The sequence below is a fragment of the Caretta caretta genome, chromosome 4 (assembly GCF_965140235.1).
Source record: "Caretta caretta isolate rCarCar2 chromosome 4, rCarCar1.hap1, whole genome shotgun sequence".
NCBI lineage: Eukaryota > Metazoa > Chordata > Testudines > Cheloniidae > Caretta > Caretta caretta.
In genome coordinates, this window is record NC_134209.1 from 146,568,090 (window position 1) to 146,712,268 (window position 144,179).

At 46.2% G+C, this 144,179-nt stretch overlaps 1 protein-coding gene across 2 annotated transcripts; it reads right to left on the reverse strand.

Moving 5' to 3' along the window:
• Positions 1-315: 315 nt before the first annotated feature.
• Positions 316-99,964, reverse strand: DDRGK1 (DDRGK domain containing 1). Of its 2 annotated transcripts, none has more exons than XM_075128138.1 (9): positions 99,816-99,964; positions 37,520-37,675; positions 25,342-25,448; positions 23,024-23,125; positions 12,995-13,117; positions 10,270-10,308; positions 5,799-5,855; positions 4,399-4,447; positions 316-2,176 (listed from the first exon to the last, which is right to left on the reverse strand). In XM_075128138.1, exons 1-9 carry the CDS (start codon positions 99,958-99,960, stop codon positions 2,004-2,006), a joined length of 951 nt encoding a protein of 316 aa, XP_074984239.1. In that variant the 5' UTR covers positions 99,961-99,964; the 3' UTR covers positions 316-2,003. The 2 variants fall into 2 exon arrangements, with proteins under 2 accessions (XP_074984239.1, XP_048702340.1); XM_048846383.2 differs by lacking the exon at positions 99,816-99,964 and adding an exon at positions 50,745-50,936.
• Between the last annotated feature and the right edge of the window lie 44,215 nt (positions 99,965-144,179).

Consider the following 144,179-nt stretch of genomic DNA (forward strand, 5'->3'; position numbering starts at 1 on the left):
GATGGTGCACCTCACAAAACCACTAACTGGCTCCAAAGTCATTCAATGCAAGAAAGACAGGCCTCTTTCCATTAGACAAGTTATGCAGGGGGAGCTGCAGAAGGAAGCTTGCACTGAACAATGGACACGATTTTGATTTGTTACGTCCTGAGTAACTGCATGTACACTTCAACGCACTACTGGATTCAACGGTGTTACTTTGCTGTATTAAAATCTGACCTGATCTCTGTTACTTACCCTCTTAACTTTAAAAATCAACTCACAAGTTGTTTAAAAAAAAAAAAACAAAAAACAACTCACATGCGCTCAAAAGTCTGCAATTCTCCCCACTGTATTTATTTTACTAGGAAAACAGTCCATATCAGGACAGGACAAAACAAAAGAGATAGCAGCAGCATAAACCCCAACCTAACTCTGAATAATTCAGACACTTTGAAAAGCCCTAAATCAACCAATGTATCTGGTGGTGACTGACTGCCTCTGCGGAGTGGTGAAATGTGTCAGCATTCACATCAGGTACAGGAGGCAGCGTTACAACTGAACGTTGCCTCCCATAGCGGGTAGGTTTAGCAGGAATGACACTGTTAACAGAAACATTTCATTTGCGTATTATTGCTACATCATCACATTTACAGTGAATCAGAACAGCAAGATTTCCATTCAGCTCAGTTCTACCTGGACTTTTCATGTAAAAATAAGTTTTGTAAGGACAAAACCCAGTGCCTAAGTGCTGTATGTCAGATTCACAAGTACAATGTATTTACAGCAGAAAGATAATTAGCAAAGCACCCATCTGACTATATAGCAAATTATTCTCACATAGGCAATAAATCCCCCCGCCTCCCAAACATTTAAAGCTACGACGACACAACAGTCTCTTAGAAATATTCTCTTGGTTGTAGCAATTGCACTTCGAAAGTCCTGGAAGTTAGTCTCCCCCTTGTGTTGTTATTTTTTAAAATAATCCAGAACACCCAAACCTTTTAGTAGTTACATGTCTGAAACGTGCAGTCTCACTGACTTGGCATGGACATTCGCATGGAAGGCATGTCAGGATATAACAGGGTACACAAGGGTGACCATAATTAGGACTGATCTGTACAGTAAGCTGGGGATGTTCATTGTGCTCTGTGTTTCTCTCTCTTTCTGGCTGCAGACACAACAAGAGTGCACTTTGGCTGCTTGCCACACTTTTAGCATTATATAAACAAGAAAACAGAGGAATTTCCTTGGCAAACGCTTTTAAGCAAGAGAATGTTTGAAGTTCTTTGAACCTGTGAAGTACTATATAAAGAGTTATCATTACAACCAGAACAGAGAGAAACATCTAATATAGTTTTCTTTTTATCTTCTACAACAATTCTAGATAATACAGTAAAATCTGCAAATGTCATCTGCTTAGATCTACTGTTTCAGCCTGTAGCCAGCACGCCCAGAAGACGACCTTAAAACTAGGAGTATAACACAGTACAGCTGCATAGCTGGCCTGGGTAACACCAACTGCAGCTCCAAAAGCAACTGTAATGTGACAGGGACGCGGGATTTGGAAGCAAAATGGTCTGATTGGTAGGGTGCACACAGTTACCCAGCATGCTCGTCCATCTCACAGCAACACAGGGCTCTGAGCTTTCAGAGTAAACTGAAAATTTTGGCTGTGCTTTTATGTGCACTTGGGGCTAAATTCCACCCTCTAATGCGTGCACAGGGAAGTCACTGAAATCACGGAGCCACAGATGCACAAGAGAGTGTAGTTTAGCCCTGGATTCTTTTTTAGTGTCTTCTGGGGGGGGAGGGGGCGGGGGGAGGATGTGGCTCCATTTTATTCTGATTATCTACTCTAATTAATTGAGAAGCAAACCATTGGATAATGTCTTGCAGTTCATGTTTAAAAGTAACCACCACATCTCTTTTTCACGGTTATGAATAGACAGGGATACTTTTAATGACCTGTGTGTTATTAATTTACTCTACTGCAGTATCTTCCCACACTGTGAAATGGATTATCATGCTGTGCTCTGAGTGACAGCTCTGCTCTCAGGTTGGAGGTTGATGAGGGAATTGCTTGCTTGGGCCAGTTCTGCAATGGAGACTCGTCCTCTCTGTTTGATAAACTGAGCCACTGCGGTCATCTCCTCTGGAGTGATATAGATGAACTTTCCTCGGTCATCAATCACACCTAAAAGACAAACGTGACCAGTCAATACTTCAAAGCTAACTACATTTCCCCAATAGACATTAATGACCCCACACCTTTAGTTAATTCAGGGACTACATTTACAGAGCACAAACTAAATTCCAGATTTAGCAAGGTGCTGTGGTCCAGCAGACAGGGGCACTGGCCTAGGAACAAGGAGACTTGGGTTCTTCTATTCCTAACTCTGCCATTGGCCTGCTGGTGACCTTGGGAAACACACTTCTGTGCCTTCCCCTCATACTTGGTCTGTCTCGTCTATTTAAATTGCTAGGGTTTGGGGGCAGGGAGTGTTTCTTCCGTGGTATTTGTATAGTGCCTAGTGCAAGGGGACTCCAGTCTACTTCATTATCCTCCTTAAAACACTCCTTTGCTGCAATGCCTACAAAGAACTTAATATTTAGGCTGCTGGTGTGCGGAGACCACAGCCTGTCAATCTGATCAATACTGTCTCCTTTTTTCCCTGTACCCCTTATCTGCCTGTATCCACCTGTTGTCTTGTTTTATACTTTGATTGTTAACTCTTTGCGGCAGGGATCATCATTTTGTTCTCTGTTTGTACAGCGCCTAGCACATCGGGGTCCTGGCCTATCACCGGGGCTTGCAGGAAAATAGTCTCTCTTGGGTTGAGGGGCAGTAAAACAACACATATGATAAAATCAAAGGAGTGTACTGCTAGTATTTATTGTAATAAAGACAAAAAGAAAAGGAGGACTTGTGGCACCTTAGAGACTAACCAATTTATTTGAGCATGAGCTTTCGTGAGCTACAGCTCACTTCATCGGAATGCATCTGATGAAGTGAGCTGTAGCTCGCAAAAGCTTATGCTCAAATAAATTGGTTAGTCTCTAAGGTGCCACAAGTCCTCCTTTTCTTTTTGTGAATACAGACTAACACGGCTGTTACTCTGAAACCTGTAATGAGACAGTAACACATTCACAACTGTAGCCCAAGTTACCAGCACTACAAGGCAAGTGCTCTAACCCCTGTGTTATCGAGCCTCCTTTAGCAAACCCTCTTCAGTCCTTCAGATAATTTAGCTCCCTTGAACATAGGCAGTACCTTTCCCTACCTGTCAAATGATGACTGGAATGAACAACACTTGCTATTACCATGATTGTATCTATTCAGGGGGCATCGACTTAAACATATGGATTGAGGCCAAACACTGGCCGAATTCCTAATGGACACTTGTAGAATTAGAAGCTATTTGAACTTAATTTTTACAAGTGGATTAGATTTTAGGCTGGCAGCATCTCAGTCGAGTGTGTAGGCTCCTCTACCAGCTGAGGAAAGGAAAATCCTAATCTAAACAGATGCACAGTTCCAGGGCTTTTTTTGGTTTGTTTTGGTTATTTGGCGCTTCGGGTTTTTCTTTCTTAACTTAGAAACAAAAAAGAGTCAAAGCAACCCTAACAGTTTTGTCTAGTCCTTGTCTCCACCACTTCCCAGCCCCCCGGGGAGGCTTTCCCCAAGCCAGCTCCTGCTCTCTGCTGCTGTTTCCCTCTTCACCTCCTACTGACAGGTGTGGAAAGCCCCCACCCACGTCCTTCCCTGACCCCCATCTCTCCTGTCTGCTTCCCCTGCCCAAGAGGCAGGAAGCCACATATGCAATTTCCTGTAGGGCACATGACTAAGAGCAGGCATGTGATCCATAACTGCTACTCCCAGTTTTAAAGGCCTTCAGAGCTGTAACAAGAGCACTGGGATAGCCTGTATGCACCCCAAGGTCTAGTGCCCTGGGACAGTCCCTTTTCTAGGCTCTAGGTGTTATGTTTTTTAAAAACAGGTTTGCAAACTACCGGAAAACCCCCACAATGAGACTTTTCTTATTGCAAAAATAATGTAGCTCTCAGAGAGAGTGAAATTCATACCTGTGCAGCCTAGCAATGCCTGTATGCAGCTCAAGTGCTTCAGTGGGTGAAGGTGCGTTATTTTGATTCTGTACCGCAACAACTATCAGGTACAAAAATGCTAGAGCACCTCTCCAGGATGGCGCTCCATTTTAAACCACCCAAGTTTCAAAGCTGAAATTAGGGTAATTAACATATCTACTGATCAAGTCAAGTAGGAGTCCTTGGTGATTACAGGATAAATTAAATAGAAGCATTTTCCTACTACTTGGCTGAGGGGTTCGATGCATTTTCTGCATCAACTATTCACATAGTGAACAACTCAACAGAAACCCGTAACGTTTCCACTGTCACCTGTTAGAGTGCCATCTGCCATCAGGTCTTGTACTCTACCAATTGCATCCTGTTGGAGGGGTGGGAAAAAGAACCAGTTAAAAGGAGAGAGATCTCACATTTCCAGGCATATCAGAGAGACGGTGCTTCATGTCTTATTCTCGAGTGCAGAATATTTAGGTGAAACATGCATATCAGCATTTCTACACAAATGCAAGTGATAAGCCTGTTATCGGGACAAGGTTTTGTTTTAGCCAGGATGCGGTCAGCCTCTGTAATCCGGTGTATGCAAATAGCTCCCTCCCCACAAGAGGCTGTTCTTGCAATCTTATCTGAATGTGAGAGGTATGATTTACATATTTAATGGACGGGGATTGCATAGACACCTCTTGAGCATTGACAAAGAAGGGTGTGTGTGTACAGAAACAAAAGGGCCAGACCATGCAACTATGCCAATGTACACCAGCTGAGGATATGGCCCAAATACAGTAATGAAAATGTATTTGTTCTGCTTAAAGTCTGTTGTGTTCTCCACTGGCCCAAAAGGTAACATGCCGAATTTATCCGTGGGGTAACTCCAAGGTTACACTAGGACTCAATGTGACCAGATGAGCTTTGATTATTTATAGAGCAGGTGACGTGCTAGGTGTGTCAGAATCAAATCAAATACATGGCCCCTCCCCAAACTGCAGACAGAGCTAAGGCAGAACAGGAAGAGAGAACTGTAGACCGGGAGGGGAGCGGGGGGAGAAGAAAGAGAAACGGAGGACAGAGGCCAAAAGGTACAATGTAAGGTCAAGATTTCTCTTGGAAGGCTCTTTATAGTTTTTGCAGGAGTGAGGTTGCTTGTTTTTAATAAGAAAACACATCCTAAAAACATTTAACCATTTAAAAATAATTTAGCAGGCTATAAATTGGGGAAGGGGGCAGCGTGGGAGGAAAGTCTAGGGACAAAAAAATTAACATCTGTTCTCTTACTGTACATGAAACAGTATGGCTAATGTTGCAATTTTCCCCACTCGTCTGGGCAGCTTCCACCCTATCCAACAATGACCATGCTCGTAGCTATATTTTAGGTGACTCTGTAGCCCCAAATAACCCAAACTGGTTAATAAGGAGAGAGCACGCAAGCGTGTGCTGGATACAAGGAAAGGCTGGGATTACAGCTCCAGTGGCCAACAAGAAGTGCTGGGGTACAAGACATTCTGAGCATGCTCCTTCATGGCAAGGACTCATTGGCTGATGAAGTTATTGGCTGGATGGCTCTTCCAATGAATTCCTTTAGGGTGGCCCTTCTGTTGAACTTCAGTCAAAACCCAAGTATTTTCAGTAGGACCACCAAGATTCACATGGAAATTACCCACTTTACCAACACTCCCATTATTGGTATTGGTGTATTAGGTCTGGCTTGTAATGCTTACCTGGGTTCTTAACCCCAAATGGGAAGCCAGGTCTTCCAGAAGAACCACCTTTGCATTCTACGGAAACAAAGAAGAGTTATAAGCAGCTGATGAGAATGGGGACTAGATTTTTATCTGTTTGGCCACAGAAATATGCAGGATGCATCTAGTGGGAGAGAAACTAGAATTCAAGTTCACAATTCCTAGCAAACTCTCCTGCTTGGGAAACAACTGAGTTGAATCATTTATTTAAATCAGTTTTGCTTACAGAGAAATTAGAGGCTCTTTTCCACCTGCGGATGAAGCACTGCATGTGTTTCTAGAGATCTGTTCTGACCAATCTCGTATTTTAGAGAGGCAAGATAAGCAGAAACATTTTGGACTACTGACGTGCAGATATTCATAGAAGGGCCTGACTGTTCTTCCTGCAACCTGTATCTCTCCCCGCCAGGATTAAGGTAAGCTTTCAGTTTGCACAAAGCTATTCCTTTGCACTTCAGTTTGGGATGCTGCAAATTACGTTTAAAAAAAAAAAAAAAGAAAAACTGGGCCAGACCTCCTGGTGTATTAAGCTCTTGGGTGGTTTGTCTGCTTTTTTTCCCCGTGTTTTTTTTTTAACACAAATGTTGTTGCCTTAATGAGCTTCTTTAGCTAGTTAATCCCTTATCTAGTTTCTCATAGTCAGAGATGTACTCCGAGTGCTCTGTCAGAGGAGCAGTGTGATATGGACTAAGAACAGAACTGGGAGCAAAGAACTCTTGAATTTTCCAATTGGCTTTGGCATGGATTCCCTGGGTGACTTTAGCCAAGTCATTTAGTATCTGATTCACCACTGCTTTACTCTAGTCTTACACTGATGTAACCAGAGGGACTTACACAGAAGAAGACTGGAGTCGTACAATGCCCTGGTGAAACGGGAACTCAACCACTCCATGCTGTGGTTTCCCCATCAGTAAAATGGGTTAATATCTCATTTATCTAAATGCACTGTAAAGATGCATTAATGCTTGTGAGGAGCTCTAAATATAAAGGGCTATAGAGGTGCTAAGTATTATTCTCTTTTAGTTCCAGGCCACTATTCCTTCCAGTATGGTGGGACGGCAATATCTTGGGGAGCTTTACAATTCCAGATGCAAGTATTACGTTCGAATTGGACAGAACCATTTCAGAATGAGAACGTTTATGTTTTGACTGATTTAAGGACACAGCAACTCTAACCTGAATGGACATCTGGGAAATAAAGAGGTTGTACACAGTCATGCCCTCTCTCATTAAGGGAAAAAAACAAACAGAAACAAACAAAAAAAAAACCACAGACTTACTAGTTGTGAAGTTAGACACAGCCAAGCTAGAGAACTGACTACCATGGACTGAAGATACAGAACTGAAACCAGTCCATGGAATTCAGTTCTCAGAGCTGGGAACTGCTATGGATCATCACATCTTCATTTTAAAGGATAGGGGGCAAAAAAAACCCCAACCAAAAACAAACAAACAAACAAACTCCCACCCCTTTATGAAATGAGAAGAGAGGATTTAAATCTTCCCTTAAAAACAGTCATCCCCGAACTACTGAAAGAGTTTACTGGAAGCTTTCCAGGTGAATCGCTTATCATGGCTGGTATTCTAGGAACTCAAGGCTCTCTTTTGCAGAAATACAGTCACCGAAGCTTGAGGCCTGATTCATGGCAGAGCACTTAAGCATGCGCTTAACTTCCAAAAACACACGCTGAAGTTCCATTAATTTCAATAGGCCGGCATGTGCTTAAGTACTTTGCTGAACTGGGGCCAGACACTGTAATTTAGGGTCAAGTCCTGCTCTGGTTATTTACACAATGAATCGCACTGTAATCAGGGGGAGGATTCATGTGAATAAGGGGAGCAGAATTTTGACCTTACTTCCGAGAGAGCGTCTACGTGCACTTGGGATTTAACCCCCAGCCCCTTTTGGTATTTTTGCCACAGGTTCTTTTTAAAAACAAACTGGCAGCCACCTGAAGCTGCTCAGAGGTTTGAAATGGGGAGTCCAAGTGGAAATGATTTAATGGGCTGAGGCACAGTCTGAGGTGCATCTGTATGTTTCTTTTTGCATTTTGGGCTGCCTCACCAGCACTTTGCCCACTCATCCTTCTCCAGCGGGACTACTTCCCACGATCCCGAGCCTCCCTGCAGCTTTCAAACAACCGCCAATTAATTTGTAAAGTACCGATTGGGCCCACAGAGGCATCCTTTTTGTGAAGTGGCCTACACAGCTCTGGCACCATGTCCAAACCCAGCGGCTTTTCTGGTGCTCCACTGCATCTCTTTCAAAAGCCAGAGCCCCCAGTTTGTAACGACACAATCGGTTGCTGGGGAATGGAAACGCTTTTGGCACAGAGTTCACACACACACAAGCAAGATCACAGAGGCCTGAGACTTTAGGAGCTGCAGATGAATTTAATAACCAAGGAATTTTCAAAGGAGCCTGAGGGAATGAGGCACTCAATCTCCATCTAATTTCACTGGGATCTGGGTGCTTCACTCCCTTTGAGTCCTTTGTAAATCCAGTCTTAATCAGAAAATTCCAACCCCAAAAAACAAACCAAAGAGAGTCTACATTTCATGTAAAATGTACCTAGGAATAAAATAGGAAGCAAGCTGCCTCCACTCAAAAACTGACACAGTCAGAACAGCTTCCTCAACAGAAAGGTTAAATTACAATTCTTTTTTTTTTTTGAGGCATCGGCTGCTCTTTCAGACCACGTGACAGATGCTTTCAGACTGATGCTGCCGTATTAGCACTGTTTTAGCAGAGAAGTCATTCCTTCTGAAAAAGCAACAACATATCCAGCTAGGAGGGATTGTATGCTGCCCTTGTCTTCTCTAAACCAAGTATATTTTCAAGCTAGAGAGAAAGTTAAAAATGTTAAAGAAAATAACGCTCCCAATTCTGCCATCCATCCCTATTCAGCAACGTATGTGCTGAAGTGCCTTCCTGAATTGGGATGTTTTTCTGAAGCAGGGCCTTTTGCATACGCTTATGTCCCACTTGCTGAGCTTATGGTTTCACATGAATCAAGCTGTCTTAGCTTTCAGGTCTCAGAGTCACACACTGTTATTGCTTCTCCAGTTTCAGACAGACAATGTATATGGCAGTCAAAATGTAAGTTGAGGCTTCTATTTTAACTGGAGAGTGCGAACCACCACAAATACCCCAAACTTTAAAAATGAAGCTCCCCAAGGCTATTAAAAGGAAGCCTAAGACACCCTGATGAGTGATCTTTTCTACAACAACACCTCTCTAAAGGTTAAGACACGGCCACGCATCTCAAGGGTAGAGAAGTTAGAGAGGAAATCAAGTGAGAGGTTTATGTGACCTTTATTGTGCTTGTGTTTCAAGAGGATCAAAAAAATGCACGTGGTACAACAGATACCACACAAATTCAGCAATCCTCACTCTCATTCAGCGGTGGGGGGAGGGGAACAAAACTGCAATGGAACCAGTGAATTAAATAAAAAATAATAATCATTACTGTGCCTTCAACATTCGCAAACTCAGGGCCGAATCTTGTATGGCATGGAGTGTCCTCAACTACCACTGACCTCTATGTGAGTTGAGGGCAACCACCACCTCACGGGACTGGGCACCAAGCAACTGGCTAGGTACATTTTTTTTTTAAAAATATAGTAACTTTTCTAGTCAAGACTCAGAAATTTTACTACAAGGACTATGGGTGTGTCTACACTGCAGTCAGAGGTGCAATTCAGCACCCGAGCTAGCTCTGATCTAGCGAGCACGAGTGCAAAGAGCAGTGAAGAAGCAGCAGCATGGGCTGTACAAGCCCGTGCTGGGTACTTACTCGGCAGCTAGCCCCTGCTGCTGTGGCTTCATAGCTACTGGTCTTTGAGCTACCTAGGTCAATGCCACTGTGGTGCGTGTACTTGTGCTCCAATTACACCTCCAACTGCAGTGTAGACAGACGTCATTGCTGCCAAGTCCAGATTACCCTATGAGGGTCTTTTAAAGGTGGAATGAAATGCTCAGTTATTGATAACTTCTAAAAGGAAATAACATGTTCCTAAAGTGATCTGCTTAAACTGGAATATCTAGAACACTATCCCAAAGCAAACAGGAGAGTAAAATTCTATGTAAACATTTCCAGGGTTTTACTTTAAGTATCCAAGGTACCAATTCAACTCCTGGGGGCACGTGTTGACTTCAGTGACTGGGGTACAACAGCCATAGACATAAGTGCCAAAATATGGCCACGAGATAAGAGGAGGAGGAACTACTCCAGCAACTATTCACACATTTGTGAGCTGCAAGAGCAAAACATACATTGTAGTTCAGGTCCATGTAATGCTTGAATACTTGTTTTATTAAATATCCACCTAATATTAACAAAAGGGTTCCCTTCTTTATAAAGTTCTCCGCCAATAAACGTTTTCATAATAAAAATAATAAATAAAACGAACACACACTGGATATAAAGAAAGCGGAATGGTAGCTTACCTTAATGTAGTTGATAAATTCCGTTAGAAAGCTATGGGACTGGATACAGCAAGGAAAACTGTTATTAATTCAAATGAATAGAAATCAAATCAAATGTGTCTGCAAATTGATGGAAAAACAAGGGTTATAAAATAGACTTAATCGTATAAGGCGCTGTATGAGGGACAGATTCTCATTTGTTGCACCAGTGTAAATCTGGAGTTAATATCATCTACGAATTTGCATGGATTTATCCAAAATCAAAACAAGGCTCAAGGTGTCCGTATTTAAATTAAGTATATATTTTATACCTGTCCAACTAGAGCAGAAATATCCAATTTCTATCTTCTTTAGGTCTATGCCAGAGGTAGTGTGTTGCATTCACGTTTAGACCAAGTTACTTTCTACACCTTCTAGTCAGTTACCAATATCGAGGACCAAACCGTGCCCTCTGCATGTGGGAAGGGCGGGGCGTGGAGTGATATCAATGGGAGGCCGCTCAGATGCATCCAAGGGCAGAATTTAGCCTGGAATCATCATCGCACAAGAGAAAGTGGAGCCAATTTCTTTTAAACTTGGATGCCCAAAATTAGGCATCCAAATCCATTGTTAGGCATCTAAATAAAAGCTGCCTGATCATCGAAGGCGCTGCGCAACCAAAATTTGCATTCAAGTGAATGGAAGATGCTGGTGCTCAGAGTCTCTGGAAATTATTAAGTCATTTATATTAGTTGCCCAGCTACAGATTTAGGTGCCTAATTCTAGACACTCAAGCTTGAGAATGCTGGTAACCAATAACTGACGAGTAACCAATAACTACTGACAGAGCATGTGACTGCCGTAGGGTGACCAGATGTCCCGATTTTATAGGGACAGTCCCGATTTTGGGGTCTTTTTCTTATATAGGCTCCTATTGCCCCCTCCACCCCCATCCCGATTTTTCACACTTGCTGTCTGGTCACCCTAGATTGTAGCAGGATAGTGGATGTCTCATAAAGCACAAGGCAAAAAGCAGACAGCCTTCCAGCCATGTTAGCGCTGACAGCAGCCCTGTATAACTGCGTATCTTGGAATGTCTTTGTTTAACAGGCATTTGAAATATGTACTTTATAAAAAAATACACTAAGTTGAGAACAAGGCCCCAACTCCCATCTTAAGCAAGTAAAGCCCCTTTCCGCTGCCATTTACATACAATAACCATCCTGGTCTAGGATCTTATACACCCCAGATTCCTTTGCCTCCCCCCAAACAAATTAATGTGACCACGTTATATACTCCTGTTTAAAGGGAGCTGATCATGTGACAATCTTGTCTTAGCTGTGACTGATCTCCCAAGAGCACCTGTGGTATAACTGACACAGCGGCTTAACACTGCATGTAACTGAAACAGATGGAAAAAGTCTGTTTTAGCCACATTTTGCTGCTGTAAGACACTGCTACGCAAACGTTCAGAAATGCCAATGGCACAGCAAGGGTAGATTTACAAAGGAACTGATAGAAGTTAGCCACCCTAGTCAAACTAACTTTCAGTGGGAGCTTGGCACCAAACTGCCCTTTGTACCTCTGAAGATCTAGTCCACCATCACTAACGTGGCATGACTTACATTGGTCCTAATTTAGAGCCTTGATGAATGCTTCTTTGGTTTAGAGTGGGTGGCTGGACGGGGAGGGGTGGAATCACCACTACCAATCTGATTTACACCGATGCCACCTCACTGAACAAACTGGGGTCGCAGCAGTGTAAGAATTTTTGACACTTAAAAAAATGTTATGCTAAAATCAAATGCATTCAGCTGCAAACGTTTGGAGCACGAGGTCTCCATTCTCTTCATTATTTCACAGCACTTAAAATTAAAACAAAGCAAACCATTTAGCCTCTAATGGGTTATGAATCTCGTCTTGAGAATCTTGCCTTCCACAGTGGCAGCATTAAAAAAAAAAAGTCATGTACCATGATGTGAAATACCACATTTTATCAGCAGCATCCAAAAGACATGCTCGTATGCAGCCACAATAGAGTGCCGCAGTCCTATGCAGAGGGTAAGGAATTAGCAAGTCGCTTCCATCGCAGAGTGTACAGTTCTAACAACACACAGCCAGAAACACCAGAGATATGGGCATTGTAATGCTTCATTTAATAAATTACTTTTAAAATCAGCTTTAGTTCAGTTTCATTCCCCTGAAATTAGTGATAATTAAACCCCTTAGATATTGAAGCTGGATTTAAAACATACTTGGCAGCTATTTTGGAATCAAACCCTGCCTTCGGAATTGCGCTCTTCCACTGTTATCTGCCCTTCTAGCAGCCCTTTCTGCACTTGTACCGCAGGGTTTCTAACCCTAGGAAGGCATTCGGATTACAGAACTCCTCGGCTAATTCAGCCATGCTGTAAGCAGATGGAACCCCATTGGGGGTTTGCACTCCTTTCCACGTGAGCTGAATTTGCCCCTTCGCATTTCTCTCTAAATCCAAAGGTTGGTATAAAACTTTCTAATGTTCTCCAGTAAATGCTCTAGGTTCACATTTACTATATACCAGATCTGTCATTAAAAGGCAAAAAAAATTCCTCACATGCACTCAGCACACACCACCCAAGTAACTCACCCAGGACTCAATTCAGAATGGTTTGGATGGGTTTTTTGATTTTTACAACAATAAGGGGATAAAATGTAATCAGGACAATTTCAGTCCCAGGAAGCTGGGTGGGAAGTCAGGAATTCTGGCTGCAGTGACAGCACAACGTACCTCTTCCTCGGTCATTGCTTCTTCAACACCCTCCTCTTCAACTACAAAACTCTCCTTCAGCTTGAGGTACTCTTCATGCTCCCTCTGCTCCTCTTCTTCTTTTGCTTTCTTTTGTTCCTCTTCCTGCAGAAAAATGAAGTGCTCAAGTCATTCCTCCCCAAACCAGGTTTAGTTTAATGGAGACCCTGCTTACTTTATCATTTGGGTGCCAATCGGGTTCGCTGGGACAGGCCAGGAACAGAAGGACTTTCTGAAAACTGAAACTTTCAGTCTCTCCCTTGATTGCATCATTAATTTCACAAGCAGCTCTGCCTCTGCCCTTCTTTTAATACAGTAATTGTCTCAGTCAGTTCAGCCCTTCCTGGGCTGGCTCGGAAAAGATCTGATGAAGGGGAGAGAGACACTTTTATATAGCAAACTGCTTCCTCAATTTGCATGAACACATTTCTTCTGCAGTGCAAGCTACAGGAAGTCCCTGCCCCCAAACCATACATTAATGCAACCTATCCATTTTCAGTTACTGACCCTGATTCTGCTCTCACTTATACCCATGTAAAACAGGAGTAACTACTGAAGTCAGTGGAGTTACACTGGTGGCAAACAAGTGAGAAAGAAGAATCAGGCCTATTACAAGGTTTCAAAAAAATAGTTTTTTTGATGGCAGACCACTCAACTGGTTATATGTAAAAGATACAAGGAGCTGTATTAACTGCCTAGTTTATGAACAGAACATAAGAGGTGGCCATAAGGAGAGAAATAAAGTTCTTCAGTGAGCGGTTCACTCTAGTTAGCTAAAAGCTGCGCATTCTGGTGCCTTTCAAACATTTGTAGTCACTAATACTAACTGTGCCTTATAAAGCATTTTAAATCTTCAAAGCTGGGTACAATTGGTAATTAAATCTCCTAACCGCCCTGTGCTGGGGGCATCACAACCATCGAACAAGAGAGGAAAACAGAAGCACACATATTAAGTGACTTGCTCTAGGCTGCCTAGCAAAATCAGGGGCACAGCCAGGATGGGATTGCAGGGGTTTCGTGCTCAGAGACAGGGCTTGCTCTAGGCTTTTTGCCACCCCAAGCTCCGAGAGTGCAACTGACCAAGCGAAAAGGGTGGCCGGAATACCGTCCCTTGAAATGTGCCACCCCAAGCATGTGCTTGGTTTGCTGCTTTCTATGCATTTTTTCCTACTGTTCTCAGGAGGAAATAATGCCACCACCACAGTAAGCTATTGTTGAAGCAAAATTCTGCTCTGCCTGTTTCTAATGGTGAGCTGTCCCCTCCGTTCCACACCGAAATAACGATAGCAGTTGCTTCCTTAAACGGAGGGAAATTGAACCATTGCATCAATAAAATGTACACAGAAAAAAAAACAAAACAAAACAGGTCCTATCATGAAATATAATCCATGAACACATGTATTAAGGGACACTGTTCAGAGCCAGACCCTACAAGAGACAGGATTGGGCCCTTAGAACACAGCATGGATATATCTGCCCTGTAGTAGACACAGCCAAAAAATTATTATATGCCTCAGCACTCCCAGGCTGAGTCACTCGTGGGCTGCATCCACCCTGATTGAATTGGCCTCGTTAGCACTGGCCCCCCACTTGGTAGGGCAACTCCCATCTTTTCAGGGGTGTGTATTTATGCCTGCCTCCTGTATTTTCCACTTCATGCATCTGATGAAGTGGGTTTTAGCCCACGAAAGCTTATACCCAAATAAATGTATTAGTCTCTAAGGTGCCACAAGGACTCCTCGTTGTTTTTGCTGATACAGACCAACACGGTGGCCCCTCTGAAACTTGTGGGACTGTGGCCCTAAAGAGTAATTATGGTGAAAAAGTGACTGAAAAAAAGCACCTAATTTCTTACCAGATCTGATCCTTTTGTGCATTCAGAGTCAAATGGGGAAGTTTTGCTGCTTTTTATTCCTGCAGATTTAACACAGCTTTTGAGAGGGAGTGGGATTATTTTCTGGGTCCTGCTTCACCAAAAAGGTTATTAACTAAGATCCAGCTGCAGAATCTTTATTATTAGCAGCACATGAGCCTGAAAGAACACAGCCTGGCTCTCAGAGCCCTTCTTCACTTGTAAACTGAGCCAATTTGATCTAGAATCACTGAGACACATCAAAGTCCTTCACAACTCTGTCCCTATCACATCTCTGTAACTCAAATGCTATGTAGAATTTTGAAGCACAAAAAACCTGACAACACTTTCAAAGGGAAGTGATAAGAGTTGACTCCTTCAAAATTTCCAGGTGGTTGTTCTGCAAAAATCAAAAGACAACTGGCCCATTTACAACAGTCAGACATCATTTTCCTGTTTCTAAGAGGCTGACAAGCAAACCAACCAACCCAGTCTCTCTCTCACACGTCTAAAGAGCTGTGCCTTTGACTTCAGTAGGACTAAAACCTGCCACAATGTTAGTGTCAGTATTTCCACATCCAGCACACTGTAGGAAACACATCAGTGCGAGGAGATTGACAAAGCGTGCCATTCTTGGTCTCACGTCTTTTTTCTTTGGTCACTCATTGCAAGCTGACCTACACTTACTTCTCAGACCTACAGCTCTCATATTGTGATCAGCAGAGCATTTCCGGGGGTCTGAGCAGCACCTTCAGTAAGAACAATGAAGCATCTGTCAGTCTTCAAGCCTGAATGCTTGTTAGTTTTATTAGCAGGACACTCAGGATTTCCAGAGGCTTTGTTGAACAACTAATCTGAACATAAAAAAAACCCAGCAACTCCCTGGTCAGCTGCTTCATGCATTTCTTTGGTGTAAATTCAACCATGATCAAACCTGAGGACAGACCCAAACTGTAAAGAGAGAAAAAGAGGAGCTTGTATACTAATAAATTCACTGAGAGAGGCAATAAACAGCAGAGATGGAACATGTGGGGAAAAAAACATAGTAAAGCAGGTTTGTCTATTACATTAACACACATGTATTTTCACCTGGCTCTCTTACTACTGTGTCCTTCTTTCATATCACCAAGAACTACAGCTGCTGTGTGGAAAGCGTGGACTCAGGACTAGGCTGGGAGGTGTCCACAGGGGAATCTATCCACCCGTGGAAGTGGTCTACGTTATGAAATAGCTCTAAGATCAGTCCTTAACTACTTGGTTTAGTAGCCATTTGTGGTGCTGCCGCCTGCCTCACTCCCAAGGATTTAGGAAACATGAGGGCAACCAGTGAAAATGTTTCGGGGAGCATGTGGGAGGAAAGCGAAATTAAACCTCTGGGAAAAAAAGCAAAGTACGGTTATGTCGTTTATTTCGGCCTGATCTCAGATCTATTGCTCTCAAGTGAAGCTGCAGGGAACGTGCAGGAGAGAGAATAGACGGGCCACCTCCCTTAAAGGATGGGTGGGGAGTGGGGAAACCCCAGCACTAAGGAAATTTGGTAACTGCCGCTGCTTACATTGGTGGTGGTTTTTTTTTTTTTTTTTTTTTTTTGCTGTGAAGCAGTCGCATCTTACTCCTCTCCCACCTCAACATGACACCATGTTTGGGCTCTCTACAAGTGTAAAGTATTTCTTCTGATCAATTCCTATCCTTCTTTTGAAGTTTTTCAATCCTCTCCGCCCTCTAAGTAAGTCTCTCAGACCCTGGTATAAATTCACACTCCCTCAGAGAATGAACTCCCCTGAAGTCAGTGGGTCCACCTGGATTTGTAACCAACAAGGGAGAACAGAATCTGACCTCTCGCCTCTTACAGGCCTGTGAAGCACTGCACAGTTCTGCAGTGCTATATAAATCACCCCGCCCCATGCTCTACGTGCCGGGAGGATCCTGGCCCAAGAGGATTAGTTTGATGATGATGGTAACTGGGTAGTGAGGCAGCAAGAGGGACATCATCCAGTAGTGCAGACTTCAAACCAGAGCTCTCCCCCTTAAGCCCTTCTTCAGCAAACCATTTAAGTTGAAATGAAGCCACAAGGCAACATGGCCGATGGGGCAGAGTACTGGACTGGGATTTGGAAGACCTGGATTCAATTCCTGGCTCTGCCACTGGCCTGCCAGGAGATCTCAGACAAGTCATTTCTCTCTCTCCCTGCCTCAGTTTCCGCAATTGCAAAATAGGGATAATGGTACTGATCTCTTTTGTAACGCATGGAGATCTATGGCTGAAAAGAACTAGGTATTATTAATTATCATCTAGTCTATCATCCTGATGGTACAGGATTTGCAAGGAGATGGAAGGGGTTCAACAGGGAGCACACATTAGGAGTCAAACAATATTTTTCAAACCCAGAAATATTTTTGAAACCCAAACCGAGTTCCTCTGTATTTCACATTTTCACTGCTTATGCACAGCATCAATCTTTTAAAAACCTCTCTCCCAACTCTAATAATCGGAACTGCTCAAAAGGAATTTTGTTCAAACTTTCTAAATAACTTTACCTTCCTGCCAACATTAAGCATGGGAAATTTTCAGAAATTTATGAATGTTTGAAAATAGCCACAAACTGAAACTGCACTGCAGCCTCAGCTTGTGAGCATCCAAGGGAACGCCGTAGATGCATGTGAATTTAATACATCCTCTCACCACAATTGTACAAGAAGGCTGCACTTTTTTAAAATTAAAGTTTATACTGACAAAATAAAGCATAAGGCCAACATTTAAGTGGGTTGCAGATATCACTAGCAGCACTACACAGGCTAAAAATACAGGCCGAAATTTTCAGACCTAGGTGCTTAAAATTAGGGTCTTCGATATCAAGTTAGGAGACTAAATCTAAATGGCCCAATTTTCAGAAGCACTGAGCGCCCAAAAACCCCAGTGAGTCAGTGGGAGCAGCTGCAACTTGGGAAAAAAATCTGGCCATTTTTATTTAGGCCCTGAAATATGACATTAGAAGCCTAACTTTAGGCATCCAGATATTTTGACCAAAGCCTTGTCTGTGCAATATGGGCATGGTTTTTTAGTTACAGCACTGATTCTAACACCCCAATCCTGCAGTGGTGCATTTTTTTAAATACACAATTAAAACCAGGTCAATGGAAGAGGGGCAAACCTTGGTTCTTTTTATATTACAGCAAGCCGCGTTTCAAAGGCAATTTGCTTTCAGGCAACACATCCTGTTCCAATACAATATTTCATTACAGGACAGGCATGAAGTTACATGTCTGTCTCAATCACACACGCTGTATGCAATTTTTCAAACTACTGTAGATTTGCTGGTGCTGTAGGGAACGAAGGCTACAAAATCCCTGTGCACAGAAACGCAAGCTCTTTACACAAAAGCTTTGCAGATTGCTCACGAAGGGTGCTGTTTTGCAACATCAGAGGAAGTTCGTTCTCATTGATAAGGTGTCGGTCGGTAAACCATTTCACCACCAAAAAACTCCAAGAGCAAAAGGGAAATCCCCATGGTAAGGCACCGCTAAAGCCAATACCAATCATAAAGGAGCTTCTTCACAGACGCAGCCAATCAGGTCACCAGAACACTGGAAAGGAAACTTATAAAATTTAAAAATATATTCTCTAGTTTGCAACACTGCAGCCAAGGGGCAACCACATTTTTTATATATATATATATATAATTACATTTAAAATAGCACCAGTGAGCTCATTTTCTCAGAGTTCGAGATTTTAGTGCCCATGACTCCTATTAAAGAGCAGTTTCCGTTTACAGCTAAGCTTTATGCAATGCTGTGAAAAGTTACCCAGAAGGAATGGACAGCATTTATCCATCCGCCTACAAAAGGTAAACCAGAGTGACTCTGGGATTTCACTTGTCTTTAAGAGTCTCAATTTTTATTAAAGTGCCTGTCTCAAACCACTCAGAGTAGTGGGTTAATAGACAAGATGAGATAAGTGAATACTTTGAAGAACGTCTATAACCAAGTAAATCCAGTTATTGAATTTTGTAAATTGCAACTACAGTAACCCAATCAGGAATCACCCTAACTTTTGGCAAACTTTCCTGGGCCATCAAACTGTCTGGATCACTGGAGAGAATCTAGCTGTTCATTTCGGGTGCAACTAATTTCTCTAGGCAGGCCAAAAGAACAGCATCCCCTACAGGAAGTGAATGTCAACTCTTATGGAAAGGAAATTTCTTTGGGTGGCTCTCTACAAGACACGCACAAAAGGAAGAAATTCGAAGGGTAACTCAGCTAGCTCACTGAGTTTTACTGCTCATTTGTTAATTACTTTGGAGAATAGTAGTCTTGAAATAACTTCTCTTGCATGAATAAATCATGGTGCTCCTACAGAATGGACAGTGTCCATGTGAAAAAACAGTGGGTTCATATGTTAGAATTAACACTATGTACAAAATACCCACCCCCGCCCTTTCACATCCATGACTCTGCTCCTTGCCTTCATCACTGCTCCTAAACATCTTCTCTGAAATTGATGAGAAGAAAAGCACAAAAACCCTAGGGGCAGATGACTGAGCTACTTTGAATTGCAGGAGTAACTGGATGGATTTGAGGCAAGGATCAGGACATCAGGAAGTCTCAGTACAATTTCTAGCTAAACTTTTAATTCTGAATTTACTGCTTTGTGGGATTATGATTCTGCAACAGAAGCGTCAGTACCAAGAGCACCCGCCTCAGACAGAACGTAGAGCTGGAGATACAAAGCTCCGTAACTGACCTCTCTCCCTTTTTTAATTCATGACTAATTAATCTCTGGTTGCATAAACCTTTAGTAATTTGGCCCTTCCATTTTCTAATTGATGTAGGCGGCTCGGAACAGTGTGTGTGCTGCCCACAAGAATTGGTTCAGGACATTACGTTTCTGGTAAGCAATAGTTTAAGGGTTTTTTCCTCCTTTTTTAAAATAAATGGCACATTCTAGCTTAGGCAGTCTGCAAACAGCATCATCTCTCCTGGGCCCTTGCAAAAGATAAAGGCGTCAAACAGGTTAATATTTTGACCTTTGATGTCATAGGCCAAGTCTGTAAAAGGACCTGAAAGCTACAGTGTTGTGCATGGAACACCGCTCTCTGTTAGCACAACATGTGCACTGGGATATACAGTCACCCAATTTTTAACCCTTTTATTCTCTCTGTAAAAGGGCGGACTCGCCCCTTTAAGGGCCAGCCTGGCTTGGTCAATTATCAGACTCTGCTGTGAAGGGAGTCGGTGACTATAAAGGCTAGCAAGCGGCTCCCTGAGGGAGGAAGACTCCAGGTGGTAAGCCCTGGGCATCACAGCTAGGTAGAAAGACCCAGCTGGGAGTTTTGTTTGCTTTTTGAGAGTCTGTGGCCATTTGGACAATAAGTGGAGCACAGAACCAAGAACTGAAGACTAGCTTGATGTGGGTGATAATTCCTCAGGTGGTGAGGAAGCCAGCCAGCGTCTTACACTCTCCTATACTAACATGTTAAATTCCTGTTACTGTGATCCTCCCTGTAAATGCTACTCTGTCCCGACTGGAGCAGGAGCTTTTGATGAACAAATCTAGCTCTTGGGTAAAAAGGTGGGGTGCTAGAATAGTCCCACTTCCTGTTAAAGATTCAGAGAAGAGTCAAATGGGAAGAGAAGTTATTATAACAGATGTCCAACTCAACTCATGGGCTACATATGGCCAGAGCAGCTTGCTTTGTGGAGGAGTCCGGAGCACTTGGTGGTTATTTGGCTACTGTACTCTTTCATATGAAATGGAATTCATTTGCTTAAAAACTGTGTGAGAGTTCCATAAGGCGGTAGAATACCCTTGACGCACCAGCCTAGTGGGTAGACCTGTTGTCCTCATTAAAGCTACAAGACTATTGAAGGAAAGCGCTGAAAGGATCCATTAAGATACTGTTCTAAATAATACACAACTAAAACCATAGTAGTTCTGATTAGGCTGGGATTCTCAGGAGCCTGAGAGTCCTTATTCATCTTCTTTCCCCCAAGCCTTGCAAAGCTGCCACAAAAACCAGCCCAGGCACAAAAATATTTTCCCTCTCACTTAACCATGAACAATGACAATGAAAAAAAGAATAATAATGGTATGTGATTCACTCAACCATAATAAAATAACTCACTTTGGGTGAGTAGAATTTTGGAAAGACTGCTTTGCTCTTTTCCTTTTAATGTGGCAAAGTCTCTATGAAGAGATCATTGTGTGAAGTTCCACACATACCTACCACTCAGCACCTCAACACTGGCTGGACTCTATTAAGCAGCTTTAATGCTAATACCAGTTAAAGTCATTGCCACTGGGAGTGAAGGAAGCCATAGAAAAACATCACTTTTCAATATACCCTTTGCCACCACGTCTGCCCTGCCCTCACGAAGGAAGCTTGTTCTCAGACGGCTTGCACGTACCGGGCAAACTGCAGTCCAGGCAAGAAATCCACCTGCTGTGGTGGTTGCGTTTGTTGACAGATTTTGAAATCAGAAGGTTTTGTTTGACTCAGACCAGTGACACTGGACTAGACACAGCATCTCTCTCTCAATGACCAATATCACCTGTTTCCAAGGAAGGTCAAAGAAACTGTGGAGTGGATGGTTATTGGATATCCTGCTCACTGAGAATGTTTCTTCCTAAACCCCAGGAGTTAGAGGTTATTCCCTGAAAAATACAAGGGTTTATATCCCCTTCCAAAACACTTGTTTTTTTGCTTTCTTAATCCCTGCTACAATAACTCTGGCTGATGCTCTCATCATTCATAAAAAACTAACAGCCCAGAAGTGTTCCACTGATGTACTGGCACATTAGAGTAGCTCAGAAGCGAGGAAGGAATTTGTCAATGGATAACCAGAGCGGAAACATTGTGTTTCTGCAGAAAAATGAGAGCATTTTAGGAGTCCTCTGTTTGTTTTCCTAAACTTTACATAAGGAAATGAACACTCTTTTAAAAAAGACTTCCTACACTCTATGTTCTGTGCATTCAACCCAGCATGTTAAAAGGCAAAGTGACTCATCTTTTCTGATATCAACATACACAATCCCAATTTTGAGCAACTAAAATAAACTGGCTTACTGCAAGCAGGCAGACACAAATCAGCATCCTCGTTCCTGTATGCCAGTTGATTAACTCAGAGGGTATTCTTGCCCCTTTGGTAGGTGCGAATGCAATGCATGTTGCTGCATGACATCTAACAGTGACTCACCCCGGATGCATGCCCTAAAGCCTCTGTACAGCTTGCTCAAGTGCCCGAGAGAACATGAAGCTTGTTTTTAGCCACTAGCTGTCACCAGAGTGGTCCTTTCTGCTCAGAGAAGCCTTGGAAGAACTGCCTGCCTTCTAGCCTCCTAGCTGAAGGGATACTTTAACAGTGGCTTTGATGTATGCCCACTATCTGCTTTTTCTAATCTCTTTTGCTACACACACTAATATTCATTTTTAAAGATTTCCAAAATAAAGTATTCACACCGCAATGCCCCAGGAGGCACTGCTGCAGTCTAGCACGCCAGCTTTGGTGAATATGTCACTCCCTACACGACATGGATTTAAAGTTACAGTGAACGCTGGGCTAAGAAGCTTTTCTGATAACCAGCCCCCTCCCCTAAGAGACCAATCTGGAGTACCTCACCAAAGTTCCCATTATAATTTCATAGGACATCTTTCATTAAGTATACTCCCTCATGGCCAAGCAGTTTCCTGTTGGCCCCTTGGGCGGCTGTCTAAGTCAGCATTCACTATCACAGCAAGTGGACCAAACAACTCTTTAATGGCAAAGTTATCACACAAAAGGAACCGGTGTGGAGTAGTGGACAGCCATCTGGACTGGGAATCAGAAGATGAGAGTTTTAGCCACCGACCGGCGATGTGACCTCGAGGCTTAGTCACTTCCCCTTTGTCTGTCTTATCTACTTCGATAGTAAGCTTGTGAGAGTAAGGACTGTGTCTGTCGCGCATTTAACACAACAAGGCCCTGATCTTGATTGGGACCTCTAGGCACTATCATAACAAAATAATAACCCAACGAAAGTCACAGGCTTGTCTGAGAGTACCTAACACTAGTAGGGGTTTCAGCTCAGTTCAAGGTTGCATTCAGCCCTCTTTGTACTAAAGATGTAACAAAGGGCAAAATTTGCTTTAGAATTTCCAACTGCAAACTCAGTCAAGTCCCACCTGTCTTTCTTCTTCAAGGCGTATCCTCTCCTCTTCTTTCCGCCTTTCCTCCTCTCTCTTTGACTCGAGTTTTTTCCGTTCCTCACGCTCTGCTTCTTCAGCCTAAAAAAAAAAGGCAATACATTATTCTCTCTCAATCTTTGGTTTCATAATTTACGAGCATCAGTTATCTCTCATCAGTTTCCTGGACTTCTGTGTCCAGAAATACACAACTGATATTTTTAAAAAGAGAAGCTATTCTCGTTTGTCATAATCATCAGGGTTTTCCGTTCGTTTCAAATTTTACTATTTCCACTCAGTTTACAAATTATCCCTATGGAGATTTAAAACATCAGTTTCCTTGTCGAAGTTTTCACCTCCACTGAATGCATGTATTAGCTTGTTTTTGTAGCTTTGCTATTGAATACTGTAAAACCACTGACTTTTCCCTTCACTTTAAATCTTAAAAAAAACCCTTTGCAAATGTAAAATTTTTATGCTTTATAAGGTACCTTGAATTTTGTTCTTATTAATCTGAATGGCATCCTTTAAAGAAGTGATTCATACAATGAAAGCACATTTAAATTATTTTACAGTTAAAAATGGAAAAATTGCTCTCCTAGACAAAGAATGGAAATCTTACTATTAGGAAGATTAAATTTAACTTAAATTTAACTTAAAAGATCCACCGCCATTCCCTCCCCCGAAAATAACCAGCCACCAATACACACAAATTGTTCCAAGGAGAAAAAAATAATTCATAATGGATGATTTAGACTATTGCTTAAAATATCTTTATATTGATTTCTTTATTATTTCCCCTTTCTCCCCATTCCAGAAAATACTTGATCTAATTTGTGTTTTTTAAATTAAATAGCCAGGAGACTCATCCTCACTGAGAATGTGCCACCTGGAACGTTTCAGCTTTAACTGTCAGGGGTTTTGAGTTAAGTGTGTGGCAAAAAAAAGATAAAATCAGCTTGTTTGAAAATGGAACAAAGGATCTCTCCTCTGCCCTCCCACACCCTTTATTTAACTCAGTGGTTTTCAATCTTTTTTCATCTGTGGACCCCTAAAAATTTTCAAACAGAGGTGCAGACCACCTTTGGAAATCTTAGTCTGCGGACCCCTGGGGGTCTGTGGACCACAGGTTGAAAACCAGTGATTTAACTCCAAAGTAACTTAATTGATTTTGCTCAAACTTTTCATAAAAGATCAAGCTTGGAAAGTAAAAACCAAAAATGGTTAAAGTTATGCGCAAGTGAAGAGAGGATCATAATGGAAGACTATATATAATCACGTAGTATGTGTTACAATATATGCTACCTATAGCACTTATCACCACAGTCAGCCAAGGTAAATTTAATCCCCGCGTGTAAGATCTAGGCACCACTTTATTTCTTAAAGCAGGACTTATGTGGGATTTGAGTGGCTTTGTGTTGACCCTGTGCAGAGGTCAATTTCAGCCCAACAGACTTGTTTAACGCTCTTATTATTACTTTGTTCACTCTGTGCTGTGGCGAGCATCTTCTCTGTTATGCAAAAGTCTGTTGCAATTACATCAAGCTTTTGCAAACCATACTCCAGGTTACGGAGATTGCAGGCCAGTAAAGTAGAACAGGAAAAAGAAATTAACGTATAAAAACTAGAGTCATATACTAATGGGCTTTAGGAGGGTTTGCTGTTGCTGATTAGTTACCCCTGGACTTGCAGCAGTTAAATAAGTGTAACTGAAAAATCCAGAGTATTCAACTGGTAATTTAATATGCAGAGCTAGAATTTAGGAAACGGATGAATGTTCATAGCAAAGAGATGTCTGGTTTCTAGGCTTTTTGTTTGCTCTCTGCTGAATTCTGGCCCAAGGACTGAATGCTCAGCTCCCCACACTTCAACGAGCTTTGCAAGGACACAGCTTGCCTATGTCACCAAATTCTCATTCAATCCGGAAGGAACATGTGCATGGAGAACCGGCACAGTGGTTGGAGCAGGAAGGGGAACCTCCCCCTACAGGTGAGCATGGAGCAATGCACAGACATTCCACAGCTGCTTCTACAGAGCTCATGCGGTGGAGGCTGATGCACTAAGCTCCAGAGGTCCCCAGTTCGATCCCACCCACTGACAACCATGGTCTGTCGGTGTTACACAATCACAACTGTCAGCTGCTCTTCCAGATGTGTGTGTGTGTGGGGGGGAGGGGGTGTTTCTGAGACAAAGCGGGTTTTTCCCCCTCCCCCGATAAACCTCCCAGCTGTTGTGACCAAACAACAACTCCTGCCTCCTCTAGGGCAGCTATCATCAGCCCTTTGCTTTGTGCTTTAGACATGGCAGGAAACACTCACCTCTCTCTGGGCTTTTCTGGCTTGTTTCTCTTCTATTTTCCTCTGTTTCTTTGCTCCGATTTTCCCGGACAATTGAAATTCTGCAGCCTCGTCTCCATCATCTTCCTCTGCAACATTGCATTAGAAAGGGGAAAAGAACAATTTAGAGCTCTCAGGAAATTGGATTCCCTGCTTCTGAAGAGAGATGAGCTGCAGATGGGAAGACAGCCAAAGCTCTGACAAGATCCAATAAAAAGGGGGGGAAAAACGACATTCACAAGAGGCTGCCAAACCACAAAATAGATTTGCAAGGCAGGCACATGTATGGTGAAGTCAGAGGTCAACTTTACTGGATCCTTTGAAGAAAGGCTGTTTATCATCAACATTTCCTGCTTTCCACCCGTTAAACGTAATTTTCATTACATATGAACAAAGTCACGTATAACACATACCTACTTTTACAATTTAACATCCAGCTGTAGGGATTTTGTTTTCCTGTTATCCTCAAGCCTAGTGCAACAATTACGTCAATTTTAAAGATGGCATTTAGAGGTTTTCTATCCATCAGTAATCTACACTGTGATGCTGTCTACCATCCCATCTACCATCTGCCCTTTAAAGAAAAAATATAAAACCCTCCAAGGAATATAATGCATATAAGGGGCTTGATCTTTAATAGCCTGCATGCACAGTCACAGACCTGCACAAACAAATGGCTTGCTACAACAAAACTGGCCATTTGCAAGTCCAATTTCTGCAACTGTGGAACATGATAATTTAACGTGCAAATGTGTATGCATTTTTGCACACCTAAACATATGCTGATCAAGCGATCAATGAGCAGCAGTTTTCGGAAGACTGGGGGGGAGAGATAGCTCAGTGGTTTGAGCATTGGCCTACTAAACCCAGGGTTGTGAGTTCAATCCTTGAGGGGGCCATTTAGGGATCTGGGGCAAAAACTTGTGGATTGGTCCTGCTTTAAGCAGGGGGTTGGACTAGATGACCTCCTGAGGTCCCTTCCAACCCTGATATTCTATGATTCTAAGAACATTCTCCCTCCCCAACATATATTCTGTCCCCTTGTTTCTTCACATGCCACATGTTTGGTCTTATTACTCATTCACCTGCCTAACTTGGGCTCCAATCTTGCAACACCGGCAGAGTAGACTGACCCCTATGCTCAAGGAGAGATTCATTGGGACTCTACATGGCATAAATCAACTGCAGGACTGGAGTCCTGGACTGCAAAATCCTTGTGAGAGGGACCTCATGACCCTACTTATATGTGAAGTATTATGCACATCCCTTATGCGATTATTCAAGGTGTTGACTTTGATCTACTAAACTCTGAGTTCAGCTGGGCTGCTTGAGACAGAGCGTTCTCAACTCTTGTAATTTTGTTTCCAGTCTTTCAATATTTGCTTTAATATATATTATATATTTAAACAAAGCCCAAATTATCAGAGTCATCTTAGTTTTCATTTGAAAAAGTTTCTAGCCTACATGGTTGTGGGGGAAAACCCACCCCCCAAACGTAACTCAAGTGCATCCTGATGGCTCAGAAACCAGAACACGTCCATCTTAAAAAAATAAATATGTAAATAAATAAATAAAGCCCATGGGATTTGATATATAATCATAACTTTTGGAGCCCAACTCAAGATTTTTGAATGCTTGGAATTGGCGACACGACAGTCACTACACTGAAATGTGAAAGGTTTTGATTGCAGTTTGTTTTCAATAAGGGACCCTTCCCCCCCATGGAATTTACTTCCTGGTCTGACAGAGCCGAAGTCTGCTGACCTTTAGGGCATGAGGCAAGGCCCAGATTTACTCAGGCATTTGCCAGAGGGGATGTTTGGGTGGCTGAGGGATGGGTACCCTTCTTCTTTGATAGGATTAGGTTTTGAAGGTGTATCCCAAGGCATGTTAGACACAGCCCGTTTCACAAACTGAAACACATACTTCTGTAGACAGACTACTGAAAGTAGATGCCTTCTCTACTAAATTTGTTTTCTGTAAATTGTTCTCGAACTATACCACTGTTCACTCGCTCTGGAAGGAAATAAACGCGAGGCAGACTTCTCAGCCCAGGTTTCAGTAAGAGTGAAATCGTACTAGCCAGATGTTCAGAAGGGTTCCCCCTCCCTCCCCCACACATGCACAGAAAGCACAAGGCCCACTCACATTTTACATAGTAACATTTCAGAAGCTGCTGCCAAGTGTGAAAATAATTTGACTCTGGATCACGTGGCAATATCAAAGTCAGCGACGCATCATCAGACTCCCTGGATGGAATTACACCCTTCTGATTCACAATTCTCTAGGAGTCACCACATGCATGGCTGGTGCTTTCCAGAAGCAAATAAGAAAACACAGTCCCTGCCCTAAAAGGCTTGCATAGTGTCGTCAGATCTAAATGTCTTACTGGCTCCTCAGGGCTTGTCTGCATATGGGATATTTGTACCCGTGTTTGGCTCTCAGTCTAGCAAAGAGTAAATTTTATCCTGGTTAAGAAGTCTAATTGAAATTCTCATTTGGAGTCTAGAGGGATAGTAGTATTGAGGTAAAGTATATAAAAAATTGTTAATTGTGAGTATGCTTTCTATGTTGATGTTAGTAGTTTAGCGATTATGACAGAGAAGATGCTGTTTAAACACTTGTGGGGGACTGACAAAAATAAGTCCCTGACCATTAACATCTTCCTCCCCCCAGTATGAAGTGTCTGATGGGATCCCACAAGACCCACTTCCTCAAGACAGCAGCACATTTCCTTGAATGTGCAGTTGCTAGAAATGCACATTTCTCTTTAGACATTTTTGTTGGGCCCCATGATTCAGCAAAGTGCTTCAAGTTAACACCGTGCCCATCTATGTGCTCAATAGGACTTAAGTACATGCTGAAGTACTTTGCTGAGTTACAGCCTTCATTAAAGTGGTAGAATAGATGTTCAATGCAGCATCGCGTTTGAGATTTCACACACAGCTATTACCACCACAGCACTACAGGTTAATCATGCCGCACCTATTCAGGCATGTACAGCAACAGACGATAAAGGTGTGTGTGCGCGCAAGGGGGACGGAGGTTAATTCTGATGTAGGAGCCATGCATTTTTGAGCTTCCCCAGATGTACAGGCAAAATTTTAAGACTGTTTCTCCATCGTTTCTGGTTTGGGGTTGTGGGGTTTTCTTTTTTTGTTTTGCATTTAATCTACACACACTGTAGATATGCCCCCTTTTCAAATAACCTTTTAGTAATACATTCATCAGCATTCAGATGCACTTAGTGAGTGACTCATCAGCACTTCTTTGTATTCCTCTAACAAATGTTTTTTGCTGTTGGGCTCTGGATTTGTAGATCAGGGACCAAATACTGCTCTGTTCCACTAATGTAAGTGGTAAGTCCACTGAAGTAAACGGTTTTATATTGGTGAATCCTGAAGCAGAATCCAGCCCCACAGCTTCAGTTCTGACTACTAACTCCAGGGGTTCTCAAACTGGGGGTCGGGACCCCACAGGGGGCACAAGCTGTCAGCCTCCACCCCAAACCTCGCTTTGCCTCCAGCATTTATAATGACGTTAAATATATTTTAAAGTGTTTTTAATTTTGATTTAGTTGGGGATTGGTCCTGCTTTGAGCAGGGGGTCCCTTCCAACCCTGATATTCTATGATTCTATGATAATTTATAAGGGTGGGGGTCGCACTCAGAGGCTTGCTGTGTGAAAGGGGTCACCAGTACAAAAGTTTGAGAACCACTGACAGACTATCAGTTCTTCGGGGGGGGGGGGGGGGGGGAGCATATTTTTGTTATGTATCTGTAGTGCCGAGCACAATGGGACCGTGATCCATGACTGGGGCTCCAAGAAACAACTGCAGTACAAATGATAATGAACACATGAAGCAACTAAGATATTGGCTTCAGAAATCCATCCAACCCTGATTACACAGGAATCTTTGTTACACATGGCCACTGACTGGGACAAATCAATACACCATATGGAAAAGCATGGGCAATAAGATGACTAACATGACAGTCATGCAAGCTGCTTTTTTATTTTATTTTTAAGAGAAAAGATTTATCAGTGATCCATTTTAGGACTCAAACAAGATGCTGGCCTACTAATCTGCAGCCACAAAACCAGCCTACGCTGATGACAGCTAAGTGCAGTACGTAAAGGGTATAGGCTCCTTCGAGAAAGAGTCGAACCACTTGAAATTCCTTTTCTGAACAAGCGCATATGGCATAACTGAGAAACCACACACACTTACCTCCTTCACTCATGTCTGGGCTTGAAATGTCTCAAGGACAAAGATGGCCAGTGCTAAACCACATCACGTTGTTTACTGATGTAAAGGAAATCTAGAGTGCTATAAAAATGCAGACTGACAACAAATGCAGGTCAAAACGTATACTATTTACAGGTGCTTCTCTAATGAAGACTATGGTAGTCATGGAAAGCACAGCACAAAGTTTAATTGTGCACTGAAGAGGTTTTACGGTGTTTTATTTTGCTTAAACTAGAAGCGCAGTCCAATGACTACATCCATTAATAGAGCTCTAACAGTTCCTGCCTCACAGGAGTTTGTGAGGCATCATTAACGTTTATAGCACAATGTAGTTAGGTATCTGTGGATGCATGGCACTCTTGCGAATAAGTGAGAAGTATTTATTAGTTAGTAGTCAGGCAGACTGATAGATTTCTAGGCCAGAAGGGATCATTGTCAATGGTCATCTAGTCTGACTTCCTGCATTACACAGGCCAGAGAACTGCCCCAAAATAATTCCTAGCACAGATCTTTTAGAAAAACATCCAATCCTTGATTTAAAAATGGTCAGTGATTCACGGCAGGTTGACCTTCAAATAAAATAGCGCACAACTTCCCAATTTACCACCTTAGAATAAATTCAGTCGTCCCAAAAAGGTGTACATAGGATCCACTATTTAATGAGCATTTCAAAAAAACCAATAGGATTTAAAATACATTCAAAACATAGAATTATTCAAGGTGAATTTACGTAGGCACTGTTTCAGATGTCAAAATTATGAACAGCTGCAGGTTTAAATGCTACACCAGCGTTTCCCAAACTGTGTTCCGCATGATGCGAATAGGTGTTCCGTGAAAGAATCGTAATTAAAAACAAGTGTCTTTAAATTATTTTTCAATTTTAAATTTGGCATATTTGAAGCGTAGTTTACAAAAATTTTTGAATGACTATAATTTAACATAAAACTCTTTTTCCGGTTATTGACAGATCTCGTATTGAATATCATGGCGTAAAGAGAACGTGGCACGCAAGCATGTTGACCCCCTTTCAGACATGTTTCAGTTAGTGACGTCGTACCCCTTCCGCTCGAGGCTGCGAACTGCAGCAGTATGCACACACCATTCTCTTTACACCATGTTGAATATAACATTCACTCAACACGTTCAAACCGGTGGGTCTTTACTGTGTGTGCGATAAGCACAACTAAACTAGCTTCACTCAAAACAATATAAATATTTGTGACAAAATTTGACAAAAAGCAGTATTTCTAAATATTGTCACTAAACCTAATCACCATGGATTTGTGGCTAAAAGAAGGAACTTTGAAACAAAAAGCAAGTTCTTCTGGTACTCCAACTGTGGCCGAAATAAACGAGCAAAATATTGTGACACTTCGAAGTGAGGATGAACAATCACAGTCTTTTGTTGCCGCAAAATCTGTTAGTACTAGTAAGTTATCCAAGGTGAAAGAATTTCCACCGAAGTATATAAAAAAAACAAGCAGCAGCAGGTGTTAAAAGACCGAAACGAAGGTATGATGAAAGTTATTTGTCTTTCGGTTTTACGTGTGTTGGAAATAAAGACGTTCCTGATGTGCAGTGCGTTGTGTGCAACAAAATACTAGCGAACAGTTCATTAGCTCCTGCTAAACTTTGTAGGTATTTGGAAACCAAGCATGCTGAATACAAAGACAAAGATATAAGATTTTTCAAGAGGCAGCATGACTCACTTGGAAATTGTAAACTTTGGATGATTAAAATTGCTAAAACAGACAACGAAAGTGCAACAGAGGCATCTTATCGAGTAAGTTACCGTTTAGTGCTTGCTGGAGAAGCTCACAGTATTGGAGAAACGCTTATCAAGCCTTGCGCGAAAGATATCGTAACGTGCATGTTGAGCAAGCAGTCTGGTAAAAAAAAACTGATGCTGTACAGTTGCCAAATACTGTTGCACGCCATATTAAAGATCTTGCCGATGACATAGAAAAAGAGCTAGTTTGCCGACTGAAAATTTGCCACGAGTATTCATTGCAGCTAGAGGAGTCCACTGACGTTTCAGGACTTGGCGTGCTACTAGTATTTGTCCGATATAGATTTAATAATGTTATTGAAGAGGAGCTGCTCTTATGTGAATCTCTGCAAAGCTACGCGACTGGAGAAGAAATAAATTATTATTCCTAATATTAAGTGAATGTGATAGAAAAAAGCAGAAACACCAATCCCATTAAATCCAAATCAGTATTTCTGTTTATAAAAATAGATTTGCACAGTAAAAATCTATTTCTTTGGTGTTTGTGTATCTATAAAAACAGTTTTACTAAAGTAGAACACTGTTTTTAATTTTGACTCTTGCACTTGATTGTTGTACTACTTTATACGCGCTTTCCAGTTAGAAATTGTGAGTTCAAGTTATTTTAAATTTGTATTTTTGCTTTGTTTTATAAAATAAAATACATTTGAGAATAAATAACGCCATTTTTTATTTGAAAACCCAAATAATATTATAAGTGTTCCATAATAGGGTAAAAAGTGTTCCGTGGCCAGAAAAGTTTGGGCAACGCTGTGCTACACAAATCAGTCCTGTGCATTTTAAAAAGCAAACTGATTTAAAAACAAAACAAACAGAAAAAGCCCTGTAAGGGCCCTCGTTGCAGTTTCTATGTGCTTCCGGCAGCAGTTGACAACTAAGCAGCTAAACCGTCCAGCAAGCTGAAGAAGTGGGGTTTTTACCCACGAAAGCTTATGCCCAAATAAATCTGTTAGTCTTTAAGGTGCCACCGGACTCCCTGTTGTTTTTGTGGATACAGACTAACACGACTACCCCCTGATACTTGACAGCAAGCTTTAGGCATTTGATGCTTTCCGGGGGAAGCATACCATGCTGAGCACCAGGTCTCAGGAGGTAAGTAAAGGAACTGAATGTCAACTATTATGGTTTAATCGGCTATGTTTAATTTGGGATTTTTACTACCTTATATTTTAAAAGCTAGATTGTCCTGGTGCTCAGTGGCACACCTTGCTGTGCCAGCATTTCTCTGGGGGCTCTACTGGTTTATGCCGATTTGATTACAGGTAGAGGGGCACAAGGATAATCTTCCAGATGTGACCCAATGCAAACTGAGTTTTGTCTTCCCAAGTCTGCAGACACACAAACAGTAGCACAGAGAGATGAACCCATAGCTCCCAAAATGATGATGTTTTCCATGGTTTGGGGGCTAGGGCACTGCAGTGAGAATCAGGAGACCTCTGCTACTGGCCTGCTATGAACCCTGGAAAAGTCATTTCACCTCTGTGCCGGTTTTCCTTCCCACCCTTATCTGGCTTGTCTGTTTAGATTATCATCTCTTTGGGGAAGGGAGTGTCTTTCATTATACTTTATAGAGCATCTAGCAAAATGGGGCTCTAATCTCATTTGAAGTGACGGTCTTACAATTAACAAACAGCAGCCATTATTCTCCAGATAAACAGAGGGTCCTGTGGCATAAACAATAAGAATGATCTTATTGCCGTAACACTCAGAGGGCCCAGCCCCATTGTGCAAGGTGCTGTATGGTTTTATGTGCATTCTTGAGGGATCTGGGTCATTTTACTTGGAATCAAGGCCTCCGAAGATTTGAGTAAACCCATAGGAGGCTAGATACTTTTCTGAACTTGCTAAAGAAAATTAAAGCACCCAGAAAGTTAACTACTTCACTGCTAAAAGAAAAGGAGTATTTGTGGCACCTTAGAGACTAACAAATTTATTAGCATTTTAGTGGCAACGAGCCACTACTCTGGGCTTGCATACCCAGCTTAAATACAGGGCTGCCACTCAATCTGATGTCTGAATAAAAGCTTTCAGCAGAACCATTAAACTCTAAAAACAAACAGGCTCCACCAGAGATATGAGCTTAAACCTTTGGTGAATCAGTGAAAGTCAGAGCCAACAAAGGCCACCTCCACCTGAACCAACTAAAGAGATTTCAAAGCTGGTTTCAGCTAATGCTGCTCCTGAGCCATGCAAACTCACTCTCACATGCAAACCCTGAGCTTTGCAAACACACATTCTTACTTGAAATTCCTCCCTTGTTCTTTCTGAGGCACAGAAAGGCTCAGTGACTGGCCCAAATTCACACAGAAGGTCTGTGGTGGAGCATGGAACTGAACCCAGCTCTCCCAAGTCTTAAGCTAGTGCCCTAACCACTGGGTCATCCTTCCTCTCTACTCTACCCCGCCCCCAACTTATCAATATTTTAAACACAAACATGGAGCATTCAGTACCTAACAATACATTTATTCATTATCTTCACCGTTGTCATGCCAGCCCCCGGAAGGTCCCCAACCGTTGCCCATCTTGCTGTGTTATGCCTAACTTAGACTGAAAGCCCCCTAGAGCACAAGCTTTGTCATCTGTTTGTCCAGCACCATGTAGATCTATGCAACTAGCATTAATAGCAGCAACACCGTCACTGCCGTGGTCTGGATGATCAACACCTGCCAGTCCAAGACTATTTTTCTAAGCCAATTTCGAAATAAGGAGGTTAGAAAATAGCTCACTGGGTTTACTCATTTTGAGAATCACTCTGTCAAAAGTCTGTCCCACCATTTTGATCCGAGCAGGTTATTAATAGACCCGGTTAGTCTCAGAAGAGATGACCTTCTTTAAGTAGTCAGCTAATCACTGACAATTTTACTCAGCAGGTGAAGCCCGCATGGGACACTTGGCTAACAGGCCTGCCTGCATGACCTGCCACAGCCCACACGGAACCCTTGAATAAGAAGCCTGCCTACACACCAGGGGTCAAGGGTCTGTGGGGAAACCGTTGGCGTTAGGTGTTTCAGCCCTGTTTTCTGTGCCAATCTGCAAGTTATTCAGATGTCTTGCCCCACCCCAACTGCAGGAAGAAGTAGCCACAAAAAGATTTCAACTTGATTTAGCTCTGCTTGCTAAGGATGGGTATTTTACGCCCCCAAATAATCATTTTCCATCTCTCTATTAATTATTCCTCCCCCCCACACCCTCAATATCTAGATATCTGGTTCAGTAAATAAAATTAAGCCTTCATCTAATTTATTTCGATAGCTTGTTATAAGCACCTATAGAGATTAAAATACAAATTCAACAGGCTGGACACAAGAATCAAGCAATGACAACTAGATGCTATGAACAAGAATCCTGTTCCTAGCAGCATACGGTAAATTGGAGAAGGTTCAGAGAAGTGCCACAAGAATAATTAAATTATTAGAAAACATGCCTTATAGTGAGACTCCAGAGAGCTCAATCTCTTTAGCTTAACAAACAGAAGGTTATGGGGAGACTTGATTACAGTCTATAAGTACCTACCTGATGAACAGATATTAGATAATGAGCTCTTCCCATCTAGAAGAGAAAGATATAACAAAATCCAATGGCTGGTGAAGCTACCCTGGAAATAAGGTGCACATTTTTAACAGTGACGGTAATCAATCATTGGAAGGATTTACCAAGGGTCATGGTGGACTCTCCGCCACTGGCGATTTTTAAATCAAGGTTATCTTTAAAAATAATAATAATAATAGAATTCTCTAGCTCAAACAAGAGTTATTTCAGGGAAGTTCCGTAGCCCGTGTTATACGGGAGATCACACCAGATGATCACAAAGGTACCTTCTGAATTAATCTTTAACGCAGCAGAGTCAGCAAAAGTACAGGGTCACCCTTCCTCCCTTGAAGGGGTCTTATTCTAGCAAGGAACTTTAATTGTAAGATGGAAAAAAATCTCCACCACCTACACCCAGGGTCTGAACAAAGATTACACAAGGCCCAAATCTCAGGTCTGCTAGGGTTGCTTCGTACCAGTCTCCTAGGACAAAGCAGATATTCCCCCAGAAGGATCACCCGGCATAGGGGGATCCTCTGGTGACTGCAGCAACTCCTATGTCAAAGCGTTCTCAGCTCTCAACATAAGGGAGTACTTAGGGAGAAAGGGGACTTTGGCAGCTGGTGTAGATTAGTTTTAGGTCTGCTTTAAGTCTGTGTCAGGAACCAGGCCAGCACAGAACCAGCCCCAGGACCAGGGGACTGAGAAGGTGCTCTGTGCACAAAGCTCAGCCAGACCAGAGCATCTGATCCATAATACAAGTCCAAAACAGAAAACAGACAGAGGAACAGGTTATTTTAAGCACACACCAACTGAAATCATGGATGCCTGAATTACAGCCCTGCAACTGATCTAAAGGCAGCCCGCAGAAGAGAGCAGCAAGTCCACAAAAAGTGGTTGCAAGTCCAGCCACTGTACAATTTTCAGTGCCCGTGCTCTCTCCACGAGGCATTAGCACTGTGCTCATGTACTCAAGAGTGTACCAGCAGCACAAGATAGAAGTGAGAAAAGGGACACCAAGGTAAAAAAGGAGTTGTCTTAATTTGATATAGACTAAAGAAACAAGTAAACAGATGTCAATTTAAAGACAACTTTATATAAGGGCTAAGTCACTTGCCTTTGTGTGCACTGAGCCACAAAAGAATTTATATGGGCTGATGACATTTATTCTTCCACTGCTGAAGTGCAAACTAACGTAAGCAGCTGTGCTTTGATAGCTTCACATTTGGCTCCTCAGGAGAAAGTGCGAGTGGCCCAGGCTTCAGACATCAAAAGACTTTTAGATTTCAGTGTCTTTCAAGTGTGCCAGCACATCAAAAGAAACAGCCAAGTTCAGGCCCTGTCAATCTCCCATGTGTGACATGGCTAAATATAATTAGCTTCGATAGCACATTTACCTGCCAAAGCAAATGCAAACATCTACTAAAAACAGTAGGAAAATAAAAGCTGGTAAAGTGGGATTTTCTCCAAGACAAAGTATCACGCCGTGCCATGTTTATTATGTCTTACCGACTGCAGATCAATCATGTTCTGTTTATCAATGACAAGATTCCCTTTCCACCCAATACAATACTGTATCAGCCAGTGCTGCAATCTCAAGCAAAGCAGGGTCTGCCCTGACCAGCACTTGGATAGGAGCCTTCCAGACTCAACCTAGGATCTGAGAGTCAAGCTTGCTTGACACCAGCAGTGTCCTTTTGGTTCGTAACTCAGTGAACAATGCTGTTGATGTTGCAAGCCTACTCATTCACCCACAGCTACACTGGCTCTGCAGAGCTAATGGGTGTGGAGTGACAAAGAGGTAGTTTGGCTAGAAAAGTCAGCAAATACCTTTTTATTCCCTGTAAATGCTGTTACTTATAGGCACTTTCCTGACCACAACCACACTAAGATAACGTGGTTACCAACTCAAGATGCAAAACAAAATTATGGGACGCTGTCCACACTGACGTACAACTACACCACACAGTGTTCCAATCTGATACAATCTCAAACTAAGCAGGGTCTGCTCTGATCAGTATTTGGACAGGAGCCCACTAAGGAAAACCCAGATGCTGCAGGAAGTGGAGCTGGTGGTTTAGTATGTGGTGTTCTTTCCTCTAGGACAGCACTAAACCAATGATTTGTGCTGCTGAGGCAGGGTATAAACGCCAAGGTACCAATTCTGTTTGTACCCTATGATCCCCTGGCACTTTTCATAGGGTTGAGCTGTTAGTCCGGTGAAGGGGCCACATTCTAACCTGGTTACCTACATTCTGCCTTCCTCCTAATTTCCTCTTGTAGTTTCAAGCTGGGGGAAAAAAACCAGTATTCTTCAACCTAGAAACAGCGTCACTGGCACAGAAGGGCTGCCACAATCCATCACAGAAGCGGCTGCATTTCAGTGATATGAGATCTAACACACTGGAGGAAGTCGTGTGTAAATTTACCTTCAGATTATCAGGACATTAAGTTAGGTCAGCTTCAGGCTATGCAGTCTCCAGTCAGTGCAGCTAGATGGGACATTCTGGGAACACTTACCTCGTTCCTAACCCAAACCAAGCTCATCTGCTAGCCCAATCCGTTTTTAAAAGCAGAGCTGAATCAGAAGTTACCTTCCATTCCATCTTCTGCCTGTTGCGCTCTCCTCTGGGCCAGCATCCTGCTGCCCATGTTCCTTCGGCGTCTGGGCATCCCTTCTCCCCGCTCATCGGTGTGAGGCCGAGGCCTGGCCACTGCGGCTGCCACATTTCGCTGGTGTTCCTCGTCAGCTGGAAAAGGGGAACATTTTAAATCAGAGATTTAATATTGATCTGTTGCAGCCATCCCATCGCAAGAGTGAAAGGAGCTAGCTGACCGGCAATTAGAGATACAGTAGCAGTTGGGATGGTTTGCAATGTTTAGATCGGGTATATTTCACATAGAGAGAATGTCATTCCCTCCCCACCCCGATGATGATGTTTCTGTATGGTAGCACTGACTACATGCTGGCTCTTCCCCGACATTCAAGAAGGATAGCCCAAGGATCTGACAACAAGGCAGAGGTAGGGAGAAAAGGAGCAGAAACAATAGGCAAATTATATCTGAATCAACATGATTAATCTATGCAGGAGGTAGGCAAGCACTGAGGATTTGGAAAACCCCATCTTTAAACTCTCTGGGTTAGATTTTGAAAGGCACTTGGGTGCCTAGTGGGATTTTCAAAAGCACCCAAGGCTCCTAACTCCCACTGATCCCACTAGACACCTCTCTGCGCCTTTAGGTATTGAGGCACCAAAGGGCCATTGAAATCAAATGAAATCAATGCAAGTTAGAAGTCAGAATACCTTGGCGGATCGGGTCCCTAAGTGTCTTTAAAAACCTGGCCTTCTGGCTCTCAGTTCCCCACCAGTAAAACAGGGATGATTCTTATCTGCCTTGTTTATTTAGACTCTAGTCTCTTAGGGGCACAGACAGTCTCCTTGGAGGGAAGGAGGAGCATAAAACAATAGCCCTCCAATGTTGACTGTGGTCTCTAGGCACTGCTGTTAATAGAGTGGAAGGTGGCATAAGTAGTGTCTATGGACAGGCACTTCAAATACTGTTGTGACCATGAACTAGCTCTAGATGAGAAGGCTCTGTTATTCTATCATGGGCGCATAGCTCTTGGAACTTTCCGGGGGGGGGGGGGGGGGCGGGGAGGACCCTTTGTGCTGAATTTCCGTTTTTCAGCTCAATAAGTGATTCTTTTCTCTTCGCATCTGGTAAGAGAATCAGTTCAGTCCTTTCTGAGTTAGCAGAACGTGGGACCCAAAAGTGTTTTTCTTCCTTTCAGATGATTCAGATCTTTTTGTTTTTTTTGCACTTCAGCTATTCAGACCTGACGTCATCTGGCCTGTTTAAACGTGCGAACGCGTGTGTATTTTTCACTTATTGCTGCACTTGGAAAACTTTGTTGACAAATAAGGACTACAGATCACAATCTGTGCATGCAGCATTTCCTCATCTTCCCATGCTGACTTCAGCGCAGTTATCCTCAGAATATACAAGTACGGAAGTGGGTGCTGGTGAATCACAATTAGCAAAAGGTACAAGCTACCTATATCATGTTTCAAGGATACATACAACCATGCTTGAGTCCACCTACCTACTCATAAAGGTTACATATTATGGATGAAGAGTATGTAACAGAGTGATGCAGCTTTCTCCGATTCCCCCACAACCTTCCTGTCCTCTGACTATTGGCTGATTTGTCAAGCATCCACAGCATCATATTTATACTTGTGTCACTACATAATTCCACCCCTACCTACTCATCCAGTCACACGTTTCATCCCATCCCCTCTGCTGCTCCAGCGATGCCACCCCTCACGACCTGCTTCATCCACTTGTCCCCTGAGTGCGTCCATGTCTTTCTGCATGCTGCCAACTACGAGTGGTGGGCTCGATCCTGAGAGGCATGGAGCACTCTGGACCTGAACCAGCAAAGCACTTAAGTAGTTAAGACCGCTATTCCTACCTACATACCTCCAGCTTTCATCCAGACCACACCACACAATCCATTGTCTACAGCCAAGCTCTATGATACAATCGCATTTGCTCCAAGCCCTCAGACAGAGACAAACACCTACAAGATCGCTATCAAGCATTCTTACAACTACAATACCCACCTGCTGAAGTGAAGAAACAGATTGACAGAGCCAGAAGAATACCCAGAAGTCACCTACTACAGGACAGGCCCAACAAAGAAAATAACAGAATGCCACTAGCCGTCACCTTCAGCCCCCAACTAAAACCTCTCCAACGCATTATCAAGGATCTACAACCTATCCTGAAGGACGACCCATCACTCTCACAGAACATGGGAGACAGGCCAGTCCTTGCTTACAGACAGCTCCCCAACCTGAAGCAAATACTCACCAGCAACCACACACCACACAACAGAACCACTAACCCAGGAACCTATCCTTGCAACAAAGCCCGTTGCCAACTGTGTCCACATATCTATTCAGGGGACACCATCACAGGGCCTAATCACATCAGCCACACTATCAGAGGCTCGTTCACCTGCACATCTACCAATGTGATATGTGCCAGCAATGCCCCTCTGCCACGTACATGGGTCAAACTGGACAGTCTCTACGTAAAAGAATGGACACATATCAGACGTCAAGAATTATAACAAAAACCAGTCGGAGAACACTTCAATCTCTCTGGTCACTCGATTACAGACCTAAAAGTTGCAATTCTTCAACAAAACAACTTCAAAAAACAGACTCTAATGAGAGACTGCTGAATTGGAATTAATTTGCAAACTGGATACAATAAACTTCGGCTTGAATAAAGACTAGGAGTGGAGGTGTCATTACACAAAGTAAAACTATTTCCCCATGTTTATTCCCCCCACTGTTCCTCAGATGTTCTTGTCAACTGCTAGAAATGGCCCACCTCGATTATCACTACAAAAGGTTCCCCCCCCCCCGCCGCTCTCCTGTTGGTAATAGCTCATCTTAAGTGATCACTCTCTTGTTACAGTGTGTATGGTAACACCCATTGTTTCATGTTCTCTCTGTATATAAATCTCCCCACTGTATTTTCCACTGAATGCATCCGATGAAGTGAGCTGTAGCTCACGAAAGCTTATACTCAAATTTGTTAGTCTCTAAGGTGCCACAAGTCCTCCTTTTCTTTTTAAAAAGATGGTTCACTTTAATGTGCAAATAGTCTCACTGAAATCTTAACTTTAAGCATGTGAGGGGACTACTCACATGCTTAAGTATGTGGTAAAGTTCTTGGTTGGCTTGGGACCAATGTGCCCAGCAGCTTGCAGGATTGAGCTCAGAGTGCCCTCCACACACTGCTCTGCCATGTCACTACTCCCTCCTCTGTGAAACCCTTTGCTAGTAACTCACTTCTATTGTGGTGTCCACCATAGGAGAATAATATTTACTACGACATCCTTGAGGAACTCACTGCCATATGCTCAGGCAGTAACCCTCATCCTCCTCACCCCATCCATCTCCTTCTGTTTGGCACCCTCACTTATTGTATCAGGTCTAAAATTTTTAGAGTAAACTCGTTAGGGAAGGGAATGTGTCTCATCTTCTGTGAAGTGCCTAGCATGCTTCTGAGAGGATAAAATAATTCAATGAGATACTGAATATTACAAATATCATTTATTATGGCACTTTGTAATTATTATTAAAAATTCTGAGAAGTGTTTTGGGATACAGTATGTATGGAGGCACTACACAAAATACATATATAGTATTTCTTAGCCTCTTAAAAAAAACAATCCCACCCTTCAAGGCTTGGTATCCTTTAATCTAAAAAGATTCAACATGCCTATCAAATTTTAAAGACATCCCCGCATAGCGTATCAGTTGGGAAATTCTAGTGCTCATTTCTTTTGTGTAATAAAAAAAAATACCCAGAATACAATTCCTGAGAAACAGACACCGTTATACATTTCATGAGAAATAAATCTATTTATAAAGTGTGTGTTCATTTCAAACCTGTCTCTCAGCCCTCACAAGGACAAATGTGTGAACCCAGTGACTGCATCACCTTGACTCAAATCACCCCAGAAGACACAGTTAGTCCCCAAATCGATCAGTGTTAATCCAGCAAAGAAAGCAGTATTTAGTATATTAAAATAAAACAAAAAGAGAAAACTAATGCTTCTCATGGCTACTGCATGCACAGAGTCACTGACTTGTATTGCTTGTCTATTTAGATGGACAGATTGGGCCTTATCAATCCCAGCTTTGTTCAGAACAGAGCACACTATAAACCCTGAGCAAAATATAATAATGCATGACACACCCCCACCCCCCCTCAGTTAAAGGACAACACCAAAAACAAACAAACAAAAAAGCGGAACAGGAAAACTGAGATACCTTGGAAGTGCATGTTTCATTTTATCCAAGTTTTCAATAGCTCCAGTTTTATGACTCAGTGTTTCTACATCAAGCAGACACCTCGGATCAGCAGGAAATTTGATTTTCTTATGTGCAAGATTAGCTTCATTTTGGATTTCTGAAAACCACCAGAGGAATGGGGCAAAACAAGAAACCCTAAGAGGGCCTAAAACCATTTAAAAACAGAAGTGTTTATATACTGATTACTTTACCTGGCTCCACAGCAAACAACACGCAAAGCAACATTATACAAAGCTAAAAGAGAAAAGAAGAATACAAACCACCCACAGAAAGTGCAGGTGGATCTAGGAAAGCAGAACAGTTTTCCAAACTGGAATTTAGCAAAGGCATTGGGGTTGTAACATTATAGAACATATGAACGGCCACACTGGGTAAGACCAAAGTCCATCTAGCCCAGTCTCCTCCTGTCTTCCGACAGTGGCTAATGCAGGTGCCACAAAGGGAATGAACAGAAGAGGTAATCATCAAGCCCCTGGTACCCATTCCCAGAGCGCCATGGGTTCTTTCATGTCCCAAAATGCTTAGAGCGGCAGTTTTCCATCTCACCTCAAATAAGGTACCTCCAAGCGTGCTCCCTAACACAACTTTACACAATTTTACTTGCCCCACAGCAAAGAATTTTTATTTTTTTGATCAGCATGTAATATATGTTCTCTCCTCATATAACATTATCATCTTTAATAGCACGGTAAGTCGGCAAGTCAACATTGTGCCTGAGCTGGCAGATTTTCATGACAGTTTTGCAACACTGCCCTAATGCTATCCTGGGTCACTAGCTTTGTACTGACTCAGAAGAAAGAACACCACCTGCTGCATTTATTTATACATTTGCATAGCGATAAGGACTACTGTAGCAACTGCCTTACAAATACATTTCAAATAAGCCAGCACTTCCTGCAAGACCCTCTCTCTCCTATCCACAAACTAACTCAGGTTGTGACATCCAAGGAACTGGTAGCACAAATTAGCATGGCTGCAGGCGTACCATTAAAAAAAAGCCATACATACGTTGAACACGTAGTTTTACCAAGGTGGTGTATGACACTGCATAGCAGTCTTGGCATACAGAACAAGGCCACGTCTGCACAACAAATCATCTAACACCAGTTACATTGGCATAGAACTGCCACAGTTAGTAGATAGCTCATTCATGCGCATACTTGGCTCCTTGTGCTGGCACTGTGTGTACTCACCAGGAGTGTCTGTGTTGATGCCAGGTGTGGTGCATCATGGACAGACAGGTATCCCAGTGTGCCATAAGCCATTCTCCAGTGCAAAGCCTTTTGGGAGACTTGCCCAATGTGTTATGGGGTAGAAATGAGTCACGCAGGGAACTCTGGGAGCTAGGAGACAAGTTCCCAACATGCAACTGTCCTCATCCTATAATGCCATCCATATCCCATAATTTTCATGCCTTTTAAAAAAAATCCTGCCAACCCGCAGGACGCTTCTTGCTGTCCGCCATCTCCGATGGATAGAATGATTTAGCCCAGAAGGGATCTTTGGTTGCCCACTCCCAAGCTTTAATTTACCAAACACTAGCAAATGATATAGGGTAATTTCTGGTTTTCATAAATAGGTAGCATTCTTTACTCTCAGTAGGACTGCACTAGTATCCCAGCAGGATAAACCTGTGCCCTTCCAAGGAGACACAAAGTCAAGGTCAAGTATCAGGGGGTAGCCGTGTTAGTCTGTGCCCACAAAAACAACAAGGAGTCCAGTGGCACCTTAAAGACTAACAGATTTATTTAGGCATAAGCTTTCATGAGTAAAAAAAACAAAAACGCTTCTTCAGATGCTTGTTGTTAAAGTCAAGGTCCTGACTGTGACAGATGGGCGGTTTCTGCAATATATTTGGGAGACTGCATTGCATTAAGGGCATGGATCAGTGTGGACTAGGAACTGCACGCATTCCATGGGAGGAGGGTTATCGCAGCTCTTGCAGGAAGTGAAAACAGAAAGGGATGAGTAGGCAAATCATTCAGGTTATAACACCTCCAGAGAGGTACCACCTCCTGGGAAAGTGTACATATTCTGCTTTAAACTGGATTCTTCAGAGACCAACATGAAAAAAAAAAAAAAAAAAACCCGAACATCTAGATAAACAGCCTGATCTTAAACTGACTCAGGGCCTTCTATCTGGTTCCTGATCTAAAGACTGATGAGAACTCGTAACCACAGGGAAAGCCCACTTGTGGGATTTGAAGGACTGACACCTATGTTGGCGCAGGAGTGTGGGGTGGGAGTGACCTTTTCAGCATGTATATAGGTTCTTTTATAGTTTTTATATACATTCACTGCAATGTTTTTCCCTTATGAATAAGGCTGCAAGTCTGTCACGGAGGTCACGGATTCCGTGACTTCTGCAGCTGGCAGGTGTGGTTGACCCCAGGGTTGCCAAGCAGCTTGGGCAGCCCCAGGGCCAGCCGCACCGCCCCCCACCCCCGTAACAGCGACAGTTCTGAGCCGCCCCATGCCAGCAGCAGCGCGGTGGTCCCGGGCTGGTGGGGTCATTTCCTGCCAGCAGCGGTGGTCCCGTATCACTCCCCCTGCCCCCTAAGCACCAGCAGGCACCCCGAAGCCCCCACCCCGAGTACCAGCGGGCACCCCGGAGCCCCCCAGAACACCAAAGATTTAGTCACAGGTATATAGTACAAGTTATGGACAGGTCACAGGGCCGTGAATTTTTGTTTATTGCCCGTGACCTGTCCATGACTTTTACTAAAATCCCATGACTAAACCTTAGCCTTACTTATGAATAAACCTGCTTGCTTAGAAAGAGCTGTGTGGTAACTTGTGACTGCTGGCGATACCTCGGAGAGAAAGCAAAGCAGAGGTGATGGGAGATTGGTTTGCTGGGGTTAGTACAGTGTAGATCAGGGAGCTGTGCAGCGTTAAAACCCCTAGTCACAAGGAAGCGAGGCACAGGTCTCCATCCATGAGAGGTGATGGCTGGGAGCTGGAAACCTTTAAGTGCATGAAGGGCATCCACAAAGAAAGAAATATAGATGCAGTTACCCTGAAACTGTGACACTAAGCACCTGTGCTCATTATACACTCTAAAACAGCAGTTCTCAGCCACTTCCTTACTGTGACCTCTCATCACATCAGAGAAGTTTTGGGACCTCTATTCAGACATCCAGAACTCCCTTTGTGAGCTTATCACAATCCCCAAAACCTATCTGCAAGCCCCCATGCTGAAGACGCCTGGTCTAAAGCACCTTTCACAGCAGGATGTAGAATTCTTAACATAGTTGTCAGAGGAACAGCCGTGTTAGTCTGTATTTGCAAAAAGAAAAGGAGTACTTGTGGCACCTTAGAGACTAACCAATTTATTTGAGCATGAGCTTTCGTGAGCTACAGCTCACTTCATCAGATGTGTACCGTGGAAACTGCAGCAGACTTTATATACACACAGAGAATATGAAACAATACCTCCTCCCACCCCACTGTCCTGCTGGTAATAGCTTATCTAAAGTGATCAACAGGTGGGCCATTTCCAGCACAAATCCAGGTTTTCTCACCCTCCACCCCCCCACACAAATTCACTCTCCTGCTGGTGCTAGCCCATCCAAAGTGACAACTCTTTACATAATCAAGTCGGGCTATTTCCTGCATAGATCCAGGTTTTCTCACATCCCCCCCACCCCCATACACACACAAACTCACTCTCCTGCTGGTAATAGCTCATCTAAACTGACCACTCTCCAAGTTTAAATCCAAGTTAAACCAGAACATCTGGGGGGGGGGGGGGGTAGGAAAAAACAAGAGGAAACAGGCTACCTTGCATAATGACTTAGCCACTCCCAGTCTCTATTTAAGCCTAAATTAATAGTATCCAATTTGCAAATGAATTCCAATTCAGCAGTTTCTCGCTGGAGTCTGGATTTGAAGTTTTTTTGTTTTAAGATAGCGACCTTCATGTCTGTGATTGCGTGACCAGAGAGATTGAAGTGTTCTCCGACTGGTTTATGAATGTTATAATTCTTGACATCTGATTTGTGTCCATTTATTCTTTTACGTAGAGACTGTCCAGTTTGACCAATGTACATGGCAGAGGGGCATTGCTGGCACATGATGGCATATATCACATTGGTGGATGTGCAGGTGAACGAGCCTCTGATAGTGTGGCTGATGTTATTAGGCCCTGTGATGGTGTCCCCTGAATAGATATGTGGGCACAATTGGCAACGGGCTTTGTTGCAAGGATAAGTTCCTGGGTTAGTGGTTCTGTTGTGTGGTATGTGGTTGTTGGTGAGTATTTGCTTCAGGTTGCGGGGCTGTCTGTAGGCAAGGAATGGCCTGTCTCCCAAGACTTGTGAGAGTGTTGGGTCATCCTTTAGGACCCTCTGCCATGTACATTGGTCAAACTGGACAGTCTCTACGTAAAAGAATAAATGGACACAAATCAGATGTCAAGAATTATAACATTCATAAACCAGTTGGAGAACACTTCAATCTCTCTGGTCACGCAATCACAGACATGAAGGTCGCTATCTTAAAACAAAAAAACTTCAAATCCAGACTCCAGCGAGAAACTGCTGAATTGGAATTCATTTGCAAATTGGATACTATTAATTTAGGCTTAAATAGAGACTGGGAGTGGCTAAGTCATTATGCAAGGTAGCCTGTTTCCTCTTGTTTTTTCCTACCCCCCCCCCCCCAGATGTTCTGGTTTAACTTGGATTTAAACTTGGAGAGTGGTCAGTTTAGATGAGCTATTACCAGCAGGAGAGTGAGTTTGTGTGTGTATGGGGGTGGGGGGGATGTGAGAAAACCTGGATCTATGCAGGAAATAGCCCGACTTGATTATGTAAAGAGTTGTCACTTTGGATGGGCTAGCACCAGCAGGAGAGTGAATTTGTGTGGGGGGGTGGAGGGTGAGAAAACCTGGATTTGTGCTGGAAATGGCCCACCTGTTGATCACTTTAGATAAGCTATTACCAGCAGGACAGTGGGGTGGGAGGAGGTAGTGTTTCATATTCTCTGTGTGTATATAAAGTCTGCTGCAGTTTCCACGGTACACATCTGATGAAGTGAGCTGTAGCTCACGAAAGCTCATGCTCAAATAAATTGGTTAGTCTCTAAGGTGCCACAAGTACTCCTTTTCTTTTAACATAGTTGTAACAGCTGCTGCCTTCCACTCAAGAAGAGAGTGCAGTGAAATGACCCCCATGGCAGATCACATACTGCCATCATCGATTGCACGGGAGTCCCAGTGGTTTTGAAAACAACTTCTTGGTGTGCACAGAGGCCAGAATCAAGCCGAAGGTTTGCAATTCTGTAAAGTGCTTTCAGGCTACAGAAGTCAATATAAATCATTAAATAATACACCATTTCTGTTTGAGGACAAAGACAAGTCACGTGGTGTTACAAAATGCCATTAAAAAAAGCTTCAACACAATTAAAACATTCTGAATATAAACTGATTTGAAACAAAACACCTTTTAAAAAAAAGGCTATTTGGGATCCCAGATCATTAATAAATAGATGCATGAGCTTCAACGTAGGTTGACTGCAGAAGAAAATTGTTCCCCCCTCTCCCCCTCCCACCCAAAAAAACCCCGCACAAGACAAAACACAGTTCTTGCTTCACCCTAGCTTGAAAGTCTTGAGTTCAGGAAGTGGTATTTCTCCAGCAAGAGTTACCGATGTGTTAATATCTAAGGTAGGGACAAGGCAGCTGCCTGCTCTGCCTTAGGTATCAGCAAGGTCCTGAACTGCTGTAGAAGAAACGCTAAGGCCAGGTCTACATTAGAAAAGGTACGGCTATACCAGCAAACCCTTCTGTTGTAGATACAGTTTATGCTGGCAAAAAAGTGCTTTTGCCGGAATAGCTTATACTAGTTTAGCAAGTGACATAAGCTATACTGAACAAACCACTTTTATGCTGGTGTAATTGCCTCTACGCTAGTGATTTTGTTGACAGAAAAATGTCACTTACACGCCCTGACTAACATTACTATGCTGGCAAAAGTCTCTAGTGTAGACCTCAACTCGGGTCTTCATAGCTAAGAAGCCTCTCCCTTCACTTTTAAAATGCACTGATCTGGACAGGTTTCAGAGGAACAGCCGTGTTAGTCTGTCTTCGCAAAAAGAAAAGGAGTACTTGTGGCACCTTAGAGACTAACCAATTTATTTGAGCATGAGCTTTCGTGAGCCACAGCTCACTTCATCAGATGTGTACCGTGGAAACTGCAGCAGACTTTATATACACACAGAGAATATGAAACAATACCTCCTCCCACCCCACTGTCCTGCTGGTAATAGCTTATCTAAAGTGATCAACAGGTGGGCCATTTCCAGCACAAAGCCAGCTTATGGCTCCATTAGGCTTTCACTTATGACATTTGGGATGCAAGGAAATTGCAGCAGAAGTTCTACACTATTGCAACCACAGGCAGCCAACACCATTTTAAGGTGCTGTCTCACCAAACCCTTCTCAGGGCAGGGCTGCACAGCATGGTGCCTAAAACACTGCTAGCTACCAGCATCTCATCTTCCCTGATGCTACCACCAATCAAGCTGACCTGGTGGTAGCAACAGCGGAAAATTTTTGTGAAAACTTCCTCCTAGCGACAAGGCCAAAAGCAGGGGCCAATCTGCTGTGTGTGTGTGTGTGTGAAGTTAAACCCTAATGGTCTGTCTACACTCAAAATGCTACAGTGGCACAGCTGTGCAACTACAGCGCTTCAGTGTAGACACTACCTATGCTGACAGAAGCGTTTCTCCCATCAGCATAGGTAATCCCCATCCCTGAGAGGCGGTCACTAGGACGATGGAAGAATTCAGTCCACTTGATGCTGTTTACAATGGTTGGTTTTACTACACCATTCAGAGGAAGATTTTTCACATCCCTGATTGAGTCAGCTCGGTCAACCTAATTTTCTAATGTAGAGCAGACTTAAGGCTTTGAACTCTGTCCTTCAGGATCTCCTAGGGGAGGACCTGGGGTGGGAACTGCTTTCTAACACAGTCTGAGGAATCGCCCTACTCGACATATAACCCACAAAGAGCATTTCAGCATTTGGGCCAAGTGCTTCACTGAGGAAACAGATTCTGCTTTCTTCAGGATCTGGAGCACCCAGTATGATCAACAGCTGAAGCAGGATATTTGAAGGTTTCAGAGCAGCAGCTGCGTTAGTCTGAATCCGCAAAAAGAAAAGGAGTACTTGTGGCACCTTAGAGACTAACAAATTTATTTGAGCATAAGCTTTCGCGAGCTACAGCTCACTTCATCGAATGTATGTAGGATATTTGAAGAAACTGATCAGTAAATGTGTCTGCCATGGGAAATGCCGTGTTCCTAACAGAGGAGGCAGCAGAAATGCCCTCAAGAGTCAATTTCTATCAATACATCCAGCCTGATAGCAGAAGACCAGCCAGGATTTTTTTTCTTTGCATATTCTTGCAGAAAACAGTCAGCAGATACTCTGACTACAATCTCTTCGAGGCAGGAACTGGCTTCATTCTGTGCGTGTGTACAGCACCTAGCGCAACAGGGCCCTGATTCCGGAGCACGGCCTGCAGCTGCTATTGCAATACCAATGACACCAATGAAATGGAGAGTGAAGAAGCAAAGCACGAATGTTGTCCCCACAAAATGAAAAAGTCACATTTCGCTGATCACCATGGTTGATATAAACCAGGTGCCATGCAGCCCACCCCCACAACAGTGTCACAGAACAGTAGGCTGTGGAAACGCCACATTACATCGTCCTCATGGGGTCCTGACCACTGGCCTGCCCTGCCCCAACTGCCCCCCCTAGTAACCCCAGCCTCTACCGCCCCGGGTTCCCCCTCATCAGTGAGCCAAGGTCCCCCCATGGGCCTCTCTCCCCGCCCAGGGACTCAGCTGCCCCCCATCCTCCCCTACGGGTCCCTGTTCCCTCTCCCCAGGGGCTAGGCTACCCCCCCGTCTGCCCGCATGGGGGGGGCCGGGCCACACCCCCCTCGGGTCCCTGTTCCCTCTCCCCATGGGCTCGGCTGCCCCCCCATCTGCCCGCAGGGGGGCTGCCCCCCATCCTCTCCTCCAGCCCCTGTTCCCTCTCCCCAGGGGCTAGGCTACCCCCCCCGTCTGCCCGCATGGGGGGGGGGCCGGGCCACACCCCCCTCGGGTCCCTGTTCCCTCTCCCCAGGGGCTTGGCTGCCCCCCCATCTGCCCGCAGGGGGGCTGCCCCCCATCCTCTCCTCCGGCCCCTGTTCCCTCTCCCCAGGGGCTCGGCTGCCCCCCGTCTGCCTGCATGGGGGGGGGCCGGGCCACACCCCCCACGGGCCCTGTTCCCTCTCCCCAGGGGCTTGGCTGCCCCCCCATCTGCCCGCAGGGGGGCCGCCCCCCATCCTCTCCTCCGGCCCCTGTTCCCTCTCCCCAGGGGCTCGGCTGCCCCCCGTCTGCCTGCATGGGGGGGGCCGGGCCACACCCCCCTCGGGTCCCTGTTCCCTCTCCCCAGGGGCTTGGCTGCCCCCCCATCTGCCCGCAGGGGGGCCGCCCCCCATCCTCTCCTCCGGCCCCTGTTCCCTCTCCCCAGGGGCTTGGCTGCCCCCCCATCTGCCCGCAGGGGGGCTGCCCCCCATCCTCTCCTCCGGCCCCTGTTCCCTCTCCCCAGGGGCTCGGCTGCCCCCCGTCTGCCTGCATGGGGGGGGCCGGGCCACACCCCCCACGGGCCCCTGTTCCCTCTCCCCAGGGGCTAGGCTACCCCCCCATCTGCCCGCATCCTCCCCCCGACTCCCATCCTCCCCCACGGGCCCCTGTTCCCCCCAGGGGCCTGGCTGCCCCCTTGCATGTGGCGGGGCCCCCGGAGGACGCAGCCGGGGTGTGGGGTGGGGGGGGGGCTCCCAGGCTGAGAGCCGGACCGAGGTGAGGACAGGCCCGCCCACGAGGGGCGGACCGAGGGGAGAACTCTTGCCCCCGCCCTCTTACCTGCCTGCACCTGGCCCCGCAACCGGGTGGCAAAGACGATGAGGGCGGCCAGCAGCGCCGCGGCCAACAAGTACAGCACCGGGTCCATCTTCCCACGTGACCCCGCCCCCTCGGCCCACGCGCCTCCTTCCCGAACGCCGCTCAGGGCGGTTCCACAGCGACTCAGCTCACGGGGGGGCGGGCGAGGGCCGCTTGGTACGTTCCGCCTCCGATCCCGGAAGTGAGGGAGGGGGGGGGCCCCGATGAGGGGTGGCCCCTTCGGTGCCTGTTCCAGTGGCGTGGCAGGGCAGGGGGTGGCTAAGGTGCTGCCTGTAATGGCGCCCACCTCAATGACAGCGTTGCGGGGCAGCTGTCCAGGGCAGCGGTGGGGCTCAGCAGCATCAGGGGTGCTAGCAGGGGCACCGCAGCCTGGAGGGCCCCATGCCTGGTGGGTGGGGGGCCCTGGCAGAGGATGGCCTGGACACCCGCTGTGAAGGGGGTGCCGGTGGCTCTCCCTCTTCCCGGTGGGGTACCCTCGGCTGGTTCCCTACCCGCCTTCAGCAGCGGCTTTCATAGATACTAAGGTCAGAAGGGACCATTGTGATCATCTAGTCCAACCTCCTGCACAACCCAGGCCACAGAATCTCACCCACCCACTCCTGCGAAAAAACCTCACACCTATGTCTGAGCTAGTGAAGTCCTCAAATCGTAGTTTAAAGACTTCAAGGAGCAGAGAATCCTCCAGCAAGTGACCCGTGCCCCATGCTACAGAGGAAGGCGAAAAACCTCCAGGGCCTCTTCCAATCTGCCCTGGAGGAAAATTCCTTCCCGACCCCAAATATGGCAATCAGCTGAACCCTGAGCATACGGGCAAGATTCATCAGCCAGATACTACAGAAAATTCTTTCCTGGGTAACTCGGATCTCACCCCATCTAATAGCCCATTGGGCCTATTTATGAATATTTAATTACCAAAACCATGTTATCCCATCATACCATCTCCTCCATAACCTTATTGAGTTTAATCTTAAAGCCAGATAGATCTTTTGCCCCCACTGCTTCCCTTGGAAGGCTATTCCAAAACTTCACTCCTCTGATGGTTAAAAACCTTCGTCTAATTTCTAGTCTAAATTTCCTAGTGGCCAGTTTATATCCATTTGTTCTTGTGTCCACGTTGGTACTGAGGTTAAATAATTCCTCTCCCTCTCTGGTATTTATCCCTCTGATATATTTATAGAGAGCAATCAGATCTCCCCTCAACCTTCTTTTAGTTAGGCTAAACAAGCCAAGCTCCCTGAGTCTTCTTTCATAAGACAAGTTTTCCATTCCTCGGATCATCCTAGTAGCCCTTCTCTGTACCTGTTCCAGTTTGAATTCATCCTTCTTAAACATGGGAGACCAGAACTGCACACAGTATTCCAGGTGAGGTCTCACCAGTGCCTTGTATAACGGTACTAAAACCTCCTTATCCCTACTGGAAATACCTCTCCTGATGCATCCCAAGACCGCATTAGCTTTTTTCATAGCCATATCACATTGGCGGCTCATAGTCATCCTATGATCAACCAATACTCCAAGGTCCTTTTCCTCCTCCGTTACTTCTAATTGATGCGTCCCCAGCTTATAACTAAAATTCTTGTTATTAATCCCTAAATGCATGACCTTACACTTCTCACTATTAAATTTCATCCTATTACTATTATTCCAGTTTACAAGGTCATCCAGATCCTCCTGTAGGGTATCCCTGTCCTTCTCTAAATTGGCAATACCTCCCAGCTTTGTATCATCCGCAAACTTTATTAGCACACTCCCACTTTTTGTGCCAAGGTCAGTAATAAAAAGATTAAATAAGATTGGTCCCAAAACCGATCCTTGAGGAACTCCACTGGTAACCTCCCTCCAGCCTGACAGTTCACCTTTCAGTAGGACCCGTTGTAGTCTCTCCTTTAACCAATTCCTTATCCACCTTTCAATTTTCCTATTGATCCCCATCTTATCCAATTTAACTAATAATTCCCCATGTGGCATGGTATCAAATGCCTTACTAAAATCTAGGTAAATTAGATCCACTGCGTTTCCTTTGTCTAAAAAATCTGTTACTTTCTCAAAGAAGGAGATCAGGTTGGTTTGGCAAAATGGCTTTCCCCAAAGCCCCACTCCTGGTGGGGACCCCCCCCGCAGGGAAGATCCCTTCCTCCTTTGTAACTAGTGGGAGAGTTCGGCCGTTCTTGGCCTGGCTCCTGTCCGGGGCGGCTCACGAGCCTGCGTCCTAATCTCAGGGCAGACCACGAAGTAGCAGGGCACAAACACCAAATTGGTTGTGCCAAGCTCTACTTTGATTTCACCAACCCAGCATCGAGTGTGAACGTCTTAGGCACGATGGCAGCCTTAGCATGCGGTCACAGACCAGCCCCTTGGGTACTCCGATCTATCTTGCCTTTCTGGTGGATGGTCCCTTATACCAAAAATTACAATAATATTCAGCAAAAACAACGAGGAGGCCTTGTGGCACCTTAGAGATTAACAAATGTATTTGGACATAAGCTTTCGTGGGCTAAAACCCACTTCATCAGATGCATGGAGTGGAAAATACAGTAGGCAAGTATAATATTCAGGTTACTCCCAGTCCCAAAGGATCAGTCACTTACCCCCAGGTCAATTGCACCGTAGATCTCAAACCAAAGACAATGCTTCTAGCCAATCCTATAGTAAACTAGCCAAAGATTTATTGGCTAAGAAAGAGAAGTAAGAGATATTTACAAGGTTAAAGCAGGTAAACGTACACACAAATGAGTTACAGTCTTACGTTCCAAAACCTAATAGAAGTTTCTATAGTTAGCAAGCTCTATGTGTCCTTTAGGGCTAACCCAGGCTAACCAGCTGGGGAATCTCTTGCTTATGCTTAGATGTCTTTGCCCCACAGAGTTCAAGGAGCATAAAGTTCCTTCTGGTCAGGCATTTTTAGTCCCTTCTCCTAGAGTTCAAACTGCTGGGATGAGTGTTCATGAATGTCTCCTCTTCATGGGTGTGGGGGGAGCCATCAACAAAGTCTTTTGTTCTCTGATGTCCCACAATGGCTTGTTTGATGTTTATAGGCCTTCTTTTCGATGGGCAGAGACACCACCTCTTGTGATAAACTAGTATGTCACACTTGGTAAGGTCTTGTTGGGAACACTGGGGCATGGCCACTAGGTAACTCGAGGGAATGAAAGACCACGAGTGTCGATGAAGCCCCCTCGCACTAGGCCCCGGTGTCCTTGGCCCCCTCCTCCTGCCTGGAGGCACTCGCAGCAGCTCTGCGTGCTAGGCCCAAGTGTCCTTGCCCCCCCCTGCCTGGAGGCACACACAGCAGTTATGCTGAGAATCTGCAACAGTATGTTGCAGAGTCAGACTGCCTGAAACTAAGCAAGGCCAAACAGGGGAGATATGGAAGAACAATGCTGAATAAAGCAGCTTTATGTATAGTTTAACAAATGATACAGAGAATCAGGGAACTAGCTGGGAACTGGATTGGCTGGCTATATGGATACTTGGAGCAGCTTGCTATTGGATAAGTATGCTGGGAAAAAGGATGTATAAAAGCCTGTGTAACTTCCTGCTCTGTTGTGCAGGATTTGAGATTTTATTCTCCCTGTACCTTTTTGCAGCTGCAAATAAACTTTTCTGCTTCTCCACCCCGTTGTGATTATTGGGTGTAGCACACCGGGTAACGAACCACTCAAGCTGTTGTTCAGCCTCTCGGCACTGGGTGCCGGCAACAGTCTCTCTCCTGACTCTGAGCTTTTCCAGTTTCATAGCAAACACTTCTGTAGTTACAGAGCAAAAACTATTACCTTATGATGTAGGATACAGATATAAAAAGTGATATTAATGCATGCAGCAACCTACAAGTATTTCGTAAAGTCCAAACACTAAAATGGGTTGCCAACTTTTCTAATCACGCAAAACTGATTTTTTTTCCCCTACCCTGCCCCGAGGCCCCGTCCCTGGCCTGCCCCTTCTCCGAAGCCCCACCCCAGCTCACTCCATTCCCCCTCCTTCCACTGCTCGCTCTCCCCCACCCTCACTCACTTTCCCCGGGCTAGGGCATGGGATTGGGGTGCGGGAGGGGGTGAGGGCTCTGGCTGGGTGTGTGGGGCACGGTGTGGGGCCAGGGACGAGAAGTTTGGGGTGCAGGACGGGGCTTAAGGCTTGGGCAGGGGGTTGGGGTGCGGGAGGGGGTGTGGGCTCCGGCTGCATTTGTGGGCTCTGGGCTGGGCCTGGGGCAGTGGTGCAGCCAGGTGGAGAAAACAGGGGGAGCGGAGATTAAAAAAAGGCGCCCCCCCCCGCTAGTACTGTCTTCAGCAGCACTTCAGTGTCGGGTCCTTCACTCCCCGCCACCACCGCAATGCTGCCGAAGACCGGAGCGCATGCAGGACTCGCCGCCGAAGTGCCGCCGAAGACCCGGAGCGCCGCCGGGTGAGTAACAATTTAAAAGGCACCAAAGAGTTAAAAAGGCGCCACCTCTGCTCGGTGGGGGAGCAGCCGCAGTCCCGCTGCCCCGCTGGCTATGCTGCTGTCCTGGGGATGAGGAGTTTGGGGTACAGGAAGGGGCTTGGGGCTGAGGGTTGGGGTGCAGGCTCTGGGAGGGAGTTTGGGTGGGGGGGGGAGGGCTCACAGCTGGGGTAGGGGATTGGGATGCGGGAGGGGGTATGGGGTGCGGTCTCCAGCCAGGTGGTGCTTACCTCAGGCGGTTCCTGGAAGTGGCTGGCATGTCCGGCTCCTACATGCCCACCTTATGGAAGAGCGTGTGAGGGGCGTCCTTGGAAGGCCTTACCCATGTAGGATGCTTCCCTGCAGTATATTTGCTAATGCTTAACCAACCTAATTTTAAATTAGGTTTAAATTAAATTAGAACGGCCACACTGGGTCAGACCAATGGTCAGACTAGTTCAGTATCTTGTTTTCTGACCGTAGCCAGTGCCAGATGCTTCGGAGGGAACAGAACAGAACAGGGCAATTATCAAGTGATCCACTCCCAGCTTCTGGCAGTCAGAGGTTAAGGACACTCAGAACATGGGGTTGGATCCCAGACCATCTTGGCTAATAGTCATTAATGGACCAATCCTCCATGAACTTCTCTAATTCTTTTTTGAACCCAGTTATACTTTTGGCCTTCACAACATCCCCTGGCAATGAGTTCCACAGGCTGACTGTGCGGTTTGTGAAGGAGTCAAATGCAATGCGGCTTCTGCCATGTTCCTTAGGAGAATATTCCACGAGTAAGATTTCTCTGTCAGATTTCTCTGTCTTCTTTTTATTCACCATAGAATCATAGAATATCAGGGTTGGAAGGGACCTCAGGAGGTCATCTAGTCCAACCCCCTGCTCAAAGCAGGACCAATCCCCAATTAAATCATCCCAGCCAGGGCTTTGTCAAGCCTGACCTTAAAAACTTCTAAGGAAGGAGATTCTACCACCTCCCTAGGTAATGCATTCCAGTGTTTCACCACCCTCCTAGTGAAAAAGTTTTTCCTAATATCCAACCTAAACCTCCCCCACTGCAACTTGAGACCATTACTCCTTGTCCTGTCCTCTTCTACCACTGAGAATAATCTAGAACCATCCTCTCTGGAACCACCTCTCAGGTAGTTGAAAGCAGCTATCAAATCCCCCCTCATTCTTCTCTTCTGCAGACTAAACAATCCCAGTTCCCTCAGCCTCTCCTCATAACTCATGTGTTCCAGACCCCTAATCATTTTTGTTGCCCTTCGCTGGACTCTCTCCAATTTATCCACATCCTTCTTGTAGTGTGGGGCCCAAAACTGGACACAGTACTCCAGATGAGGCCTCACCAATGTCGAATAGAGGGGGACGATCACGTCCCTCGATCTGCTCGCTATGCCCCTACTTATACATCCCAAAATGCCATTGGCCTTCTTGGCAACAAGGGCACACTGCTGACTCATATCCAGCTTCTCGTCCACTGTCACCCCAGGTCCTTTTCCGCAGAACTGCTGCCTAGCCATTCGGTCCCTAGTCTGTAGCTGTGCATTGGGTTCATCCGTCCTAAGTGCAGGACCCTGCACTTATCCTTATTGAACCTCATCAGATTTCTTTTGGCCCAATCCTCCAATTTGTCTAGGTCCCTCTGTATCCTATCCCTGCCCTCCAGCGTATCAACCACTCCTCCCAGTTTAGTATCATCCGCATATTTTGCTGAGAGTGCAATCCACACCATCCTCCAGATCATTTATGAAGATATTGAACAAAACTGGCCCCAGGACCGACCCCTGGGGCACTCCACTTGACACCGGCTGCCAACTAGACATGGAGCCATTGATCACTACCCGTTGAGCCCGACAATCTAGCCAACTTTCTACCCACCTTATAGTGCATTCATCCAGCCCATACTTCCTTAACTTGCTGACAAGAATACTGTGGGAGACCGTGTCAAAAGCTTTGCTAAAGTCAAGAAACAATACATCCACTGCTTTCCCTTCATCCACAGAACCAGTAATCTCATCATAGAAGGCGATTAGATTAGTCAGGCATGACCTTCCCTTGGTGAATCCATGCTGACTGTTCCTGATCACTTTCCTCTCATGTAAGTGCTTCAGGATTGATTCTTTGAGGACCTGCTCCATGATTTTTCCGGGGACTGAGGTGAGGCTGACTGGCCTGTAGTTCCCAGGATCCTCCTTCTTCCCTTTTTTCAAGATTGGCACTACATTAGCCTTTTTCCAGTCATCCGGGACTTCCCCCGATCGCCACGAGTTTTCAAAGATAATGGCCAATGGCTCTGCAATCACAGCCGCCAATTCCTGTAGCACTCTCGGATGCAACTCGTCCGGCCCCATGGACTTGTGCACATCCAGCTTTTCTAAATAGTCCCTAACCACCTCTTTCTCCACAGAGGGCTGGCCATCTATTCCCCATGTTGTGATGCCCAGCGCAGCAGTCTGGGAGCTGACCCTGTTAGTGAAGACAGAGGCAAAAAAAGCATTGAGTACATTAGCTTTTTCCACATCCTCTGTCACTAGGTTGCCTCCCTCATTCATTAAGGGGCCCACACTTTCCTTGGCTCTCTTCTTGTTGCCAACATACCTGAAGAAACCCTTCTTGTTACTCTTGACATCTCTTGCTAGCTGCAGCTCCAGGTGCTATTTGGCCCTCCTGATTTCATTCCTGCATGCCCGAGCAATATTTTTATACTCTTCCCTGGTCATATGTCCAACCTTCCACTTCTTGTAAGCTTCTTTTTTATGTTTAAGTTCCGCTAGGATTTCACCGTTAAGCCAAGCTGGTCACCTGCCATATTTACTATTCTTTCGACACATCGGGATGGTTTGTCCCTGTAACCTCAACTGGGATTCCTTGAAATACAGCCAGCTCTCCTGGACTCCTTTCCCCTTCATGTTAGTCCCCCAGGGGATCCTACCCATCCGTTCCCTGAGGGAGTCGAAGTCTGCTTTCCTGAAGTCCAGGGTCCGTATCCTGCTGTTTACCTTTCTTCCCTGTGTCAGGATCCTGAACTCAACCAACTCATGGTCACTGCCTCCCAGATTCGCATCCACTTTTGCTTCCCCTACTAATTCTTCCCAGTTTGTGAGTAGCAGGTCAAGAAAAGCTCCCCCCTAGTTGGCTCCTCTAGCACTTGCACCAGGAAATTGTCCCCTACGTTTTCCAAAAACTTCCTGGATTGTCTATGCACCGCTGTATTGCTCTCCCAGCAGATATCAGGAAAATTAAAGTCACCCATGAGAACCAGGGCGTGCGATCTAGTAGCTTCTGCGAGCTGCCGGAAGAAAGCCGTTCCCTTCCTGAATGTCATCCTGGAACCGCTCGAATCCCCCTCACAAATGCCCTCCTTTCCTGGTATCTACATAAATCAAATATTTTCAGTCAGTTAGGTTTGCTCCGGATATAAAATACTAAACATTAAATAGGAGAGATATACTAGGGCCTCCACATATTTTTGTACCTACCTCATTATTTTATCGAAGTAGAAATTTTAGTTTGGCAGGAGATTTATGGAACTTTGTATTATTTTTATGATCCTGTAGTTACCTATTACTTATCATTTTAACTTTCCTCTGGCCATTTAGACTGTACTGTGCAATGAAGGCACAGTACGGTAGCACACACCACTGTCAAATTCGCTTTTACCATTAGGAAACAGAACAAATACCTTTGGATAGCCCAGATTCTGGGCCTGACCCTGCAAGCTGTACCCACATGAGCAATTTGCATCCACCGGAACAGTCTCTGCAGCCTTCAGTGAAATTAATAAGATTACTCATGTGCACAGGGAGGGACTACACAGGTGTGTATTCATTCCCAGGATCAGACCCTGTCTAAGTTATATACTCATGAACATCTAGTTGTACCACTAGGTGTCACTCTTTTTCCACATTAACACAACTGGAAAAGAGGAGATAAGATTTACACAAGATAAATAAAGGTGCATTGGATGCCTCCGTTCAGTTTGGCTAGCACATAAACACGATGCAAGTCTCTTGATATTTGAAGATCTGTTGGACTGTATTCCAGTGGTGCTCAACCTCTTCCCACTTTGGAACCCCCCAAACTAGCCGTGGTTTCTAACCAACTAGGTTTCAAAGGAGGTGGGGGTTGAGCTCGCAGCAAGGAACCACGTGTGTTTTGTGGTTGCTGGTGGAGCTTTGTGAGGATTTTAATGGGGGATGAAGCGTGCTGGTGAATTTTTGGGGTGGTGGGGGAGGATTCACTCTCATAATCCTTTTAATACCATAGTTACCTTCAGTCCCCTTGTGGCTCTGTTGGAGCATGACTCCCCCCACCATCAATGTTGTAAATATACAATACTCCATCTCTGACAATTTGCAACTAGTGCATCTCCATGTAACTGCAAAACAAACACCATAGCTTATTGATCACACAGCAATCAGAGTCTAATCAGTATCCCTGAATGTAACAAGTGGTATTTCAGGGTGAAAGGAGGACATGCAGCCTCTCCGGTGCTGTCCACCTGCCTCCCTAGCACTTGTACCTGGTCATGTTTCTTCCCTCCAAGTGTTTGTCTTTCTAAAAAACTCTGTTGACTTCCAGAGGTGCACTATCCTAGAAGAGCTAGAGTACCCTCTACATAATTGTACAGTCAATAGACGTTGAGGGCCTTCAGCACCTTCCAGGAAATGCCCAGGACTGGGCCTCTGAGGAGGAGATCCACAGGCAGAAATTGCTGTATAAGCGCACAGGGCCACATCTACATACAGTTATTTAAGTGCCTAACGAAGCCGATAGATGCCTGTGGGATTTTCAAATTCCATTGGAGTTAGGAGTCTAATCTGCTCAGGCATTTTAGCAAATCCTGCGAGGCACCTATCTGCATCTTTAGGTGCCAAAATCCCTTTGAATATCTGGCCCAGAGTGCTCTTATTCTCCCTACATGAATTACTCTCTTTGTAGAGCAAGTTCTCCTGAGCTCCTGCACCAACCTGTGTTTTCTTGGTTTTCATGCATACTCTCTAGGTTTTGCATCTGGTACCTTCAGAGCACGTTTTTGGCATCCACTTTCTGTAAACTCCACTGAATGGTCACCTCACTGCAATTGCCTCATTTCTTAGCCCCCACTGCCTTCTAACAAATGCAAGCCATAACCCCTGAAGCCCTTAATCATCCTGATTTTCCCCCATTCTATGCTACTTCCCATTAAGCAAGATCAGTAGGGGTCAATACTTGGATGAGATATGTCTGAGAAAAATTCTAGGGGGCTGCAGTAGGAGGTTTTAGTGATTTGACAGGTGGCCCTTTTGCCAGTGCCCGAGTGGGGTAGGGCACATAGGTCAGCTGGAGGTGCCACTTTTTGTTGGAGACATAAAACTGAGATTCTAACTAGCGACTTCTAGTCACTGCACATCTCACACCACTTGTCTCTGAATAGAGGCATTAATTCTTACCGCACTAAGAAAATTCCAAAGAGAAGCATGAACCACAAACCTTTTGAAATGCCACTGTTTGAAGTTCCATTACTCCCAGCCGTCAGGGAGAAAGAAGGTCTTCCAATGGCAGAACAAGCTGCCCTTGCTGGAAGCTGAAGCTAGACAAGTTCAGACTGGAAATAAGGTGCAAAAGGTGAGGACAACTAATCCTTTGAACAGATTAGCAAGGGACTTGGTAGGTTCTCCATCACTCTATGTCTTTAAATCAAGACAATGTGACCTAGAGGAGGTAGTATGGTCTAGAGATATGGCACTGGAGTGGAGACCTGGGTTCTATTCCTGGCTCTGTGCATGCTGACAACCTTTTGTAAGTCACTGCAGCACCATGCCTCAGTTTCCCCATCTGTAAAATTATACTGACTTCCTTTGTAAAGTTCTTTGACAACTATTGATGATGACCAGATAAAATATATGTTCTAGTTCAACCACAAGTTATGGTCTTGATGCAGGAATTCCTGGGTGAGGTTCTATGGCCTGATGTGCAGCACATCAGACTTGATGATCATAAAGGTCCCTTTTAATCTATAAGTGAGAAGAGGAAGAATAGCAATAAGAGCTGCCAGTAACTAGAGCAAGAGGAATGCTTGGAGAAGGGACTAAGGGAACAGTGGGAGATGAGGATCAAATATCTGGGCAGTATGTCAAGGGAAGCACAAGAGAAGGGAACCAAGCAATAGGGATTGATAAAGAGACCAAGCACCAAGGAAGTACCTGCAAGAGGAGGGGAACAGAACAGCTAGTATCGGGGAATGAAGAGTGTGACAGAGAGGGCAATTTCCTGCAATATCCTGGACAAACCTGACTGAATTGAGTTTGTGCATCATTGTGGGCCAGGGATTGCATGTAAGAACAGAGGGGGATGTTAGGTAAATTCACTAAGGTTGTAACACTCCCAGAGGTACCACCTCCTGGAGAGAAATTTGCATGTACTGGTTCAAACTGGATCCTCCAGGGACCAACAAAGAAAGAAAGGACTTAAACCGTCTCAGGGCCATCTTCCTGATCCAGCAAAGGAAGGACCTCTGGACTGAGGGGGCCCAGATCCTTAGGCCTACTGAGGCCCATAAGACTGAGGCTACTTGTTCTGAGCTGAAGCTGTGATGAATTTGTGATGATAGGAAAACCTCTGGGAGAGTGGCCAAAGACCTTGCTGGAATCAGGGGGTGAGCTCTGCTAAGCTTATTAGCAGGCTATAGGTTCTTTTATTGTTTTAATATGTTTTCTCTGCAGTGCTTTGATAGCAGTAAGGCCTTCCGAGCTGTTTATACAACACGGTAATGAGCTTCCTTTATCTTTTCAAACTGTGAGTTGTACCCATTTTAGAAAGCATCAGTCAAGAGCCTTGTCAATTTCAACCCCTTTTTAATTTCACCTGCCCACCCACTCGCTTCCATTAAAACCTTTTTAATTAAAGGTGTTATCTCGTACTTGGCACAATCATCTACATTTGAAATAAACCAGGGCAGTGCTGTCTGAGTCAGACAACACATGCAAGAAGCAGCTAAGACACAGATGGGCCTGATTTTCCACTCGCACCAATGGAAATCAGGAATAATTCCCTTGGAACTGGTTGTGTTCCCCTACTGAAAGTGCACAGAGAATCAGATCCATAGGAATGTATTGGTTTGGATGTGCTGCTGCATAGTCTCTCAGAGGCCATGTCTACACTGCAACTAGAGAGATCATTACCACCTGGGCTGGCATACTCACACTAGCTTTAATCTAGTTAGTACAGCTAAAAACAACAGTGAAGATGCAGTGGCACGGGTTGTACAAGCCCCCTGGGGCCGTGGGTACGTACGAGCATTGCCCATCTTTACTGCTATTTTTAGCTGCACTAGTTCAATTAAAGCTAGGGTGGGTGTGCCAGAGTCCACTTGGCAAAGGGTCCCCATTCCTTGCAAACATCTCACCTCAGACCTGACAAACTCACAACACCATACCCATGACGTGAAGGGTATTGATCCATAAACAGTAACATGTACGATATCTACGGAAAGCTTGTAACTTGTGAAGACTCAATTATTGAGAGAGATAGGTATGGATAATATTTAAGGAACAACGTGTGGATAGTGAAAGTATGCTTGGACTTGGAGTAAAAATTCATCATCAGTGAGAATGCATCTCGGTGATGACCTGTTTGAGCCGTCTCCCTAGTCAAATGGCAAGGGAGTGCAAGGTTCTATTGTCTGCCTGTGCCAGATCCCAGAACAGTCAATGGAAAACCATCAAAGACAAGTTTCTATGCATCCAAGACAACTGATCACAACCACTTGGTATAAGGAACATGATAGCAGGTGGGAGATCGCCCTGGCTTTGAATAGAGACAAAAGACTCTTTTTTTGTATAACAGAGTGTATGGGGAAGTGCTCTGGATCCATTCACCGAGGGCTTGTCTTCGTGTACAGTGCTACAGTGGCACCAATGATACTTCAGTGAAGAGACAACTACACCGTCAGGAGAGCTTCTCCCATCGACATTGTCAATCCACCTCCCTGAGAGGCAGTAGCTATGTTGGTGGGAGAAGCTCTCCTGTCGACATAGCGCTGTCTACATGGGAGGTTAGGCTGATATAACTACATTGCTCAGGGGTGTGGATTTTTCACATCCCTGAGTAACCTGGTTATACCGATATAGGTCTGCAGTGTAGACCTGGCCTCGGGAAAACCCCTGGCAGAGGAAGGAGCTTTCCATGAACCTCTGGATCTTGATTCTTGGGAAACCAGCAAGCTCTGCAATAGACAGAATTTTTGTGGGCGGGAAGCTACTTTATTAGATAGGAGGTAACTGTTAATGAGTGTAGACACAGGTTCACATTTTATGATTTTGTTTGGTCTTGTAACCATTTGTTTCCACCACTCCCTAATTGCTAGTTAAATCCTTATGCTTAAAGAAACCTTCTTTTGTTTTATTACAAGTGCTGTGTGGGTTACAAGAGCGGTGGTTGAACGTGAAGCTCATAAACTAGGGCACACTGCACCTTTGGGGGTAGAGGATCTGGAATTTCTGTGATTAGCCAGTGTCAGGGATTCAATATCAAAGGGGAACGATTCAAAGGGACACAGGGACTGGGGTGCATCTATTGCTAACCTGCAAGGCAAAGTTAGGGCTGGCATAGCCCTGAGGAGGGTGCTTGAGTGCCTGAAAGGCTGGCAGCACCAGGAAGCGGACCCAGCTACCACAAGAAGGACTCCCCTCATGCTGGAGGCAGGGAGTAACAAGGTGATGCCATCCTGGATGGGTACCCAGAAAACCATCACAGCAGGTATGCCAACCCGAGCTGCAATCTGTGTAAGGGGTAAACACAAGTATGATCTTTGTCGGATCAAAGCCAGGTGTGCTTTGTATCTGGGCCCCACTTTCTCTGACCCCCAGATGTTAGGGATGAGGCGGAGATTTGGATTGTGGCACAGGCTTTAGCTCAGACATCAGAGTCTGGGAGAAAGAAAGAGTGTGTTCCTCATCATGAATGGAAAAGCCACCCAGGTTTGTGTATGCTTATCTAGCTTCTGATCTGAACGTAGGGACAACTTCCAGGTATTTTCCTGTTAACAAGATGGGTTCTACATGACTGTCAGCAAAGAGCATGAAAAATGGTATGGACAGAACAAGCTGGACTCAGAGCTGCATCCACAGATAAGCCTGGCTTTAGAAAACGAACAGTCAGTTTCTAGAGAATGCCTCATTGCCTGCTGCGTGCATAGTTGCCACTGAGAAGGCTAAACTTACCAACAGCTAAGCAAACTGCATTACCCACGAGCTGTGTTTGCATTTCAGCTTGCATGGCCCAGGGCTTGCAGATAGATCCGAGAGCAGGAAGGCAGGTTTCGTTGGGCTGGATGTGAGCCAAACCCATTATTTTGGTTTTAAGAGGGGAGTGGGGGGAAGTTTTGCTCTTGTGGTTTTTTGGTTAAAAGATGGTAAAAATAATGAAAAGCTGGAGGGGGTTGACCTCTAGCAGGACCTGGAATTAGAACACGGTGTTGCCAATGCTTTACCCAGCACCTTTGTTAGATGTCAACAGTGGATATGAGTCAACAGTGTGCCCTTGTTGCCAAGAAGGCCAATGGCATTTTGGGATGTATAAGTAGGGGCATTACCAGCAGATCGAGGGACGTGATCGTTCCCCTCTATTCGACATTGGTGAGGCCTCATCTGGAGTACTGTGTCCAGTTTTGGGCCCCACACTACAAGAAGGATGTGGAAAAATTGGAAAACGTCCAGCAGAGGGCAACAAAAATGATTAGTGGACTGGAACACATGAGTTATGAGGAGAGGCTGAAGGAACTGGGATTGTTTAGTCTGCAGAAGAGAAGAATGAGGTGGGGATTTGATAGCTGCTTTCAACTACCTGAAAGGGGGTTCCAAAGAGGATGGCTCTAGACTGTTCTCAGTGGTAGCAGATGACAGGACAAGGAGTAATGGTCTCAAGTTGCAGTGGGGGAGGTTTAGGTTGGATATTAGGAAAAACTTTTTCACTTGAAGGGTGGTGAAACACTGGAATGCGTTACCTAGGGAGGTAGTGGAATCTCCTTCCTTAGAAGTTTTTAAGGCCCGGCTTGACAAAGCCCTGGCTGGGATGATTTAATTGGGGATTGGTCCTGCTTTGAGCAGGGGGTTGGACTAGATGACCTCCTGAGGTCCCTTCCAACCCTGATATTCTATGATTCTGTGTCTCAGCAGAGAAGGCCAGGACTGAATTGGCCAGTGAGTTGGAATCGCCTCCTCGCTCCTAAAGTGAGGCACAGGAACCCGGCGCTGTGCGGAAGTTTACACAGCAGCTGTCTGTGTGTTACTTGATCTGTGGAAAACGAGAGGAACATAGGAGCTGCCAGACTAGCTCAGACCCAAGATCCACCTAGCCCAGCGGTTCTCAAACTGTGGGTCGGGACCCCAAAGTGGGTTGGGACCCTGTTTTAATGGAGTTGCTAGGGCTGGCGTTAGCCTTCCTGGGATCTGGGGCTGAGGGCCAAGCCCCACTGCTCAGGGCCGAAGTCCGAGGGCTTCAGGTTATAGGCCTCCTGCCTGGGGCTGAAGCCCTGGGGATTCGGCTTTGGCCCCCCAACCTGGGGCAGCAGGGCTTGGGGAAGGACTCAGGCTTCAGTCCCCCCTCCTAGAGTCGTGTAGTAATTTTTGTCGTCAGAAGGGGGTTGTGGAACAATGAAGTTTGACAACCCCTGATCTAGCCCAATATCCTATCTAGCAGAGGCCAGCACTTGATGCTTCTAAGGACAGCGTTAGCACCCTGTAGTAGGGAGACGTGGGATATTCTGTCCCCGAGCATAACTGCCCTCCTTCCATTTCCAATGCTGTCAATCTGGTATCTTTCACCAGCAATCTTCTCAAGCCATCTTCTAGGAGAGATTCCTACAGCATGTGGAATATTTAAACCAGGTGACTGTGACATTTACTGTACATTTTCAGTGGTGGATCAAGTCCTTAAAACATAAGAACAAGGCCAGTAGGGGGCACTGCTGCGGGTGGCAGTTTGAGCCTCCATCATTGAGTGGGCAGCTGCTGAATTCGCCTCTACTTGGGCTGCCAGTGTCAGCATGTGATCCTCAAAAATCATCCCACAAGAATCCAGTGACCAAACAATCCAAGTCAAGAGCTATTCTGTCCGTCTGACAGTTCTGGAAGTTCTGTCTCCACTTCCTACTGGAGAAAACATGGAGCCCAGGTCTCCAAAACAAGGGAAAAAATCCTTCCGTCTACAAACGCTGACCTAAAAGAGCTTCTAGCAGCGATCAGGGCACTCAGAACTTCTATTCACTCTAAGATGCTGGCCCTTAAAGAGAGGAGTGGCTGACCTAGATGAGAAGATTGGTGGAGATGAAATTGTATAGCAGGAGGAGAGAATGCTGATGCTGTCTTGAATCTGCAGGCCAGAATCAAGCCATTGAAAGGAAGCAACATATGGGGCTGGACCCTGGACTGGGTTAGGGCAAGCTCCCACTGCAGAAAGATGTCCTAAAGATGGTTTAACTCTCCAAAAGAGGATCCTCCCCCCTGACCTTTTGTAAAAGATTCCTTGAGTGGCATGAGGACTTAAGTGGGCTCATATTAGCCTTCTGTACGGGGGTGAATTTAGATTATGCATGTAGTTCACCCAGGACAAGCCACTGTCATCCATAGAAATAAGCACATTGGCATGTGGACAGAACCATGTGGACAGGCTAGACTGTGACTATATGCAACTAATGACTACTGTGAGCATATATTTACATGGGTACCAACAGATTGTTAACCACCAACTAGCTTAATTTTGGGCACTTTGCTCCACTGGGTTAGAATGGGAGAGAGGTCTTGGGGCAGCAGAATTTGAATCCAGAACTTTATCCAGATTGAGGTGTAGGGCAAGTTTGGGGTTTGAGAACCAAGTGGGGTTACAAGTCAGGTTTGGATTTGATGGTGCTGAGCTCTTGTGAGCTGTTCTTGAGTCTGGCCTCAAATGGGCAGAAATCTTGAGTGATCAGTTGATTATCATTATGATTTGATTATTTATGAAGAGACAACAATTGTTCAGACAAAAATACTTGGGCAGTCTCACATAATCTAGACAGACACTGAGCAGACAGGATGCACCACAAATCTCAGAGGTGAGAATATCACTCAGCTGTGGATTTTTATTTTGTGATTGTATATTGACTCTCTTCTTGGGTACACCATGGGAGAAGGGTGTTTTTAGAAAGGATTTGAATGAAGAAAACCCCACACATTCCCCTCTTCTCACGAGATTATAGCCATTTTGGACCATGACTAAATGCATAAAGAAAACAGGCCCCGTCCAATTTGGGATCCATCTCAGATATAAAACGTCAGGGCCAGGATTAGAGCTGGAGCACGAAGGGGAGTGAGGGTTTGGATTTCAGGTTCTGGTCCATATGTAGTGAGCATGGAATGAAAAAAAGCACAAAATACACTTGATGCCATTTCACATTTTATACTCTTTCGGGAAATAAAAAAAATGGTACTTGTTTGCACATTAGCTTTCTCAGGTGTAAAGCATCATCTGATACCAGGTTCGCTTATCTTCAAAGTGCTCCATGGCCTGCACCCTGGGTATGTCTACACTACAATTAAACATCCACACTGGCCCATGTCACTGACTTGGGCTAGTGGGACTTGTGCTGCGGCACCGTAAAACTATGGTGTAGATGTTTGGGCTCAGAGTGGAGCCAGGGCTCTGGGATCCCATGATGGTGGAGGTTCCCAGAGCTTGGGTTCCAGCCTCAGCCTGAACATCTAGACCGCACAAGCCCGAGTCAGCTGACACGGGCCAGCCATGGGTGTGTAATTGTAGTGTAGACGCATCCTAAAGCTCCAGGATGAAGACTGTGTTTGACCGCTCCACTACTCTGACACAATGAAGCCCTGTACAATAAAAGTAAAGCTTGTCTGTGCAGGAGACACAGCTTTCCTGGGGGCCAATCTGAGACCATGGAACAAACTGCCCCAGAAACTAAGGGCCATCGTAGACTTCACCAGCAAGTGCAAGGTGTATTGCTTTCATCTGCCTTCTCTAACATAAATACAGAGCAACAGGTATATTTATAAAAACAACTCCCACTTCAAATCTACCCCCCAAAACTCTCCACCCATCCAAAAAGAAACCCCTACCAAAACAAGAAACTCCACGGCACACGCTTCTCCACCTGGGGAGAGGATGAAAGAATGAACACATAACAGATGTTAGTCATGTTGCTTAATACCGCACTAGAAGGTGCTCAAGATACTACATTGATGAGCACAGTATAAGAACCTGTTTAGAAGAGAATTCTTCAGTTAATTTTCCCAGTTTCCTTAATTATTTCATTTGCTGAACACGTACACGGAGACTGCTTGGAACATCAGCGAGCATTTGTTGTTTCAATGATCTATTGCAGAAAAGAGCCTGCTTTGGTGACCGTGACAATATTTAAAAAAAACAGGACTTTCTTCCCCTGCCACCTTTGCAGCTGTAAAAGATAATGAACATCAAACACCTGAACGCTCAGGGTCATGTGTGTGCTCAGTCTTTTGTTTAAAATCGGTGCCACCGTGGGTTGGTAAAGATTGGAGTATTTCCATTTGCTTTCAGCTGACTGAAGGCAAATGTTTACCTGCTGCTTGCCTTTTGAAATACGCTTTCTGCTGGGTGTTTTCTGCGGCAGATCTCCTTGCTGTATCCATTGTGTAGTGCCTAATAGGCCTGCTATCTGAATAGTTCCCCACCCTGCTTGACACTGCTTCAGTATGAATATTGCTATAAAGGTCGGGGGCGGGGAAAGCAAATGGGAACCTTCTGAATTTCAAGCAATATCCAAGGCAGGTTTTCAAAAGGCTGATCTGAGGGCTATTGTAAAGGTCCAAAGAAAGCCATGGTTGCAGAACTGTGTTTATGTTCTGGAGGATGAAGGAGCCAGCAGCTGGTTCATACCACAACCAGGCTACAGCTCCATGCTCTGAATGACTGTGGGCCTTTCACATTTCAGGCACCAGCAAGCTTCAGCCAGGTATTCTCTGACCTTTCTGTAGCCAAACACCACAACGTAGGAGCTGGCAGAGTAATAAATGGAGGACAGAATTCCATAGACACCGCTGAGGACACTGTTTTCAAAATCGCTTTCGAACAACCCAGAAATGATGGCAATCCAGACCATGTCATTAGAGATCCAGCAAACCACATAGATGGACAGCAATGAGAGCAAGATTTTTGTGGCTTGGGCCGTGTGCTTGTTCCAGCTGCTGTCAGTGGTCCAAGTGGCCCTGACTTTTCTCCGGTGCTTGCAGAGCAGGTCGATGGTGAAGCCATTTAAGACAATCACAAGGACGATGAAGATGAGGTCCAAACTGACCGACGCGTAGGTGGTGAACTTCATGATGAAAGTCCCTGTGTAGCTTAAGCAGGTTGTAATTGCCAGATACTCTATGGTCTTGTTAATCTTCTCCGCCGTTCCGTCATGTTGAAGGTAAGGGATATGGAAAACGATGGTAAAGATCCAACATCCCACAAGGACGCTATTTACATACTGCCCCTGGTGCCTGTAGATGAATTTTGACCAGCAGTGGTTAGGTCTTCGGATCTTGATCAGGTGAAGGATGCTTAAATTCTCCACTGACCAGATGCTAATCAGTCTCAGCGTGTGGTAAGTGTAGAGGAGGATCCTGCAGCTCAGCTTTCCAAAAGCCTTGGCGCTGACAAAGAAGATGAGCCCAGGGATTACCTGATAGCAGCAGAGTAAGAGGTTCACCAGGGCCATGTTGACAATGATTCTGTCCAAGGGTAGAAGGGCTCTGTGCCGGACAGCATTACTGACGAAGGCAAAGACAACGATGAGGTTGCCGATCATGCCGATAAATGCCGCTAGATAAATGAGGATGGACGCAACATATGTAGGGTTACACATCCTAATGATACCAATGGAGAGAAGAGTTTGCTTTGAGTTTCCCAGCTTGTTTCTTAACTTCCTCCTGTTTCCTTCCCCCTTCTTGTCTATGCTGTTTTAACATATTACCTCTGCCTCTTGCCCTCTGCAGTGTGTTCACAATACAGCAATCCTACCAAGCCTCTATTTTTCAGCAGGCCTGTTTCCCCTCCCTCCTGCAATCCCAGGTGATGGATGAGCGGTTTTATAGTCCCTCTTATGAAAGGCTCAGGGGCATGATTACTCTGTTGTTTGTGTTACCAGCCGTTATCTTATTCTGCTAAGAAAGGGCAGGTGCAATATAGATTAAGCAATGACTAATAGAAAATGTGCCATGATAAAAAGTCCTGCCTGTGTAATGAGAGAGGCTTTCGGATGAAAAGGCTACTTCAAGGAGTGATGGGATATGAACAGCCAAATTGCTCACACTGTGCCTGAACGAAACCTGCATTATGTGCCCAGCTAAGAGACCGGCTGTGACTGGTTACCTAGGGGAGGCGATCATGGATGAAAGGTTAAGCAGAATTATACAGGAAGCTGCATAGGGATGGGTGTTTGTGTGTGAGAGAGGAGGCGGGCTTGACTTTAAGATGTGGTCCAATGTTAATTAAGGGTTATATTATGCTTGCCTGGCCTTTATGAAGGCTATAGAGGGCAAAAGGGATACTCCCCGGAGATCCAGAGGTGTCAGAGCAGATGGGGGAAAAATGCTTTCACACCCATTCCCAGCCCTACAGAACGGGCACTCAGGAGCCAGCATGAGCCCCCTCTGCACTTGCAAACTCCACTTATAGAGGGACTCCAGGGGCCACCCCTCTCCTGGGAAGTCCTGACCACGTGGCTCCAGTGGAACAGAGGTGGTATGGTCCAGTGGTTTGGGCACAGGACTAGAAGCCAGGAGACTGGGGTTCTACTCCCTGCTTGGCCACTGGCCTACTGTGTGATCTTTCGCAAGTCACTTCCCCTCTCTCTGTGGCACAGTTATCCCCTTGGCTTCCCTTCTCTATGTAGATTGTGAGTTCCTTGGGGAAGGGACTCTCTCACTGTGTACAGCACCTAGCACAATGGGGCCCCAATCTTGGTTGGAGCCTCTAGGTGCTCCTGTAATACAATAAATAATAACAACAGCTGCACTGGCTGGTGGGGGGGTGGGGTGAGAGAGCATAAGGGGCCCCAGAGCTTCCAGATTAATGTGGAATTATGCTGCGGGGTGACCTGCTGGGGAAGTGCCTGGAGGTGACATAGGCCTCTGTCCCACCTCCTGCCAGTTCCTTTTGGGGTGGATCTTAGTAGCCAGCTCCACCCTCATTACAGTTGGCTCAAGCATCAAAGTAGCATGAACTTTGATGCCTGAGGAATTTGCCCGATTAGTACTGTAGGCGGGTAGGTGTGTGTGGCTGTCCCTCACTGTCAATCTCTGAGGGTGGCCACGCTTCTTTGCTGTCATGCACCTGGAACAGCAGTCTGTGCAAGGGGGATAGTAGCTGTTTCTAGGGCTCAAACCCACAGGCGGGTAGAACAGTGAACAGTTCAGGGGCCCAGGCCCTTAGGCAAGGCAGGGTACCCAGCAGTCTAGATCTCCAGCCCTCAAGCAGTGTAGAGCAAGTAAGAGTCTAGGAGCCTGGCCTTCAGGCAGGGGTGGACGTCCAACACAGTCTAGGGGCTCGGGCAAGGGGTGGGGACTCAACACAGTCTAGCGTCGTAGCTCAGTGGACGGTAGACTCACACTGGCCTCCTGGCCGAAGTGGGGAGGACGCCTCCCCAGGGGTGGGGTGGCAGAGTTTGGGGGAGGGAGGCCCACCCGACTCTATTGCGTCCCAGCCCAGGGCCCTAACAGTGGGGATCTGCCCGCAACACGCTGACCTTGTATCAGACTGCTGTCTAGTTTCCCTGGGCTACTTCCTACTCTCCCCAGGTTTGGTACCTCGGTGCGGTGAGTGTCTGGTGTCTCCTCAGGGTACACCGCCAGTGGCAACCCCAGCAACTCCTCACCATTGGTCGGGTCTGGCTGCTCTGGTAGCTCGGGTGAGTCCTCTGGGTAACTGAAGCCTCCTGTGGGCTCCTACATCAGCAGTGGGGAGACTGCATCCCTCTCCTTTGGCAGCTGGTGCTCAACTGAGCTACAGGGCCCGCCTTTTATACCTCCTGTTCCTGTCCCGCCACTCACCTTCCGGCGTGGTGAGCGTGGCCATACTGGTTCCACCCACCCGGCGGTGTCTGGCCGTCCCTCACCGTCAATCTCCAAGGGTGGCCACATCTCTTAGCTACAAGCACCAAGATAATACAGTGATGGATACCATAGGTAAGTAGATGGGTAAATATGGAGAGAGAGGCAGAACCCCATCTAGCACCGAAGAGGAACCACCAACCATTTGAGGAACCTCGACCTAGTGCAAGACGCAAGCCTTCCCACACTAACCAGCTGCCGTGGCAGTGAAGAAGAGAAAGGAGTAAATACCCCACAATGTTCTGACTTCTCCCTGGTCCACACTCCATCGGAAAGAGGTGAGTCTCACTTTTGTATCTGGCATTCAGATAACAATAGTGGGAGTATTTAGATTGCTCCTAAATCCTTTTTGTAAAGAGCTACTAGACATTGTACAACCAGGCAACATTTTGCTGCCAAAGATTTTTTTTTTTTTTTTTGGACAAACAATACAGATGTGGGTTGACCGAGACACTTCAATAATTTGTGATGAATTTGCCAGATTGTTTCAATTGGGAAAAAATGGTCTTTTTTATTGACATTTTTGAAACAAAACATTTGGCTTTTCATTTTGAATGCTACTTAAATTTATTCATTTTTAAAAAAGATTAAAAAACCTTCAAAAATGAAACAAGGTTTTGGGACAAATGAAACATTGAGTTTCACCTGAAATGAAATTTTTTGGACTCCTTCGATTCAGCCACTGACCCAGAAAATTGTTTTTTCACACAGCTGTAGACCTTACTAAAGCAAACTCCTACTGTACTTAGTGGAAGCTTTGCCTGAGTCAGGGCTAAACGTAAGCTGGTTTCAGGCCTGTAGCGACATGATGGACTCACTGGCATGATGCCTCCTGCTGGTCGTCTTGGAGATTAGCTCTCCAGCGTCTGGAGTGCCCTCTGCTGGCTGGTGTCTCACCTGCCTCAGGCCCCGTGTCCCTCCCAGAACCTGGTGCCCCTTTCCTTGGGGTTCTGCCCCAGCAGTCTCCCCTCCCTGGGGAACCCCCAACCCTCTAGCCCCACCTTGCCTCAGTGGCTACTGCCAGTCATCATCTAGCCCCTGCTCACTGGGGCAAACTGCAGTCCGTAATGGCCACTCGTCATCCGCAAGGGGGTCGGACCAGCTGCCTCTGCCTATCCCCGGGCTGCCCCTCTGCAGCCCCAGTACCTTCTTAGCCCTTAACCAAGGCCTCAGTCTGGGGAGTTGCCGGGCTGGAGCTCTCCAGCTCCTTTGCCCTTCCCCAGCCCTGTTCAGCCTCCGATACCCTGGCTCCTTCAGACAGCTAGGTCCTTCTCTCTCCAGAGAGAGAGAGGGAGATCTGACCCCGCTCCACCCTCAACCCTTTTATCAGGAGCACACCCAATCAGCCTACCTTTTTCAGGAGCAGGGCCACTGCCCCGCTACAAGGCCAGTGTGGTACATTCCATTTGCAAGACAGAACCTCAAGTTCAGCTGGCCAGGAGAATATTTTTTTCCCCATGAAATATTTCAACGAGGCCATCCACCCCCTTCCCATTTTAACTGAGAAGCTTCTCCCAAAGGTTTCAGGTTTTTGTTGGAAAAAACTGAACCCCCAACATTTTCAGTTGTCAAAAACCAAAACACTTTCAGGGTTAGCTTACAGCAAATTTTTGTATGTGAAATTTTCCATTTTATCAAAAAGTCATTTGTCAAAAATATCTTCTTTTTTCCGCATCAAACAAATATTTTGGGGGAAACATTTCAACCATCTCATCTTCTCACATTGTTTCCCTCCCTCACTGCACTCAGTCTTCCTCTGTTCTAAGTGAAGGGGAAAGGATTTCCCTGGCAGAGAGGGTTTTGTTTGTCGGTTACCAGCCTGTCTTCTGCAGTCAGGCGGCCATTGCATTTGGATTGGAAGCGTATAGTACGGTTTGTCAACACTGGCATCTATGTGGCCACTGTGTTAGTCATTGCAGAGTGCCCAGAGTATCCCTTCCAGCAGGACTGGAATCACGTGTGCACTGGTAGTTGTAGGAAAATAAAATTATACAAAAAAGCACAATAGCTTTGTTCCTCTCGGCTTTGTTCCCCATGATGTCACTTACTGCAGTGACCCACATGAGATAGGGAAGGACTGAGGACCCACTCTACCTGTCCTGACTCACACAAGCCAGCCTTACTCATGGAAGGAGTTTGGCCGCATGTCAGGCATCAAGAATAAATCCATCCTACTCCCAATAAGGTTTAATTCTTGTTAGCTGACATGTTATTGAACATGACTTACCCTCTGGCCTGGCTGGACCACAGCATGGGGTGGGCTTTGAGGGTGTGAGACCCATTACAGAGCCCTGTGCCAGCTCTGGAAGTGAGACGCGACTCCCTGGCTGTTTCCATTGCTGTCTCCATTTGCTGTGTGCTTCTGGCTAGATACTACACGACAGATGTGTGTGTTGATTTATCCTTCCATGACTTCTCGGTATAAGCCAAGGTAGGAAGTAAACCACACCCGATATTTCCAACTGAAAGTGGATTTTGCCAGCTAAGCTGCAGAAAAGTATGAATTTTTATGTGAATTTTTCCCCCCATGGGTGCCTGAAACAATGTGGCAAACCTCTAAAAACAAAATGCTGTGAACAATTTTCCACCAACTTCTCCCGGCCCTAGTAGGGCCCAACTGATGAGGCCACGCTGCAAAGGAGCCACAATGGCCTGGGAGAGAATTCCCCCAACACAAGGCGGATGTGAACAGCCCAGTATTGCCCTGTGGCAAGCCTAGTGTTGAGTTTGGGTGGATCAGGGCAGCAGTGGCCATGTCCATGGTGCCGAACACACTATGGGGATTCAAGGAGGCTTCCATAAATTAAGGCCCCAGAGGCTAAGCCATCTTCGCCCTTAATGCCCCGGGGCTGCACTTTCTGTGCTGAGGAAGTTAACAGCTCAGAATCTGCACCATTTTAGAGCTATTGCTACAGTAGACGATCAGCCCCAGGGCTCTGACTGCTTTCCATCCATTTCCTGAGCAATGCCCAGCTTCAATTCTGCATTTCTCCCTCACTTTAACAGCAGTTGTGTGACTAAAACGCCAGACACTTATTATTTCTTTAGGTTTCAGAGTAACAGCCGTGTTAGTCTGTATTCGCAAAAAGAAAAGGAGTACTTGTGGCACCTTAGAGACTAACCAATTTATTTGAGCATGAGCTTTCGTGAGCTACAGATCTGATGAAGTGAGCTGTAGCTCACGAAAGCTCATGCTCAAATAAATTGGTTAGTCTCTAAGGTGCCACAAGTCCTCCTTTTCATTATTTCTTTAGTGCTGACACTGTGCTTTGCTCTTGTTCAAGACATAAAGGTAAAGACAATCCCTGATCTCAAGAGCTTATCTCGAGCTGTGAGTTTCAATGTTCCCCACTCCATGACCCCATATTACAACCGAGAAAAGGTTCAAGAACTCCCTCCCACAGGAGATCCCTTTCCCTATAGCCCATAAAGAAAGAGAGGGGAATTATAACTCCTGATACCTATTCATTTTGCCTGGCTTGAGAAGCTGTGGAATAAAGGAGACACAGAATCCAGCGTGCATTGGGGAATCCAGTAACTCCCTTTTCATAAAGCTTTTTTATAAAGAATTATTATGAACACAACTTTCTGCTTAGCTCTGTTCATTTGCCTTATCCTCCCACTCTTTCCCTCCGTATTTGACTGTTTTAGCTTCCTGATGCATCTTGTCTGTCACTTAGATTATGAGCTTTCTGGGGCAGGAGCTGTCGCCTTTGTTACATGCTTGAACAGCACCTAGTACAATGGGGGCCTGATTTTTGATTGCGGTGTCTATGTGCCACTAACATAGAATTAATACATAATTGTGGCCAAGGATGTTTTAGAAAGAGTTTGAATAAGTTATGGATGGTGGCTTTTTCCTACTCCTGTTTCTAGATGTAGGGTTTTTGTATCTCCTCAAAATTCAGTGCTTTGGGATTTGTTTTAATTAGATTCCTGAGACAGCCACAAGAGCCCCAATTCCCTGGCTCTCCAGTCACCACTTAATACACACATTCACACACCACCTCTGCAGGTGCTTCCCATCTTGTCAAGATCTGCTGGGAAACGTGACATTAATTAACGTGTGGTGCTGAATTTTTAAAAATGATTATAATTAACAAAATGTGCTTAATAAAAGCATATGGGGCCAGCCAGAAGAACATGAACCACCATAGCAGAGACTAAATATTTCAAAGGAGAGGATCCTCGGAGACTGTCAATCCCTGGAGAACTCTGATACTAAAAATTATCAAGAATATTTCACGTAGACTAACATGAGCGGGGATAATCTTTTCTCAGCATATGTGTAATAGCATCTCAGACTTAATGGGAGTTAAGCCATATCAAAAGTACCATATATTTTTAAAACTTCGGTATTCTAGATTAGCAACAGATGATATAATCAATAGAAACAACTACTAAGAGTACCTGAAATAGAAACCTTCTGTCGTGAACTGTAGGCATAGAGATTGACCTAGAACTTCTGTGGTCAGATGGCAGGACAGCAAGAGTCAGTGCTGGAGGTTTGCAACTGCCATGAGTGTAGCAAGGCAATAATGCAAGAGCGGACAGATTGAAAGAAAAAGGCTGTCATCATCTTGTAGGTAGCCAGAAAGTGTATCATGCGTCACTGGACCAAGAGCAAAGCAGCACCTGAAAGAGCAACTTGTTCCTCTAGAAAAGATTGATTCTAGAATCACAGATGCTCAAAAAAACATTTGGAGTGAAATCCTGGCTCCAGGGACATCAGTGGGAGTTTTGTCATTGACTTCCATTGGGCCAGGATTTCACCCTTGCTGCATACCAAATGCAAAGCAGTGGATGTACTAATTCCAGTGACTTCCACTTTATTAAAACACTGTTTAACAAAGATCTGCCTAATTTATCAACATTTGATGGGTTTTGGCAGAAGTTATTGGATAAGCTGATCACCAGTTATTGCAAATTACTATTTAACAAATGAAGGTCAAAATTCTTCTGTGAGCCAGAAGAATATCCCCAGGAACACGCATATGATAGTAAAGATGACTACAACTTAATGATATATTTTTGAAATAATGTAATCGACATTATAAGAGCTACCATGTGCTAGGTAAGCTATATTATGCACCCTGATGATCCTCACTTAATAAGAAATGTACCTCTTCTGCCAGGTGAAGCCAGCAGCAACCAGAGCTGGATTCAATATCTAGGGGTTCTTTTTCAACAATATAACACAGAACCGGCTCAAGCCCCCACCCAGTAACCTGGGAGAATTACACACCACCCCTAAGCACCTCTGAGAGGCAATACTTCTCCATTTGCAAGTTTGGAGTCTGAGTGTAGAAAATAAACTTTTAAATGAAAGGAGAGAAGTCATCCAACATTAATTAGGGGAAATGCTACAAGCAGGATTCATAAACATAAAACTGTGAGCAGGACACCCACGCCAGAGTGTGAGGGGCAGAGTCTTCTGCCTTATGTTCTTGAGTTCTACAACCAAAAGTTCCTTTTCTGTGCCCCCTCTGCTCCCTCACCACACCCCACTCACAGTGGTTGTCCTTGGTCAGTGAGGACCCAGGGTTCAGAGGTGTATCTTTGTGAGTTCACCTCTCACCTGGGGAAGAAGGCACCTTGCGTGCCCCGCCAGCCGCAGTTCCTCGTCACCTGGCCTGCCCCACCAGCCACTGCTCACCACTTTCACCAGCTGCTCCTGCTGGCAACTGCTTGCCACTTTCTCTCACCAGCCACCCATCAAGTCATCTTATGCTGCCACCTGCCTTTCTGCCGTGACCTCTGCAGGTCAGTCTCTTAGTGATTTTTAGCTTTTAGTAGGCTGGGCAGAAACACTGCCCCACTACAAGTGATTTCAGCTCTCATTGAATACTTAATAATAATAGAATGCACGTAATGCAGCCTATTTAGCTCTATCTTTGAACAGTGGGGAGAAATAGGTTAAACCAGACTGGGGATCCTTAAAGAGAGTCCACACCTCTTACCTGGGATACCTGTCCCCACATCTCTCTACTTTCACAGGGGTCTGGCATTTGAGCCCCTGGTTTAACGAGGTCCTTTCAGCTGAGGGTGACCCCCCATTTGGGACAGGTTAATTAAGCACAGTTCTGCTCCCCCTTACTCAGAGAATAAAGACACAAGAACTGATAACATTTCACTATCCCTGCATTCAGTACTAACGTGATCTGTAACCAACACCAGCCAAAGTTGACCACTTTGAGCAACACAGCTCCTATCTGCTAGACATCTAGGCAGAGTAGGTGTGTTCATGTAAATACAGTTTGCTCCTCAAGTCTCTCCCCCTCCCCAACTAGCTGTCAGGAGAGAGTTCATTCAGACCCTGCTTACAGACAAAAGAAGTCAGATGAAGTTAATGGGAATTCTACCTGCATAAACAATACAGAATTTGGGCCTATGGATAAGAAAATCAGCTATTTTAACCAAAGTGAGAGGAAAAACTGAATTCAGATCCAAACAGCTGAATCTTTTATTTCATTCTTCTAAATTTTACCATGTTTGATGTCAGCCCTAAATATCCCTTTTAATAATTGGAAAACCAGGAATCCAGTCCACACAGTCCTTGTTCAACCAACATGGCACTGTGGAGCAGCTCTTTTCAGTGGTATTGATTTAGGATTGTTTTGAACCATGACATCTTCCATAAGACATCTGGGTACAAACAATTCCTGAGGGAGACGCTGATGGGAAGGGAGATTGGAAGCGTCTCATCCCATGGCATACCCCCCTCATGGCTCCTCGCCCACAGTGCCCTCCTAATTTCCCCAATAGTTTGTTGGCAACCTAGAGTACTTTAAGTAATGTGCCCTTCCTGGGGTTCAGTGTATTGAGTCTCTGTAAAATACAGTCTCTGCTGGCCTTTCAGGCCCAAACCCTTCCCGCTCGGGGTTTCCAATTTTATCCTCCATACGGGGCTTCGGGTTCCTGGTTTTCCGTTCACTGAGCGAGGAAACTCTGCCAGTCCCATTACAGCCCCAGGCCTCTCGGGAGAATCTTTTTCATAGGTCTTCTCCTGCCCTGGTCCCACAACTCCTTCCCCCTGATGCAGGGATTCCACACCCTCCTTCATGGGGCCATGCACTGACTCAAGCAGGCTTCCTGACCTACCAGTATGCAGGTTGCAGGCCCACTGCATGGAACTTCTCTCCTCTCCCCAGAAGTCAGCAAAAAGCTGGGTTTCATCCTGTTCAGGAGAGAGCTCCCTGATTAGCACCTGCTCCCCTTCCCCCTCACCCCGTTCCCAGCTTGTTTGCTGCTCTCTTACACACCTGTTTCCTTAAAGGGGCCAAGACATGGAACAGGGGCAGCTGGCCCCAAACTCTACTACTCCCTGAAAGGGGACAGACTGGCCTACTACAGGGAACATGCCTCAGTGTGTGTTCTTTGCCCTGAAGGGAGCTCAAACCAAACTCCATTAATACGTTAGGACTGTCTAAAGGTTCATTTAGAAAACAATTTTCATTCTTGTCATTCAAATTTATTTAGTCAGCTGCATCATGTCCCCTGATTATTCCCATGCCTGTGTCACTAAGCGTCAGAGTAATACACCAAGCAGGTACCCATCTAGGCATCATACCACTGCACGCGAACTTCACTTCCAGACATCTGGGCCTATATAAATCCCACAGCCAGTTGAGGCCATTGGCCCAGCTTGTTTACATCATAACATCCCTGTGGTGTTGATAGTTGTAACTTGCCCTTGGAGTCTCAGATTACACTTCATTTCGGTCCCAGTTCAGCAAAGCAGTTCAACATGTGTCTGTCCTTCTGCTTATATAGGGACAAATACTGGGTGAGGTATGTGTATGTGAGGTGGGAGGGGGCAGGATAGCTGGAGGGCCACATCCTGCAGAGGTAATATAACAGCTAATACAAACAAGCTCTGAAACAACAGAACAAACAACAACAAGTTCATGGCACTTTTTTTTCCCAGGAATTTTCAGAAATATCTGTTTTCATTCCACGCCCTTGTCTACTTATGACTCTTGTTGTGTCTCATCTGAGTAGTAACTCTGGACATTTTGATTAAAAAACTAGAATGACAGAAAATTAACATGGCACATATTTAATGGATTAAAAACTGGCCAACTGACAGATTTCAAAATGTAACTGTAAATGGGGAATCATCTCTGAGCAGGTGTTTGTAGCAGGATCCTGGCCCTATGCTATTTCACGGCTTTACCAATGTCTAGAAGAAAACATAAAATCGTCACTGATAAAGTTAGGAGAGGACACAGAGATTGGAGGAGAGGTAAATAATGAAGGGGACAGATACTGATCACTGATACAGAGCAATTTGGATCGCTTAATAAACTGGGCACAAGTAAACAATATGCATTTTCATACAACCAAATGTAAAGTGATGTATCTAGAAACAAAGAATGTAGGACGTATTTATAGGATGGGGGACTCTATCCTGTGAAGTAGCAACTCTGAAAAAGACTTGGGAATTATGGTGGATAATCAACTGTAATCAACTGTTATGGTGGATAATCATCTGTGGTGCCCAAAATGGCTGATGCGATCCTGTGGTGCATAAAAAGGGGAATCTTGAGTAGGAATAGGGAAGTTATTTTACCTCTGGATTTGGCACTGACTGCAACCGCTGCTGCAATATTGTGCCCAGTTCTGGTGTCCCCAATTCAAGAAGCATGTTGATAAATTGGAGAGGGTTCAGAGAAGAGCCACAGGAATGATTAAAGGATTGGAAACCATGCATTATAGTGAAATGCTCAAAGAGTTCAAGGTGTTTAGTTTAACAAAGAGAAGGTTGAAGAGGTGACTTGACCACAGTCTAGGTACCTACATGGGAAAGAGAAATGGCCAGAAGCTGAAGCTAGATAAATTCAGACTAGCAATAAAGTGCACGTTTTTAATAGACAAGGTAATTAACCAGGGAAATATTGACCAAGGATGGTGGTGGATTCTCCATTACTAGAAATCTTTGAATCAAGAGTGGATGATTTTCTAAAAGATCTGCTCAAGTTCAAACACCAGTTCATTCAATAAAGTCTTATGGCCTGTGAAATGCTCAGGGAGATTAGAGGGGCTATAAAAATAAAAAAATTCAATAATAAAGGGGGATTTCAACTATCCCCATATTGACTGTGTAGGGGACAATTTCCTGGTGCAAGTGCTAGACGAGCCAACTGGGGGAGAGGTTTTCTTGACCTGCTGCTCACAAACAGGGAAGAATTAGTGGGGGAAGCAAAAGTGGACGGGAATCTGGGAGGCAGTGACCATGAGTTGGTTGAGTTCTGGAGCCTGACACAGGGAAGAAAGGTAAGCAGCAGGATATGGATGCTGGACTTCAGGAAAACAGACTTCGACTCCCTCAGGGAACGGATGGCCAGGATCCCCTGGGGGACTACCATGAAGGGGAAAGGAGTCCAGGAGAGCTGGCTGTATTTCAAGGAATCCCTGTTGAGGTTACAGGGACAAACCATCCCGATGTGTCGAAAGAATAGTAAATATGGCAGGTGACCAGCTTGGCTTAACGGTGAAATCCTAGCGGATCTTAAACATAAAAAAGAAGCTCACAAGAAGTGGAAGGTTGGACATATGACCAGGGAAGAGTATAAAAATATTGCTCGGGCATGTAGGAATGAAATCAGGAGGGCCAAATCGCACCTGGAGCTGCAGCTAGCAAGAGGTGTCAAGAGTAACAAGAAGGGTTTCTTCAGGTATGTTGGCAACAAGAAGAAAGCCAAGGAAAGTGTGGGCCCCTTACTGAATGAGGGAGGCAACCTAGTGACAGAGGATGTGGAAAAAGCTAATGTGCTTAATGCTTTTTTTGCCTCTGTCTTCACTAACAAGGAGAGCTCCCAGACTGCTGCGCTGGGCATCACAACATGGGGAATAGATGGCCAGCCCTCTGTGGAGAAAGAGGTGGTTAGGGACTATTTAGAAAAGCTGGACGTGCACAAGTCCATGGGGCCGGACGAGTTGCATCCGAGAGTGCTAAAGGAATTGGCGGCTGTGATTGCAGAGCCATTGGCCATTATCTTTGAAAACTCGTGGCGAACGGGGGAAGTCCCAGATGACTGGAAAAAGGCTAATGTAGTGCCAATCTTGAAAAAAGGGAAGAAGGAGGATCCTGGGAACTACAGGCCAGTCAGCCTCACCTCAGTCCCCGGAAAAATCATGGAGCAGGTCCTCAAGGAATCATTCCTGAAGCACTTACATGAGAGGAAAGTGATCAGGAAGAGTCAGCATGGATTCACCAAGGGAAGGTCATGCCTGACTAATCTAATCGCCTTCTATGATGAGATTACTGGTTCTGTAGATGAAGGGAAAGCAGTGGATGTATTGTTTCTTGACTTTAGCAAAGCTTTTGACACGGTGTCCCACAGTATTCTTGTCAGCAAGTTAAGGAAGTATGGGCTGGATGAATGCACTATAAGGTGGGTAGAAAGCTGGCTAGATTGTCGAGCTCAAAGGGTAGTGATCAATGGCTCCATGTCTAGTTGGCAGCCGGTATCAAGTGGAGTGCCCCAAGGGTCGGTCCTGGGGCCGGTTTTGTTCAATATCTTCATAAATGATCTGGAGGATGGTGTGGATTGCACTCTCAGCAAATTTGCGGATGATACTAAATTGGGAGGAGTGGTAGATACGCTGGAGGGCAGGGATAGGATACAGAGGGACCTAGACAAATTGGAGGATTGGGCCAAAAGAAATCTGATGAGGTTCAATAAGGATAAGTGCAGGGTCCTGCACTTAGGACGGAAGAACCCAATGCACAGCTACAGACTAGGGACCGAATGGCTAGGCAGCAGTTCTGCGGAAAAGGATCTAGGGGTGACAGTGGACAAGAAGCTGGATATGAGTCAGCAGTATGCCCTTGTTACCAAGAAGGCCAATGGCATTTTGGGATGTATAAGTAGGGGCATATCGAGCAAATCGAGGGACGTGATCGTTCCCCTCTATTTGACATTGGTGAGACCTCATCTGGAGTACTGTGTCCAGTTTTGGGCCCCACACTACAAGAAGGATGTGGATAAATTGGAGAGAGTCCAGCGAAGGGCAACAAAAATGATTAGGGGTATGGAACACATGACTTATGAGGAGAGGCTGAGGGAACTGGGATTGTTTAGTCTGCAGAAGAGAAGAATGAGGGGGGATTTGATAGCTGCTTCCAACTACCTGAGAGGTGGTTCCAGAGAGGATGGTTCTAGACTATTCTCAGTGGTAGAAGAGGACAGGACAAGGAGTAATGGTCTCAAGTTGCAGTGCGGGAGGTTTGGGTTGGATATTAGGAAAAACTTTTTCACTAGGAGGGTGGTGAAACACTGGAATGTGTTACCTAGGGAGGTGGTAGAATCTCCTTCCTTAGAAGTTTTTAAGGTCAGGCTTGACAAAGCCCTGGCTGGGATGATTTAGTTGGGGATTGGTCCTGCTTTGAGCAGGGGGTTGGACTAGATGACCTCCTGAGGTCCCTTCCAACCCTGATATTCTATGATTCTATGACTGGAAACATTTCACTGCAGGACGAGATGCAGAGATAAAGTTTCTTGACACCTTAAATGACTGCTCCTTGGAGCAACTAGTCCTGGAACCCACAAGAGGAGAGACAATTCTTGATTTAGTCAAAAGTGGTGCACAGGATCTGGTCCACGAGGTGAATATTGCTGGACCATTGGGTAATAGAGACCATAATATAATTAAATTTAACGTCCCCGTGGCAGGGAAAACACCACAGCAGCCCAGCACTGTAACAATTAATTTCAAAAAGAGTGAAGTGAGCTGTAGCTCACGAAAGCTTGTGCTCAAATAAATTGGTTAGTCTCTAAGGTGCCACAAGTACTCCTTTTCTTTATACAAAAATGAGTTGGTAGTTAAACAGAAATTAAAAGGTACAGTGCCAAAAGTGAAATCCCTGCAAGCTGCATGGAAACTTTTTAAAGACACCATAACAGAGGCTCAACTTAAATGTATACCCCAAAGAGAACCAAAAAAGTGCCACCGTGGCTAAACTACTAAGTAAAAGAATCAGTGAGACAAAAAGGCATCCTTTAAAAAGTGGAAGTTAAATCCTAGTGAAGAAAATAGAAAGGAGCATAAACTCTGGCAAATGAAGAGTAATAATATAATTAGGAAGGCCAAAAAAGAATTTGAAGAACAGCTAGCCAAAGACTCAAAAAGTAAGAGCAAATTTTTTTTTAAATACATCACAAATAGGAAAGCCTGCAAAACTATCAGTGGGGCCACTGGACAATCGAGATCCTAAAGGAACACTCAAGGATGATAAGGCCATTGCAGAGAAACTAAATGAATTCTTTGTGTCGGTCTTCATGACTGAGGATGTGAGGGAGAGATTCCCAAACCTGAGCCATTCTTTTCATGTGACAAATCTGAGGAACTGTCCCAGATTGAGGTGTCATTAGAGGAGGTTTTGGAATAAACTGATAAACTAAACAGCAATAAGTCACCAGGACCAGATGGTATTCACCCAAGAGTTCTGAAGGAACTGAAATGTGAAATTGCAGAACTACTAACTGTAGTTTGTAACCTGTCATTTAAATCAGCTTCTGTACCAAATTAGTGGAGGATAGCTAATCTTACGCCAATTTTTAAAAAGGGCTCCAAAGGTGATCCTGACACCTACAGGCTGGTAAGCCTGACTTCAGAAGTGGGCAAACTGGTTGAAACTATAGTAAAGAACAGTATTGTCAAACACACAAATTAACATGATTTGTTGGGGAAGAGTCAACATGGTTTTAGTAAAGGGAAATCATGCCTCACCAATCTACTACAATTCTTTGAAGGGGTCAACACGCATGTGGACGGGGGGATCAAGTGGATATAGTGTATTTAGATTTTCAGAAAGCCTTTGAAAAGGTCCCTCACCAAAGGCTCTTTAGCAAAGTAAGCTGTCATGGGATAAGAGGGAAGGTCCTCTCGTGGACTGGTAACTGGTTAAAAACTAGGAAACAAAGGGGATTCATCACATTCATAAATGATCTGGAAAAAGGGGTAAACAGTGAGGTGGCAAAATTTGCAGATGATACAAAACTACTCAAGATAGTTAAGTCCCAGGCAGACTGCGATGAGCTACAAAAGGACCTTACAAAACTGGGTGACTGGGCAACAAAATGGCAGATGAAATTCAATGTTGATAAATGGAGAGTAGTGCACATTGGAAAACATTTTAATCCCAACTATACATAGAAAATGACGGGGTCTAAATTAGCTGTTACCACTCAAAAAAGAGATCTTGGAGTCATTGTGGAGAGTTCTCTGAAAATATCCACTCAATGTGGAGCGGCAGTCAAAAAACCAAACAAAATATTGGCAAAAAGAAACTTGTGGCACCTTAGAGACTAACCAATTTATTTGAGCATAAGCTTTCGTGAGCTACAGCTCACTTCATCGGATGCATACTGTGGAAAGTTTAGAAGATCTTATTATATACACACAAAGCATGAAAAAATACCTCCTCCCACCCCACTCTCCTGCAGGTAATAGCTTATCTAAAGTGATCACTCTCCTTACAATGTGTATGATAATCAAGGTGGGCCATTTCCAGCACAAATCCAGGGTTTAACAAGAATGTCTGGGGCGGGGGGGGGGATAGGAAAAAACAAGGGGAAATAGGCTACCTTGCATAATGACTAAGCCACTCCCAGTCCCAAGCCTAAGTTAATTGTATCCAATTTGCAAATGAATTCCAATTCAGCAGTTTCTCGCTGGAGTCTGGATTTGAAGTTTTTTTGTTGTAAAATAGCGACTTTCATGTCTGTAATCGCGTGACCAGAGAGATTGAAGTGTTCTCCGACTGGTTTATGAATGTTATAATTCTTGATATCTGATTTGTGTCCATTTACTCTTTTACGTAGAGACTGTCCAGTTTGACCAATGTACATGGCAGAGGGGCATTGGTGGCACATATCACATTGGTGGATGTGCAGGTGAACCAGCCTCTGATAGTGTGGCTGATGTTATTAGGCCCTGTGATGGTGTCCCCTGAATAGATATGTGGGCACAGTTGGCAACGGGCTTTGTTGCAAGGATAGGTTCCTGGGTTAGTGGTTCTGTTGTGTGGTATGTGGTTGCTGGTGAGTATTTGCTTCAGGTTGGGGGGCTGTCAGTAGGCAAGGACTGGCTTGTCTCCCAAGATAAACGATGGTCACATAAACACCACCCTATACCGGAAACCTACTGACCGCTATTCCTACCTACATGCCTCCAGCTTTTACCCTGACCACACCACATGATCCATCGTCTACAGCCAAGCTCTGTGATACAACCGCATTTGCTCCAACCCCTCAGACAGAGACAGACACCTACAAGATCTCTATCAAGCATTCTTACAACTACAATACCCACCTGTGGAAGTGAACAAACAGATTGATAGAGCCAGAAGAGTTCCCAGAAGTCACCTACTACAGGACAGGCCTAACAAAGAAAATAACAGAATGCCACTAGCCGTCACCTTCAGCCCCCAACTAAAACCCCTCCAACGCATTATTAAGGATCTACAACCTATCCTGAAGGATGACCCAACACTCTCACAAATCTTGGGAGACAGGCCAGTCCTTGCCTACAGACAGCCCCCCCAACCTGAAGCAAATACTTACCAGCAACCACATACCACACAACAGAACCACTAACCCAGGAACCTATCCTTGCAACAAAGCCCGTTGCCAACTGCCCACATATCTATTCAGGGGACACCATCACAGGGCCTAATAACATCAGCCACACTATCAGAGGCTGGTTCACCTGCACATCCACCAATGTGATATATGCCAGCAATGCCCCTCTGCCATGTACATTGGTCAAACTGGACAGTCTCTACGTAAAAGAGTAAATGGACACAAATCAGATGTCAAGAATTATAACATTCATAAACCAGTCGGAGAACACTTCAATCTCTCTGGTCACGCGATTACAGACATGAAAGTCGCTATTTTACAACAAAAAAACTTCAAATCCAGACTCCAGCGAGAAACTGCTGAATTGGAATTCATTTGCAAATTGGATACAATTAACTTAGGCTTGGGACTGGGAGTGGCTTAGTCATTATGCAAGGTAGCCTATTTCCCCTTGTTTTTTCTTACCCCCCCCCCCCAGACGTTCTTGTTAAACCCTGGATTTGTGCTGGAAATGGCCCACCTTGATTATCATACACAATGTAAGGAGAGTGGTCACTTTGGATAAGCTATTACCATCAGGAGAGTGAGTTTGTGTGTGTGTGGGGGGGGGGGGGGGGGGGAGGTGAGAAAACCTGGATTTGTGTTGGAAATGGCCCAACTTGATTATCATACACATTGTAAGGAGAGTGATCACTTTAGATAAGCTATTACCAGCAGGAGAGTGGGGTGGGAGGAGGTATTTTTTCATGCTTTGTGTGTATATAATAAGATCTTCTAAACTTTCCATAGTATGCATCCGATGAAGTGAGCTGTAGCTCACGAAAGCTTATGCTCAAATAAATTGGTTAGTCTCTAAGGTGCCACAAGTACTCCTTTTCTTTTTGCAAATACAGACTAACATGGCTGTTACTCTGAAACCAAACAAAATATTGGGAATCATTAAGAAAGGGATAGATAATAAGACACAAAATATCATATTGCCTCTATATAAATCCATGGTATGCCCACATCTTGAATACTGTGTGAAGATGTGGTCCCCCATCTCAAAAAAAGATACATTAGAATTGGAAAAAGTTCAGAAAAGGGCAACAAAAATGATTGGGGTATGGAACAGCTTCCATATAAGGAGAGATTAATAAGACTGAGACTCTTCATCTTGGAAAAGAGACAACTAAAGGGGGGATATGACAGAGATCTATAAAATCATGACTGATGTAGAGAACGTAAATAAGGACATGTTATTTACTCCTTCTCATAACAGTAAAAGTAGGGGTCACCAGATGAAATTAATAGGCAGCAGGTTTAAAACAAACAAAAGGAGGTATTTTTTCACACAACGCACAGTCAGCCTGTGGAACTCCTTGCCAGACAATGTTGTGAAGACCAAGACTATAACAAGGTTCAAAAAAGAACTAGATAAGTTCATGGAGAATTGGTCCATCAATGGCTATTAGTCAGGATGGGCAGGAATGGTGTCCCTGGCCTCTGTTTGCCAGAAGCAGGGAATGGGCGACGGGATGGATCACTTGAGGATTACCTGTTCTCTTCATTCCCTCTGGGGCACCTGGCATTGGCCACTATCAGAAGACAGGATACTGGGTTAGATGGATCTTGGTCTGACCCAGTATGGCCTTATGTTCTTATCGCTGGGATTTATGGTCTGCTGCCATCCAATTTTTAAGTTCTCAGCTTTTTTGACTTTATGAATTACACCTGTTTGGTGTACAGCTGCAGTAAGGCACGTATCTATGCTGTATCAAGAGTCCTAGACCATTGGGATATCAAAGGTACTTCAACTAATTACCATCTTTACAGGACAACTACTTTGGAAGCAACAATTCATTGGTTGTAGGAGACAGGCTGAAGAGATGGTGGATTGCTTGGTCCAACTGCCACAGCTGCCAAAAATAAAATCTGAACATTTTCATTTCGTTCAAGGTTTTTTGGTGATTTTTTTGGCTTTCCATTCAAATGAAAACAACTTTTTTTTGTTTTTTCCCTCCCTTTCCCACAAACTTTTCTTTCCTCTGAAAAAGGGGTGGAGGTGGTGGGGAAATATAATGCAGGGGAGGGAAAGGACAGAAAGTTCCCAATGTGGGTTGTTTTTCATCCAAAATTTCAGCCAAACTGAAAATTTGCAGTGCAATGTTTTGTTTTGTTTGAAAAGTTATTTTTTGATAGAAAAATTGTTTAAAGGGAGAAAGTTTCTACTGGCCTATTAAAAATATCTAGTAAGTTCAGGTGGGAATCCTGTGGATGATGTCGATAAAAATAAACTTCTAAGAATAAAGGCAGACTTTTTTTTAAAAAAGAGACCACCGTGGTTCTCAGTGCTTTAGGCCAGTCTGCCTGGCTTTAGTGTCAACAGTGCATCCATGCTCTGCATACACATGGTCAGTACATGGACTGGGAAAGTCCAAAGGGCCCAATCCCATTGTTGCCAATTCTCATACAACTTTATCATTAGCCTCACTATATTTCAAAGCTCACAAGGTGGTTGGAGAGTCAGCATGTGTGGATCATAAAGGATTGTGTATTTGCTTGTGTGACAGTATCAGATTAAAATATGACCATGTAGATCATTGTTGCTACCACTGTTATATAATCACAACAAATCTTGTACAAAGTGTGTCAAGTAAGATGTAAATGGAAAAGTTACGATATACTTAATATGATTATCCTATTTGTATGCATGCATCATTTTGGTATCTGAAATTATGATTATTATCTATGTACCTGTCTTTCAAATGTGTTTGCTCATGTGGTAACACCCACAAGGTAGTTAGCCAGCGCATCATAAAGGACTATTCCAGCTGAATGGCCCATCAGGGTACACTTAACTCACAATGGACCACAATGGAAGATGCCCATCCACACCGGATGGACTTTCATGTGAATGTTTTAACTAGGGTATGGGTAATGGCCTGTACTATGACTAAGCAAAGCAGGCATGGACATGTGACTTGCCCATGTGATTCCAAACACCATCTTGTTACCTGTAATTTTCCACAAACTAGAACAATGGGTTTCCCTTCACTTGGCAGAAGCTATAAAAGTCTCTGGAAACATCTTCATTTGGCCTCTTTCCTGCTCAAACCTCTGCACTATGAACTTGTACTAATGGGAGCATTCTAACCAAGGGACTGAAGACCTTGCCATGATTTGGAAGCAACCAGAGACTTAACAAGCCCAGAGTTTATTCCATCACTGCTACAACTCTGATCCAAGAACCTGGCATTTATTGTTTGTATTTGATCCCTTTAACCAATTTTAGTTCTCACCTTTCTTTCTTTTTATAAATAAACCTTTAGATATTAGATACTAAAGGATTGGCAACAGCATAATTATTGGGTAAGATCCAAGTCACCTAAGTTACATATTGACCTGGGTACACGGCTGCTCCTTTGGGATCAGAAGAGTCCTTTGTTTGATGAAATTGGTTTTAAATAACCACTTATCATTAAGTCTACTGCTTTTGGTGGTGATACAAGGACTGGAATCCCTAAGGAGACTGCTTTTCTGTCTTCTTGTTAGCCAGTGTGGTGAAACAGAAGTTTACTTTTGTTGCTAGTCTGGTATATCTGATGGGAGAATAACCACCAGTTTTGGGGTGTGTCTGCCCTATTTCTCAGCAGTTTGTCCTGAATTTGGTATTCTCAGTTGTGACCCATGGAGACTGCTTGTCTAATCAACCTCGTCATCAGGCATAGCCAATGAAGGTATGTTTACATAAAAGGGAAGCAAAGCCATCAAGCTAACTCTGGGAGGAGGTAATGACTCAACTATCAATGTTAGAGGGAGGCTGTGCTCCCAGGAAGCTTTCCTGCTTCTTGAAACAGAGTCAAACTTTGAGAGATGCTTTTCAAAAGTGTACTGGACTATCCAGAGAGGGGCAATGAACCCCTAAATTATCTTTCACCTTAGAAGACAAGGGAAACAGGCCTCTGATAATTCTGTGGGAGGTTCTGATTGACAGACAGTCAGCCATGCTGGACTAAGAGTAATTGGTGAGGAAAAACATCTTAAAGACTGTGCCCTAATAGATTAAGTTTTAGACTTTTAGATGTGTGTTTTCCCTTTTATTTGCTTGTGTAAGGGGTTCGGCACTTGTCTCTTATGAGCACCCCCTTTCTTTGGCCAATATACCTGCAATCACAGTCTTTTTCATGGGGTGGCTCCCACTTCTTGCAGGCAGCCCCCCTGGTTGGTTGGGTGTGAGCCTGCTTTTGGTTTTAGTTCTTTCAATAGGGTGGCACTTGCCTCTCGTGAGTGCCCCGCGGATGATGGTTCTCTCGGCAGGTCTTCAGTGTCTTAGCCATCCAGCCAAGCCACATACCCTGTCCCTGCATCTGAGGTATACAGTCTTGAGTTCATATCACAGTTCTGGTATGGGGCCGTAGCTCTTAGGCTTCTTCCCAGAGGCACTGTCTTCTTCAACCACGCAGCCAGGGCCCATCTCGATACCCACAGGTGATATCCTTTCCAACAGCCCTCCCTGGGCTCAGTCTGCAACCAGACCAGCAGGTCCCATCTTGGTACCCTCATCTGGTCTGGCCAGATTCTGTGCTCAGTCCCCTGGGCTCAGCCTACATGCCCTGACCTTTTCATGGTCCTGCTGCTATTCTACCCAGCCAGCCAGGCACCTGATCTTTGGCAGCCTTCTCTGGGTTCAGTTCTGTCTGATGAGCTCTCTACAGTGAGCTGTCCGCGGTCCTGCTGCTCATCAGCCACCCAGGCACCCGATCCTCTCTGGTCGAGCTCCACACAGCAGCTGAATGGTTTCAGAGTAGTAGCCCTGTTAGTCTGTATCCGCAAAAAGAAAAGGAGGACTTGTGGCACCTTAGAGACTAACCAATTTATTTGAGCACAAGCTTTCGTGAGCTACAGCTCCCTTCATCGGATGAGTCTGATGAAGTGAGCTGTAGCTCACGAAAGCTCATGCTCAAATAAATTGGTTAGTCTCTAAGGTGCCACAAGTCCTCCTGTTCTTTTTACAGCAACTGAAGACTCTGCTCTGCTGCTTGCTTTTTATCTGGCCCTTCTGGCCCCTTATTGGTTGCTCCAGCAGCCCCTTTTGATCGGCCGCTCCTCTGCAGCCACTCTAGCCTGCCTAGAGGATATCTCGCTGCTCTCTTCTGGGGAAGGGTGACGCACTTAAAATGCTCTGCTGCTGTAGCTCCCTACCTGGATTCTCCCAGCCAGCAGACAAGCGGGCACTGAGTGACTGTGTGATACGCTGCAATGACTCCCCCTGGAAGGGGTCAGGAGATTCCCTTCCCTGCTCATGAGTCATCTGCAGTGGCGTGCGGCTCCGAGTTGGGGCCTGCTTCAAGGCGGAGTGGGACTCCCACTGGATTCTTGCAGTTCTTGAGTTCAGTCTAGTCTACTCTCTTGCACTGACTGATCTGTGCCATGCATAGGCACCGACTCCGTGGGTGCTCCGGGGCTGGAGCACCTGTGGGGAAAAATTAGTGGGTGCTCTGCACCCAATGGCAGCGAAGCTCCCCTCACCCCCCACCCCTCTTCTTCCTCCTCCTCCTCCCACCCGGAGCACGCCGCATCCCCAATCCTTCGCCTACCTCCCAGCACTCCTCCCCGGCCACCGCCAAACATCTGTTTGGTGGCGCGCTGGGAGGGAGAGGGAGGAGCAGGAACGCGGCACGATCAGGGGAAGAGGTGGGGCCAGGGTGGGGATTTGTGGAAGGAGTTGGAATAGGGGCAGGGAGGGGGCGGAGTTGGGGCAGGGACTTTGGGGAAGGGGTTGGAATGGGGGCGGGGCATGGGCAGGAAGAGGCAGGGCAGGGGTGGAGTCGGGGTGGGGCCGGAGGCTGACCGGGGTTGGGGGTCGAGCACCTAGGGGAAAGCAGGGAAGTCAACGCCTATGGTGCCATGCCTTTTGAATCTCTACCTCTGGGTGGCCCCCTGTGACCACAGCTGCTCCTTAACCCCCTGCTACCCTGTGTGGGTTCACACACCCCATCCCCCAGTGCAAGACCAATGGTGGGAGAATTACTTTGAAAAGGTGGATTGTAGTTGCAGCCAAAATCTATTTTAATAAAGGGAGATAGGGCTAATCAGACAGCACGATGAAGACACAGGAAGAAGTCTGGTCCAGTGGACAGGCCATTGAACTGGAACGCAGGACACCTGGATTCTCTTCCCCTGCCCCTGCAATATGAACCTGGGCAAGACGCTCCATCTCTCTATCCCTCTCTGTTTCCCCTCCTAGCCTTTGTCTGTCTTGACTATTTAGACTAAAACTTTTTTTGGGGGGGCGGGGGGAAGAGATGGTCTATTACTATGTATTTGTGTAGCCTCTGAAATATGCCATGGAATTTATTTTCCCCGACCAGTTATCCCCAGTCCTACTGGAGGTTAGACTCAGGCATGACATGGTATAGTGGAGGGCAGGTCATTGGAGCCATGCTAATAAAAAGGATTGATAATACCTAGCTCTTACACAGTGCTTTTCCTCAGCAGATGTCAAAGCACTTTACAAAGGAAATTAGTATCATTATCCCCATTTTACAGAGGGGGAAACCGAGGCACAGAGCAGCATCACCACTTACTCAGGGTCACCCAGAAGGCTAGTGGCAGAGCTGGAACCAGAACCCCATATAGCCTGAGTCCCAATCCAGAGCGCTATTCACTAGGCCACACCACCTCTCTACCACTCACTCTTGCAAAAGGCTGAGCAATCTCAACTCCCAAGTGGGGGAAGCTCAGCACCTCTCCGAAGTGCTTAGCACTTTCCAGGATTGGGCCCTAAAGCGAACACAATTGCAACGCTATTCTCTGCCTTCCTAGGTGTGGATATTCTGTGATCTTCCCATAGCTGCCGCCTGTATCAACGACAGCAACTCGGACTATCACTGCACAACCAGAGCGGATCACTAGAGCTACGAAGGCCCCACTTTTATGCAATCGCTTTACAGAGTCACACTTGATTTTTACTGCTGTGATTCCGATAGCAGAAAAGTAGCTTTACAAGTTGGGGCAGTAGAAAGACGGGTGGTGGTGGCTGGGGGGGCGGGAGGTGGTCTTGGGGCCTGATATTCAGAAATGCGGAGCACCTACAACCCCAGCTGATGTCCGTGAGGACCTCTGTCCTGAATGAATCTCAGCAGCCACATGCAGCTTAGGGCTTGTCAACATGGATGATAGGGGTGTGAATTGCAGCATGCTCCAAAGTGTTGGGTTGTAACTGCCCTCTGCAGACCCTGCTAGCCCACACGAAAAAGTACTTCGCTTGCATGAACTTAAACTCGGTACGTGTTCGTTTGAGCTAGCAGGGCCTGCACGGGGCAGTTACAGTGCCACACTGGAGTGTATGCTGCAGCTCACCCCAGAGACATGGCGACAAGCTCTTCCTCCATCTGTGCACAGTATGGAGGCCCCCAATTGTGGGGCTGGGGGCGGGGGGAGGTGTAGCTCAGTGGTTTGAGCATTGGCCTGCTAAACCCAGGGTTGTGAGTTCAATCTTTGAGGGGGCCGTTTAGGGATCGGGGGCAAAAATTGGGGATTGGTCCTGCTTTGAGCAGGGGGTTGGACTAGATGACCTCCTGAGGTCCCTTCCAACCCTGATATTCTATGAATTCCCAAGCTTTGAATCTGCTGCCATCTTATGGCCATTTCCAGTATTAAAGTTGCAATATACTTAGGATTAACTATTATTATATTTTTTGCAGTAGTACCTATAAACTCCAATTACGATCAGGGGCCCGCAAATGTGCTAGATGCTGTACAAACATCACACATACAAACACGGAGCTTATGGTTGTAATAGACAAGACAGAGTGAAGGAAAGAAAGGGTTATTACCCCATTTTACAGATGGGAAACAGAGATGCTTTGCAAAATCCCACTAGGTGCCTGTCTGCATTTTTAGGCACCTACATACCTTTAAAAATCCAGCCTGAGGGGTCCAGGGCCAGCAACATCTAGTGGACTGATTGTAGGACTGGGAGATTTCTTCTTATGTGGCATCTCCATTCCTGGAGATTTGCAACCATGGTAGCTCATTCTACAGCTGTCTGCTAATCTCGCTGGGAATAAACAGTTTTTGATCCACCCAGGATACCACATCCAAGATCTTTTTCTGCCTCTTGTTCTTCTGCCTGCCAGTTTTCCCTTCCAGCATCTGTAAACATTCATCACCCGTGAACGTCTTAAAAAGTGCCCTGCAAATTGAATCTAGTGGACTGTGTGCTTCAGTTTCTCCATTTTACAGAAGGGATAACAACACCTGCCTAATTAGGATGCTGTGGGAATTAGTTTGTGGCTTCTCAAGCCTAATCCTCCTTTCAGCTACACACAAATTGCATTAACCCAGGGCTGGGTCCCAGGACCCCATGGGAGGGGAGGGTCTGAGAGTGAACCCTGTCGCTTTGCCGTGTAGACCCAGCACCACTAGATTCGTGCTCTAGGAGTCTGCCAAAAGTATTCCACAATCCCACAGGCTGGCTTTCTTTGTCCTCTGGACAGTCAGGTTCAGTGGACAGCCAAGTTTTCCCACATGGCACCACAAATAAAGAGCTAAAGCAGCCTCATTTTGGAAGGGCATTGGGAAGACTGGGATATCGGTGGTTGGACTCAGGCCTGCATTAACACAGTGTAGACACTGAAGCCCCAAGTTGGGATCTAAAGTTCAACAATTCTTAACCTGGGGTTACAAATTAGTGTAGACACTCAAGCCTAGGTTAACAAGCGCAGGATCTGCTTACTTGTGTACGATTAACCCTGGGCTTAAATCGCAATGTAGACATACCTCAGATGTCAATTTCAGGGAACAGTGACCATGCCAGCCGCTCTGAAAATGGGCTTTTAAAATGGATCCTCCCACACCCAGCCCACTACAAATGAGGTAGATACAGTCAGGTGGTGCTGTGCACTTTCGGAATTGTTTAATCACGAGAAGACAGAGCACCTTACAGCAGAGGTGCCTTCAGTTAGAAAGAAGAGAGAGGTTCAACACAGCCGATACTCATTAGTCCCCTTTGCTTGCTGGTAATCTCAGTAGAGAGTCCAAGGACTGAGGGAGCCCGGGGGACTGAACTTCCCTCAGTGGCTTATCCATCCAGGTCAGGATAAGGCAGGCTGGGATGTGGCCAGAGTTTGCCCCGTTGTTGCCTGAGATGCACTTGTCCTGTCTGGCACCTTACACCAGCGATATATTGACTTGAAGGTTTCAATTTCGGCTCACCAAAAAACAGAATTTCCATCCTGTGGGGAGGGATAGCTCAGCGGTTTGAGCATTAGCCTGCTAAACCCAGGGTTGTGAGCTCAATCCTTGAGGGGGCCATTTAGGGATCTGGGGCAAAAATTGGGGATTGGTCCTGCTTTGAGCAGGGGGTTGAACGAGATGTTCTCCTGAGGTCCCTTCCAACCCTGATATTCTATGATCCTGAGATTTCTGAAATTTGGTTTTTGTCCCAAATCAGGACGAGAAGCCAAAATCTCAGAATTTTAGAAAGTAATCAAAATGTTTCATAACGTCAAATGGCCAACACAAGACAGGGTCACACTGTAGAGCACAGAAAAGATTAAGGGCAGATCATTTCACTGCAACATCTCCATCCTTGGCCATTGAGCCAAGTAAGTAAGTAAAGTCCATTTATTCATGTCTGAATTTTGGTGACATCATAGCATAGTTTTCAGAACCCTTCTCCATCCATTGCTAGCTTCAAGCATTCCTCAGCTGACCTCCCAGTGATCTGCTGCACACCATCTATCTGTCTCCTTGCTGCTTGTCTCCTGCTACAATGACCCACCACCATTTCTGCCATGTTCACTTTCTCAAGGTTATTTCCATCTCCACGCCTGATGTGACCAAAGTACATAAGTTTATGCCTGTTGATTTCCAACAGCAGGGTCTGCTTCTCCAAAAATATTTCTAACGTAGTGTCGTGGGGTGCTCCACTCACCACTGTGCTGGGGCCTCCTCCTGGTCACTTTGGGATAAAAGTTTTCAAGACTAATGCCCCCTTCCACTGTTTGCATGCCATCGCTCTGACTCTGGTCTGCAGCTCCTCTTTCTCCAGGACCCACAGCATCCTCTTTGTGACTTAGACCTCTGGCTAGGTCACTCAGTGTTCCCCCTTCCAGGGTTCAGTCCATCAACTATCCTAGGCAGTCTGCCCATTTGCTGCCCTGGTGCTACTCCCTCAGTGTCTGGTAGGGGAACCCGGACCTGCGCTCTACTCTGGATTCTAGTCCATGGACCCTCAGCTCAGCAACTCTGGGCTTCCTCTCTCTGCCCTCACTGCTCCTTTCCTGGACTGCTTTGTACTCTCTGGTTCGTACCAGCTCCAAGAACCCTCTTCCCAAGGAGTAACTGCTGCCTGCCTTCCTGCAGCCTTTCCAAGCAGCCCCAAAACACTCCTCCCAGGGAATGACTGCCCTTTCTCAGCAACACTCCAGTCTGTAGCCCACTACCTGGCTTTATAGGCCCTGTCTGTTCCTGCAGAGGTAAGTCTCTCTCCAACCAGTTGCCTCCAGCCTAAAGCTCCTCAGTTTGCAGCCTAATTAGCTGATTGGGCCCACTTGGCCCAACTCAGCTCTTGCAGGGCTAGCGTGGGGAGCTCACCCCATCACACGTAGGTATTCATCTTATTTTCCATCAGGAGATATGCAAGAGTCCTCACCAGCACCACATCTCAAAAGCTTCCATTTTCTTATCAGCAGCATGGATTTCCCACAGGTCGCATCCATACGTCACTGTGGAAAAATAATGAGCCTTGTACCAGTTGAACGTTTGTACATTTTGAGATGCCACAGTTTTCCCAGACTTTCCTAAGGGAGTCTATGGCTGATCGAGCCATCCCTAGTCTTCTTCCAATTTCTGTGGAAGAGCCTCCTTGGGTGGATATGTATGATCTCAGATAATTGAATTCATCTACAACTTGCCTATTAATCATGGAGTCTGCTTGCATCCTTTCTTTGTTTTCTGTGTCAACATGCATGTGGTTCATTTTTGCCACGGTCACAGATAGTCCATTTCCTCAGTCACTATTTTTTAGTTGCATTTCATTTGCATTGCATTCGTTGCATTTCATTTGCATTGCATTTCATTGGCGGTTGTAGCAAAGGAGCATCATTGTCATCAGCGTATCTGAGGTCAGGTAAGAGGTGTCCACCAATGGAAATCCCAGCTCCTTCCCTTTTGTCAAAACCTTCCAGGTCTCTTAATCAATTCTACATACTGGTTCCCCGCTGGTAACACCATACTTACATATGGATCAGTGCTCTGAAGTGGGTCAGAGAATGCTTTGCCTTACCTACCAGGCTCATGAGTCTAGCGCACATGTTTAGGGTCAAACTGATCATCAAGCATTTGCACTGCAACCAACAGAAAAAAAAGAGTCTCACACACAATGCCAGCAATGCCCCTCTGCCATGTACATTCTCCGGTTTGATCAGTCTCTACGCAAAAGAATAAATGGACATAAATCTGACATCAGGAATCATAACACACAAAATCCGATAGGAGAACACTTCAACCTCCCTGGCCACCCAGTAACAGATTTAAAGGTGGCAATTTTGCAACGGAAAAGCTTCAAAAACAGACACCAACGAGAAACTGTTGAGCTTGAATTAATATGCAAACTAGATACCATTAACTTGGGTGTGAATAGAGACTGGGAGTGGCTGGGTCATTACACGTATTGAATCTATTTCCCCGTGTTAAGTATCCTCACACCTTCTTGGTCAACTGTCTAAATGGGTCATCTTGGTTATCACTACAAAGGTTTTTTTTCTCCTGCTGATTATTGCTCATTTTAATTAATTAGCCTCTTACTCCACCTTTTCATGTTCTCTGTATGTATATATAAATATATCTTCTTACTATATGTTCCATTCTATGGATCCGATGAAGTGGGCTGTAGCCCAGGAAAGCTTACGCTCTAATAAATTTGTTAGTCTCTAAGATGCCACAAGTCCGCCTGTTCTTTTCACACACAGAGCAAGGCTTGGAACCTAAATCCTTCGGCTCTAAGGGTCAGCTCCTCAATCTGCGTGCGTAGATACAGCTCCATCGAGGCCAATGGCTGATTGCTATTGCACAAAAGGAAAACTATAAATGCCCCAGCCTCTCTGTAGGCTGGCCACTAGATGGCAACATCACTTACAAAAAGCCAGTACGTTAGAGCCTTACCTGAGAGGTGCAAAGAAGTCTGGAATTTGCCCATGACAAAAGCAAGCACATCTCTGGATGGGCCTTCTGCAGGGATTGAATGCGACCGTATGCTTTTCTGTGCTGCTTGTTTCTGGCTGGGATTGCAAGCAGAAATGCTGCACGAAATGTTATTTAAGAGAGATCTGCAGACACCAGAGGCTCAGATGGGTCGAGTCAGCATGCAAACTTTTGGGTGTTAGCCCGGACCAAATCGCTGATTTGCTCATTGCTCGTTTCAACCTGGGATACAATTTAACAATCCTTTGTCTCTGCAAAATCATTGCATGAAACTCAGCCTGCCAGATTAATGAGGCTCCAAACTTTCAACCTAATTGGAGCTGCCTGGCCCAAACCTAAATTACACGAGCCTTTAAAAGGCCTTCTCACCTCCTGAGCACCCTCCTTGCAGCTGAGTGTGGCTCTGCTGTGGCCTGCCTCAGTTTCCCATTCCATGAGGTCACTTTAACAGCCCAGTCAAGGAGAAGCTGAGCATTATTTTATAGCAGTATATCTGAGTGGTGCCCTCATCTTGATTAGAGCGTCTCCAGTTTGCTCTCAGTCAAACTAATCTCTCCCTCTGAATAAAACAAGTTGTCATTTTCCAACCTGTCTCTGGCCCCTATTCAGAACACAAGCCAACACAGCTCACACTCTGGGGCTGGGTGTGTGATAGAGAACGCGGTCTGACCTGAATCCAAATCATTCCACACTTCAATAAGACAGAATTCATCTACCTTCTTTGATTTCTCTCCCAAGAGCTTTTCTGATCAGAAGATCGCCCATGGAAGAAGGAAGATCAGGGAATGCTTCACAGACGGCCAGTCGCGATGGCATCCTGATGAGAAGCTGCTGCTGAAGTGAAGTGACTTGAACAGCCATGGCTCTAAAAGCAAGTGGAGAACAGGGTGACCTATATAGGCCTGTTACTTGCACAGAGCAGGGAGATTTGCCCTTGTAAAATGCAAATTCTAAGGCAGAAGCTTGGCAGAGGTCTGGCTCCCCTGGAGAGGTGGATACAGTTGTAGCGTCCTTTGATTTTTGAGACTGAAGCTTGTTGGGGGAGCGGGTGTCGTAATTATTATTTGTACCCCAGTAGCACCTATAGGCCCCAACTGAGATCAGGGGGCTGTGCCAGGCATTGTAGGTATCCGTAGTAAGAGACAATCCCTTGTCTAGAAGCTCTGCAACCTACATAGACTAGTCTGACAGTCTCTGAAATGGGGTTAAAGGTCCCTGTGTGGGGGGAAAAGTCAATTTCAGGTGGTAGGTCATAGATTTTGCTGCCAACGTTCGATCCTGTTTTTTCTCAAGACAAATGCACATGTAACTCACTGGTGAGTGTGTGCTACAGGGACCCTCTGTGCTGCTCCACGACAGTATGAGGTTTTTACAATCCCAGGCTAAAGAGAGTTGGCTCTTCAGCTCAATCTATTGCAGTTCCTGCTTCAAGGTCCCTGGTTCAGTCCCCAGTATGTCAGCCGAGAGGGTGGCTGTCACGCCACCCAGAGAGAAGAGAAAATGCAGCTTCTGTCTGTTAGCCATCCTGGATTTAACTCACCCACTCTCTGGGAAACACCAGGCTTAAATATTCTGACTTCTCTCGGGCCCGTCTGGGAGGGATAAGTTCTTGTTTTGCAACTGAGAGCTAGCTTGTTGGAACTTGTTTTTAATTTGCCAGGCTGGACTGAGCAAAGCGCTCCAAGGTTAGATCTGTCCTGGCTGGCTAAGCTGGACTTTTAAGGCTTGTTGTCTTCGGCTACAGCGCTGTCCCGCTGTAATGCTTACAGCGAAGGTAACGACGTCTCCCAGGGGTGTGGATTTTTCGCATCCCTGAGCCAAAGTAGTTATACTGATATAGGTCTGTAGACCTGGCCTTAGAGGAAAAGGGGGAGGAGGCCATTGAGACTGGAGGAAGGCAATAGCAGGTACCACAGGTTTGGGTTTCAGGGGTTACCCCAGAGGGGAGAGACAGGTGGCAATTTGGACTGGCTCTCTCTATATCTGATCTAAGTCAGAACATCTTTCAGAATGAGGGAAAAGGTGGCCCAACAGTGTGGGGGTAAAGCCCTGGCACGAGGCTGGGGGTGACCATAGTGTATCTCCCAGTCCTCCTGCCATGCCCAAAGCTTGGCCACTGCTCCTGGGAAGCGTCCAAAAGAAGTGGAAAACCTGCCTCACCATCAAAACCTCCCCTCCCGTTTATTACCCTCACTCATCACATCTCAGGGGAGATTGGCAGCTCTGGGAAGCAGGGGCCAGGTATTTCTATTTGTTTCAGTAAAATGCCTACATAACTTACGCTTTTGGGCCAACAACAGGGCTGGAACCTGAGCACCAGCCTTTATCCTTTGAGCTAAAGGACTAAGCTTGTTGAGGGGAAGCAGTTAACAGACTCAGCCCTCTTATGCAGGCTAGCCACTAAAGTGGGAGGCAGACCCCGGCGTGGGCTATACGTTGTTCACTTTTGGGTGCTGTAAAAACAACACCCGCTGCTACTGTTTGAACAAAAAGAGAGTTTGCCTAGTGCCCTGTGCTCCTGGGTGAAGGATGCTCGAATAAACACTGTCAATGTCAGTCAATGGCCGAGTACCCACACACACAAACGTGTCCTGTAAAGGAAACCATGACGTGAGCAGCGTTAGTTTCAGCTCAGAGCAAAGTTCTGGGTCTCAGTTCCTTAAAATCAGGGAGCCTAACACGGATCTGATGAAACAACCTTCGCTGTTGTGTAGTGATGCATTAGCAGCCATCATTAAATTGTCTAGTCCGCCCACAGGTTGACAGATTAGAGCTCATTGACTGGTGCTAGAACTTTTGCTCAGTTGTTTGCCATTATCTCTAGCTTAAGGCACATTAAAAACAAACTTTTACTGGCAGCAAAGTCAGGGCAGCAGAAATCTCAGAGATACAGGAGCAGCCCTGGCCTGACTTTGTACCGAGGAACTGCAATATTCTTGCAGCTGCACAAATTGAGTCAATCAACGTGCAAACCACACAGTGAGTTAATGGCCAGGCCGGGAACAGACCCCACACCTCACAGCTCCTTTAACCATGGGGCTGTCCTGGCTCCAAAGAGAACAATATTTAATTGTAACTGTGGACCAGTTCTAATACTTACATTTGGCTTTGCAAGCTTCTTATCCCTGTCACCTTCACCCACTCATTCTGGATACCAACCCTAGAATGTTAAACAAAGGTAACCAATATTATATTGATCATAATGAAAATCTCCTGATAGGAGATAACTGGATGCATTTGTACATTAAACACATCTCATGATCTTATACCCTTGTAATCATGGAATATCAGGTTTGGAAGGGACCTCAGGAGGTCATCTAGTCTAACCCACTGCTCAAAGCAGGACCAATCCCCAACTAAATTATCCCAGCCAGGGCTTTGTCAAGCCTGACCTTAAAAACCTCAAAGGAAGGAGATCCCACCACCTCCCTAGGTAATGCATTCCAGTGCTTCACCACCCTCCAAGTGAAAAAGTTTTTCCTAATATCCAACCTAAACCTCCCCCACTGCAACTTGAGACCATTACTCCTCGTTCTGTCATCTGCTACCATTGAGAACAGTCTAGAGCCATCCTCTTTGGAACCCCCTTTCAGGTAGTCGAAAGCAGCTATCAAATCCCCCCTCAGTCTTCTCTTCCACAGACTAAACAATCCCAGTTCCCTCAGCTTCTCCTCATAAGTCACGTGCTCCAGCCCCCCCATCGTTTGTGTTGCCCTCCACTGGACGCTTCTCCTCCCACAGCCCCCTTTCCTTATTTGCCCTCACTTGTCTGATTTAGCATAGATCAGACACATATTTTTTTAGCCTATAGACACCACACACACTTACCACACTGTGTAAATAGCAACAATCTCAGAGCACTTCACATATGTAATTATAGCAGCCGCCATCTTGGGCAATCCAAGGGATATTAATCCAGTGGCCTCCCGAGCTGAAAGGCTAGCTCTCTACAGACCTTTTGTAGGTCATAGAGGGTGCATGGCACACACTAAGCAGTGGGTTACATAATTACACTCCTGGATGGATCAGCTGCTGGGACTGAATGTGGGACCTAAGAGCATGAATTTTGCTTGAGCTAAAGGACCAGGCTCAGGAGTTTGGAAATCTCTCTGTGTGGTCTAGTCACTAGAGGGAAACAAATGGTTAGCCTGGGTTACCCTGCAGCTGCAGTCAGCGCTCAGCAGAGGTGCTGGAGTTAACAGAGAGGGGTGTGCTGCAAGCCTAGGCGCCGACTCTGTGGGTGCTCCGGGGCTGAAGCACCCACAGAAATAAATAGTGGGTGCTCAGCACAAATCAGCAGGCACCTGCCAATCAGCTGATTGGTGGACCCCTCCAATCAGCTCCTCCCGCTCTTCCCACCAGCTACTGATCAGCTGTTTGGCGGTTGGCAGGAGGCACTGGGGGGACAGGGAGGAGTGGGGAGCAGGAAGGCGGAGCGAGGGCAAGGCGTGCTCGGGGGCAAGGGCAGAGTGGGGGCAGGAAGAGGTGGGGCGGAGCTTTGGGGGAGAGGGTGGAGTGGGGGGGGAAGAGGTGGGGGTGAAGCACCCCCGGGGAAAGTTGAAAGTCGGCACCTGGGCTGCGGAGCCTTCTGTATGAGGTGCCCTCAGCTGTAGAACAAGCTTCTGCGCTTAGTCTCTAAGGTGCCACAAGTACTCCTTTTCTTTTTGCGAATACAGACTAACACGGCTGTTACTCTGAAACCTGGCTCAGAATGGTCCAGGACTGCTGACTTTCCCCACCTGCTGCAGGGCCATTTTCTGCCCAGGTGACTGAAGAGGGTGGGGCCCGACAGGGCAGTTATTGATGGGGGATGGGTGGTGGAAGTCCCCCTGAGCGAGTTCTGCTGGGGATTGGTTTTGCTGTGTGGCCGTTTTAAAATGATGCCCAAAGTGCAAAAAGCAGCACACAGGCTCCTGTCTGTGTCGGGAACTAACATGGCCCGCAGTGCCCCTCTTGACTGCACAATACCCTGTGAGCCTGGGGCGTGCCGGCAGCCCCCAGCGAAGCACAGAGAAGCTAAGTCCCAGATCCTGAAACCCCTGGGAGTTGGGCACCTAGATACCTTTGAGGATCTGGGCTTAAGTGACTTACCCAAGGTCACCCAGGGGCAGAGAAATGAACCCACATAGTCGAAGTCCCAGGATACCATGCTAATCCAGTGTTTTGCAAACTGGGGGTCCCCAAAAGGGGATTGCAAGGGGAGGGGGCGTGGTATTGCCACCCTCACTTCTGCGCTGCCTTCAGAGCGGGCTGGCTGGAGAGTGATGGCTGCTGGCTGGGTGCCCAGCGCTGAAGACAGCATCACCAACAGCAGCAGCGGAGAAATAAGGGTGCCATAGAAGGGGCGGGGGAGGGGGGGCATCACTTTTTTTGGGGGGGGGTCAACACAGCCTGAAATATTTTCAAAGGGGAGGCCAGCAAAAAAGAGTTTGAGAACCCCTGCGCTAATCACCAGAGCTCTCCTTGAATGGCGCCTTCAGTGCACTCATTATCAATCCGACGCAATAATAAAGCTCGTTACTCGTGCTACCTCCGCCTTGCACCACCACTGTGGGGTGGATAAATACAACGCCAATTTTACGACGGGTAAATTAAGGTTCGAGGCCAAATTCTGTCGCCCTTACTCCTGGAGAGTAACACTTTAGTCCACAAATGGCTCCCCCGAGTCGGATGGCTTTATTCACAGAGCAAGGTACTACTCAATGGCGAGTCTCCAAACCTGGCAGCACTGGGAATAGCCCGGGCAGTGCTCATGCCCAGACCCCCGCTCTGACCCCCAGAACTCCCCGCACATACAATACAGTGAGAAACGAAAAGTACAATGAATAGCAAGGTCAATATTAAGTATTAACATTTCTAACCGTATGTAACCTTAATGGCACATTCTCGAAGGCTGACTGAACAAAGTAATTCCTTTCCAGAGGGCAGCAAACCAACCAACTATCATCTCCCCACCCCCACCCAGCCCCCTCACACACTTCAAAGACAAAGCTGCACTTTATCTCCTGCTAGGCTGGCTGATAACATATTAAAGTGAGGAGACTGGAGGGGGCTGGAACAGCAAAGCCTTTCTTACCAAAGACACAAATGGCCTCCAGACATGTTCAGACACTGAGCCTCTTGTTTTGTCTTTATGGTCCATTTAAATGTTATTGTAGCCCATAAAATAAATTGCCCACCAAACTGGCAGCAATTTCGATTGACCTTTAGGGACCAAAATAATAAAACAATAAAAAAGTTAGAGAGTTTGACTCAGACTGTAATGAGAAGATTAACATCCTTGGGAGACGTGGGCTGCAGGCTACTATGCCCTTTGCTACCAGAACTCATTTAAGGAGCAGTTTTCATGAGCACTTATATCTGTACGGTTCCCCTTTGTCTGGGTTTCACATGGTGGCTAGCAAAGAACAGCATCTTACTCTTATCATCAACTAAGAGCTGGGACTATTTGCGAGGGCAGTCTCCTCTCATTACTATGCACGTGGGCTCTGCTATTTAAACATGGCAGGGTTTTTGAAGTAATAACCGTACTGAGCCCTTGAGATGAAGCTTTTCATCCACAGAGCTCAAAATGCTTCACAAAAGAGGGCGAGTGTCATTATCTCCATTCCACAGATGGGGAAATTTAGGTCAGTGGGAGAGCTGGGGTTAAAACCCAGGTCTGCTGGCTTCTAGAGAGGCAAATCCAACACCCAGTTCTGTGGCTGCCGACCTTTTTATAACGGGAGTGGTATGCAAGAGTCCTGCATCCCTGCATGGCACAGAACCCAGCTCCACGCGCAGGAAGCATGCAATGAACAGACGGGCATGGACGGGGAAGCCCATGGGGAGGGTAGAAGTGGTACCAGAGGATCTACCATTGCATGGATTCCTTGTCCTGTCACCAAGACAGTTCGGATGAATAGCATGCACAGGGCTACTTCAGACTAGAGCTGGTCAAAAAATATTAATTGTTTTTCTTGGAAAATTTTGAGTGATTTTATTTAAATTCCCACTTTTTTTTTTCTCCCTAGGACAAACTGATACAAAACTGTTGGTTTTTGAAAATCAAGAAGCAAAATGTTTTGGGTTAAAAACGTCACATTCTGATTGAAAAAACAAACAAACAAAATCTTTAAGCCCCAAAGGAATGACTTTGCACCAAAGGATTAGGTTAGAAAATATGCTGTTTTCAACCAAAGTGTGTTTTCAGTGTAAAGCTTCTGTCCAGCTCAACTTCAGACCCTGAGCTGAAGTCCGAATCAAACCCCAGCTACCTCTCTTTCCTTTCACATCTCACCCAGCACCTCTACTTGGGAAGCTGCCGTGGGGTGTTTAACTGGTGGACATGATGCCGGTCCAGATTCACCTGCAAAGCCCTTCCCCCCCACCATCACAGAGACGTGCTCTCTAGTTACATATAAATTGAGCTACCCTGCACCATCTAGGTTGTCCTGGAAGGTCCCTCATAGAAGCACTGGACCAAGCTATGCCCTGCTTATGCTTCTGAGTTTCTGAAAAACTTCTAACCAAGCCAAATTAGAAACAGCCACACTTACAGCAAGCACACGGATCCATTCGCTTGCATGATAGATCCCTTTCGTACGCGCTTTGTGTCTGGCTTTATCTTTTTTAGGTTCTCTCTTCACTGCTTATAAAGGTGATTTTATACAGCAAGATAACAAACGCAGGGTAGTTATCTCACTATAAAATCCTGCTGGAGACACGGCACCGGTAGTTTTTACCACAAAGTAGCTAGGCAAGGTCCATGGTATCTCTCTCCTCCTGTGGTTAACCTTGCCTAGCCTGCTTGCAGTAAAGTACCTTGTCATCACTGTTTTTTGCAGCAGGAGAGCTCACAGGCGTTTGTTAGCCCGTGGTACAAACACACAGGGCAGACAAGCCCTTAACCCTGGGCCAGGTGGGCACTGTGCTTTCCTTTGTGTTTGGAAAGTGCCTAGCACTCGGGCAGCTCCAGTAAGTTAAATAATGCCAGTAAGACCATTGATGGAGGTGGCTGCAGGCTCGGCTATGAGGATTGCACCTGTGAAATTCTTTAATTTTTTTAAATCATTTTTTGTTTTGTTTTTCAGGGATTTCTTGTTATTATCCATTAAATGTTTGTTTTATATCTTTTTAGTACATTTGCGTTCATTCAATACCTCAAATATCAATAAAAACCAATGTCGAACTCCCAGTTTATCTATACTGCATCATTTTATTAGGCATTATTCCATGGTATTGAAACACTTGTTAAGTATTTCCCCTCTCCCATTGAGCCCCAGCATCCCAGATCCCCAGTGTAGTGCCAGGAATCCCCCCTTTATCCATTCTTACATACCCCCCCCTCCCAGTCTTGACAACTTTCATGACTTTGTCATGAGTCTCATGATAATTCTTGTTTTCCTTAAAGCCCCGGCTCCTGGAGGCAAGTGGAGATGGGATGCTTTCACCCTTCATTCTTGAAGAGAAAAAAAAAAGTTTCTAGCCCGTGTGGCTGTGCAGAAAGCTTCAAAAATGTGACCCCAGTGCACCCTGAAGGCTCAAAAAGCAGAAGGCAAATAAAAAGAACCCCAAAACTATCATTTTTACATAATCTCATGATTTTTGATGAGCCTGACTCATGAGTTTTGAACATTTGCGCTTGGCAATACTGCTGATCCCCAACTCCTTCCACTAACCCCCCCTCCCCTGGGGGGTGGGGGGCCCTGCGTAGGAGGAGGTCCTGACCCCAGGGGTGGGAGGCCCTATGGACATGGGGAAATCAGGTCCTGCTCCCAGAGGAGAGGGGAGGCTCTGAGAGGGGAGGATTGGGTCCTGCCCCTGGTGGAGGCCTGGGGAGAGATGTTGCAGAGCGAGCCTGCCCCACACTCACCCCACAGTGGCAGCTCCTGTCCCACAGGACTGGGCCTGGCTCCCTGCTCCGGGCGTTGCGACCTAGCACACAGGGTCACAGTGCCTCTTGGGTCTGACCCAGCTGCCCCGCCATCTTGATGGCAGAGAGGTGTGGCTGGGGCAAATTTGAGTGAGTGGTGCTGTGACCACAACACCTGGAGTAGGGAGCCAGGCCCACCTCCGTGGGACAGGAGCTGCTGCTGTGGCGTGAGTTTTTCATTGTATGTCGTTTTTTATCTTCTTTTGGGTTTTATTTCTAGTTACTTCACATGTGTGAGACACGCAGGGCTCTGTCTACGATATATAGGTACGAGATTTGTGTGTAGGTGTGAGATTTAGGTACAGTGAAATATAGTTGTCTTTGAAGCTATGATTGTGCAAACACTTAGGCACATGCTTCACTTTACACACACAAGAGAGCCACTGACTTCAAGAGAACTAGTCACATAAGTGAAACTTAGTGTAACCTTTGGGTGGGCTAGAGTTCACTTCACTGCCCTCCTCCAGTGCCTAAAATCCCCCAACCTCCCCTTGCTCGTAGGGCTCTTCAGCTGGAATCCAGGCAGACTCTTCCTGTGCCGAAATCACTGCCAGCCAGCTAGCGAACTGATTAACCCACCACTCCGTTCCGCGTACCGATTTAAAGAAAACCCTGTTACAAGAAAATACAAAACCGAGACTAGCAAACTAGAAATGACTCGTTCCCCATTACTGCAGTTAAAGAAGAGTCGGTGACTCAGACTAGCTGAGACAATGTAACTAGAACAGTTTGGGTAAAATCAAAACCTCATTCAAAGCATACAATTAAATCAGAAGAAGTTATTTTCCCCTCCCGATTTCCCCTGGCTATAATTAGCATCGCCCAGGCTTCCTGGCTACAGGGTTAACAGTATCACTGCAAAATGCTTCAGCGTTAGGGACACCAGCCTGCTTCCCGCTCCTGGGCTCAGCGTCTCCCAGCCCACACAGGGCACATGGCCTTCTGCAAAGCAGCTGCCCTGACTGCTGACCCTCATGGGGTCTGACCCCAGCCACAGGGAACCTAGTGGAGCAGACCCAAAACTACCACACCCAATTCCAGAAGCTTCTGGATGTGGAGTGCTAAATCTGCCTAGCAACAGTGACCCAGACACAACTCACTCCTACCTCTCTCCACTGGGTCTCTTAAAGAGAGATCTCCCTAGTAGGCACAATGGTTACACTAGCGTCTGTCTAGGTTTTTGCAGGATCAGGACCCTAGTTTCCCAAATGTGTGTCTCTCACCTACACTGTGCTCTTTGGCTATAAATACCTCTCTCAAAGGCCCTTAAACGAGCAGTCGTCTCATTCCCACCTTCCATTGTGTCAGGAGATTGAAACTAAATCCAAATCAGATTGATTTTTTTCCAGTTGGAGAAAACCATAACCTGCACTGAAAACTCTCAGGAAAGCGAGAGGGTCCGTGACAGCTGCATCCAATCAAGCCTGCTTACTGGGGGCGGGGAAAGCAGGTTAGCGCCTAAAAGGTGGAGCACTCAGCGAGGCTCTCAAGGTCACGGGCAGGAATTTCAGTTTCAGAAGCACCCAGCCACGTTTCACATCTGTGGTCAAAGCAGGAAGTAGATCAAAGCCAACCAGATCATTCGTCTTTGATCTTAAAGCACGTTTCATGCCAGGGCTTTGCAGGTATTAATTAAGCCATGCAACACCTGCGAGCTAGTTAAGCCTTAGCCCTTTTGAGGAAACTGAGGCACAGAGAGGCTGAGCAATTGTCTCAATGTCACACGCAAGTCAGTGTGAGGTGTGGGACAAAGGAGAGTCACGTACCTCCCAACATTTCGCTTGGCTGATGCAGGATGCAGCGCCATGTAGGTTTGGAGACGGGGGAGCAGGGCCGGACAAATCCGAGTGGCACTGAGACCCTATGCGCCAGATCACACCACCACTCAGTTTGGGGTCTCCATCAAACAGGGGACCCTGGACAAACTGCTTCCAGCTGGGTAGCCCCGAAGGAGGGAGATGGTCACTTCAGCTGGTACAGAGGGTTCTGGGGGACAGTCCAAAGCCAGACAGTCCTGGGACAGTGGGAAGGTCTGGAATCAGGCCCCAGGAGACCCGATTCCAAGTCACATGCTCTGACTCATTAGCCATGAATAGCAGAAGCTCTGGACTAAATTCATAGGCCAGAAAGCCCCTTTGATCTTCTAGTTTGACTTCCAATATAACCCAGGCCGTAGGTTTTCCATGTATCCTGCTCCAAATCCAATAGGCTCTAGTCCAACTGCAGCTGCCTTTTAGACAAACTTCAAAAGGTTCAGGTGGAGGAAAGCTAACGACATATTTCCCCTTGGGCTCCCACAATGGTTGGAGGGAGCCAGAATCAAGACCAAAAAAAAAAAAAATCCCTTTCCCTCCTATGATCTCACAGACACAAGTGAAAGTTGCCAAAATGATAGGTTCCTTCCCATCCTTGAATCATTGACAAAGTGGGAACAACTCTGCAGCACTGGGAAGCTGGTTGGCTCAAGCTAATGGCATTCGGGGCCTTTGGCCTCTAGGTCTCAGTCTTGAATTAAGCCCAGAGCGATCAAGGATCAGCAGCTCTCCGCGTCAGAAGCCTATTCTGTGGCTGATGTGCAGAGATGACCCATGCCAGCCGACAGTGGGGGGAGGAGGGACTGAGTGAGGGCAGGGTGTGCTCAGCACAAACTAAGCACTAAAACTGGGGTGGGGGGGAGGGACATGTGACCCCGTATACCCCCCTAATGCATTGCCTCTGCTTATATGAAATGGGTCTTGGCCCATTTTACATCAGACTAGTGTCCATGTTGCAAAAACCACCACCCTGATTTGTATCTTTGATGGCAGTATCAGCAAAGAGGCCAAGTGGATGGGACTACTTGAGAGGCATCGCTGCTAAGCTGAAGGCACAGTGACAAGGTGGCATGTAGCAATCTGACACCACCTCGCAACACCCGCCCCGCCCCCCGTCCCATTTATCTGGTTCATCCCACGCTGGCTTCCTGCCTGACGCTAGACTGTGAGCATTCGGAGGCTTTTGTGTTTCTCATCTTATCCTTGATGAGGGTTCCTACGTTCTACCATACTGATAGGCAGAGCTGGTATCAATCCCCATAGTTAAGGGTGCCCAATGCTTTCCCTTAGAAGACCCTGGTTTTAGTTGCTTATCAACTTTGCCAGATTTTACCTGTTTGGTCTAAAATTTTCCATGCAATCTGCCCCAGTGATTTTTTTTTTCTTTTTTTTAAGTTTTAGCTAAAATGATTCAGCTTTTTCTGAGATCAAGATTAGGGGAAAATATACTGTTTTGCCCAAGGAGAAACATTTCCAACAATATTTCACGGAGAAGCTCTTACATCTCCATGATTTCATTGAGAAGCTTATGCCCCCAGTGTCAGGGAGGTACCTTTTGGTTTTTCTGTGAAAATTCTCCCCAGTTTTGCCAAGGTGTGAGCCTCTGGGGAGGAAAAAAAAAATCACAGTTCACACATGCTCAGGAGAGACTTGTCAGAGTTTAGAAGCTTAAGTCGCTGAAGATTCTATCTGCACTGAGCATGCTCCATCTCAAGGCTGCAAGGAGTGGACGAGGACTTTTCATGCAATTGCTTCTCCTGGTTGCTGGGGGGCTGGTGTGGAACTGGGCATCACAACTTAGAGCAGTTCCATGTCTCTCCTGTACACTAAGTGCTCCAGCTGCTGGTGCCCAGGCAGCATGGAGGAGAGAGGTGGGAGGAAGTGGGGAGATGAGGACAGCCAGAGAATAGGAGCAAGGTGGGGAGAGGGGAAGTGATGCAGGCTCCAGAGGTTGGACAGGAGTAGAGAACACAGGGGGCAGTGACTGGAAAGGAGGAGAATGGGATTGTCACAAGCTGGGGGGAAAGGGCCTACCACCCACGACAGCACAGTCCCTCCAGAATCTGGAAGGGACCCAGGAGAACGCCCGAGTCTCAGCATTCCCCTGCTGCCAGCAAATATCTGAGAGACCCACTGGTAAAGTGCGTATCTGTTTCCCTGCTCCACGCAGATGTTAACAGCCTGCTGTTGCTACCAGTTATCCTGTTAGCTTAAGTGGCAGAGGTCTGTGCTGTGGAGCTATAGGTCTGAATCCTGGTAATGATCCATGGGGGGGGGGGAGGGGGGGCCAAAATGGTTCTACTTATTGGAATTTCAGTTTTCTGTTTTTTTAATTAGAAAATTACATTCAAAACCTGCCAAACCCTTTAAGGTTACAGAGTCAAGCATTCAAAATGCCAGAATTAAGATTGCCCTTGCAACCTGCCTTTGCCCCCCTGGCGCATATGCATTATGATGTGTCTTTAGTTACATGATCACAGACTATGCCCGCCCCCCCCCGACCACTCCCTCATTCTCTTTCTACCTCCAACACTCAGCCATGCGACCTTAAGCTTTCTGCTTCCGTTTCCCACCCCCCCACCCATCTCTAAAGAAGGCGGTGGTGATATTTCCGATCTGGTAATGGGTTTTTGGAAGCCAGCTTTACTAATACATGCAAGGTGCTCAGGGGAGCTTGAATGAAAGGTATTTTATAAGTGCAAGTGGAACGCCAACAGACCCTGGTTGTCGGTGGGCGGGATCGAATCTGGGATCTGTGGCGCTTAGTGCAGAAGCCTCTACCACGTGAGTTAAAAGCCAACTGGCTCTTAGCTCAGGCTAAGAGGGATTTTACCTCCCTCTCCCTCAGTGGTCTTGCTGCCACTAGATGGGCCTGAACACCACACCCAGAAGGTGTGTGGGTTACACAAAGCATTCCCATCCTCACAGTATTCTGGATAAAAGTTGCAGCATATAAATACATGATTCTATTATTGCCAAAGTATTACCCCGTTTGGGGGTCGTTTCATGCACCACATTGGTTTTCCTTGAAAACTCGAGATAACATAGGCAGAAGAGTACGGATTTGGGGTTGAACGCCTATCAAAGTGTGGGAATGTTGCGAGTGAGGGCTGCTGGTTTGGGCCATTGCCAATATAGAGAGGAGTCTAAAGTGCAGAAGTTTGGATCAGGGCTTGGGTCCTGAGCACACAGAAGGTTATTGGCAGCACTGGGAAAGGAACGCAAGTCTCCTGAGTCCCAGTCCAAGTGTCCTGTCCACAGAGGGGCAAATCTGGCCCCCAGCTCTGTGGCTATAGGGGTCCCTCTGGCAGTAGAGGGAGGGATCTGCAGGAATCCTGCCCCCTCCTCCACAAGCCTTCCTTAGGAGGAAGCATCATCTCAGGTGGCCCCTACGGCAAGAGTTTCTGACCTTTGAGCCCTGCAGTAAATTGAGCCCGAGTCTGACAGTCCTTGACGCTGCAGGAACCAGAGCTGACAGGCTGGACAGAGGAAAGCCTGCCACTGGGCCAAGTCCAGTCACTTCCATCAGGATTAGCAGCAGTGATGCGGGTGAGGGCTGGCAGCAGGCTGGGATGGTGGAAAGAAGAAAAAACACTTTAAGCAAAAAGCCAGCGGGTCTGACTGTCCTTGCCTGATAACTTCATCTGCAATAATCCGGTTATCGCTCGAGCCCCGTGCTACACCGACACCACTCAGCCGCACAGCTTTGGTCTCGGCACGGGACATGCGTTGTCGCGCCGGGGCCAAATTCATCTCCGCTGACGTCCATTGCGTTGCAAGAGGGGTGCCGTTGGCTCACACAGTTATAAACTAAAAATAGGCACCTGCTTGTATTGTGTGGATGAGTTGCTGGAGGACAGGAAAGGAGGCAAGATTGGAGGCAAACTGTCTTCTTAAACGGCTTTCGCTTTCAGCAGTCAGATCTAGCCTGATGAAAGAGAAGCTCCCGCTTGTTTTATGAAAGGCCTCTGCCGGCTGCGAAAGAACTGGTCTGTTCCCTCTCGGAGCTGCAGATGAGATTAAGAAAGGCTCAGCTACATCTCACCAATCAGCGTCTCTGAACGGGGGATTCAGCCAAGAAGTTGGGCTTTGCTTCCATTTCTCTTTGATAATAAATGTGAGCGAGATTTCAAAAGGAAGCCAGTGGCTGCTCGGATCTCCTTCAACAGGAAGGTTACAGGCCCAGCTCCATCGGCATCACTCCTTTGAAGTTAGTGGTGCTACAGCGACTTACCTTATGTGAAAAGCCCTATCAGCCACTGCCTGGCTAGTGGTAACCCCTCAAACTGTGCTCCTGCAGCATTAACATTGTAGTGAAGGACAACAATTTTGTGCTCTTCTATATCATCTTCTGCCTATCTGCCTGCCAAAGAGATTTCCATACGTTATTTAAGCCTCTCAAAACCATGTGAAGTAGGTAATTATTAGTTTCCAAAATGTATATGCAACATCGACAGACCCCAGTCATCGGTGGGCGGCCTCGAACCTGGGACTTCTGAAGCTTAGTGTATGAGTCTCTACTGCCTGAGCTAAAAGCCATGTGGCTCTTAGTTAAGGATGTAGCAGACTCATTAATCTCTAGCTGGTCTAGGTGCCACTAGAGGGGGACAGAGCACCACATCCAGCAGGCATGGGTTACATAGAGATGGGGAAATTGAGGCACAAAGAGATTAAAGACTCTTTAAAAAAATTGCGTGCTCCTTTCTACAAGAGATGAAGGTGCTAATCACAGAGTCCTGGCCAAATCCCCACTCTAATATTTAGATTAGACAATTACATTCACAATACATCCTAGAATACTCAAGGAGCTGACTAAGGAAATATCTGAGCCATGATTGATTATCTTTGAAAAGTCATGGAAGATGGGAGAGATCCCAGAGCACTGGAAAAGGGCAAATACAGTGCCCATCTATAAAAAGGGGAATAAGGACATCCCAGGAAATTACAGACCAGTGATCTTAATTTCAGTACCCAGAAAGATAATGGAGCAAATAATTAAGCAATCAATTTTCAAAAACCTAGAAGATAATATGGTGATAAGTAACAGTCAGCATGGATTTGTCAAGAACAAATTGTGTCAAACCAACCCAATAGCTTTCTTTGACAGGCTAACAAGCCTTGTGGATGAGGGGAGAAAGAGGTAGATGTGGTATATCTTGACTTTAGTAAGGCTTTTGATACTGTCTCACATGACCGTCTCATAAACAAACTAGGGAAATACAACCTAGATGGAGCTACTATAAGGTGGGTGCATAACTGGTTTGAAAACCATTCCCAGAGAGTAATTATCAGTGGTTCAGTCAAGCTGAAGGACATATCAAGTGGGGTCCTGCGGGGATCAGGTCTGGATCCAGTCCCATTCATTATCTTCATCAATGATTTAGATAATGGCACAGAGAGTACACTTATAAAGTTTGTGGCGGATATCAAGCTATGAGGGGTTGCAAGTGCTCTGGAGGATAGGATTATAATTCAAAATGTTTTGGACAAATTGGAGAAATGGTCTGAAGTAAATAGAATGAAATTCAAGAAGAATAAATGCACAGTACTTCATTTAGGAAGCAACAATCAGTTGCACACATACACAATGGGAAATGACTGCCTAGGAAGGAGTACTGCGGAAAGGGATCTGGGGGTCATAGTGGATCACAAGCTAAATATGACCCAACAGTGTAACACTGTTGCCAAAAAAAAAAAAAAAAAAAAAAAGTGAACATCATTCTGGGATGTATTAGCAGCAGTGTTGTAAGCAAGACATTAGAAGTAATTCTTCCTCTCTACTCCCCACTGATTAGGCCTTAACTGGAGTATTGTGTCCATTCTGGGCATCACATTTCAGGAAAGATGTGGATGAACGGGAGAGTCCAGAGAAGAGCAACAAAAATGATTAAAGGTCTAGAAAACATGACCTATGGGGGAAGTTTGAAAAAATTGGGTTTGTTTAGTCTGAAGAAGAGAAGACAGAGGGGACATAAGTTTTCAAGTACATAAAAGGTTGCTACAAGGAAGAGGGGAAAAATTGTTCTTTTTAACCTCCGAGGATAGGACAAGAACAAGGGTGGCTTAGGTTGGACATTAGGAAAAAACTTCCTAACTGTCATGGTAGTTAAGAACTGAAATAAATTACCTAGAGAGGTTGTAGAATCTCCATCATTGGAGATTTTTTAAGAGCAGGTTAGACAAATACCTGTCAGGGATGGTCTCGATAATATTTAGCCCTGCCATGAGTGCAGGGGACTAGACTAGAAGACCTCTCAAGGTCCCTTCCAATCTTATAATATTACGATTAATGTATAACTGAGGTCTTGTCTCCACCTAAAACTTACGTCAACCTAGTTATGTCACTCAGGGCTCTAAAAAATTTCATCCCCATGTGACACAGGTTGACCTAACCTAGGGTTACCATATATCACATTGCCAAGTGGAGGACACTGCCGGCGGGAGGGAGAGTTGGAGAGGGGACAGATTCTTTCTACTTTGAATATCTAATATTTATGAACAACAAGTGTAATGGCCTCAAAAATAAATGTACATCAAATTTAAATGGACCTTTTAACTTGCAATCAGTCCTTTCCTACTGCGCTTCTTCCTGTTGTGCTCATGCATATTTCTCTGTAGAACGTATCTTTCTCAGCAGTGGTTGATTACAACTTCAGGCACATATTTTGCATTGTACCAGCAGGATCCCTTTCTGCAACTCAATAGTCAACACCAGGCCACCCTTACTTCTGCGCTGCTGCTGGCAGCGGCGCTGCCTTCAGAGCTGGGTGGCCAACCAGCAGCCGCCACTCTCCAGCCGCCCAGCTCTGAAGGCGACACAGACGTAGGGGTGGCAAACCAGTAAACATGCACGTCGCTATTAGGGCACGTCGGGAATTGCCGTTCTACAAAAATCAACACTGAAAAAAGGACGAGCAAGGAAAAATCAGGGACGTTTGTTTGTATTTCAAAAATCTGCCTGGATGGAGATTGAAGGACCAGTGGAAACTCTATCCTAACCTGCACTGTGGAATCAGCAAGGTTGATGGAAAAACTCTTTCATCGACCTAGCTACTGCCTCTTGGAGAGGTGGGTTACCTACATCGAGAGAAAAAACCCTTCTGTCAAGGGGGGGGGTGGGGGTGGGCGGAAACTTATAATATAGCACTACAGCAGCAATGCCATAATGGTGACGCTGTAGCCGCTGTAGTGTAGACATGGCCTGAGTCCACACAGATTGGGCCTCATTACGTTCCTCCTGCAGTTTCAGTCATTCCTTCACTTCCTATCCTAAACAGTTGTGCAGTGTTGCTGAGAGTGGTTGAAAAGCTGCACTTTCTACCTCAGAAGTCGATTCACTATCGGTGCAGGTTAAGTAATCCAAATGTTTATCTATATTCTTTACCTATCTCAAAGAGGTATTTGTGAGGCTTAAATTGGCTGAGGGTTGTAAAAAGCTTCACAGTCCTAGTGGGAAGAACGCTAGTGAAAAACAAAAGCACTGTTATTTTTAAATTCAATAATGGGAAAATGGAATCCAGTTGAATGTCTCCGAGATAGGCCAAAAGTTTTGATTTTCGCTTCACAGACTGTCTTTTAGAGCTGAACCCAAACCTAGAGAACTGCTAATTGAAAACTAATTGTCAACAGCAATTCAGCATGGAGCAAGTTCCAATTAAAGGCAGTTTCCTCCTCCAGCTTAAGTAACATTTTTGCTCCTGGCTAATTTTTAAGTGAAGCACAAAGTGGCTGCTTGTCAATGCTTTAATGTGATCTGAGCTATTGTGGGGGGAAACTTCCTTGCACTCCGAGGCCAAGGAGCTTTTAATTTATCAGTCTCTGAAAGCAGAGAAATGGCTTTTCAATATGATCTGGACGATTTGCTTTTATCTTTGGGGCTGTGTGGGCGAAGAGTGACACGTGCTGAAGGCTACGCACAGAAGAGGTTTTAAAAGTCAGAGCAGCAGAGGGGAAGAGAGCTGTTTATTTCCCAGTCAGGCCCCCTCAACTCCCTGCCCCGCTGCACCAATTCCCCCACCCCCACACTCACAGTCCCTAGCTGCGCTACCCTGCCTGTGATCTTACACAGCTAAACAGGAGCAGTCCTCATCAACACTGGAGTAGGAGACTCCCAAGGGAAGTCAGCTGCTGCGGGCAGGCAATGCTGATGACTTAGGAGGTGGTGTGCTTCCCTCTGAATTAACCCCACCAACGGATGCTGTCTGACTGCTGGCCCACACAAATACAGGGGCAAAACCCCAAGAGGCTCCAAAGTGGGGAAGAAGAAGAGATGCTGAAAGAACAGCCAGAGAGGTAAGAGGAGAACCATGGAAGCCAAGGCAAGGCAGGATGTCTCACCATGACCACCCTGCCAAGGGCCTCAGTGTGTGGTGGAGAATTCAAGGCTCTTGCAACGATACGGGTCCCAGCGAGCGTCAAAAGTGAAACTGACACGCCGAGATCTCCTGAGGTGCTTTTCGGGAAACAACATGTACCGAGGTGCTGCCGGAGACACTTGCTGGTCACACAGGAGTCCTGGACCCATGGGATGAGTCGTCTGTCCACTCCCTCCAATGATCCAGAGGAGGCATCACGTGGGGAATCACTGTACCCACACCCAAGGGAACAAGCCAAATCTGAAGAACCGTGAGGAAGAATCAGCCATCCTCTTGCAAGATACAGGGGTGAAATCCTGACCATAATGAAATTAGAGGGAACTACTGATTTCATTGGCAACAGGATTTCACCCTCTTTGTACAGCATCAGGAGGCCTCAGCCAAACTGGAGATCCAAAGTGCTACTGTATTAGATTGTAAACTCTGAGGCATGGACTGTGTTTTTGTTCTGTGTCTATACAGGGGCCCTGCTCTTGCACCAGGTCCATAGGTGCTACAGACATACAAATAGTAATATTATAATGTCAAATGATGAGCAAGTCCTTTTGCTGGGATAGCTTATTTCGCTTGGGGAACTGGAATAAGCTGGTATAGCTGTACCAACAAAGCATTTCAGTTTAGAAAGGCTGAACAGACTGCTAAGGTTGTTTGTATTTTTTAAATCACATGTGTGTTTTATTTCCTTTTCCTCAGAAAGAAGGTAGCACCACTTGGTACAAAGGGACTCAGGAAGTAGGAGAACAAAGCCCCTCAGAAGATGTGCATTTGTGCTGCTGTTTGATTTGATTTGTTAATATCCAGGCTTGTTAAAGGAACCAAATTTCAGAGAGTTGTAGGACTGGAAGGGATCTCAGTAGATCTAGTCCAGTCTCCTGGTTTTACGTTTCTGGAAGGTTGCAGTGGAACACTTCTTTATTTCTTAAAATCCACACAGTTACCAAAACCAGAGTGAGACAAAGCAGGCTGCTCCCTAAGGCAAAGAGGCACAGCTCACCTCACCTTACTCGAGACTGTCTGACTGCTGCTAGACCCAGATTGCACACTTCCCTACAAAGCCCCTTAGCCTGTAAACAGGACCAGGAAAAATCCCAGAGAATTTAAAGTGATAGCTTACAATTTTAACATGGTTTTCTGTACATTATGCTACATAAATTCAAGGTTGGTTAATAATATAGGTGGGCAACATTCATGTTGGATTTGAGCATATATTACATGGAATACAATTCCCTTTCAGCCACCAAAAGAGAGCTAGAGCCGAGCCAATAGTACAGGGATGATTACTTCCCCTTGGTGCCCTCCGTTTGGCAGTTCTCAAGCACCTGGGACTGCATACGCTAATGCTGCTTGGAATGCTCTTGGATAGCCCTGGTGGGATTTTATACAAGTCAGTCTGGGTGGAGTTCTCTAACCTACGTTAGGTCAGACTCAATGATCCTAATGATCCCTTTTGGCCTTAACATCTAAAAATCTTGCGGCAGAGAGCAAGCTCCATGCTAGAGAGGTGAGGTCTGAGCTCAGGATGGGAAGCCAGTAATGCCAGAGTTAATCCTGGCTGACACAGACTGTCTGTTGGGCAAGTCACCTAATCTCTCAGTGCTAATTTTCTCATCCACAAAATGGGGAGAATGATAGTAGCCTACCCTACTCGGGTGGCAAGAACATTAGTGTCCTTTTGTGCTAAGTGATGTTGTGCTGAACAACGATGCCTAGAGCTCCTAAAGCTCCTGAATGGGATACTGGTTTAGAATTTCATTCCCCGCCCCCATTGTGAATCACGTCTACACTGCAGTCAGAGGTGCAATTGCAGCAGTGTAGACATGTAGCTTTGATGATCTAGCTTGAATTACAATAGGGGTGCAGGCTGCGGCTGGGGATGCAGGCTCTGGAGTGGGGCCAGGGATGAGAGGTTTGGGAGGGGACTCAGGGCTGGGGTTTGGGCTCCAGCTGGGCAGTGATTACCTCAGGCAGCTCCCGGTTGGCAGCACAGCCAGGCTAAGGCAGGCTCCCTGCCTGCCCTTGCTCTGTGCGGCTCCCGGAAGCAAATGGCCTGTCCAGCTCCTAGGCGGAGGGACCGGGGGCGCTCTTTGCGCTGCCTGCACTTGCAGGCACCACCCCTGCATCTCCCAATGTCCGTGGTTCCCGGCAAATGGAAACTGCGGAGCCGGCGCTTGGGGTGGAGTCAGCGCTTTGAGCCTCCGAGGCTGCCCCTATGCCAAGGGGCCAGACATGCCAGCTGCTTCCGGGAGCCGTGCGAAGCCAGGGCAGGCAGGGAGGCTGCCTTACCCCTCTGCGCTGCCAACTGGACTTTTAGTGGCCCAGTCAGCAGTGCCTGGCAACCCTACTTATGACTGAAGAGGTGTTAATTGCCCATTTCATTTTAAGTGGTTTCTTGCAACATGTGTTAACCCCTTATGCATAACAACCAGTCCCTCCTTGTATTGTGACCCTCTGGTTCCATTTCCCAGACCTCAAGAAGAGCTCTGTGGAGCTTGAAAGCTTGTCCCGTCCAATCAGAAGTTGGTCCAATAAAAGATATCCCTCACCCACCTTATCTCTCATGTCCTGGGACCAACACGGCTACAGTGACGCTGCAAACAAAATTCCACAAAAGTTATTTCAGTATAACACCCCTGCCATTCCACTAAGAATTTACATGGGAAATTATTCCAGCATAGCTAATTTGGTAAATTTTGAGGTGTAGATAAGCCCTTGTCTTCACTTTATTTTTTGGATTTTTTTTTTTAAACCAAAAAAAAAAAAACCCCTTGAGGTTAAACTTTAGTGATGACAAGGCAGTTTGTTGGTTTTGCACCAGTTAGCACACCAAGGTAAAACCACAGTTAGCTAACGCAAATGAAGAACACCCTTTTTTCTGTTTAGTGAAGACAAAACTTCAGTTGATCTGTGCCTCAGTTTCCCCACCTGTGAAATGGGGATAATAGCATTTCCCTCCCTCCCAGAGGTGCTGCAAGGAGAAATACATTAAAGATTGTGAGGTGATCAGATACGATGGTCTGATACAGATCATCTTCTGCTACCACAACTGTCCACCTGGCAGCTTTTACATCACACAGCATTGGTGAAAGGAGTGACTTCCCAAGCTACCATTCCAGGCTCTCATGAAGGTAGGCAGGGCTCATGACAACGCTGCACATCACCTTGTTTAAAACAGAACCTTCAAGGAGAAAGCAGACAGGAATGGGGAGTCCTCTCCCTTTAAACAGTACCCCAAAATGTCAGGGGAGATCTTTCACCCCCCCTGTATTTTGAATGCTCACAAGCCTTTCAATTACAATGGTGTGCCACCAAACTTTGATTGCGAATGAGTGAACAGTGATCCCTGTACTTGCCTTTCGTAGCAGTGGAGGCTTTCAGCAACACTATCCTGGGTTGTTTTGACACCTGGCATGTCACCGAGTACATTATCTACCACAATATGTTTTCCTTGGAGTAGAGATTCAGAGTAAATTCGCAAAGCAGCATCTAGCAAGCCTGCCGGTGAAACACCTACAGTCTCTGAATAGGAGATACCCAGCGTCAAACTTGGAAGTTCGACTTTATTGCGGGGCCAGCTTGAATGTGAAATTTTGCACCAAGTTTGACCAGAGCTTGGCGTGAGGACCCAATTCAGTGTCCCATAACTAGAATAGAATGAGTCAGGTCTTTAGATGGCCATCATTATTGTAGTATCTGTGTGTGTGTCTTGAGTTAACATGGGTTTTACCCCAAACCCCCTTCCCATCCACACACAGTATCCTCTCACCTGTGTATGGAGGTGTTTTCAACCCAGGCTAGGTAGGGTATAGGCTGAAGCCCAGGTGGTACTGGTAACCTATAGGCTGGTAATCTAGACACTTTGCAGTGGGGACCCAGGTTAAACTACTCAAGTGCCGATTGTCCTTCTTGGCGCCCTGGAGAACCGACACCTTCTCCCACAATTCAGTGGGAAAGAATCACAGAGCAGCTCAGCTTACTGTCCCACAAAGACCCATGAGATGTGCCCCAGAAGCCCTAGTAACAGAGACGGGGGAGCGCAGGACCAGTGAAGACCCAGTAGCCTGTGTTGTTCTTTCCAACATGGCTGCTCCCACCCGGGTGGAGCTAAGTGAAGACATACGAAGGCCTACTCATGGTAGTGCTATAGTCCCTGGTTTACAGCGGCACGGAGAGACTAAGCCAAAGTCACACAGGCAGTCTGTGGCAGAGCAGGGACTCCCAAATCCTAAATTCATGGAGAATATGTCTGCCAATGGCTACTAGGCAAGATGGTCAGGGATGCAACCCCTTGGTCTGGGTGTCCCTGAACCTCTGACTGCCAGAAGCTGGGACTGGATGACAGGGGATGGATCATTTGAAATTGCTGTTTTCTGGTCGTTCCCCCTGAAGCACCTGGCACTGGCTGCTGTGGGAAGTCAGAAAACTGGGCTAGATGGACCATTGGTCTGATCCAGTATGGCCATTCTTATGTTCTTCAGCTGACACCCTCAGCATAGGCCTATCCTTCCTCTCCATTATGTCCCATGTAGTCCAGGAGGGGCTCAACCACAGGGGCAGAACCGGCAGCAAAATACTGAGACAACTAAAGCTTTTATTGGGTAAGATCCTGGCCTGGTGCCCACGCTGAGCCAGCAGGAATCATGCTGAGGATGCTCACATGGGTCAGGGCTCCTCATCCCCACACCGCAAGGTAGCTGAGGTGCCCTCCAGGCTGCCGTAGCCTCTCCGACTCTAGTGCCTGTTCGAGAGTGCAGGGAGGGGAGTGCTCAGTGGGGGATGATGTCCCAGCTTCTCCCCTGACCTATTCCCCAAGTCCCACCCTCAAGACAGGGATGCAACACAGCACAGCTCAGTGGCTGTGGACCTTCTGCCCTGGGATCCAGTACTTGGGTCACACCGATCCAATTCTGCACTCTCCCGCTGCCTCGCCCCAGTGAAATGCACTCAGGGTCTGTTGCTGTACGGAATAGCTGCCCTGAGGGAGGGGGGAGGATTTGCCCTATTGCCCAAAAGGAGATAAGAAATCAACAAAACTTCTAATACGACCTAGTGTGCTGCTCAGCCTTCGACCCCAAGATTCTCAACCCCAGACCAGGTCTCTTCTTTCCACACCCCCAGGGTAGAAGTCAAACCTTCCCCACAAACGGGAACTTCTCAGTGTCCCCAGGCATTTTGTGCTCAGACCTTTCAAGCCTTTTCATTCCTTGAGCTTGAGAGCTAGGACCCAGGCCAGCCACCACTGCCCCCAAAGCTCCTGGGATAGTTGCACATGACCAGTCGCTCACAGGCACCCCAGCACCTGGCCCTTCTACCAAAGAGCAACATGGGGCCAGCTTCGTTCATCGTTCTGTGCTCAGTAATATCCCTTTATATCACAGCACACTGCTGCGACAGCCAGGATAGCTGGACAGCTGGCGACGGAGGCCTCCAGACCTGCCACCACGACTCTGGCTCACTTGGATGGGAGACGCATTTAGATTAATTTTTAAAGCAGTTTTTAAAAACCTCTCTCCCTGTGAAGGATTTTTTGCAGCAGTTTCAATGCGGTGCTTAAACCCTCACTTCACATTTTGCCAACATTTCAGCCAGGCGAGCTGTCAGGCCTGCCCCAAGCCAGGGCTGTGAGAAATGTGATGTTCACCAGCAGAGAAGAGCAATGATCTCATGTAAATATCACACACCTTGCTCCCCAAAGCGATCTGCCAAGCTATACAGACAACACTTCTCTCCCAGCCCTGCAGTGCAGCCATCTCTGGTGTGGAACAGCAACACACAGTAACAGCTGAGCATACAGGAGGTGGTTAAACATGCAAGGGAAGATTAGGTGGACAGATTGCAAAAATTACCTAAACTGAAATTTGCTCAGGACACCTGGAAAAACACACCTGCTTGTGGACATAAGCCATGCCTACTTGTGTGATGCTCTGTCCCTGCCACCTAGAGACTGACAAGCCTACTACAGCCTTGGCTGAGAGACTGGTCTTTCAGCTCAGCTAGTAGGCCTTGTGACAGGGTCCTTGGGGTGCAACCTAGAACTGGGGCACCCCTGAGCCCTCTGTCCCACCAGCCTGGGCTCCCTCTCACACTGTAACAAGCTGCAAACCTCTGGTAGGTCCTGCACTTACACAGTCATCCACAATCAGGGACACACTCAGCTGAGTTACGCGAATGCTTCTCCCAGCCACTCAGGAACTATCAATAGAGAGGCTTCAGCCAATTTCCCCCAGCTCCCCAGACTTGCACTCCTGAACTGTACCTTCCTGCCCTGGTCAAATGCCCGACCAGCTTAAGTTTATGACCCAATCCGCCCCGTCCCTCACTGAGATGAAAGGGGCAGCTCACACCTCTCCAAGCAATTGTTCCAGGCTCTCTGCAAACTCAGATCAACCTTCTGCTATTGGGTACACGCTGTTCCCATTTTCAGGGTTCTTCTTGGCACCATAACAGCTACGGCCTTTTTATTTTGCTTTATAGGAAAGCTGATATTCTGAAGAACCAGTCTGCAACTTGAGAGAAGTGCCGATGCACCATCCCACTGTGCACCAGTACAATCCGAACCCTGCTCAGCTGCCTGCTTCCCTGCCATGGGGGTGCATGACTTGACTAGTTAACCAACGTGGAGAGGGCAGGCAGCAGCTTTTGTACCTGAGGAGAGGTTTCCCCAATCACACCACACTGTTTTAGGTAAAGTATAAAACTAGATTTATTAACTACAGAAAGCTAGATTTTAAGTGATAATAAGCGGCAGGCATAAAAGATTAGAGGAAGTTACCAAAGGAAAAAAAAAAACAATCTAAGTCTCAAACCTTATTACATTGGGCAGTATTTAGAGCAGCACTTTCCTCACCCCAGTGGATGTTACAGTTCTTAACCCACAGGCTTCCCCTTAAACCTGGGCCAGTCACCTCAGGTGCCCTTCGTCTTCTCAGCATTCCAGTTGCTTCCAGTGTAGGTGGGGGAGGAGAAAGGCAAAGGCATGCTGCAACTGTCCCTTATTTTTATACTTTCTATCCATGGGCCTGGGAGACACTTGTCCAGACGTGTCCCGCTGAACTTTGCTGAGCCACAGTGATGGAGTAAACTCCCATTGTGTGGACTTGGGCAACTGTCACTGAATTGTAAATGGCTTGATTACAACTCCGCTGCTGATTAATGGTCGTGGAGCACCCTCCTGGGCAGGGGTCCTTTGTATGTCACTAGCAAACTTACATATTTCAGTAACAACTATACAGCAAAAATCTCATAACTTTATACACACTAATGATATCCACTGAAACCTGTTCTGTCCAAATAGGTATAAAATGACCTTTCATATGATACCTCATATGGTATGCTTTGAATGACATATCACAACCATATATGGATGTATACGTGCGTTACATTGTACCTCAGAATGGCAACCTATGTCACAGGGCTCATGCACTAAGATCCAGAGGTCCCAGGTTCGATTCCAGTGGCTATCGACCCACTCAGGGGCATCAGCGTTACATGCATAAAGCGCATCATCTGAAGTGATCACAGGTGTGGTCTGGCAATCAGATGAATGGTTCATGCAAAAGATAGCATCACCAGTAGCCTGGTATCCCTTGACATCAGGGTGGGAGGTTGGCTCCATTCTGACTTGGATGAAAGGTCATGAGCTCCTAAATCACCAGCATCACTTCCTGCAGAGCCTGGCTTTTGTGAAGACTCATCATCCAAATAGTAACCAGTCCTGGCCCTGTTTAGCTCGTCAGTGCTGATGAGACTACATGCTGAGGGAGCTGGCTGCAGTTATTAATAATGTATAGTAATGCCTGACAAATATGAATTAATCAAGTCACACACCCCCATGGCAGGGAAGCAGGCAGCTGAGCAGGGTTCGGCTTGTACTGGTACACAGTGGGATGGTGCATCGGCACTTCTCTCAAGTTGCAGACTGGTTCTTCAGAATATCAGCTTTCATATAAAGCAAAAAAAGTCGTAGCTGTTATGGTGCCAAGGAGAACCCTGAAAATGGGAATAGAGTGTACCCAATAGCAGAAGGCTGAGTTTGCAGAGAGCCTGGAACAATTGCTTGGAGATATATATATATATATATATATATACACACACACACACACACACACACAGAAAGTGGAAGTTACCATACAAACTGTAAGAGGCTAATTAAGATGAGCTATTATCAGCAGGAGAAAAAAAACTTGTAGTGATCATCAAGATGGCCCATTTAGACAGTTGACAAGAAGGTGTGAGGATACTGAACATGGGGAAATAGATTCAATACGTATAATGACCCAACCACTCCCAGTCTCTATTCAAATCCAAGTTAATGGTATCTAGTTTGCATATTAATTCAAGCTCAGCAGTTTCTCGTTGGAGTCTGTTTTTGAAGCTTTTCTGTTGCAGAATTGCCACCCTTAAGTCTTTTACTGAGTGGCCAGAGTGGTTGAAGTGTTCTCCTATCTGTTTTTGAATGTTATGATTTGTGTCCATTTATTCTTTTATGTAGAGACTGTCCGGTTTGACCAATGTACATGGCAGAGGGGCATTGCTGGCACATGATGGCATATATCACATTGGTAGATGTGCAGGTAAGTGTAGGTCCTGGTTCGTGTTTTATATTGCAACCATTTGTTTCCATCACCCTCTTTTGTTTCTAGTGGAACCTCAATCCCTTCTAAAATAAAACTTCCTTTTGTTTTATCGTAAGTGCTCACAAGTGGCATGTGAGAGACAGGAGCAGGGATTTAAGGTCAAACCAGTAAACTGGGGTACACTGCACCTATGGGTTCAGAGGATCTGGTATTTCTCTGAGTAGCCAGTGTCAGGGGCTGGATATTGCAGGGGAACGATTCAAAGGGGCTCAGGGACTGGGGTTCACCAATTGTTAACTTGCAAGTCAAAGTCAGGGCTGGCATAGCCCAGAGGAGAGTGCCTGAAAGGCTGCTGGTAGCAAGGTACTGACACTCAGTTACCACAGATAGGACTCCCTCCAGTGTGAGGGAGTCCTAACAAAGTGACTCACAGTCCTGGCTACCCGGAGAACTATCTGGCACAAGTTAAATTGGCAGAAACACTTTTTTGCTGGTATAAGATGTGTCTCTATTAGGAGGGTTTGCTGGTATAAAGTGTGGTGTATTAAAAATTACAAGCTATCACTTTAAGCCAAGGGGGTTTCCTAGTTCTGCTTGCAGGCTAGGCAAGTATGCATGCTGTGTCTTCAACAGTCAGTCTGCAAAGAGCCAGCCCAGAGCAAGGTAGGGGGAGTTATAACTTGCTGCCTTAGGGAGCAGCCTGCTTTGTCTCTCTCTGTTTTTAGTTCTTCTGTGTTAAGATTCTGGATTCTAAGAAGTAGAGTATTTTTTACTTAACTGGTCTGAATGTACACTGTGAACAAAAAGGACCAGCAAACCTTTTCTAGCATAGACTAAGGCTATGAAACAGTCTCCAGTTTAGCCTGGCATAATTCCATTCCTGTGAAGCAGACACTAAAGGTCCCAGCTCAGCTGCCAGTGAGGGGGTTGCTTGTGTGAGGAGAGAGCCCTGAAGTTCCCTTCTGAGCACTGCATCATATTTAAAGACACACACAGAGATTACGAACCAAAGAAGCCAGTGAACCATTTCTCTCTTCACCTCCAGTGGGTTGATTTAATCAACCTTCAATCTGACATTTAAATCGGTTAAGAGCTGAGAACAGCCTCAGTCTCTCTCCCCGTCACACTCACATGACAATGTTGTAGGTGGACAGCTGGGTAATGAACTCAGCAGGGGTGCCTTTATCAGCCCTGCCAGCCTCCTAGGTGGCCCCTCCTGGACAGATTGCATTTGATAAGGCAGAGGAACAGAATTAGAAACATGTTATTAAAGCTGTCTCCACTCAGACAGAGCATGGTGGCTCAAATCCATTAACCACTCAGATGAGCATTGTGATTCATCACAGTGGTGCTACCGGGCCATTATCATCATGCTTGGGAGTGGAAAGCTTCTGAGAGCATCAGATCACAGGGCACCTGCCTAGTGACAAGGAAACTGGAACACCCAACCACTAATGCACAAAAACACCTTTGCAGTGAGGCCTTAAGGGTTGCTATACACACAACATACCTGACACAAAGGCAAGGAAATGAAAAGATAATGCACCCAGCAGTACATATCCTCTGCTCCTCCATCTGCCTTCACATGACCACATACGTAACCCCACAGACTGCCCATCGCAACCTGAACTCTGCCCCCACCCCTTTACTGAAGTTGTGGGCACTTGGCAGAGTAGTTTGTGCTGGGAGAGGGTAGTCTGGGAAAGGGTTGTGTGTGCAAGAGTGGAGAAAGAGGATGCTAGGATCTTTAGTGGGGCAAAGGATTGCCGCACATGATCTGGGGTGCATGGTAGTGGAGGGCAATGGATTGCAAAGTCTCATACAGAGAGGTGCACGTACTGTTTGTGAAATACACTGGTGTAGTATGTCGCAAAAAGAAAAGGAGTACTTGTGGCACCTTAGAGACTAACCAATTTATTTGAGCATGAGCTTTCGTGAGCTACAGGATGAAGTGAGCTGTAGCTCACGAAAGCTCATGCTCAAATAAATTGGTTAGTCTCTAAGGTGCCACAAGTACTCCTTTTCTTTTTGCAAATACAGACTAACACGGCTGTTCCTCTGAAACCTGGTGTAGTATGTAATCATGTTGCCCTCTAGTGGCTGGCCCCGTGATGCAACAGCCTGCTGCTTACCCATGGTTCAAGGAATTCTCCTTTAGCTCAAGGAGTGGAGGCCTGTGTTTTTGCCCCTGAAGATCCCAGGTTCTGTCCTCATTGCTAACCATGGTATCTGCACATATGGGGTCATGGTTTAGGACAGCTGGGTGTTGCGCTATCAAGAAGGAGCCATGCTCAAAGACAAGAGATCATACTAGACTGACAGTTAATCAGTGCTGATGCCGCAATTCTTAACTTACCAGAAAACAACTGGCCAACCAAATTACTTTGTCTGTGCGCATTTCCCTGGCTTTCAGCATACCATCGTTATCCATATTGTGGCAAAGCCCGCAATGTGCTAGGTGCTGTACAGACATATCAAGGAAGACAGTCCCTGCTCCAAAGACTCTGAAAGACAAAGAACAGATGATGCAGCACAGGGAGCAGGCACGAGCAGAGAGCATGAGAGACCATCTCCGTGGGGCTGATTTGACTAGTCATAGCCCCACAGAAACCTGTGCTCCTGCTCTCTGCCTGCTCCCTCCGCTGCCTGCGGCCCCCTGCTGGCAGCCACGCAGCTGCAGCCTCTAGTGGCTGGAGCAGCTCCCCTGCACAAGGAGACCTTCAGTGGTAGTTGACAAGAACGGCTGGAAATGGCCCACCTTGATCATCACTACAAAAGGTCTCCCCACCCCGCTCTCCTGTTGGTAATAGCTTACCTTATCACACTCCTTACAGTGTGTATGGTAACACCCATTGTTTCATGATCTCTGTGTATATAAATCTCCCCACTGTATTTTCCACTGCATGCATCCGATGAAGTCAGCTGTAGCTCACGAAAGCTTATGCTCAAATAAATTGGTTAGTCTCTAAGGTGCCACGAGTCCTCCTTTTCTTTTTGCGGATACAGACTAACACAGTTGCTACTCTGAAACCTTCCTTGTGAAGAATTCCCTTTAACACGACAATTAGGCAGCCTGACAAGTCCACTCCTTGGCACATGAGGGGATGAGCTCAGGTCCTCTGAAGGGGTCACGGCTATTTTTGCTGCAAGAGGACCGCTCTTGTAATGACATAAGCATTTCTATAATTCAGGGGTACACACTTTCATTTGTGCAAGACACAATATATCCAACATCAACGGGCTTCTGGGGTTTGTTTGTTTGCTTAACCTGTGGCCAATAAGTATTTTGGTTTCAGGTCAGCCGCTCCAGTTGTCATTCCCAGTCTGCAGGATATGATCTGCTTCATTACCTTACTGCACTCTGAAGGAGTTCAGACTAAGGGAAACGCAAACCCAGGAGGATACAAGAAAGCATTCCCTCCTATAAGCCGTAACACGAGTGTTTCAGATCTCAGGGTACCACAGTTAAAAACACACACAGAAAGCAGAATAAGGAGCTATGAAGTGACAGGTGATCTTTGTAACAACAATGTGTCCATGGGCCAGCTGCCTCCCAAACATAGCTTCATGTCCCGAGGCTACACTGCAGCCACCCTGCTTCAGTTTTCCCCCTTTTCAAAAGAGACTCCCAAAACAAACTCTTCTCTGCTTCAGCCTCGTAGGGGCTGGATTTATTAACAAAACAAAAATCAAACCCCCTCCCCCATTTCTCACTTCTTCAGAGAGTCCATACACCCAGTCTTTCCTTTTGAGGCCTCCCAGGCCTTTCCTGCTTGCAATCTTTTCTCTGAAGACTCAGGTTCCCTTGCTGAACTCCTAGCAGTCTCTGTGGTCATTCTAAATTCCTACCTGGTTCCTCATGGTTCCCTGCTGAAGCCTACTCACTCCCAGCACCCATTCTCTACCTTAATGCATCTCTGCTGAAATCTCTCACTCCAACTTCCCACCACTTGTTTCTCCCTGCTGCTCTTTATAGCATAATCAGCTTCTCCACACTCAGCTGGTTCTCCTAATTAAACCCCACACCCCATCCCAGGTGTGGCAGGCAGGGTTAATCGTAGGGGGCTGGCCAGCTCCAGGCCACCAGCCCTTACACAATGACTTATACTTCCAAAGTACCTGGATCTCAAAAGCATCCAAAGCACTTTACCAATGATAGGCGTACAGAACTAACTTCACCCCTGCTGGAATGTGCCCACCTCTGGGGCGAGTCACGACAATGCACAGCAAACTAGAGAACAACTGACTGTAAGAAATACAGAATGCTTTATGAAATGAAAGCGAAGGGAGAATTTTAAGTAAGCGGACTGAGATGACCTCTGACAAAGTGTGGGGAGCAGAAAGGGCTAATACGCTTGCAAAAAAATAAAAAAAGGATCTTTGATCATGAAGCACTAGGGACCTCTGCTTTTACATCTCATACAAAAGGCAAGGCCTCCAACAGCATGGGGCTTTGCAGCACCATGCCAGGGCATTGCTTCATTATGAAATCAGAGGGAAGAGCAACCCCTACGGAGCCACCAGCACTGTTGCCTGCAGCCCCCTCTGTCTCCTTGGCGGTCTCCCATCCTGGCACCTTCCTAACCCGGCTTTGCTTGCAGCAGTTAACAGGAGGAGCTGGAGTGGCTGCAGACACTACTCAGGGGCTCAAAAGTTTTCTTTAACTTCGGCATCAAGCTGATCCGGCAGCACCCTTGGGCAGCAACGAGCAGCGACAGGACAGCCGGCACGTTTGGGAGGGAGGCCTATCTGGGGCTAATGCGTGCTCCTAGCGCTGTTAAAGCTACAGCCTCCATGCTAGGTACAAGGGGAACACGCAGCAAGATGAAATTGAGAGGTATATTATTAGGGTCAGGCTGGGGGAACAAAAGGGCTGGTACTCAGGCTCCGCCCATTATCCTAAATACCACCCGCAGTGTCATCGCAGCTGGATGCTGCTGCAAACATGCTTGGTAGTGAAGCAGTTGAAGTTGACATTGAAAAAAAAATCCATTATTAGGATCCAGAGTTAACATGATTAAGCTGAATGGAGGTAATACACAGGGCCGTCCTTACCCACATGCAAACTACGCAGCTGCGTAGGGCACCAGGAAATTTGGGGCAATTTAATTTCCTGGTGCCCTACACAGCTGTGTGCTGCTCCAGCGGCCACCCAATCCCCACCTCTGCTCTGCCTCTTCCCCAAAGCCCCTGCCCCTGCTCCACCTCTTCCCACCCCCACTCCACGCCTTCCCCAAAGCCCCTGCCCCTGCCCCAGCCCCATCTCTTCCCACACCTGCTCCGCTCCAGCCCCACCCCCACTCGACCCCTTCCCCAAAGCCCCCACCCCTGCTCTGCTCCAGCCCTGCCCCCACATCACCCCTTCCCCTGAGCTACATCCCGGGGGACTGCAGCAGGGGTCAGGCCTGACCCTGCACTCATGGGGTGGCGGGAAGTGGAGCGACCAGGCCCCAGTCTGCTCTGCTCCGCCAGCTCCCAGCCGTGCTGCCGGTGAGTGCTGGGGGGCAGTTCCCCCTTGCCCCCCAAGTCCCAAGGCTGGGAGCCAGGGGAGCAGAGTGGAGCAGGCTGGGGCCGGGTCGCTCCACTTTCTGCCACCTCGTGAGTGTGGGGTCGGGCCCACCCTACAATTACCGGGCAGCAGGAAGTGGAGCGACCCGGCCCCAACCTGCTCTGCTCCACTGGTTCGTGCTGGGGGGCGGTTCCCCCCTGCCCTCCAAGCCTGCTCCTGCCCCCCTGCAGAGCCCAGCGCCCACCCCCCCCAGGGTGGGGCTGCGTAGGGCACCAAAATGTCTAGGGACAGCCCTGGTAGTACATCCCTCTTTTAGGACCAAATGCTGTCCCTAGCACAATCTCTGAGTGTAGAGGCTTTCCACAAAGGCTCTAAGAGACAGTGTTGAGGGGAAAAAGAATCTTTTTCTTCCTCCAACCCAGCAACTTGCTGCAGAGCAGTTATGTACCAGCTCCACTATCATTACTATGGTCTATGGGCTGCAGTAGCAGCTGGGAACCCTGTTTGTCCCTTCATAGGGGTATGAAGCCTCAAATCTGCCCTGCCATTTCAACAAACCCCTCCTCCACGCCCAGTCCCCCGGCAAAACCATAACAGCTCTGCTACCTGCGGGGGCTTGGTGCCTGGGCCGGGGAGGGGAAGCAGCATTTGCCCCTTAAACCAGGTGTCGGTCTGTGTAATCAGTACTGCATTGCGTCACGGCCTGACTCACCTCTTCACCAGCCTAAGGGCTAGGGACGGATTTTTAAAAGGTATTCAGGTGGTGAGGAGCTTTACGTTTCTTAATACCTTGACGTTTAGATTCTGGAGACGCTGTTGGGGCCCTGAGAGGCGTGCTGGTCTGGTGCACCTCCCCAGATTGCCTCCCTCCAACCCCTCGAATGTTATGGAGCATGTTCATCCACAAGGCACCCGGTTTTATTTCCATTCCTTCATGCATGCTTCTCTCATCATAAAGAAACTCAGAGGCCCAAGGCCTAACAAATGTGAGATCTGGACGAAGGTCTTGTAACTCTCACGAACAGTTGCGCCCGGTTCATCTATGGCGTGAACTGAAACCGATGTAGTTAAACAGGTGCAAACCCCTGCATGGATGCTCCGATTTCCGTTTCAGAGGAGGGACTTTTCCTGGTTCAGTGTAAGTCCTTTGGGAGCAAGTTTCAGCTACATCAAAAGCAGACCTTGTCTACACTCAGAAGTTGCACAGGTTTAATTTAATCAGTTCACAGAATATCAGGGTTGGAAGGGACCTCAGAAGGTCATCTAGTCCAACCCCCTGCTCAAAGCAGGACCAATCCCCAACTAAATCAAGTTCAGTTGTAATGACTACTGTGGATGGACTGTCTGAGGGCTTGGCTACACTTGCAAGTTACAGTGCATTAAAGCAGCCCCGGGCGCCCTAACTCCCGATGTGTCCACACTGGCAAGGCACGTAGAGTGCCTGGACTCTGCAGCTGGAGTGCTCCTGGTAATCCACCTCCACGAGAAGCATAACGCTTGATGTGCCCCAGCAGAAATGCCTGGGCGTCAGTGTGAACGAGGTGTTGCATTACTGCACTGTGATTGGCCTCCGGAAACGTCCCATAATCCCCTGAAGTCAAATGGCCACTCTTGTCATTGTTTTGAACTCGGCTGCAGGAATGCGGATATGCCCTTTCAAAGCTCCATGTCTGACAGCTGGCATGCTTATCTGCTCTGGGACAAAGCAGCCATTAGCGCGGAATGCTGTTGTTGTGAGTGTGTGTGACAAAGGGGGGCTGGGGAAGGGGGGTCTGCTCCTGTCTGAATTTACAAGACATCATGCTGACACAGTCTCTCCCCCCACATACGCACAACACACTCCCTGTCACACTCCACCCCCCCCCCCCCATTTGAAAAGCACGTTGCAGCCACTTGCACACTGGCATAGCTACCACAATGCACTGCTCTTTGTGGCGTTGCGAGAGTGGCTAATGTGGCCACGCCAGTGCGCTTGCAGCTGTCCGTGTAAACACACGGCAGCATTTTCCCTGCTGCGCTCTACGAAGGCCGGTCTATCTCCCAGCGCTCTACATTTGCAAGTGTAGCCATGCCCTTAGACTGGTTTAAAATTGGTTGTAGGAGTTTAGCTTGCACATTACACTGACACAACCAACTTTATACTGATACCAGAGCCCACATAAAAGTTATACCAGGTTAACTAAATTGGTATAAAATCCCAGCATTAGTTATAGTGGTACAGGTGTGGGTCTAGACCAGACCTGAGTCACTTTGATAGCAAAACGCAGCCTGATGTTTACACAAAAGTTATGCTTCTTTAACTGAACTGATAGAATTAAAGCGGAACAAGCCTCTAGTATGGACACAATTATCCTGGAATAAAAGTTCTTACACAAGCATAGCTATTCCCATATGGGAAGGGGAATAGGCTATATTGGTATTAGACACCTTTCTATCGGTATAACCGAGTCCACACTAGAGGTTGTACCAGTATAACTGGATCGCTACAGAGGCACAGATATGGGCCTGCAGCAATGCTGCTGTAGCAGTATAGTGTAGACCAGAGGTCCCCAAACTGTGGACCGCCCCCCTCTAGGGCATCACAGAGGAATGTTTGGGGGCGGGGCCGAACACCAACAAGCATAGCAATCAATTGATTAATGATCTTCTCTATCACTCAGGCTGATGGTGCACAGCAATTTGAAAAAAAGTCATTCACTGACTGTTATTTGTAAACTTCCTCACAGCCGTTGACACCCCACCCCCCCCCGCAACCCTCTCTTTTAATTGACTTCCTGGAGTATTCAGACCTCCAACGGCCAAGACAAAGGATGAGTTTTAATTATCTACCAAATTTTTGGAGACCTACAATGTCTTTCCTGCGTCGTGCCAAGCACATAAAGATAATTAGCTTCTAAAATCACTTTAACACATGGGGATGGGGAGACCTTCTTTCACCTTTCTATTGTCATTCTTGAACTGATTTCACACACCTGCTCCCTGTACACTGCCATCCTTTTCTTTGTTTAGTTAACTCCTGCAGCAGTTTGACCAATTATCTTTCATGCGATTGTTTTTATTATTATCCCTCTAATGGTTTTCTCTACACCAAGATGATACACTCTTTGGGGAAGGCGTTGTCTTTGCTATGCATCAACACAGTCTGTTCTGCAAAGCAAATAATAATTCTCTTCCAACTGCTACTTATCGTTGCTCAAGATGCACAGATGGAATGGTGCCTCTGTGCATGGGGTTCCTCTGCCCTTATCTATGGATTCACAAATCTTCTTAAACAGCAGACATTTATTATAAACACAAATAAAATAGGCTTCCACACAGAGTGGGTCCCAGCTTTGTCTCCCTTGTTTACCAGGGACCACACCCAGTGTGGAACTGTATGCAGCACCGAGAGACATCTACTGGCTGAATAATGTACCGTGGGGGTCCTAGTGGATCACACACTAAATATGAGCCAACAGTGTAACACTGTTGCAAAAAAAGCAGACATCAATCTGGGATGGGTATTAGCAGGAGTGTTGTAAGCAAGACACAAGACGTAATTCTTCCTCTGCGGAAAAGGACCTAGGGGTGACAGTGGACGAGAAGCTGGATATGAGTCAGCAGTGTGCCCTTGTTGCCAAGAAGGCCAATGGCATTTTGGGATGTATAAGTAGGGGCATAGCAAGCAGATCGAGGGACGTGATCGTTCCCCTCTATTCGACATTGGTGAGGCCTCATCTGGAGTACTGTGTCCAGTTTTGGGCCCCACACTACAAGAAGGATGTGGATAAATTGGAGAGAGTCCAGCGAAGGGCAACAAAAATGATTAGGGGTCTAGAACACATGACTTATGAGGAGAGGCTGAGGGAGCTGGGATTGTTTAGCCTGCAGAAGAGAAGAATGAGGGGGAATTTGATAGCTGCTTTCAGCTACCTGAAAGGGGGTTCCAAAGAGGATGGCTTTAGACTGTTCTCAGTGGTAGCAGATGACAGAACGAGGAGTAATGGTCTCAAGTTGCAGTGGGGGAGGTTTAGATTGGATATTAGGAAAAACTTTTTCACTAAGAGGGTGGTGAAACACTGGAATGCGTTACCTAGGGAGGTGGTAGAATCTCCTTCCTTAGAGGTTTTTAAGGTCAGGCTTGACAAAGCCCTGGCTGGGATGATTTAACTGGGAATTGGTCCTGCTTCGAGCAGGGGGTTGGACTAGATGACCTTCTGGGGTCCCTTCCAACCCTGATATTCTATGATTCTATGATTCTCTCTACTCAGCACTGATAAAACCTCAGCTGGAGTGTTTTGTCCTGTTCTGGGCACCACACCTCAGGAAAGATGTGGACAAATTGGAGAAAGTCCAGAGAAGATCAACAAAAATGATTAAAGGTCTAGAAAACATGACCTATGAGGGAAGATTGAAAAAAATTCGGTTAGTTTACTGCAAAGAAGAGAAGTCTGAGGGGGGACACAATAACAAGTTCAAGTGCACAAAAGATTGTTATAAAAGGGAGGGTGATCAATTGGTCACCTTAAGGACGAGTACAGGACAAGAAGCAATGGGTTTAAATTGAACAAGGGAGATTTAGGTTAGACATGAGGAAGAACTTCCTAACCATGAGGGTGGTTAAACACTGGAATAAATTACTTAGGGAGATAGTGGAATCTCCGTCACTGGAGATTTTTAAAGAGCAGGATAGACAAACACCTGTCAGGGATGGTCTAAATAATACTTAGTCCTGTCTCAGTGCAGGGAACTAGTAGATGACCTATTGAGGTCCCTTCCAGTCCTAGTTTTCTATGATTCTATGTCAGAGAGACAGGCAGAGGTTTTAGTTTGGACAGGAGACAGGTCTGGAGTAGAGAGGTAGAACTGGGAGTCCCCACTGCCCTACCAGGAGAAAGGAAGTGTTCTTAGTGTTCTGAAAAGCAAGTTGCTCTCTCCCCTGATGGCATTCCAGCCCCCGCACTCAAGTGTGAAAAGCCAGAACCTCTTGCCTTTATTTTTAGTCTTTACCCATGGCAGTTTTGCCACCTAGAAGCAAACACACTGGGTTTGCTGCCACTCACCAGACAGATGATGAACCTTCTGCTGCAAGCAAGAGGCCGTAATCTGCCTTTCCAGCCAAGCGTTTCCACAGTAAGGGAACGACCACTGGGCAAACACATTTCATGGCAAGATACGTCCTCTCCCCTATGGTTAGCTTGGTTTCCTACTCATTAACTCCAGGACAGCTGATCCTTCATCCTCAGGCCTCCCTTGCCGGCATACGAATTCAGGACCCTATTGCAGCTTCTCTGTTATTCAGAAGAGCCCTTCAGTATCTGAATTAAACTCTGAACACCATGTCGCCCACACGCCAGTTGATAAAGTTCGCAAATAAAATGAATTTGTCCTCCTTTCTCCTTGGCTAAAAAGAAATGGGAAGCATCGTTCCTTATTCTTGCGAAGTGACAGAAATTAGAAATGCAGACGATCTGTGAGTTCATCTAGGCACTCTTCCAACCAACACAGGATTGTTCCCTGTGGAAATATATCCTAGTGGTTTTTCCCAGTGTAGTTTTAAATACCCTAAGTGGCAGGGATTCCACCATTTCTTTTGGGAGGCTATTTCACTTGTTTATACTCTGCTGAGCTAGGGATTAATCTGCAGCCACTTTATTAATGTGTACACTGAGTTACAGGGCAGTTAAGTGACTAGCCCAAGGTGTCACACACTTCCCAGTGGCAAAGCAAGGAAGAAAACTCAGGAATCTTAATAGATTCATACTTTCAAAGGCCAGAAGGGACCATCATAACCATCTAGTCTGACCTCCTGCTTAACTCAGGCCAGAGAATTTCACCCAGTAATTCCTGTTTTGAGTCCAATATCTTGTGGTTGAACTTGAACATCTCATTTAGAAAGGCATCTGATTTTGATTTGAAAGCTTCAAGTGGAGAATACACCATATCCCTTGATGTGTTGGTTCACTGGCCAATTACCCTCACTGTTAAAAGACCTGCATCGTATTTCAGCTTGAATGTTTCTAACTTCAATATACATTCACCGGAGCTTATTATACCTTTGTCTCCTGGATTAAAGGGCAGAACTAGGAACAGACACCAAGTTTCCAGATTCCCAGTCCAATTTTCTAGCCATTGGATTAAGCTGGCTACTATTCCAGAAACTTTACTAAGGCCTTGTCTACACTACCAAGTTTTGTCGCCAAAACTGTCATTTGTCGACCCAAACAGTGAGTGCGTATACACTGCAAGGTGACTTTTGTTGGGGAAAATGCTTGGTTTTGGCGACAAAATACATCCACCCTCATGAGAGATTTACATCTTTTTCCTCTACATTTTTCTTGAGAAAGTGCAAGTGTAGACACCACGCTTCATTTCATTGCTTTAATGGCCTCCAGGAGGTATCCCACAGTGCTGTTCCTGACCGCTCTGGTCAGCAGTTTGAACTCCACTGCCCTGCAGCCAGGTAAACAACCATCTGACCCTCCCCATTAGAAGCCCCAGGAATGTTTGAAATTCCATTTCCTGCTGACTCGGCATGGAGAGGTCTCATCGCATCTTCCCAGGTGACCATGGCGGGTTATCGCAGCAAACGCTCTTCCGCTTGGACCACTGCAGAGCTGTTGGATCTTCTCAGTATATGGGGAGAGGAGGCTCTGCAGTCCCAGCTGCGCTTGAGCCGTAGGAATTGGGATACCAACGGGCAGATTTCTCGAGGCTTGTGTGAAAAGGGCTATGATCGGGACACACTGCAGTGCAGAGCAAAGATAAAGGAGCTGAGGCCGGCGTACCATAAGGCGAGGGAGGCAAACCGTCGCTCTGGCACTTCACTTAAGACTTGCCGGTTCTACAAGGAGCTGGATGCTATCCTCGGTGGCGACCCCCGCTCCATCACGAACAGCCCTGTGGATACTTCGGAGGGCACAGAGGTGGCGGAAAGAGGACCTAGCCCAGAGGAAGAAGTTTTGGATGAAGAGGTGGAGTTAGACGACGATGTGCAGCTCCCAGCGGAGTCACCCGGTGGGACGGGCAGGCAGCCAGGAACTGTTCCGCACTTAAGAGGTGGCTCGCCAGCCTCAGCAGTCGCTCTCCGGGGAGCAAGAAGTAGGAGATGAGAAGCCTGGTAAGTGTCTGTGACTTGTGTAGTGCTGAGATAGGTTCAGGGCATAGAAATGTGGGAGGCTGTCTGTGTTTCTGTGAGCCGGACATTTCCCTGTTTAGCTAATCAGTACGGTGGAACAGGGTGTTGATGCATGCCGAGATCTCATGGGAATCCTCCAGAGAGATCTCCAGGAAAGGTTCCTGGAAGTACTTGGTAATCCGCTGCTGAAGGTTCTGCGGCAGAGCAGCTTTGTTCCTTCCCCCATTGTAGGAAACTTTCCACGCCATTCGGCAATCACTTCTGCAGAGATCAAAGCGGCACACAGGCGAGCAGCATAGGGAGCAGGGCAGAAGCCACAAGCATGGAGTCGATGTAGCCTCATTTCCCCACTTACCCTTAGTAGTGAGATGTCTGCTAGAATGACTCCCACCTGTGGAAAAGTGTGGGAGAATTTTAGAATTTGTTCCCTAGAATGCTGCACCACAACCCTTGCAAAGAGCGTGTGCTCTTTTACCCATGTGAAGCACCACCACCATGCCCTGCCAACATTCACCATGCTTTGGGTGTTCACAGAGATGCGTGCCTGGCTAGGGTCAGCAAGAAAGTGATGGCAATGTTGCGAAAGAAATGTTTCAGTGCTGTGCGTCAATTTAACAATCCTGCTTCTGTGCATTGTCCCCTGTGCTTCACCACATGTGGCCTTCAGGAACACCACACGCACCCTGGCCGAGCATCTCCTCCAGATAAGAAAGCGCCCAAGACGCAGCAAAGACGACAAGTTCCAGGAGGTCCTGCAGTGCTCCAATGCAGAAAAAAAAGAGAAGGAAAGGAGTGCTGAGAAGCCGAAAGGCAGGACAGAAAAGAGAATCACATGAATGCGTTACCTAGGGAGGTGGTAGAATCTCCTTCCTTAGAGGTTTTTAAGGTCAGGCTTGACAAAGCCCTGGCTGGGATGATTTAACTGGGAATTGGTCCTGCTTCGAGCAGGGGGTTGGACTAGATGACCTTCTGGGGTCCCTTCCAACCCTTATATTCTATGATTCTATGATTCTATGTTTGTTAAAAGGAGGACTTGGGGCACCTTAGAGGCTAACCAATTTATTTGAGCATAAGCTTTCGTGAGCTACAGCTCACTTCATCGGATGCATCCGATTAGTTTCTAAGGTGCCACAAGTCCTCCTTTTCTTTTTGCGAATACAGACTAACACGGCTGTTACTCTGAAACATGTTTGTTAGGGATGCTACTGAGCGGATGCTTAAAGTAATGGAGGAGCAAACGCAGATGCTAAAGTCCTTAATAATGATGCAGAATCAGCTGATCAGTGATCAACCTCCACTGCAGCACATTCAGAACCCTTTTCCCTGCTCTCCTCCCAAACTCCGTCCACACGTTCCTTCCCACCTTCCAGGACTTCTCGGTTTCCCCTTCACTCCACCCCCTCGGACAACTTTCACAATGATAGCTGGACCTACATACAGCTGTGAGAATCTGCCCTTCCCTGGTTCCTCCTTGCTCACCAAGCAACTGTATGTTTGTTTGTGCTGTTTCTTGTGCAATAAAAGCAAACTTTCATAATGGTAAATCGTCTTGATTTTTTTTCTACATGGCGAGATTACAGGCACTATCAATACGGACAAAGGCATTTTAATCACTTTATTACAGGAATATAAGGTCCCAAATGTCACCATTGCCCCCTAGGAAAACTACATGCATGTAACATCGAAGCAATTCAGACACAGATATATGTTACTGAAGGTCACTGTCAAACTGCTGCCTCAAAGCCTCCCTGGTTCGAATAGCTCCCCTCTGGGCTCCTCTGACAATCCTGGTATCTGGCTGCTCAAAATCAGCGGCCAAGCGGTCTGCCTCAGCACTCCACCCCTGAGCAAACCTTTCACCCTTAGCTTCACAGAGATTATGCAACGTATAGCATGCAGCTATGACCATAGGAATATTATCCTCAGTGAGGTCCAACCTGCCATAAAGGCATCACCAGCGCACCTTTAATCTGCCAAACATTAAACTGTCATCTGGCACTTACTGAGCCTGTTGTTGAACCACTCCTTACTGCTGCCCAGGTGTCCCGTGTAAGGTCTCATGAGCCACGGCTGTACGGGGTATACAGGGTTCCCAAGGATCACTATGGGCATTTCAACACCCCCGACTGTAATCTTGTGGTTAGGAAAGAAAGTTCCTGCTTGCAACTTTCTATAGAGGTCGGTGGTCCTGAAGATGAATGCGTCATGCACCTTCCGAGACCACCCCACGTTGATGTCAGTGAAACACCCAGGATGATCCACAAGCGCCTGCAACACCATGGAGAAATCCCCTTCCTACTAATGTATTCTGTTGCAAGGTGGTCTGGTGCCAAAATTGGAATGTATGTGCCATCTATCGCCCCCTCCAGAGTTAGGGAAATCCATTTCTGCAAAGCTGTCCACTATTTCAAGCACATTTCCCGGATTCGTGGTCCTTCATAGCAGGATATGATTTATGGCCCTGCACACTTGCATTAACTCAGCCCCTATGGTTGAGTTCCCCGCTCCAAATTGATTCGCGACCGACTGGTAGCAGTCTGGAGTTGCAAGCTTCCACATAGCAATTGCCACATGCTTCTCTACCAAGGGGGCAGCTTTCATTCTGATGTCCTTGCGCTGCAAGTCTGGGGTGAGCTCCTCCCACAGTTCCAGGAAGGTGGCTTTCCGCATCCGAAAGTTCTGTAGCCACTGCTCATCATCCCACACCTGCATGACGATATGATCCCACCTTCAGTTCTTGTTTCACGAGCCCAAAACTGATGGTCTACCTTATGCAGCTGCTCCATGAAATCCAAAAACAATCTAAAGTTCCTTCTATCCATGTCATGCAGAACGTTGGGTGCCTGCATGTTGTGTTCATTTAGGAACTTCATGATTAACTGCACTGCCATCCACGATGTCTTCATGACAGTTAACAGAGCATAGGAGATCAGTGAGGGATCCATCCCTTCCCACAAAGATTCCGGGGTGCACAGCAAAGGAGGACCATTGAAAAGATGCCACAAAAGAAAGCTGGAAGCCCAGGGAGTGCTGGGACAGAAAGCAATGCATCATGGGACATTTAGCACTGTCCCAAGATGCGCCGTGATCCGCTCCATCATCCCGCAACACCTAGCAACAGAAGGACTGTGATATAGGTACCCACAGTGCATTGCTCACACTGTTGATGATGGTGCCCCCACTGTGCATCAGATCTGCTGACAAAGGGAGCAAGCATGAACAGGAAATTGCAATTTTTATTATGTCACTTTTGTTGACACAAATTGGTAGTGTGGACATGGCCTTAGTCATATTCCCCTTCTCTCCTGTCTCATGCACACACAGCCCCACAACTGCTTCGTCACAGAAATGTAGGGCTGGAAGGAAGTTTGAGAGGTCATCAAGTCCAGCCTCTTGTGCTGAGGCAGGACCAAGTAAACCTAGACCATCCCTGACCGGTGTTTGTCCAACCTGTTCTTAAAAACCTCCAATGACAGGGATTCCACAACCTGCCTTGGAAGCCTGTTCCAGAGTTTAACTACGCAAATAGCTAGAAAGTTTTTCCTAATATCCAAACTAAAACACCCTTGCTGCAGATGAAGCTGTTTACTTCTCCTACCTTCCATGGACACAGAGAGCAATCTAAACAATCTATCGCCATCCTCTTCATAACAGTCCCTAACATACTTGAAGACTATTATCAGGTCTCCCCATATTCTTCTTGTCTCAAGACTAAATATGCCACTTTTTTAACCTTTCCTCATAGATCAGGTTTTCTCAACTTTCGTTTTTGTTGTTTTTTTGCTCCCCTCTGGACTCTAATCATTTCCCAAATGATTACAGACCCTCGTCTGATCACTACACTCTGCTCCCACGAGTGTGTTAAAGTGGTTTTCTGAGGTGGGCTTCCCTCCCCAGTAATGTAATGTACCACAGGTTCTGGGATCCTGTGAAGGTCTACAACAGAACTGAGACCGGAATTATTCTTTCTAACCATCCCCCTGACTGTAGCCTTGAGGGAATCAATCATAGAATATCAGGGTTGGAAGGGACCTCAGGAGGTCATCTAGTCCAATCCCCTGCTCAAAGCAGGACCAATCCCCAACTAAATCATCCCAGCCAGGGCTTCGTCAAGCCTGACCTTAAAAACCTCAAAGGAAGGAGATTCCACCACCTCCCTAGGTAACGCATTCCAGTGCTTCACCACCCTCCTAGTGAAGAAGTTTTTCCTAATATACACCCTAAACCTCCCCCGCCGCAACTTGAGACCGTTACTCCTTGTGCTGTCATCTATTACCACTGAGGACGGTCTAGATCCATCCTCTTTGGAACCCCCTTTCAGGTAGTTGAAAGCAACTGTCAAATCCCCCCTCATTCTTCTCTTCCGCAGACTAAATAATCCCAATTCCCTCAGCCTCTCCTCATAATTCATGTGCTCCAGCCCCCTAATCATTTTTGTTGCCCTCCGCTGGACTCTCTCCTATTTTTCCACATCCTTCTTGTAATGTGGGGCCCAGAACTGGACACAGTACTCCAGATGAGGCCTCACCAATGCCAAATAGAGGGGAACGATCATGTCCCTTGATCTGCTGGCAATGCTCCTAGTTATAGGAGCCTGAAATGTCGTTAGCTTTCTTGGCAATAAAGGCACACTGTTGACTCATATCCAGCTTCTCATCCACTGTAACCCCTAGGTCCTTTTCTGCAGAACTGCTGCCTAGCCATTCGGTCCCTAGTCTGTAGCAGTGCATGGGATTCTTCCGTCCTAAGTGCAGGACTCTGCACTTGTCCTTGTTGAA

Coding starts and splice junctions, on each gene's coding strand:
- DDRGK1 (XM_075128138.1), bottom strand. CDS start 99,960: ATGGCTGTTCAAGTCACTTCACTTCAGCAGCAGCTTCTCATCAGGATG. Junction 25,449..37,519: donor GGCAGAAGATGGAATGGAAG/GTAACTTCTGAT, acceptor GCAATGTTGCAG/AGGAAGATGATGGAGACGAG. Junction 13,118..23,023: donor GCCTTGAAGAAGAAAGACAG/GTGGGACTTGAC, acceptor ATTTTTCTGCAG/GAAGAGGAACAAAAGAAAGC.